The 144,179-nt window shown below is 43.5% G+C and overlaps 2 protein-coding genes across 2 annotated transcripts; both read right to left on the bottom strand.

Annotated features, from left to right (window-relative positions):
* Positions 1 to 33,864: 33,864 nt before the first annotated feature.
* sorl1 (sortilin-related receptor, L(DLR class) A repeats containing) lies at positions 33,865 to 111,096 on the bottom strand (the record flags this gene model as incomplete). Its single annotated transcript, XM_080006765.1, has 48 exons — positions 33,865 to 33,932; positions 34,579 to 34,791; positions 41,989 to 42,181; positions 42,595 to 42,701; positions 42,805 to 42,979; positions 43,694 to 43,858; positions 44,987 to 45,106; positions 45,211 to 45,401; positions 47,690 to 47,780; positions 48,415 to 48,497; positions 48,629 to 48,695; positions 48,826 to 48,930; positions 49,755 to 49,867; positions 49,993 to 50,162; positions 50,493 to 50,619; positions 51,542 to 51,670; positions 53,717 to 53,893; positions 55,347 to 55,499; positions 55,994 to 56,128; positions 56,508 to 56,639; positions 56,800 to 56,931; positions 57,072 to 57,182; positions 59,099 to 59,224; positions 61,388 to 61,507; positions 62,307 to 62,429; positions 62,513 to 62,626; positions 63,187 to 63,360; positions 63,481 to 63,619; positions 64,413 to 64,659; positions 65,176 to 65,267; positions 66,516 to 66,647; positions 66,835 to 67,007; positions 67,952 to 68,037; positions 68,752 to 68,880; positions 69,291 to 69,477; positions 70,307 to 70,485; positions 70,577 to 70,665; positions 70,779 to 70,852; positions 74,100 to 74,217; positions 75,460 to 75,652; positions 76,924 to 77,093; positions 77,168 to 77,269; positions 90,307 to 90,487; positions 95,031 to 95,098; positions 96,080 to 96,241; positions 98,710 to 98,844; positions 102,316 to 102,432; positions 110,710 to 111,096. The coding sequence occupies 48 exons, from the start codon at positions 111,094 to 111,096 to the stop codon at positions 33,865 to 33,867; spliced, it is 6,774 nt and encodes a 2,257-aa protein (XP_079862891.1).
* A 15,906-nt stretch (positions 111,097 to 127,002) lies between these two features.
* Positions 127,003 to 131,613, bottom strand: LOC307234663 (carotenoid-cleaving dioxygenase, mitochondrial-like). The gene is made up of 12 exons (XM_080006502.1): positions 131,606 to 131,613; positions 131,218 to 131,419; positions 130,807 to 131,018; positions 130,423 to 130,538; positions 130,041 to 130,143; positions 129,327 to 129,455; positions 128,995 to 129,155; positions 128,384 to 128,551; positions 128,168 to 128,305; positions 127,878 to 128,060; positions 127,609 to 127,719; positions 127,003 to 127,481 (listed from the first exon to the last, which is right to left on the bottom strand). The coding sequence occupies exons 2-12, from the start codon at positions 131,409 to 131,411 to the stop codon at positions 127,365 to 127,367; spliced, it is 1,632 nt and encodes a 543-aa protein (XP_079862628.1). The 5' UTR covers positions 131,412 to 131,419; positions 131,606 to 131,613; the 3' UTR covers positions 127,003 to 127,364.
* Between the last annotated feature and the right edge of the window lie 12,566 nt (positions 131,614 to 144,179).

The following is a 144,179-nucleotide window of genomic DNA, read 5'->3' as shown; positions in this document are numbered from 1 at the left end:
CATTTTGAAAATGGGTCTTGGGGCGACATGCCACAGAAGAACCATGTTTGGTTCCACTAAAACTTTCAGACCAAGGTTCGTTGAAGAACCGTGACCCAATGCATGCCATCACCCACCACTGAATCACTCAAATATGAATCAAGAAATTTTCGGTATCTGGAAGAACAATATGAGGAACATGAAGAGCAAAAGCCAATCACCAAAGTCTCTCTTTACTGCCTGTTGATCACTCAAAGACAGATTAAAGAGAATGTTAAACAGAGAATGTGAGAAATAATTGTGCATCAACACTTCATCAGAGACCACAGGTGGACCACCAAGGATCCCTGGATCTCGTTCAAGTTCATTCTCATTGAATTTTCATTGAACTTCAGGATTCGCTCAGAAAGTCCCCCTAAAATTAATGTAACAACTTAAAGACATTCTGATTTTGATGCCAGTAAAGCTGAACACACATTCCGCACCAATGAAGGCTTTGACAATAATTCCAGTGCATTGGTGCCAGCAAGTCCATCCTCTAAGTCAATCCTCCACTGGTGCGTAACTTGCAAACACAGTTGCAGGTGCTGATAGAGTAGAGCCTAACCATACCGGACTGGGTAAGCCGCTAGGGTGTGGCTACCCGTGTGTAAACCGAGTTCAGGTAGGTTTACAATAGTCTCTAAACTCTGCTAAAGCACAGCATTGTAACTTTAGGGGTACAATGGCTTGTCAGGGGTACAATGGCTAATTGTACCCTTGGAATGGGTCTTGCTTTGTAATTTTGTACCTCTGGTGATATATTTTATTTATTATATCTGTTTTTGTCCGTGATAAAGCCTTTGCACCTCTAAATTTACTGTACTTCATTTTCCGAGAGTGTACCTTGGCAGAAGTGATGAATCCAGACCAGACTAGACCGAACCCGGCCAGAGCCAGCCCACCCCCTTGCCCCCAACGCCACCAGTCAGTCTTGGGGTATTTATTTCCAAGAAGCTCTCACCCCCCCACCCCCTCCCCTTATTTTTTTTCCCAGGTCTCTCTTGGCCTCTCGCAGCGAAAGGCCCTTGGCCGAGGTCCACACAGTGCACACAAAAGGGCCCGGGCATTCCAGCTGTCTGCCTCTAATCCAGTGTGTCAGCTCGCGTTAATGTTGCAGCGTGAAATCTGAGGGCGCAAAGCGGCGTGGAATATCTACAAGGAAGGAAGGGAAAAAAAGAAAAGCAAAAAGACAGAGCCCCTCAGAAATTGCTCTGAAAAAAGGCCACCGCACAGTGGGCTGGTAGGGCTGGTGGGCTTGATCGGCGGTCCGTTGAAGAAGATAACGGTGTGGTGGCTGTTTAGCTAGCAGGTGGAGTTTGAAGTCTGTGTATGTGTCTGTGTGTGGGTGTGGGGGTTGAGGTGTTCTCAAACGGGGGGTTAAAAAGGAAAACACTGGCAACCTCTATCCGAGGAAACTCTCCCTCTGATCGAAAAAGGAAAAAGCTGGTGGGTGGGTGGGTGCGTTGGGATGCGGGGTGGGGGTGGGGGGGTAGTGTAGCTCACGGCCTAATGCGAGACTAAATAATCATTTCCGCTCGCCCCGCGGGACCCCTGCAGACCCCCCCCACCCCCCACCACACAATGGGGGAAATGACATGCTTCTGTGGACGGTTAATTATCTTAGACACACACACTGACACAATGACACACGCACACACACACACATTGACAAAGCACGTGTGTAGACCGCAGACACAAAAAAATGCGGATGAACATACAGTATGTATGGGCTGTCACACGTTCACACGCACACACACACACACGTACAGACACAATGCCTATCTCACACCCGTGTCTCTCTCTTTCACCCAAATCCAGCTTTATTCTACCCAGTTTTCATTGTCTGTGATGTTTGCTGCGAGCGGAAGCTGTTCAGTGACTGGCGGAACCATCCATTCGTTGGGACGCTGCAGCTCAGAGCAATTGAGTGTGTGTAAGTGTGTGGGTGTGGGTGGGTGGGGTGGGGGGGTGCACTGTCTACCGCCCCTGTTTTCCAATTTCTAAGGAATGACACATGGCAGCCATACACAGATCCAGCCACAGGTGTCCTAAACCATTCCTGATGTGTAGACCCTCATCTCTCGGTGAAAGACTGACAGACAGACAGACGGACGGAAATACATCATGTCAGGTCAGGTCAATTTCTCATTATCCTTTCATTTTCGATTACAAATTTTGTACTTTTAAAAAAGATGATTGTAATAAATATATTCCTTTACTGTACCTTCCTCCCTCTACTTCTACTCTACCTCTAATCTACCCTACCTCTTGCTTACCTCTACTCTGCCCACTCTACACCTCCTTCTTCTCTAAGTCTACTCTTCCTCCACTCAACCTCCAATCTACCCCCCTCTACCTCTACTCCACCTTTAATTGACCTTCCTCTACTATACCTCTACGCCACCTCTCTTTATTCTTCCTCCACTCTACCCTACCTCTTGTCTACCTCTACTCGACCTCTACTCTGCCTACTCTACTCTACTCTACCTCCCTCCCTCTACTCTACCTCCCTCTACTCTACATCTGCTCTATCTCCCTCTCCGACTGGAATTAAAAAAAAGGCCCTGGCATTTTCAACAGAGAGGCCCTATTTTCAAACCCAGCGCCAACCCCACCCAAATGTTGACATAAAAAGCTTGAGATTACCATTAATCAGATAAAACTGCTAGTGTCGAGCGCCAGCTATCCTGAGGGAAACTTCGGAGGTAACCAGCTACTAGATTGTTTGATTAGTCTTTCGCCCCTATGCCCAGGTCAGACGACCAATTTGTACGTCAGGACCGCTACAAACCTCCACCAGAGTTTCCTTTGGCTTAGTACACAATCTTTCGGTACTATCACATACGCTCAAGCTCAACCTCCCCTACTGACCAGGCGGGCCGGTGGTGCATCTGAGCCCCGGGGGGCCGGGATCCCACCTCCGCCGGCTGGTCATGCCTTTTGGACTTACCAATGCCACTGCTGTTTTTCAGGCCATGGTGAAGGATGTGCTGCATGATTTGCTGAATGTCAGTGTGTTCATTTACCTGGATGGCTTTCTCATGTTCTCAACTCTCCTCAGGAACACATGCACCATGCCCTTCGGGTCCTCCAGAGTCTCCTGGAAAAAAAACTGTTCGTCAAGGCAGAGAAGTGTGAGTTTCATGTGTCCAAAGTGTCCGGGTTGGTTATCAATGCCAGGGGAGTTCGGATGGACTTTGCCAGGTGCAGGCAGTCACAGATTGGACTGTCCCTTCCACATGCAAGGACCTCCAATGATTCCTGGGGTTGGCCTGCTTCTAATATCGCTTCATTCCGAACACATTCATGTCTCTCTGCACTTTGTTACTGGACCTCCCTCCTCTGACGAGCACACAGTTATCTTCACTGTTGTTGATCGTTTTTCAAAGACTGCCCATTTCACTCCCTTACCTAAGATACCTTCTGCCAAAGTAACTGCGGGGATAATGCTTCAGCATTTGTATGGTCTGCATGGCCTCCCAGTGACGTTGTCTTTGATAGGGGGCCAAAGTTTACATCTCGTTTCTGCACTGAGTTTTGCAGTCTCCTGGGAGCCTCTGTCCTCCGGCTTTCACCCCCAGTCCAACAGTCAAGTCGAAAGGATGAACCAGGAGATGGAAGAAGATGGTTGAATATGTGCAACACATAAGGCTACCAACCACCACTCTTCCACGAGCAGGAGCAGGAGCCCAGTGTCCTGTCAGTCAATGCTTTCAGCCGCCCGTGTCAGCGCACCTGGATGCAAGCGTGCCCTTCGTTTCTCGGATCGGTACCAGTACACTTTGAAATAGGATGTCTGGCTCTCCACTTGGGACCTGCCCATCTGGGTGGCAAGCAGAGCTCACAGATTTGTGGAACCATTCCCTGTCGCCAAGGTCACAAACCCTGCGGCGTTCTGCCTTAGACCAGTCTATGAAGATCCACCCTATGTTCCATGTTTCTCGGCTCAAGCTTCTCAAGGAGGGCGCGCTTCAGCCCTCCTCCAGACCCCCACTTCCCCCCAAACTCATCGACGGTGCACGCGCCTACATGGTCCGCTGCCTCCTCAGGGCGCGACGCCATGAGAGGGGCTTCCGTTACCTGGTAGACTTGGAAGGCTATGGCTCGGAGGAGCGCTCTTGAGTTCCCACCTGTAGCATCCTGGACCCGTCCCTTATCAGGGATTTTCACCGGGACCATCAGGACCAACCTAGTAGGATGTTAGGGGCTGTCGCTGGGAGGGGTTCTGACAAAATGATTAGTTCTCCCAATCTGTCTGGCCCCCCCAATCAGCATTGTCAAATCCAGTGTCATATCCAATATCCTTGCTTGTGTGGTTCTGACCGTGTTTCTGGATCTTGGTATGGTGCTGTTGACACACCATACCAAGATGGCTGCCACTGACGTGGAACGATCTGTTGAATAGTATTAAATGAAATGGATGGTATAATTTCTCTAAAAAGCTTCTGTTGATAAGAAAGATGTGTTTGCCATACTTTCAACAAGATTTGTTTAAAGTTTAATTTACGAACTCCCTACGTCACATGTTTCATTGCTGTGATTGGTTGGAAGTCTATCCAATTGTGCCCAGAGACATTTTGATTAAAAAATAAACTGAGAGGTTCCAGACTCATACACATTTGCAAATTGGTCCGGTGATGCCATGCTACCTACCTACCTAAAAGGAGGACGAGAACAGTGTGTGAGAGTTGTGGGTGGTAGGGAGACAGCGCCTGCTGAGTCGAAGCTTATTTAATACTCAAATTCACAAAAGGAATGCGCGACGTTTCCAGCTGCTAAACCTGTGCAAGTAACATAACAAGCAACTGTCTAATTCACAAAGCACCCGCAAACAGAGAAATGCATCCCTAACTGCACTGCCATGCAAATAGTGTCTCGTGTCCCGTCTCAGGCTCCGCTGACGCACAGATTATTGACTTGGCCACACAGATAATTGTCATCAGACGCAATACAAGGGTTAATTGTGCTCAGAGCAAAAATTGATGGGGTTGTTTGCACTGGCGTGTCATTACATTAGAGCAGGGGTGCCCACACTTTTTTGGCTTGGAAGCTACTTTTAAAATGACAAGGTCAAAATAATCTAACTGCATTAAAAAATGCTAAATATATTTATTTATATACAGTATATACTGAATATACCTGAGGCAGGCTTCCAAATGACATCCGTCATGGTGGAACGGTATTTGGACTTAATAATCTTCATGTGGGAAAAGGCTGACTCGCATAAATAAGTTGAGCCGAGTAATGCAGTCAAGGAGGTAGCACATTTCCTCATGTTTGGTACTTTTCGTCTGTGAGTTCCAAAACTGTCCATGAGCCCTGGACTTGAGCTCAATGTCAGCCTGTAGTGTCAACATCTCATCCTCCACTGCAGTTGAGTTCAGGTGAAACAGTGTTGCAATTTTTGATGCGAGTAAATCAACCTCAATATCTTCCCTCAATGGGCAGCACATAAATGTATCGATTGGCTCGAGTAAAGTAAAGTCTTGAAACCGTTTGTCAAAGTCTGACGGACAGTTTTCAATCTGCTCTGTGTAGCGTGCACTGTCAAGTTTGCGCACATGCCTTCCCTTGAGTCTCCAGCTCTGATGCGAGGCTTTGAAAGTTCCCCAAGTTCCCCAAAAGGACAGAAGTTGCATTTTTCGTCTGAAAGCATTAACTGAACTGATCATGTTGACCACGGTTTTGTCTTTCCCTTGCAGCTGTAAATTAAGTTCATTTAACATATTGGTCAGATCGGTTAAAAAAAAGAAAGAAAAAATTGAATGGTGCGCGATCTACCCGCACTACCTTTGCGATCTACCGGTTGATCACAATCAACTTATTGGGCAGCCCTGCATTAGCGTGATATCTTTTGTGAATCGGACACTGAGACAGCGCAGATAGCGAGCGCAGTTGATGCGCAATTCATGGTGCTATTAGCAGCTACAATCCATTCTTTGTGAATTTGCCCCTTTGTTTACAAGGGGACGACAAAGAGAAAGATGGAGGGTGGGAGAGGTAGCTAGGAATGAGAGAGAGAGAGAGAGAGAGAGACAGAGAGAGAGCAGTGGCCTGTGCTTTGTTGAATGTCTTCTGAGAATCTGTTTTTTTTTTAATGTTTTCCTCTCCTTTGTGTTCTTCTTGATCTTCTTCTTCTTCTCCTCCTCATTTGGCAGCCACAGGGCGGACGTTCTCATTATCACATCAGTGTCACTCCTCTCTGTTTTCATCCACAAGCCAGATCACACCCTGAGGGAAGAGTAGACAGAGAGAGAGAAAGTGAGAAAGAGAGAAAGAGAGAGAGAGAGAGGGAGACAGAGAGGGGAGAGAGAGAGAGGGAGACAGAGAGGGGAGAGAGAGAGAGAAAGAGAGAGAGAGAGAGAGGGAGACAGAGAGAGAGGGTGAGAGAGAATTATCCCACAATAATTGATGCCCTCAAGAAGGAAACAATCTGACAGTTTGACTGATTGATAAAAACAGGCGAATTGTTTGGAACTGCTGTAGCGTCGTAGTTTTCGGCAGATTCACTTGACAAAGCGGTCAGCTGAGAAACCGCAGAAACACTGATCCCACCACAACGACACACACCACATGTAACAAGTTCAAATCCAGATCTTCAAATTATAGTTTGTTTCAAATGAACGTGAAAGAAATTGATACAAAATTGGAGATTTGGTGTAATTGACAAAGTTGGAATAGAACAGCAATAGTAAGTAGAAATGTAAATTATAATATTCTTAACAAAGAAGACCTGTTTTTCTTAGCTGGCAGTTGGAGTTTAAGTGGGGGTTGGCTGGTTGTCGGTAGACATGCCATGCTATTGAAGTGTCCTCAATTTGGCAACAACAAACTTTGCCGAATACCATTCAAAAAAAATGATGTCTCATAATTGCCTGGTGCAACTGGCATTTTTCTTTTTCACAGGTTTGTTTCTACCTTCACTCTTTGCATCCCCATGTGTTGACTAAAAAAGCCCTCTGATATGACCATCAGGTCTGTTCGTAGGCCTTCCACCTCGAGATGCCAAATCCGTTGGAAGTCCACAAAACAAAGCAAAACACAATAGCAAAAAAAAAAAAAAAAAAAAAACGGAAAAAGGGAAGAAATAGTGGATGAAAAAAGGAATGGGAGAAGAAAAGATGCAGAGAGAGGGAAAGGGAGAGCGAACCGGGACAAAGCTGGGAGTGGGGAGAAACTGAACACAGTCTCTGTTGTGTGTGTGAAAAGGAGGACTTGGCACAAACACTGGCCGGTCTGTAAGAGTATCCTGTGCAGCTTGCTGCTCCGTGCCTGCCTCCTCAATACTGTCTTTGTCCTCCCACTGCGCCCAGTGACATTGAGAATACACACACACACACACACACACACACAGACACAGACACAGACACACACATACACACACACACACACACACACACACACACACACACATACACACACACACACACACACAGAGAGAGAGAGGAAGAGAGAGTGAGAGAGAGAGAGAGAGAGAGAGAGAGAGCAACACCTGGCCCCTGCAGCACTCAGCCTCTCTGCTGGTCTGGTCAACGAGCTGCACTGAGGGTGGACAGCACAGGACAGGACAGGATAAGAAATGACATCACAGTTCATCACAGGACAGGGAGGGACAAGAGAGAGAGAGAGAGAGAGAGAGAGAGAGAGATGACAGGGGAGGTGTTGGGCAAAAAGTAGAGGGGTTCAGGCAGGACACACATGTAAGGTACAGGACCTTTTTGAACCGGACAGGACAGCACAGGCTGGAACAGACCATGACAGGATAATTAGGTGGCCAGGACTTGATATTGGGTGGTACAGGACAGTAGGGGGGCTGTAAGAACATTATAAGATGGTATAGGACAGTAAGGAGCAGGACAGACCATTACATGATGGTTCAGGACAGTAAGTCCCTTGGCAGGGCAGAACATTAGAACATGGCATCGAACAGTAAAGGGCAGGGCAGACCATAAGATGGTATAGATCAGCATTATAGAGAATGGCAGACCATTAGCAGATGGTTTTAGACAGAAAGGGACAGAGCAGACCATTACAAGATGGTACACGATAGTAAGGAGCAGGAGATACCATTGTAGGAAAGGACGGCACAGGCCAGTAAAGTACAGACAAAGCCTGGAGAGCCTTCGACAATTTCTCAAATCCACTTCAAATTCACTATGACATCCTCAAAGTAACGCAAGGCGACTAGAAGGTTAGCAATGAAAGTAAATCATCTCCTGTTTAGATTGTGTGTAGCGATGAATGCAGATCGGACCTCTGAATCGTATACCAAGCCAGAAGAACTGCAACCTTTTTTGTCAATATGTACAACAAGTTCCCAAAGTAAGATCTTTTCTACCTGTCACATTCTTTCACTTTTCTTTCCCACTTGCTTTTCTCAGTATCATTGCCTTTAATTGATAATCGCTACACCTGTTTCTGTCTTGGGAAAATGGAGTCCAGTCCTTTTCTAACTGTGTTTGGACGGATGGTGTCACGCCTGTAACGCACTGTATATTTTAATGTCACACAGCCAACTTTTGGCATTGTGCATGTAAAACAGAAAAATAGTTTAGTCACATACTGTAGCTTACACACACATACTGCACATACTGTCCCCCCACCCATTCGCAGGCCTCTTACTAATGCCCCACACCCCTGACTGGCAGCCGAGAGAGAGAGAGCCCGGGAGGGAGCAGAGGAAAAGGGTGGTGCAGGGAGCGGTAGCAGCGGTCGGCATTTTCCCTTTTAGCAACCTGATCCGAGCTGGGAGCCAAGCGGGAAGAAGATAAAAGGAGAAGAAAAAAAGAGGTGAGCGTTGTCCATGGCCATGCTACAGGAAGAGCGAGATTAGAAACAGGCTCACGGTATCAGGTATGTGGCTGGCTGACTGGATTGTTGACTGACTAGCCACATCTCTTCGCCAACCAAGTTATGAATTAGAGCTGCAAATAACGTTTTTTTTCAATATCGATTATTCCATAATGTCGATCTGTTTCCCAAAGCTCAAGGCCACATCCTCAAATATCTTGTCCACAACCAGTGGCGTCGTTAGGGGTGGGCATTGGGGGCTTTAACCTCCAATCTGAAACCGCCTGGCGGGGCAGGCTCTGTGCTAAGATCGCTCCCTCTGATGGTACCAATTGGGCTCACGCTGCGGCAGCAATGGTGCGCCTGTGAACAGCTATGTAGGTTATTTAATTCCCTTTTCTGGAGAGGCAAAATGGCTGGAGCCTGGTTGGGCTAAGCCCCCGATGTCTTTGCATCCTAGCAACGCCCCTGTGTGTTACGGTTGAAGTTGTCAGAACCCGAACGCACACAAAGCGACAGATGACAAGTTGACAGGGAATTTATTTTAAGGTGGAGTCAGGTAGAGGGAGCAGTTGGGTGAAGTCAGGCTGTGGAGAAATCCGACTGATTCAAACTGGGACAACAACAGGAGTCCAAGGGTCATGGAACCCAAGAGTCCGGGGAAGGATTGGGAGGAACAGGAGGGGGTTGGAGGCAGCTGGGGATGGTTCTGGAGGCAGAGGCAAAAATTGGGTTAGTTGGAGCTACAAAACAGGTTCCACGAATCTTGTTAGACTGACTGTGGAACGATCTGGCAGTGTGGGGAAGCTGAAGTCCGGTCTTAATAGCTGCGGTGATTGGCGTGACATGAACCCCCCTCCTGTAATCAGGGAAGAGGGACCCAGAGAAGGAGGGGAGGAGCTCCCAAGTAGGAGGCAGTCCTGACACTGTCCACAACCCACTTCAGTTTACTGTCATACAGGACGACAAAAACAGAAAATATTCGCATTTAAGAAGCTGGAATCAGAGATTTTGGAAATGTTCTTCTTAAAAAATGACTGAAGTAGATCAATCGATTATTAATTTAGCGAGCCAATTAATTTTATAGTTGGCATCTAATCGATTAATCGACTAATGTTTGCCGATCTAATGAGAATATATGGAAAGAACTGATGGTGATTTGTGAAATAAAGTATAAATTGCACTTCCACCCCAACGTCTTCCTCAGTCCAATCGTCTTCTATTCTATTTAGATTTGATTTCCATAAAATTTCAAATGCCATTTTTGTATACATTATATACACTATATATACTATATATACTATATATACTTTATACAATAAATACTATATATACTATATGCAGTATACTATTTACACAATATACAGTATATACACTATATACACAATATATATGATATACAATATATACTATATATACTTTATATACTGTATACACTACATATACTATATACACTGTATATACACTGTATACATCTGATCTCATCACCGTTCTCAGTCTCGTTCCCACAGTCTGTCAGTATTCACTACACTAGTGTTCACAATGGCCACGCCCCCTTATCGTGAAATAACACGGGTCTTCGTTTATCGACTAATTCGCTTAACAACCTGGTCCTAGGAACACAACTCTGTCGTTAAGTGAGGAGTACCTGTATATGCAGTCTCTGCGGCACTCCCTTAAAAAAATTGTGAGTATTACTGCTGTACAATGTAAGCCATTTTCTTTCACCTGTTTTTCCCCTCTACATCCTCGTTCTACTTAGGTTTCATGTCCTCCTAACCGCCGTTCCCCCAACAGGACACAGCCTGGTGAGGATGAGACGTAATCCGCAGGAAGCCGCGGGAATAAGCGCGGTCATGCCCACCTGCTCGGCAAAAAGACAATACACCCTGAAATTCTGATTTGTTCTTTTTTGTTTGTTCTTTCCCCAAACGTATTCGCATTTCGCAATACTCATTTCAGGTCAGGTATCAACCCTATTGTTCCATCGATTTCTTTAGCAGTGTTATTATTCTTTTTTGTATCAAACTAGTACAGTGTCATTAAATGTGTGAAACCCTCTAGGTTTACACCGCCTGATTTTAGAATGGTTATTTTCCACTATCCTGTCATTTTTTTTTTTTTATTGTGCATAGTTCATTTTTCAGGTTTATCTTCAATAAACCTGCCATACTTTATTGTGTACAGTTGTTTACAGAATTTTCTATTTTTGTATATTTTTATATATCTGATTTCTGTTTCTTTTTTTTTTGTCATATTTTTTTACAATTACATTTTTATTTTTATTGTTTTTTTTATTTTATTGTTACTTCCCAGTATATTTAAATGTACCTGGCGGAATAAACAGTTTCTGATTATGATTCTGAACTGTGGGGTTTATTGTATATTCAACTTTTTTCCCCAGACATTGACATTTTTTTATTCATTCAGATTTATCTATCTATCTATCTATCTATCTTTCTATCTATCTATCTATCTATCTATCTATCTATCTATCTATCTATCTATCTATCTATCTATCTATCTATCTATCTATCTATCTATCTATCTATCTATCTATCTATCTATCTATCTATCTATCTATCTATCTATCTATCTATCTATCAACCATTTCACTGGCCACCATCCAAAAGCATGTGCATGTGCGTGCGTGTGTGTGTGCAAGCATGTGTTGCAGTGTGGTGTGTTGTGTGACAAATAAAGACTGTTTCTTCTTTTCTATCTATCTATCTATCTATCTTTCAACTTAACGTCTCAGTTTATCATCAGCACCTTCAAACACACACGTCAACTCCAGCATGATGTATCGTATCTAGAAAGACTCTTCTAAACTCACTCTGTGCTGGAGTGGAGGGTGTGTGTGTGTGTGTGTGTGTGTGTGTGTGTGTGTGTGTGTGTGTGTGTGTGTGTGTGTGTGTGTGTGTGTGAGTGTGTACGCGCTTGCTCTCACGTGTATGCACACGTGTGTGAGTGTGTATGTGTGTGTGTGTGTGTGTGTGTGTGTGTGCGCGCCATCCTGTCTGTCTGTGCCGTGTTCCAGTAATGACATGGGAAGCTGGCAGGGGCTCATGTGCCAGAGAGCGGTGGGCTCTGTTGTTGTGTGTGTGTGTGTGTGTGTATGTGTGTGGCAGGGGACCTAAGGGGGATGGGGGAGGAGGGTGTGACGGGGTGGAGGGGTTTATGGAGATAAGAGGGTCAGTCGAGACGAAAGGAAAAAAAAGGAGAGAAGGTAGATAAGACGGCTGGGTACGGCGTACACTATGCACACATAGTGGCACTTTTTCTCACTGAAAACCAACTGTAAACCTAAAAAATATGTACTTGAATGAATCAGAGTACTAATACTTAAGCTATGCCACAATCGCTTGTATGTGTTTGTCTTATGTGTTGCCAAGGTATTTACTCTCTCGTCTTTTCGGGTGTACTGTATATAGTAATTTTTAATGACAACCACATTAACCTGATTGACCTCTTGAGCGATACATAAACATTAATGATCTAGTGGAAATGGGATGATAACAGTTGACCTACACCACGTGAAACTCTGTGTTTTACCCTCCCAGTGTACAATTATGTCGATGCAACAACTGCTCGCAATTCATTCCTGATGCACTGGCTGTCTATTCATTTATTTCAACCTTTTTGTATTGGGGCTGTCAAACTATGAAACAGTTAATCCCCATTAATGCTGAGTCGATGGGGCAATTTGCGATGCACCGTCTTACTGGACCTCAAAATGACCTGCCTATAAACAAACAAACAAACAATGAAGCTTTTCTCTCAACAGCCCATGCTTAACAGTACCACTCAGAATATTTTATGTCTGACCTTCAGATTCCATCATCTAAGGGCTAGTTAGTTCAGAGTGGAAAGACACAAAGCGCTGGTAAGTTGTACATTGTAAGTCCATCTGCCAGCCTTGGCCCTTTATTGATGTGTGTGCTGTACAGAAGGATGTAAAGTTAGACAAAAACTTCAAACGTGACCCAGCATCATGCGTTTTGTGACGTCTACTAACGTCATTATAAGAGAGCTGTTTGTAACAGGATTACGAGGCAATTAACTAATGTGCAAGAGCAACAAAACAAAAAACAATCCAAATAAAAAAACAGGCTGTTTTTCGCTTGAAGCTCAACACGGCCCCCTAGAAGAAGACCACCTGGCCAGTGACCCCCGGGTCCTTTGAGTTTGAGACCACTGACATCGTCCCTGAAGTCAAATTGTCGTGAGCTGAGTTCTCAGGCCGTCGCCCCTGTTTGGCTGAACACCAACAACGTTTGTTTTGCCCCGAACCATCTTACCTTTGACCCCACCCACTTCTCCCCCCCTCCCCGCCCCTCCCTCGAGGGATCGATCGCAGGGAACGCCGCCTCACACTGCCTCCATTGTCGCCCCGGGTCGCCTTCGGGCGGAGGAGCCCGGGAGCCCGTTGGCGACCGTTCTCGAGGACGGCGAGGACGGGGGCCATTATAGTCCCGTCTTTGTCCGCCTCAACCCCTCCAACCCCTCCACCCCCCCCCTCCATCGGCCCTAAAACCGATGGAATCCGAAAGTAAGCAGATTTGCGATGGATATTAACAGTGGGCTTTTCCAGAACAATGGAAGACATGCCGCGAGGCCCGAGGACAAACACGTCTTTTCATGTTCTGCGGAGGGGGGGGTCAGGCTTGTTTCATTCCCGGGATGGGGAGACAGAAAAAGAGACGGGGGGGGGGGGGGGGGTGAGAGGAAGTGAGAATATTTGGTCCCTCTGCCCGCGCCTCTCGACACCGACATCGACACGGCGCGAGACGAAGACAAAAAGCGTGTTTAATAGGAAGCCTGCTACCACACACACTCCCTCTCTCTCTCTTTCTCTCGCTCACACACACACACACACACACAGATACACACACACACACACTCAAAAGAACACACAGAAGCCCTTAAATATCTCTCTGATGCCGCAACGCCAAACTGGTTTGTTTGCATGTGTGCGCTATCTGTTCAGATACAGAGGACATAACCTGCTGGGCTGTTGATTCGGGATCTTATTTATTTATCTATCTATTTATTTATTGAAAAAATGTCACTGCTTATTTAGAATGAGATATTAAGGGTTATAAAAATAACACCTATGATAATAATATTGACATTAATAAGGATAAATATAGCTCGCAGGCAGTAATACGCTGGGTCCAGGATAATTAACCCTTTGTTAAATTGTGACAGAAGTTGTGCAGAAATTAATTTGTTCCGGCCTGTTGAGGACTCTAAACACAGTACGATCTCATAACAAAAGTACAGTTCTGGGGTATCATTGGTTGAGCGATTCCACTCTGCATCCTCTGCCCTTGCACTGCTCGGACGTGGTAGTCCCCTGCGGAACTTGAGCTGGAGCGGGTGGACTTGAGCTGGAGGTGTTCGCCGACATCTTTAAATACCGAGCGTCTGAGTCTCCGTAACCAGGGCAACGACGACGTAGAAGACTGAATACTGACTGAAGAATACTTCTCTGTAATGTTTTGTGAAACTGGTTTGGAATTATTATTTCGCAAGTCATTCCAAGCATGTTAAAACATGGCGTATGCATTAGAGTAGGGTGTGCACGGGACTGAACCGCCGATCTGGATAAAACTCAACGACACGTGTTGGAACTGCCCCAAATACATATCTTATTGAGATTGTCTGTGGGTTTGAAGGATCCATGACATCCATGAAGTTCTGACGCCAGTTACATCTGCACGTGTCGTCATCTTGGTGAGGTCCCATTTGTTGACCAATAACTAGACTGCAATGCTATCATGTGTGCGATACATGAGTTTCACCTGTGCACGGCGTTCTTTGTGCACATTTTGGCAATGAAAAAAAAATACAGTTTTTTTCTAAATGATTCCACAATAATTGACCGATCTGGATCAAACTTGGACGAAGACATGTCGGAATGACCCCGAATACATATTTTATTCATCTTGTCTGTGAGTGCAGCGTATCCATGACATCCGCACACCACTGACATCAGTTTTTAATTTACAAAAACAACAGGACCCATTATAATATTAATAATAACGACAACAACAATGTGGAGTTGTGTTCTGGCCCAGGGCCAGGGAATGAGAGAGAGGAGGCAGGCGGAGGCAAAACAGCGCAGGTTGGTGTGTATTTTTTTAAAGGTTGAAACAAAATGCGGCTCATGGGCCAAAAAGACAATTCAAAGGCTCGCAGGCAAAGGGGGAAATAGTCCACTAGATGGGCGGTTAGTTGCGCTCCCGCTGTGACGCATCTCATGCGTTGGGTAGAGTGCTTGCCTTGCCCAGTCTGCACCATGTCCCGCAAGCACGCCGTCCCTCACTGCGGGGACAACAAACTCTAAATGACTTCCTGGTCCTGGATCGGACGAATCCGTGGAGCCACTCCATTGATTTGCCCAATCAGCAGCAGCTGAGTGGCCCACCCTTGGCCCGCCACATACCCCCACCGTTGCACTTAGGCTATATATATATATATATATATAGACAGTATATGTGCAGTATGTCTAATACTATGTACATAAGGCAAGCATCAGAGTACAACTTATAGCAGAGTATCATAATAATAATAATGTCATTATCGCCATCATAAAATGTACTTGCATGGCAATGCAAAAACATCATACATTCATGCAAAAGGCTCCTTTAGATTCACACATCTTGCTAAATTTAAGCACAGCTATTAGCGGGTTGCCGGCATGGTAAACAGGAGGTCTGCTGCAATTACGCAGCGAGTCATTAAGACTACAGTCACTGTTTGCTAAAATGAAAAACAGCATCTCACCAGCGCGGCTACGCCTCCCACAAGCAATCGGGGGCGGGGCGCGGGGGGGGGGGGTTGGAGTGAGGAGTTATTGGGCCAAACAATTTTCTCCTCCAATGCCGGGCATTGAAGAGGTGAAAATGATGCCACCGTTTGCCCCAAACACCCCTCTTTAAATATTTACCGCCAATTAAACGCTGCTGCATTTAGGCCCCTTCAACCGTGGCAGGAATGCAACGGGAAGCCGGCCGGTCCATTTAGTAATTACAAGGTCAGGGGGCCGACCGCGCGATAAACATTTAATTTGAAAAATGTTAGCCACGGGGGAGGGGTGGGGGTGGGGGGGGGGGGGGGGGGGGGTCGGAGTAATTTTCTCGTTTATAGACTTGTATAGTCGAGACCCTCCGCAGCAGGTCTGTGTGGTTCGATCTCCATCATATGCAATGTTTTGATGTAATATTGCGATTAGAGGTAGATGCAATACATCGTTTTTTTCTTTTTAGCTCCTCGGGGTTGTGAGGAAGCTGCAAGACCTTGTCTTTAAGTTCGTAATTTTATTATTTCTGGTATTTTTTGTTTAGGTTTTATGATATATTATTGTGGCAAACCTGCCCGCCACACGCCATCTGAGTGGTGTTTTCAGGGCCCTCCGACACAGACACGGGTCAGAGTGCCCTGAGCAGACAAAAAACATGTCATGACAGAGGCTCCTCGTGTGTGTGTGGGGATGGGGGCTTTACCTGTTGCTCGTTGCTTGCCCTTACGAGCAACAGGCGTACAGACACCCTGATCCCGGGCCCAATTACCTAGACCAAAGACAGGTGTGGCTGCTGAAACAGCACCAACCCCACACTACAATTATCAAGTTTATTTGTAATTATCGAGTTGTTTTCTTTGCTAATCATTGTTGTCCTGTGAGGACCACTTCCTGGTTTAGACGGTGCTCTCGGGAACGAGGGCACACGAACGCCTCATGTTGGCAGTTGGGAGTCCCCCGAGTGGGACCGGACTAGGAGGGCGGGGGAGCAGGGTGCACACTGTTCTTTTTCTCTGCTCTTTGATTTTAGTTTCTCCACTCGCCAGTTAAGTTCAACGCTTGCTTTGTAGACAAATTCTCACTTTGTTGAGTTACAGCACATTGAGCCTAATGAAATCAATCAATCAGTTAACGTGGATAGCTGATCTTAAATCGTATGTGCTGTTTTGTAGCACCCCTGTGTATTAACAGAATGGTTTAGACCAGGGTATATTTAAAGCTGCTTTTCAAAATTGGTCTGGTTGGGCTGGGAGGTCTCTTGCTGGTGGAACAGGAAGGGCCAGGAGGAGGTTTTAATGGCTCATGAGTTTATAAAAATAAAAAGTGCGGGAAAAAGAGTGAGAGAAGGGAGGATCACTATCACTTCTTCTCTCAGCATTGCAACGCCGTCAAGGCCTTCTATGGCAAGTAGATGTAATTTCAGGAGGGGCAGACAGGCCAGGTCAAATAATTGAGATGAGACCTACTGCTGACTCAATATGGAGCTGTTCACTAATTACTTTACTCATTTTACAAACCAATTTTCTCTCAAAAGAGACTCATATTAGACTGCTGTTCGCCAACTCAATTTCAACGCTGTATGTCAGGGTTATTTGACTGCACAGTTGTGGCCCAAAGATATTCACACAGACTGGCCCTGTGTGAAATGTGAAGAAAGAAATGTGAAGGTTTGCAATGAACTAAAGATAAACAAATGTATGTGTGTATTTGTTCCTTTTAAGCATTTTTGTGAAGATAATTAGAAGAATATGAAGGCCCCTAAGCAGGTTGAAAATCTCAACTTGGTACAGTGGTACCGTTATTTGGCGACAATATAATGGTTGCCGAAACAAAGCATCTCAAACCTGGTAGAAAAAGACTATTTTTGGATGCCAGTTAGCTAGCAGCAGCAGCAGCAGCGGCAGTGGCGGTGGCGGCGGCAGCAGCGGCAGCGGCGGCAACGATGCACGATCGGCCATTCCTGTTGCCAGGAGAGAAATTGCACCGGTCTCTGTCATTGGCCATGACAAGCCCGCGTATCCATCCAATAAATGGCGCCATGGGCCTGGGACAGCGATCGCCGCCCAGACACAATTATTGCGGCGGCTGTGTTTGCGGCTGGAGTGGAACGAGAGGTGCATTTATTGGAAAGGTCAAGGCTGAAATTGCAGTGTATGTGTTCTGTTAGGATAGAGAGGGGGGAGGGCTTGAAGTGTGTGTGTGTGTGTGTGTGTGTGTGTGTGTGTGTGTGTGTGTGTGTGTGTGTGTGTGTGTGTGTGTGTGTGTGTGTGTGTGTGTGTGTGTGTGTGTGTGCGCGTGCGTGCGTGCGTGTGTGCATACGTGTGTGTTGTAGGGCTCCAGCCCTATTCAAATAGACAGTGATAATGATGATCATATTCTACTTCGCTTTATCTGTAGAAGCTCTACACCAATGCCCATCTACCTGTCGCTTAAGAGCAATATTTTTCAACTGCTGTGTCTTGTGTTGCAAGATAAAAATTGCAAGGCTGCACTAATTTGTCTAATTCACCAGTTCCAGACAGAATAGGAGGCCCGTGTCCACCAGAATAACTTCCACTGTGAAAGTGGCGACTATTCGTAATGATGAAAGGTTTGACCTTTTTTGAGATCGGGTTGTTGACGAGTCGCTCAGTAAAAAGACTTCCCCAATTTAGTGGATAACAGGTTGGTAGTGTGCCATGGGATTATGTCGCTCTAAAAAATGTGCCATGGCAGAACAAAGGCTGCAGGAAACACTAGACAGCAGCCATATATACCTATACTGTATACCTACATACAGTATATGTATATACCTACGCAGTGTTTGGAAAGGTCTCCCCAGCCATGTTTAGACATGACAGAAAAGTAAATAGTGCCACAGAAAGGAGAAGGAGAGCTGGGGAGACGGGAGTGCACAGAGCAGCAGCCAGAAACACTCAACATATTTATTTTGCTTCTGTTCGCTAGGTTTTTAATATATTTCTTATTTAAATTCTGCTTTTATTCGGTTTTTTAAAGTGATCAAGAATAGTCACACAATTCTCGTGTGTGTTTTTGTGACAAAACATGGTTTGGAGACCCGACAGATTCGTCTGGGATTCCTCCTGGTGAAAGATCTTGTAATGTGTGATGTCATGAAGTGTGCACACAAGACTGCAAGATTCCCGATCACAAGACAGAGTTGTGTAGTGTGAACAGTACAGCGATCTGACGACTTTGAAAGTCGTGTAGTGTGCCAATAGCATGACATAACTTAAAGAATTAGTTGCTAAAATCTTGGTGCCAAATACCACAAGACACCTTCAGGGGTCTTGTGGAGTCCATGCCTCTTTCTTTTTTTTTTTTATGTCAGTATCCTGGGCATACAACACAGAGTATTTGTATGCATCCAGGACAGAGTTAGTCTGCAAGTGGAGTTCAAGTTCTCAACCTGCAATGCAACTCTTTATTAGATCTTAAATCATCAAGAACTGCTGAAATAACTCTGTGCTGTGGATGACCTGTAGAATGACAAAACCACAGTTTTTGGTTATAGAGAACCACCACCAACCCCCCTCTTTGGAGATCATTTATCATTTGTCCATGCCTCTTTCTATTTGATTCTATTTGACTTTTGATTTTACATTATTCGATTTGATTTTCAATTTAAACATATGTATTCTTTTTTCAGCACTGACAGCTATGCCATTCTTAAACCCCATCATGACAATATTCAACATCTCCCTGGCTGAATCAGTGGTCCCGTCCTGCTTCAAGAGGTCCACCGTCGTTCCTGTCCTGAAGATCGCCTCTCCTGCCTGCCTGAATGACTACCGTCCGGTGGCCCTTACCCCGATGGTCATGAAGTGTTTCGAGACGCTGATTAAGGATTATATCTGCGCCTCCCTCCCCCCGCACCTTGGACCCGTCGCAGTTCGTGTACCGGCAAAACAGATCCACGGATGACGCGGTCTCCCAGGTACTGCACACCACACTCACGCACCTGGATGGCCAGAAGGGGGCCTATGTGAGAATGCTGTTCATCGATTACAGTTCAGCTTTCAATACCATAGTCCCCACCAGACTGGCTGTCAAGCTGAAGGAGCTCGGACTGTATACTCCGCTGTGCGCCTGGATCCTGGACTTCCTCACAGCCCGGCCCCAGGTGGTTAGGGTGGGGAAACACATGTCCAGCTCCCTCACCCTAAATACAGGAACCCCCAGGGTTGCGTCCTCAGCTCCCTACTGTACTCCCTGTACACACATGACTGTGTGGCCAGGCCCAGCTCCAACACCATCATCAAGTTTGCTGATGACACCGTTGTCGTGGGCCTGATCACCGACTGCGATGAGAAGGCCTACTGCGAGGAGGTGGTTGACCTGTCACTCTGGTGCCAGGACAACAGCCTACACCTGAACGTCGGCAAAACTAAGGAGCTGATTGTGGGCTTTAGGCGAGGATTACAATCGAGGACGCACAAGCCCTTGGTGATTAATGGAACTTCCGTTGACAGGGTGAGCAGCTTCAAGTACCTGGGAGTCCACATCACAGAGGACTTAACATGGACTTTACAAACACACAGACACTCTGGTGCGAAAAGCGAGGCAGCGTACTTACCACCTCAGGAAGCTGAGGAAATTCAGGGTCTCGGTGAGGATCCTCAAGTCCTTCTACTGTAGAGCAGTGGAGAGCATCCTGACAAGCAACATCACTGCCTGGTTTGGGAACTGTACTGCTTAGGACAGGCGGGCCCTGCAGAGGGTGGTGCGTTCAGCTGAACGTCCTGCTGGAACTAATCTCCCCTCCCTGCAGGACTTACACACCAGGATGTGAGGTAGCAGAGCCCACAGGATCATGAAGGATCCTCATCACCCCAACAACGGACTGTTCCAGCTGCTGGGTCAGGCAAGCGCCTCCGCAGTCACACAGCGAGAACAGAGAGACTGAGACAAAGTTTTTTCCCGCAAGCCATAAGAACTGTCAATGCTGACCTCACCAGGGGTCTTCACTGAGCCACACACACATAGGCTCCACTACCTTCTGTACTCTATGTAGCATACTGTACCGCATACTGGGTCACGGTTCTGGGTTGTTCGGTGATACCGTATTGCTGCGCCGTACTGTTCTATACTGTGCTGTATTATCCCACAAACACTACCTCACTTTATTCACATGCCACTTTAATGCACATACTGTAATTGCCTATCCCATATACATAAGCGTATTCCCTTTATCTATTCCGTTTTATTTTATTTTATTTTATTTTATTTTGTTCTATATATTTTCATTTTATTCTATAAGTATTCTACTTACTGTATTACGTTTTAGGAATTAGTTAGTCTAGGACAATCACCGGGTGCGTTGCATTTAATTTCACTGCATATATGTATGAAAGTATGTATATGTATTTGACGAATAAACCTCTTGAATCCTGAATCTTGAATCTCTTTCACACATAGTTCCCCGTAAATTACAGCGTAACCTTTTCAGCACCGGCAGTGAGTTTCGCTATTCACACATGCAGCTACATTCAGGAACATATACGTCTTTCGTCTTTTCACACATGGCATGATAATGCCGGAATAGATGGGTCAAGGGACAGTTCAGCACATGTCACCCAGTGCGGTCCCGGTCCGCAGCCCCCACACCGGAGAGTGACGGAGCAGCAGCGCACACAGCTCATTCACTTGCAAACACAAAGAGGATGCATGTGAACGTAGCATGCAAATAAAGAAACATATGCCCATGAAATAAATCTTGAAATAAATAAACAAGGCAAAAAATATAGAAATGAATGTAAATGTAAATATATGAATGGGAAAATATTCACCCATTTGACCGGATGGAGGCCGTGGTGTGCCCGAGGTGGGGGGATCTTGCTTTTCGATTCATGGAATCTCTCATCACTTACGTTGTGCACAGGGTTTCGTGAGACCCTGCAAATCTTATGCCAATTTGCCATTTTTAAGCAGGCAAAGTGAGAAAGCCAAACTCCTGTAGCATATACTGTGGGTCCGTGGACACAGTAAAGTTTTTTGAACATTTTGAATATGCCATTACAAAAAAAAAAGGTTTTAGATGTACTGTTGACGCAGAGATATGGAGACAGTCAGTCGTTTAGTCCAAACATTTTAACATCCCTACCTTGTACATGTGTTTAAATAGCATAAATGGACTTTAAATTCCAATAAAAAAAAAAACCCCTGCAACTCCCAGGGCACACTGCATTTGTTTGCCGGCTTATTCTGAGCGCCCAAATATGGCGACCATGTTGGACAATATTACCCACAAAAAATACGGGCAGAATCGAGAAACCTGCTTGTGATTTCGAAGTTTGAAATCGAACGCTCATTTCAATCGATTTTTCGAATCAGATTCGTAATACCCCTCATAAATATGTATACTTTTTAAAGATAGTTTCTTCTCAAATCTTAACAAGTGGAAATCGTCTATTAAATTATCAATAGACAATCATTTTTCCCTCTTTTAGAACAAATTGACTGCTGTGTAACATTATCAAGTTAGCTTTGAGCTTTGAATGTGCTAGCATTATTAACCTAGCTTTGAGGGAAAGGTAGCTAATTCTCCAGATTTATTTGTGACTTTTGACGGTCTCCGTGTTCCTAAGAAGCGATCCATCCCAACTGGCTGATGTGGCTTGATTCGAGTATTCTTCTTGGACGTTGTTTTTTTAATTTATTTATTTTTTATTTGCAGTATGTTAGTTGTGCTAATCTGCCATTGAGCTCGTACTGAAGGGACGTTTTTCAAGATTAGATGGCCCCATAACCTCCTTTGAAAAGATCTTCAAAAGATGAGGATAATGTATAGAATCCCCCCGTGCCACCTCTCAAAGCTGATGAATAATTTTACTCACAGGCGCAACGGCATGTATACAACATTGTTGTTCTTTCAATTTTGGCATTATTATTCTCTAAACTGCCCCATCCCTGTATTTAAAGAAATAATTCAATAAAAATAGAAATCTCCACCCCTCCACCTCTTACCCCAACATACATACGTTTGAAAATAATATCAAAGAATATAGCTATTTTGTTTACTTTGTTCATTAACATTGCAAGTGAGAGCACAGGAGGAGGTATGTTAACAAGGGAGACAAATGTAATTCAGATTTTCCCTATGACATGTTCAGGATCTACGAATATTTTTTGTGAAGCAATTTGGATGTTTCAAAATCCTTTTAGAAAGTCGTTAAAATACATTTTGGATTCATTATGCAATTATACATCAACTGCATACAAATTAGAAATACACAACACGATTAATAAAAACATTTAATGTTTAAAATTATATATCAATACAATAATAAATTTGTAAAATTCAAAATCATTTAAATAAACAAAAATATATTATTTGTTTACTATAAGTGGAGTTCCCCAACCCTGTTGCAGCACGATCAATGTTTTCACTGTGTCTGTGAATGGCCAAAAGACGAGATCCCTGCGGACCCCTATGGAGACTGGTAGAAATAATGATAGCTAAACTTTCACTAAACTTTAACCTTTAACCCCCCCCCCCCCCCCCCCCTTCGCTGTGCCTCTTCCCTCTCTCAGTGCATCTGACCAGGTCAGCACACTGCTTCCTCCGCTGGAAAGTGAACCCGATAATCCCAAACGAACTAACTATGTTGCCAGGCAGAAAACCTGAAACACTGTCTTTCTTGCCGTTGACAAAAGGGGCAGTGCACTAATAAACCCCTCCGCTGGCACGCTCTTGGTCACTCTTGGGCCGTCGAGCTGTCAATCAAACTGCCAGCAAACAAGGAAGCAATTCTGAAATGGTCCTGAGTGCGCAAGTATGACCCTGTCAGACAATATGTTTATTTTTGAAACAAAGACATTGCAGTAGTGGCTTCAAAGAACATACTGGAAGAATTGTACAAGTTTGGGCAATTGATTTATTAAAAACTGCCTCTGATAGCACCACATTACAATGCCCCTTTGTTTGTCTGTTTTCGCTCCGTTTCCCTGAGGAATGGAAACGATGGCAACGCCGGCACATGAGAGGAAAACGGAAGTATTCCGAAACTAGTTTTGGCAAACCAGGAAAATCAGGGACTTTGGTCAAACCGAACCATCTCCACTTTGGGTTGGGTTATAATTTAATATCATGGTTCATTGCCTTTCAGTGGCATTGGATATGAGGTGAAATATTTAAAGGGAGTTTTATTTTGTAAAGCGTTGATTCTGAGAACCATAGTAACCGACCTGTACCATGAGGTCTTGAATATTGTGTATCACTATTGTGAGAAGTTCCTTCTATAATTGTACAATAATATAATTATATAGTCAAGTCAAGTCAAGTCAAGTCACACTTTATTTATAGAGCGTATACCAGGGCAACACAATGCGCTTTACAAAGAAATACAAAAAAAGAAAGCGAGAACGTAGTTGTCAGCCGGTCATTACGAAAGAATACCCCTGAAACCAAAGCAACAACAAAAGCAACAAAAAAAACCCAAGAATAAAAGTGACTCCAACCACAGTGACACCAACAGCAACAGCAATAGAAAACAACAACAGCAGCAACAACAGCCACAGAAACAACAACAACAGCAGCAACAACAGCCACAGAAACAACAACAACAGCAGCAGCAACATCGACACCAGCAGCAACAACGACAGCAGCAACGTACATGCAAAGACACTGGAACCGGAAGTGGTAGCTCTCACCGGAACCGGAAAGGTCACTCAGGTTAGGGATGGTTAAGTCAAGGTATAAGGTTACGTTAAGTTGAGGTAGAAGGTTAGCGAGGGTTAAGTTTAGGTATAAGGTTAGCAGCAGCAACGACAACACCAGATATGGTATAAGGTTAGCGGCGCCAACAACAGCACCAGCAGCAGCAGCAACGACAACACCAGCAGTGACAATATCAGCAGCAGACAACAGCAGCAACAAAAACAGCAACAGCAACGGAGCACAAGCGAAGACGTCACTGGGACCGGAAGTGGTAGCTCTATTCTGCCGCATGTCCCAGCTCGACTTCTACTCGTCCTGCTTTCCATCAGTTTGTTGGATGTCCCAATGGTGGGGGGCGGGGGGATACCTAACTGTATGCAAATGTCAAGGACGCTTACACTACTACCACAGTGCCTCCCCCAACTCTGTTGGGTGGACCAGAACCTGGTGTATTTTACCCACAGGGGTGACGTAGATTTAGATTTCCTTTTCACATTGGACTACATTAAAGTCTGTGTGGACAACACCAAGTTGGATGCTGAACCAGTTTTTATTTAATGTTCTATTTTTGTATCAACGACAAGAAGATAACCTTTGCACAGTGAATAACATCAATGATATACAAGAAGAAGAAAAAAAAACATTGTGGAAAACATTGTGTTCCTCAAATATGGAACAATGTCTGAAAGACAGTCAATCAATCTTTAAAAAAGAGACAAATAATTTTTCATTCTAAAGATTTGCCGTCAAGTTTCGATTTCCTGCTTTCTTTTTTACAGTGTAGGGCAGCTGACAGGGAGGGGGTGAGTTGGGTGCAGAAAAGGCTGATGTGCAGAAGTATAACTGATCAGGCCAACGACCACCAAAAAGTACACAAATCTGGGCCAACAAATCTCTTTTAACAGGCCTGACTTCTGATAAATCCGGTTCTCTCTCACTGACTATCACTGAAATGCCACTTTCCTTCATTCATTCATTCAGAATGGTCACCAATGGCAGCCAGAGTGAGTAAAGAGCAGACATTGAGACCCACCACGTTGTAAGGATGTGGGTCCTGATTTTGTTAGCCTTAAGGATGCTCAAAACATGTGCTTACCAACTGTTCATCCTGAACCTGTCTTAAACCTTAAACGGGTCCTACTGTTGTGGAAAACATCCTGTCTGGTACATAACAGTGTCTTCAAGGACTAAAAACAAAAGGCCCTGACAATCCCACCTTGTGTTGACCCTGGACAAGGTCTTAGCTCTCCTGCTCGGGTAACCGGGGGTGAGAACATCCAAAGAACCCATGCAGTTTGCCAACCAGGAGTGACTTAAGCCTATACTGCCAATAAGGAACGAATTTGATGAACATGTCCATAAACACTGTCGTCACTGTACTCAAAACAAAGTGTATTCACAATACACTGTCATATCTACATACCTTGAATGAGTTGAGGTGGTGGCGGATATCCAGGGTGACCTTGCTCCCCTTAACAACAAGACTGAATGAACTGCAACCTTATATATACAAGTTCAAGTTCAAGATTTACAAAGGGCTAGAATGGATTTTTACTTCCTCAGGGGATTTAGATCTTTTGGACATAATCTATGAGTCACTTCTTGCGTTGGTACTTTTATATACAATTACGATTTGCTGGGGCACAAGCACCAAAGCAGGGGGCTTTAGGAAACTGGATAAACTGATTAGGATGGTTCACTCCTACAGCTTTGACTCCTTGGAGACGATGGTGTTAAATTCCTAGCTGTATGGGACAATCCAGCCCATCCTTTAATGAATAGACTGGCAGGGCAGAGAAATACCTTCAGCCAAGTGTAGAGTGCTTGAGGCCTTCTATCACTCTGCCATAAAAACGTAGAGCTCTGGCTCGGCAACATGGATCTCATCCCAGATTGGTTGCTGAAGACTATCCTGAACTAGCCTGTGCTATTTTAGTTTTATTTTCCTGTACAACACATTAAGTCCGAAGACTGTTCGGACTGAGGACCAGCGTATTACAATACGCTGCATACAATGCTGTGGCGTCTCAGTGTCAAGCATCTCATTGCGCATCACCGTTCTCAGTCTCAGTCTCGTTCCCACAGTCTGTCAGTATTCACTGCACTAGCAATCGCAATGACCACGCCCCCTTATCGTGAAATAACACGGGTCTCCGCTTATCAATCAGTTTGCCCAATGACCTGGTCCTTGGAACGAAACGCGATCGTTAAGTGAGGAGTACCTGTACGTACAAAAATTTGCAGCATTAACTTTTGCAGTAATACCACTGTACCAATATGCCTGTACTATATGTTGAGTTATTAGATTTGAGAATACACTTACTATTTAAGTTCATATATGAATGTACTGTATGTTTCCTCTGTATACTTCAAGGCTCAAAAAAGCCAGTGATTTTGAACTCTTTGATTAAATCTCCTTGCAGCACTTGATGGAGGTCACAGTCCGCCCAAGAAGTAAAGGAGTCATTCATGTTTAAACATTTGCCAGTTTAAGAGGTTTCAAGGTCAAAGTAAAGGTTGAGTGACCATGTTCGGGAGGCAGCTGCCAACTCGAGTCAAAAAACAATGGCAGGGAATGAGAGGGAATTCAAACGGCTCCCAACGCAGATAAACTGATAGAAGGGGCAGCCTCTCAAACTGAGGTTATTTTGCTCTCGCCAATTACCTGTTTGACTGCTTGGTTGTCTTGGTGATCTGTGTCCTCTTCGGTTCCCTCTCCCTCTCCCCCTCCCCCCCCTCTCTCTCTCTCTCTCTCTCTCTCTCTCTCTCTCTCTCTCTCTCTCCTATCTCTCTCACTATCTCTTGCTTCCACCTGCTTCCACCGGCACCGGCCCCTGTCCGGTCTGTCGACCTCCGACCTGGCAGATCGAAAAATGATCCGGAGCCTCTTGACTTTTGGAGGGTGGGATGGGGGAGGACTTTGGAGGGTGGGTGTTAGTGATTGTTGTTGCTGTTGTTGTTGTGGCGAGTGTGGTGTGTCCGCGTGTGTGTGGGTGTGCCCTCCTGTCCGACCCCCTCCTGACCTTTGACTGGCCACACAGTAGAGACCACACAGTTAGTCTGAACACTAACCAAAATCCGTAAAAAAAGTAATTTTTCTGCGCTGTATGAATGAACAGGCGAGCCTGTGCAATGTAATTAATATGTAAAAGTAAGACAAGCTGATCACATGTTATTATAAATTATATATATTATATTACATATTATTACGTGGTCTCAAGGGTCGTTCAATCCCAGTCACGACTCTTCTCATGCCTGGTGCCCCAATGGTGGAATGATTTCCCCCCCGTGTGTCCGAATGGCTGAATCGCATCTTCCATCGCAGACTAAACCCATCTCTTCACACTACACCTGGACACTACTTGCCCTGACCTGTCTACCCCATGAAAATCTATCTATTTTCCCTTTACTGTCTAATGTACTTTCATATAAAAAATAAAAAAACGAACTAACCTCTCTCTAACTCTACTAGCACTTCTACTGCTGTGACTGCAACATACAGTTGGTTTGATACTGTGACAAACGTCCTTATTGCAAGTCACTGGACAAAAGCATCTACTAAATGACATAATGTAATTTACATCTAATAACATGCAATATGTAATAGTAGCTTATGACATGTTATTACTTATACTTTGTTGTTACATATGTAATACTAGCTTAATACATGTTATTAGATGTAATAACATGTAATAATGTGATACAAGCTTATTACAACTTTTTACTAGTCAGGCTATAAGATTTCCTGCTGACCGGGAACAGCAGGAAACACTTTAGTTTGTATTGCAGAACAATTTTATTAGAACCGTTTTCATGTTTTACTGTACTACAAACACACACATCATAGAAACAATGAATAACAAACAGTTGCATCGAGGTTTATGTTGACTGAGGTCGGGCCATTTAACACGCAGGAGGTTCATATTTAGGTGAACACGGTTTGAATATCTTCCGGCTGAGCCACGGCCATCTAGAAGCTCATGGTGAGTCCACATGCACTGTGGTATACTGCGAATGAAACGTCCAACCTGCTTCCTGGGGGTCGGCGGCGGCACCGTCTCCTCCCCCTGTGGCAGCTGTCGGTGCACACTGGGCCAAAGTGGATGCTTGTTCCTCGGCAACCTGAGGCCCGTCGGAGGAGCGGGTAGGGGGGAGGGATGGACGCCTGGAATTCTGTCTGTCTGTCTGTCTGTCTGCCTGCCTATCTATCTATCTATCTATCTCTCTATCTATCTATCTGTCTGTCTATCTATCTGTGTGTGTGTCTGTCTGTCTGTCTATCTATCTGTCTGTCTATCTATCTATCTATCTATCTGTTTGTCTGTCTATCAATCTATCTATCTTTATGCAACTGGTGTTGATCAGTCATTGGCCAAATTATAAGTCAATAACCAGCCCTTTGTATTTTACTGTTGGTTTTTAACCAAAATGTTGACCATGGAAATTGCTTGAAATATTGTGTGTTTATGTATATGGATATGTGTGTGTGTGTGTGTGTGTGTGTGTGTGTGTGTGTGTGTGTGTGTGTTTGGGTGTGTATATAGAGGGTTAACTTCCAGACCATGACAGGGTAGGCTGTTTATCTAGGCCTCCGCCTCCTTGACACCGACCCACTCTTCATGACACACACACACACACACACACACACATGCGCGGCACTCAGCATGCTCCGCCGCTTCATGGCCACTTCCGCCGGCGCTCGATCATTACACTGGATCTCACTGTGATACCAGCGGGTCGGCGGCGAAGCCGGTCCCGGCAGCACGGGGCTCCAATCCGCTCACATGTCCCCGCTGGCCGCAAGAACAACTGGCCATTGTGCCGTCCGTGGAGAGATGGATGGATGAGTGGACAGAGGGGGGAGAGATGGCAAAATGCAGGCCTGGATATTGACAAATTCACGACGATAATCATGAGGAATTTCTTCTAATCCCCACATTAAAGAATTAAATTAGATGGTGTTTCAATTAACTATTAGGTTTGTGTTTTACAATTGATATCCTCTCATCATCATTATTAGTTTGTGATTTAACAGTGTGTATCTTGGGCTTTACCACCAAAACACATTAAACAATTTATTGAATCAAATCGTATTTACAATTACTGAGTCAAATCACAGAGCCATGCCCTCTGGTTCAATGTCAGTCGAATAGGATACTGTATATATTTTTTTATAATATTACATTTAGCATGTCTGATTATTCTACATTCTACTTCTTATTATACATCGGATTATTATAAACTTTTGTTATGTATTTAATATTAAATGCTTTTGCATAGCGCTGTTGAACCATGTGATTCCGCTCGCAATGATTAAATACTCTAAATACCATAAAAAAGCTGGTTCTGGTATAGGGAACATTACAGCTTAGTGTTTATTGCAGATTTTACTCTTATCGAAAAAAATGATATCATCGAAATGATATGAATAGTTTCAAAGTAAGTAATTTAGGGCCTTATTGCCAAGCAATAAAAAAATAAACCTGAAGTCATCTATCCATACCTACGTATATAAGTTCACATTATTTGCTACCCAGCATCACGTTTCATAAATAAATCCTAATGATGACTTGTACATTTATTTATCGTTAACAAAAGATAAAACCACATGTCAAGTTTATTATTCAAATATATTTACTGGTATATAAGAAAATGGCCTTGAGACAAAGACAAACTAATTTAATATGCAGGCTGAAAGTGCACCGTAATCCACAACTATTAAAAAAAATAATAATAATAATAATACATTTAACTTTAAGATCGATTTCATGTTGAGGATCAGTATTTAAGCATGATTAGTGACAATTTCCAAGTAGTTATACCAATAAAAAAAATGATGATAAATGAATGAAGGAATATTCAGTACAAACACCCCTCAGTTGTACCCCCCTCATCTCTCAGTGGTTAGAAACGTTCAAACATTTTATTATGCATCTTGTAGAACTACATTCCAAATGCTCTGATTCCCTAAATTGTGTGAGGACGCTGAGGTCAAATACCGGCTTCACCACCACTGTGAAATAAATGTGAAATAAATGTGAAATAAATAATATTATTTGATTTTCAAACAGTAGTCTTGTGTGGCTGTTGTTCAGCCTTTCCAAGGCGACTGCATAGTTAAATCAATGAATTCCATGAAACCTTCTGCCAATCTGCCCCAAATATTCCTCTCTGTAATAAGCAGGGAATCGGTCACACCTAGTCAAAACATGACTATAATGCCACCTGCAGGATGAAATAAATGCAAATAAAGATTTGCCTCCTCTCCCTTTTTAACTGCCCCTTCGGTCACTTGGGCGAGATTCGCTCAGTTTGTTCTGCAGGAGGTTTGGGACACAGTGGCCTACAAACCGAACTGCAACAAACTGCATACAATTTAAAGCTGTCCAATAATTATTATAATAATAAATATATATTTTTTACATAAAAAAAGAATACGTTTTAGGGTGTTTTGTGTTTTACGGGTGTTGTGCTCTTAATTGTTTTGGTTTGTTCTCTTGTGGTTGCATTTGCAAATTTGTAGGGGATACTTCTGACATTGAACAATTGTGGTCCTGCTCTATTCTTCCTATACCAATTCCCTACTATGAACTGAAATGCAGGTCGTTATATAATAAGAAAAATTAGATGAATGCATAGTAAGAATATATGTTTTAATTAAGCAAATTAGGTAAAGTGGTATTTTTCAAGTGTAACCTCTTCCATTTTGTATAGGCTTCACCCAGCCTAGTTTAAAATGACTCCAGTCTTTAACGAAGAGAGTTTATTATCGGGTGCCTTTCCATAATTGAGAGACTTTCAATAAAATTTTAAAGCTGGAATTAGAAAGAAAAAGAATAAAGAAGGAAGAGAGACCGCACCACATTTTAAACAACTTTATTTCAGTATAAGTGGTTTCCCTTAAAACACCTCACACTGCGTCTTTAAAACCCACCGACCGCGCCTCGCGGCCTCAGAGGGGGCAAACGATATCCTCCCGATATGTCCGTGTCCATACGTCGTACATCGCTCATGTGCAAAAGAACATTTTTTTTCCCCGAAAAGCGCACTATCTTACAAAAAAGTAAAAGTGATCTCGACGCCATAACAAACCGGGGAGCAAGCGGTCACGTAAGAACCAATAATTAGACTTTGTACAAGTTAAAAAAAACAAAGACAAAGGAAAAAAAAAAAAAACCCTAGCCATCTATGTGCCTGTTGGTTGACGTGTGTGTGTGTGTGTGTGTGTAAGACTGTGTTTACATGCCTGTCAGACTGTATGTGTAAGGACTACGTGTGTGTACTTATCATGCTTACCTTACATACACACATTTAGATACAAGCCCAACGTGTTCTGATAAGGCAATCCTGCGGCGAAAATAAATAAAAATGACTTATGTAAAAAAAAGAATTAAAAAAAAGAAGAGACAAATCAATCTGCAGAGCTATTTTAAGGCAGAGGAAACGCAAAGGGGGGGCGGGGTACCTGATAAACAACGTGATAAAAAAAGGGTTAAAAAGAGTTTTGAAGAAACAGTGTATTGAATGAATGAATGGAGAGGCGTAAAAGGTGTGTGTGTGTGTGTGTGTGTGTGTGTGTGTGTGGGGGGGGGGGGCGGGGGGGTCTCAGGTACATACTCAGAATAATTTATTTTTTTTCCCCATAGTGAAGCTGCCCTCAGTGAGTGTTTTCATTCACTTTAGAGCCACGTAAAAAAAAACAAAAAACTGAAAAAAAGAATTTTGGGGATCTCCACAGGGCCTCCCGCTACGCCGACAATTTTTTTATTTTAATAATAATCAACTTTAAAATATACATTCATGAATTCATCTTTGAATTCAACAGAAACAGCTGGCCAATGGAAAATTCAACAAAATTCTCTGCAAATAGTCACGCTTGCACACCCCCCAGGGTTGGCCGGAGCAAAAACACGGCAGGACGTGAATTTTCTGAACCTGGAACTTTCTCATTCCTGCCAACTATGTATGTGATCTACAAAGTTGGGATAAAAAAAATTAAAAATTAAAAATTAAAAAAAATCAAGAAAACAACTATGTCAGACAAAAAAATGTAAAAGCTCCCTCATACCCAAAAATTCATGTCGGCTGTTACATTTTTCAACATGTAGGATAGTGGTGAGGTCATCACTATCAGGACCCCGAAGCATTTACAGCAAAGTGTGTGTGTGTGTGTGTGTGTGTTGCAGTTCCCTGAGAAACCCCATGAGAGAAAAAAACCCAAAAACAAAACAAACAAACAAACAAACAAACAAAAAACACAAAAAAAACCCACAAAAAAACAACCCATGCACGGTTACCCGCCCGACTACAGCTGTGGGTGAGACCCTTAAATCACACCCTTAAATGTGATCTCACCCATAAGGACGACTTTGGCAAAAATGCATGAATTGGGGGTCATCCTTGGTCCTAAACCACGGCTAAAAAACCCCAAACATAACAAGCTTAAAAAAAAGCAGGACAAAGTAAGAGAACGTACCGGGGGGGGGGGGGGGTTAAAAAGCGGATATTTACATTTACAATAAAGTTTTCTTTCTCATTTTCCGGGATTGTACAAACTCTTGGCCCGAGTAGAGCGGTGTGCTGGTGGGAAAACCAAAAAAAAATACACAACAAAAAAAAAAAAAGAAAAACAAACAAACAAAAAAAAAAAAAACAACAACCCTGAACCTAGGAAGAAGCCACAATGTGCCCGCGTGTCGACCTTCACTTCCCGCTAAGAGCGTCGATGATGACCGTGTGGAGTATCATTTTTTAAAATTTTTACAAGCAATCTAAGGTCGACTTGGAAATCGACGACAAACTAGGATTCCCTTAGAGATGCAGGACACAAAAAGCTCTTTTCTGATAAACGCATATCGCCTCCATCTATGTACCGTTTGGCTTCTATAATGTACATACTGTATACAGTGCACGTCTGGATAAATGTACCTCTTTTTTTCTGTCTGTGTGTGTGTGTGTGTGTGTGTGACTGTTGGTGGGTGCGTTGGATTTTTTTTGCTTATTTGAGTTTTTCTGCATTCTATATTTCATATTTCATTTTCTTATTTTGGCATTAAGCAATAAACTGCTCCTATACGGACAGTCGGTTTGCGTTTTCAAGGGGGGGAGCGGTTTAGGGGGTGGGGGTCTCTAGTGCCTCAAAGCCTTCACAGTTTGCTTCAATGTCCGTCCGTCCGTCCGTCCGCCCCCCCCCCCCCTCCGTCCCGGACCACCCACCAATATATAGATCTATATGTATTTAACATCATTATAAAAAAATAAGTTATTGCGCATCCAAAAAAAGTGCAACGTCAACATTTGAAAAATATCTCTCCATTCCAACCCTCTCATCGCTCATCTTCTTCTTCACCGGACGGACGGCCCTGCCTTTTGACGCGTGATCTTGGGACGGGATGGAGGCGGGTGGGGGTGGTTACCATCACAGGTTTTTTTTTGTTTTTTTTTGTTTGTTTTTTCACCTCCGTTCTGTTTTATTGGGTCACTTGTGAACCGGGTGCGAGAGAGGGGGGGGGGGGGGGAGTGAAGAGGAAGAGATGGTGGCTGGGAGGGAGGGGTGATAGCAGAGGAGGAGGAGGAGAAGGTCCCGCTACGCGATCACCATGGGCACGTCATCTGAAAAGCCGCTGATCATGGGGGCGTCTTCGTCATCGTCCCCTTGGAGAGAGAGAGAGAGAGAGAGAGAGAGAGAGAGAAAGAGAGAGAGAGACCGAAGTTTGCAAAAATAAAGAGTTAAGCAAAAACACCCTTCAAGCAAAACGGAAGTCATTTGCTATTGTGTACAGACTTAAAGTGGTAATCCGTAAAGTCGTCTGTGATGGGTGGATTACACTTCCCAGTACTTCCCTTTCAAAACTGCAGCTTTTCTTTTCTTCTGATCATGGATTTATTTTTTTTTCCCCGACAGTTTACTGATGATCACTAGCTATGCTGGTTTATCAGCATCGCTGCTTTAAACGTTGGTGGCAGACCACAACACAAAACAATGGATATAGCGTATGGATGAGCACATACACAACACACAATACATTAAATTACTTTTTATTAAAAAGCTAAAAAAAAAAAGTATAGAATATGGGATTTTTTTTTAATGGAACAAAATAATCATTAACTCAACAGATTACTGCTCAGTAAACACAGTCAACTCCCTTCACATGGCAGTTTACGCCAAGTGCTCCAATGAAAGCAAATACAGCTACTACCTTGTAGGAAAAAAGTTTTAGTAATAAAAAGTTATGTGTAGCAGAAGCCATACAGAGGTACCGAAAACAGTTCAGCATCAATGGGGGGAATGTATCCTCACCTAGCTCATCCCCGGAGGAGAAGATGGCCGAGCCCAGACGGGAGTTGTAGTGGGAGTTGGCGAAGGCGGTGAAGTTGTTCTGCAGGCGTCGGTGGCGGAGGTAGAGCGCCAGCAGGCCGCCGCACATGCCCAGCAGCAGCAGGAAGAGGACCGGCACCACCACGGCCGCCATGTCCTCTGACTGGCCCTTGGCCTGCGAGGCATCGCTGGCACCTGGACTCGACAGGGGTGTAAGAACAATATATTTTAGCTTGTTGACGTTTTGACGTTGTCTAATTTTATTCATTTTCATGGAGGGTAAGGCTGCTTATGACCCTTTGGCAACAACATATAGCAGACACACCAAGGATGAACTTTACAAAATATGCCTTATTTAACCAAATAAAAGTCAGATGAATTAAAGAGTTAACGAAATATTTAAATCATAGGGTGCGGATGTCAGTAGGATAACGTGTGGACGAGTGTCAGATGTGTGTGCGGGTTGTAAGGTGCAGAAAATGAACTAAAGCAACATAACCAAACCAGAACGGCTGCCTGTACAAAGGCGCACAGAGAGTGGTTATGCTACAGCGAGGACTTTTGTAACCTGGGAACCCACTGGGGTCCTCAGGGGTTCCGGGTTACGCGAATGACCCACCTGTAGAGTAACCAAAGAGACATGTGAATCACACAGCAAACCCAAGATGACAGCAGGGGTCATTATCACCCCCCCAGACGGGTCCCAACGGGATCACCCAAATGCTAAGCACCAATAAGAGGGGGGGGGGGATTTTTTAAATAAAAATTTCGCAAGAAGGCCCAAAATGGAGATGAACCGAGTTAAACCCTTAACTACTGACTTCCCCTAGATGGAATGCAACGGGTATGCAGTGGGATATTATATTATATCTTATAGTTTGGCACAGCACAGCATGGATGCACAAAATAAATCAAAGCCACCATTATCGGGATGCTCGACCGCCGTTGTAGGAGCAGCAGGACTAAGAATGGTGCAGAGTTTCACTGCACCTTTAGATGTAATGGACCATGGAGATGAAGCAAACATCACAACATTACGTCACAGCTTCATACTCTCCAACTGTTGCCCTGTTCACCTGTGTGGCCAAGAGCTGATGTGTTTATTAGGCATTACCATTTAGTGTACAGAGAGTGGTCTCCCCCCCCCCCCCCCCCCACATGGAGAGTGGTCTTGAAATCTTGCGTGTGAGGAAAGACGCCGAATATTCCATGATTCAATGTAGCCCAGAAAACACAGGTTATCACTATCCATGGGATTTACAGCAAAGCGGGCCACATATACATCCATAATAATAATAATTTAAAAAAAAGAGCTAAGGAATTGCAGAACCACAGTGGAGATTTTATGACCCTTCTGAATTGCATTGTACTGCCAGAATTAGTAATGAAGGGCAGGATAAAGAGATGGTTTAGGGAAAGTCATAAAAGTGAATTGTTATCAGGAAAGGGAATTACCCCAGTATTTGAATCGCTCTTAGCAGCAGGTATTGTCAGCTGTGTTGTTTCAACCTCCTGGAGATAAATTAGGTTCTGTTGCTCACTGTTTTAGTATCACATGCTGTAGCCTCCATCTTGCTCCAGAGCAAAATGGCTCATTCCTCTCTAGCAACAGCTCTCCATCATCAACATGGTGCGACTTTCACATCCTCATGTCACTTTGATGTGTTGCACCGTTCTTAATCCAGCTACTCTTCTCCCACCGCTGACGATGAAGATCCATATGACTTCTTGGCAGCGATAGCCGTTGTGGCTTCACCCCGCCCAGTTCTTTCTACTGAAGCACTTGAAAATTCAACCAAGATGATTTAACTAATTAGTACAACTATTTGGGGGTATTCTGTTCATCATTTGTCTTTGTTATAACCAGTGTTTGTATTTTTTTGTGCAACATGTTGTGTTTTTGTGTCTACTTGTTGGAACGTGTCCGTTTGTTTTAATTGCAGCAATAGGTAATGTGATAAGGTGTAGTGGAGCTGACTAATGGGATATACAGAGTATCCATTTAATGTTACAATGCCAGATTTCTATTTGTAAATGTGCACTCACGCTCCCCCCAAAACCGCTGCTGTATCTGACATTGCTTATGTTCTAACAATGGTTGTCTCTCCCACGGATGAGGATATAGATTTTGTGACTAACCTTGTTTCCCTCCAAACACAGGCATGCGGGCAACTGAACTGTCGTTGTGGAAAGCCAAAGGTTATTGTGAAAGACATTTGGTATAGTCCGCAGGGGAAACTATATCTCCCCCACCAAATTTGCTCATCAAAATTCCAGGCTTCACAATTTCTGCTAGAACATTTGTAAAAATGTTGTTAGGGCTGGGAACAATGCACAGAGAGGTGTTACTACTGCCAACTCCTCCCTATCCTACTCAGAGTGCTACCTTTGAGTAAATCATCATGGACTTTATCGAGCTGATGCCCTCTCATGGTAAAAACATGTTTGGTGATAATTTACATGTTTTCTAAATTGGATCCCAGTGAAGGTAAACGCAATTGGATTTTATGCCTGCTACAAGGAATGATGAAAATGCGAGGACGATCACATGGTGTGACTGGACTGTCCCAGCATGAAGTGCTGTCAGGGAGACCAATGCGATTAGGTCTCTCTCCCTCCATCAAAGCCATGGATGAATCATATAAACCAGTAGTGATCAGATTCTCCAGTTATTTTATCGCTTTTAGATTCTTATTTTTACTGTAATTAAAGGGGACCTATTGTGCTCCTTTTTACGCAAGTGAATACGGGTAAAGGTCCCCAAAACATGTTTTTGAATTTTTTGCTGAGAGTACCACTCAGATTATGCATTCTATCCAACATACCTCTTTACAAACTAATTCCAAAAAAGGGCTGTTTTTTTGTTAAAAGGAGCCACTCTCCAAAGGCCCGAGTTCTGTGAGTCAATGGCATTTGAGCATGACTTCCAGGTTTCACTTTACTCCATAACTTTTACTGATTTTACCCTATCAGTCCAACAAAATATGTTTCTGAACAAATTTGAGGCGAGAAATAAGCAATCCAGTTGCTGAATCTTCACTCATATCAGATCTTCAAGGCCTAATTTAAAGGTTCCGACTTTGATTGCCGTGCTTGTAAGTCACGCTTGGGAGCTCACGCTTGGGAGTCACGGACTCCGCACCAGGACACCGCAGTGCGGCTCTCGGTCGTAAAATAAAAGAAATAAATACATCTACAATAAAAACACGCTATTTTTATTGGTTTTGTTTGGAGAAACGCACGGCGGATCATGCACCACAGCCGCCAGCCTATCCTTTTTTTTTTTTCGCTCTTTGCATAAAAGGTCCCCTTTAATGGATTGTGTAGGTGGGATTATGTTCAGGCGACATTCAAGAAATGTGTTCCAGAATATTGAATGACCCTGCACGATTTGCACTGTCGGATATTTACTGCGACAGGAGTCTTAGGATATCTGTGTGAGGTAAGGTGATTCCCCAGACGGACCTGAAGGTTTACATTAAATCAGACACTTTGAGTGATTTCATATAATTTGTATTGTATTCAATTCATATGATTTTCAGACATTTTTGCCTTAATTGTATAAAAATGTTGTCATTAGTGCATTTTCCTTCGGGTGTTGTTCCATTAAAAAAGAGGGAAGGAGTACAATAGAAAATATGCCTATATTCTCGTGTCCATATATTTCCTGTATTCTGTATCCTGCCATGTCTGCAATTCTCCAAGTGTGTGAAGGTCAGCATGACTGCTCAGTAAGAGATAAGACTCTCAGCTCGCACAAGGCAGTACCAGGGCCCTCTGTCTCCACAAAACCTTTAATTGGGGAGAAGGGCCAGGTGCGCATTCCTTTCTCACTCCCCATTTTGCCCGAACTGTAATTGCTCATTATTTTTTACGAGTACACCTCATATATTATTGTATGAAGGATGAAACATAAAACTAAGGGCTAGTCCAAAGGATACACCCAACTTTTTGTATGAATAAGAACTGACTCCAGACAAATGTAACCAGACAATATTGTATCACTGTTTCCAGAGTCTATTACTGTGTGGGTCTCATTTATTTTGCAAAATTAATTTTGTTAATAGAACGAGGATCTCGTCTGTTCCTGGAAGCAAGGTAGGTTTATCTTACCGACCAGGCAGCAGAATTCCTCCGACAATATATACACTCACTGGCCACTTTATTAGGTACACCTTCCTAGTACCGGGTTGGACCCCCTTTTGCCTTCAGAACTGCCTTAATTCTTGGTGGCATAGATTCAACAAGGTGTTGGAAACATTCCTCAGAGATTTTGGTCCATATTGACCTGATCGCATCACGCAGTTGTTGCAGATTTGGCGGCTGCACATCCATGATGTGGAACTCCCGTTCCACCACATCCTAAAGGTGCTCTATTGGATTGAGATCTGGTGACTGTGGAGGCCTTTGGAGTACAGTGAACTCATTGTCATGTTCAAGAAACCAGTTTGAGATGATTTGAGCTTTGCGACATGGTGCATTATCCTGCTGGAAGTAGCCATCAGAAGATGGGTACACTGTGCTCATGAAGGGATGGACATGGTCAGCAACAATACTCGGGTATGCTGTGGCATTTAAAACATGCTCAGTTGCTACTAAGGGGCCCAAAGTGTGCCAAGAAAATATCCCCCACACCATTACACCACCACCACCAGCCTCAACCCTTGATACAAGGCAGGATGGATCCATGCTTTCATGTTGTTTACGCCAAATTCTGACCCTACCATCTGACAGTCCCAGCTGAAATGGAGACTCATCATACCAGGCAATGTTTTTCCAATCTTCTATTGTCCATTTTTGGTGACCTGTGCGAATTGTAGCCTCAGTTTCCTGTTCTTAGCTGACAGGAGTGGCACCCGGTGTGGTCTTCTGCTGCTGTAGCCCATCTGCTTCAAGGTTCCACGTGTTGTGCGTTCAGATGGTATTCTGCAAACCTTGGTTGTAACGAGTGGTTATTTGAGTTGCAGTTGCCTTTCTATAATTCTCCTCTGGTCTCTGACATCAACAAGGCATTTTCGTCCACACAACTGCCGCTCACTTGATATTTTCTCTTTGTCGGACCATTGTCTGTAAACCCTAGAGATGATTGTGCGTGAAAATCCCAGTAGGTCAGCGGTTTCTGAAATACTCAGACCAGCCCGTCTGGCACCAACAACCATGCCACTTTCAAAATCACTTAAACCCCCTTTCTTTTGAATGTGATGATTGAATGTTAGGAAATATTTCATTGTGATAACAATTTTGGCACATTGCCCAACACTACCCCTAACCCTGCCTTAAAGCAGTAAGCCAAAGTTTGCCTACAGAAATCATAAAAAAAACATTTAAAAAAACAATTGCTCATTCCTGATTTGGATGAAAACTTTTTTTTCCCCAGGGAGAGGGCAAACATTTCCAAATACAAGATTAAACAAGATACTTTATGTTTTCTGAATCCACCCCCCCCCCCCAAAAGTTATCTGACACACTTTATCTCTGCTTTTCCACTATTCTTTCTTTCACTCTATTGTGTGTGTTTTGTATGTGTGTGTGTGTGTGTGTGTGTGTGTGTGTGTGTGTGTGTGTGTGTGTGTGTGTGCGCGTGTGTGTGTGGAGGTTAATTGGACTTCTAAACACAAATTACTCAAGTGAAAGAATTTGTATTAGTTCATAACTAGTTCAAAATAATTCTTAACTTTTCATTGCTGTAATGTATTATTACGCATTAGAATTTCTACTTGAAATACTAAAATACTACTAAAAAAAGATTCTACTATGCACATCATTTCTCTATCTTTGAGTTAACCTCTAGGTTTACCGTACATTGCCAATTATTTTCTTGTTTACCATTTCATTTGAGCTCAATTTACCATAAATGTTTAGGTTTACATTTGATTTTTATCATTAAGTTTATAGGACCTGACCAATTTTTTACTGCTCATTGTTTATCTTTAGGTTTGTTTATTTTAGGTTTGTTTTATAGTTAACTTGTTTGGTTTATTGTCCATGGAAAATGTATCTATCTTCTCGTCAGTAGCTAGGTTTATTGTGCAGTTCAGATTTTCCCTGTGGTTTATTTGTAGGTCCTTTTTTTTGTTTTATGTTACCTCTTAGGTTATATGTATTGTTTATGATTAGGTTTACTGTATATTGCCATTATGTTATTGTTAACCATTAGGTTTATTGTATATTTTCACATTTTTCCATTCTCTAATTAACGTTGAGGTTTATTGTAAAGGCAGTGCTTAATTTGTAAAAGAGGAGATGCCGGAACACAGAAAGGTTGTCGATCCAGCGGGTCGTGGGGAGAAAAAAAACTCACGGAACGTATGTACAGAACGCACAAAGGGGGGAGGGGTTAAGCTGCCCTGCGTGACACGGAGCCGGACGCACTGGGCTTTTTTTGTTTCGTTCAATTAGGAAACGTAAATAAAAAATAATAAGGCTGCCCCCTGAAATTCGACGAGTTGAATCACCAGTTGGAAACCGGTCAGTCGACTGAGGTTCTTCAAGTCGAGCAGTCGTTTTTTTTGTTTGTTTTGTTTTTGTCACTCAATGTCCATTACAATAACAGGATAAAACAGATAGGAGCTTGCAAAAATGTTCAGGGATAACATTTCAATGAGGAATTATAAATAAGGAGAATCATAAATATATTTTAACATATTTACTGTATATCCGGAGACGACTCTCGGTGCGCCCTGACATTAAATAAAAACACACCGTTCTTGCGCGGCGATCACGGATACCCCATCGCTGGCTTATGCATTGTCTGTACCGTCGGAGAGGGACACCCGTGTGAATGCGATTCGACTGACAAAATCCTGAGTCGAGTACAGCCATAAACACACACAAGTTGTTTTTGTTTTGTTTGGAGAAATGGGGAACGAGGAGTTCTTAGCTCGAGGGACAGCTCTGCAGCTTGTGCTGAGGTGCCGGATCCAATCAAATAGATGCCGGTCCCAATCTGGGGCGTCCCGGAACATGTTCCGGCAGGATCCAGCACAAATTAAGCGCTGTGTATAGGGAAATTCTACCGCTCACGCTATATATTATTATTGCCTATTGTTGGAAGAGAGCTGCTGCGACACTGCAGCTCCGGAGATGAATAAAGTTATATAAACCTATTTATGTATATAAAACTTTTTGGAGACCTTATGTCTATCAACACAATGTTTACATTTGCAGACAGGCCATGATTGGTCCTAAGTGTGTGTGTGTGTGTGTGTGTGTGTGTGTGTGTGTGTGTGTGTTTGTTTTACCATATTTGTGAGGACCAGTCTCCGAATTGACAAATTTTCGGTTTAGAAGTGTACCAGAAACATGGGTCCTCACTTACCAGATGTATTGACTCGGACTTCACTTTGAAACCAGTACAGGAATGTGTGTGTGTGTTTGAGTGTGTATGTGTACCCGTTCCCAGCTGGTCGTAGAGCAACAGGGCGGGCTCGCCGCAGAGCTGGCCGTCCAGCAGGCAGCGCGCCTGCACAGAGAAGGTGTAGTTGTGGCCCGCCAGCAGGCTGCTGATGCGGAAGTAGGTCTCGTTGGTGTTGCCGAGGAAGGACGACTGGTTGGTCACGCTGTCGTACACGTGCACCTCGTAGCCCTGGGGAACACAGAGGGAAGGAGGGAGATGGGGTATATATGATTAGGGTACGGCGATGTGGCAGATTGTCACATTGATTTTATGGAATAAAATAAACTTTTTGTGTGATGATATACTGTATAATCAAATGATGAACATCCTAATTGAGTAACTTTATGGTAACTATAATTGGCATAATTTCTAACTATAATGTAGTAAGTAATGTTGTAAATTGTTTGCTACTCCCTCCACAGTAACATCAATATAGTTCACATCTATGTAGTTCTATATACTTCTAGTACTATATAGTCCTACGTACGTACGTCCTTTACTCCCTACGTAGTAAAGTATATATAGTTAACTACTACCTAAGTTGTAAAAACTATAAAGTTCACTAATCTAAACTCATCTCTGTGGAATATTAATTTCCGCACCCTGCTCTCATTGAAGCCTTTTTCCCTCACGGCCAGACTCTTCCAAAACAGGAAAACGTGGTCTTTCTCCGTCAGGATCTTCAGTGCCTCAGGGGCAGGCAGTGAAACTGGGAGAGAAGAGAGAGACAAAAGAGGAGGATGTTAATTCATCAAAATGGATTTTAGTTTTGGGATGAAAAGACAAAACGTTTTCAGATCTTCAAGTCTCACCTGTGCTGAGGGTGAAGCTGGCCTCCTTGCTCATGTTGCGCAGCCGCACCGAGATGCTGTAGCGGCCGCCGGGCTCCAGGCCCTTCAGCAGGTACTCCACCGTGTTGTTGCTGCTCGTTATCTTGTAGTCATGCTCCGACTTGCGGATCACGTCCCGCACGTGAATGGCGTACGTCTGGGGGTTCAAAACAACCATTTTACACTCATTTACTTATTCGCATAAAAGGATTTTACACATCAATGTCTGCTCATGAATCAAACTCCTACCTTGAATAGGACCACACTGGTGTCAAAATTGAGTTTTAGCATGTTTACTAGTCAGCAAACACATGACATGTAACATGAGCCCTGACTACATCTTTAGATTTGTAATATTTGTAAAATATTTAAATAATATAAAATTACAATATCAATAAATACAATATAATAATATTGTTGGAAAATTCAAACCATATGGTGAGAAAGCTACGTTAAAATGACGGACTGACAGACAAGACAGAAAGATAGATGGATAGTTGAAACATACAAAAAATGAGATGAGAAAAAACATTGATCATGTATAATAAACATAATGATAAACATTAAACATGAGGCAAACAATTTGATCTCCCACTCCCCACGCTAACACACATTTTTGTGAAATTTTGCCGTGTTTTGTATTTGTCATTTACATTTGAAAGAGTATTTAAAGTGGAAGAAACTTAACAAAATAACCATACAATAATTTTTTTTTTTTTAATATATAAAAAATATATACATTTCAAAACTTTGCGCCAATTACCGGCTCTCACAACATCAGATTACACTCGGAAATTATCCATCGAGTAAGGATATTAATACATATTCATTTCTCCATATCATACTGTAATACTAAGCATCGCAGGTTTACCAGAGGGGAGCTGGGGACATCGTAGGGCGGCTGCCACTTGAGCAGCGCCTGCGTCTTCTCCAGCGCCACCCGGTGGAGGTTCCGGGGCGGGAGCCGCTCGTTGGGGATCATCTTCACCACGGCGGAGTCGGACGGAGGCCCCAGGTATGGAGAGATGGCTCGGATCTGGAAAGACACATGCGTCTGGGTTTTTTTCCCCGCTCTCTTTCGATCTCCTCCCCCTTGTTTTCTCCATTTCTCCGACTCTGGTTCTTCTCCAGTCTTTCTACCCCTCACTCGTCCCTCTAGCTGCGGTGTCTCCACCCTGCCGTCTCCACCCTGCCGTCTCCGCTTCTCTGTCACGCTCACTTTCTCTCCCTCTCCTTTTGCGGTTTCCTCAGTCTCGTTTCCTTACTCAGCGTCTGTCTCTATTTCAGTCTCTCTCGGGCTCTATTTCTTCATCACCATTTCTCGCTTTCTTTTTATCAATCTCCCCCTCTCCAATTTCTCTCTCTCTCTCTCCCCCTCTCCCTCCCTCCCTCCCTCCCTCTCTCTCTCTCTCTCTCTCCCTCTCTCTCTCTCTCTCTCTCTCTAAAAATATATTCTTTACTTTATTATATTATTTTTGAATTTCTTTAGACATGTTTATGCTTGTACCGTTTGAATCACAGTAAATACATGAGTGAATTAAAGGGTTTTTTTTTTAACTAAAACTCTTCCTCAGTTCCTTTCTCTCATATCAGTCTCTCAGTGTCTCTTGTATCAGCCTCTCTCTAATGATAATAATAATAATAATAATATTAATAATAAATATAGCTGCAGGCAGCAATACATTGGGTCCAGGGTAGTTCAATGGAGGAGTTTGCTTTGACTCTCTGTTCCGGTGTGTTTTGTGACCACAGAAGTTCATTTGTTCTGGCCTGGTTACAGAGTAATTCCATGATCGGGCGGTGTTTGCGGCTGTGGATGGGTTTCCTACTTCGCAACTAGCGGCGGATATCATTCTGAAGTAGAGCTGCATGATTATGGCTAAAATAACAATCATGATTATTTTAGTCAATACTTTGATCATGATTATTCATCACAATTATTCATCCATTTTGCCATCTGCCTTCACAATAATAATCTTATAGACCTATAAATAAATCAGCGCAAATCTTTGAATCGAAATAGGACTTTCTTCACATGAATTCAGTCTTCTTATGGGCAGATACAAATCACATCCAAAAAAGAAGGTCAGTTCGGGTCAGGTCAGCACCCCATTGTCAGGTCAACCCCCCCAGTCTCTCTCTCCGTCAGCAGGGCACACCGTACCAGGAAGAGGTATTGCTCATCACTGTCCACGGTGACGGTCAGACTGAGGGCGCTGGTGTTAACGCTGCGGGGGCTGTGGTACAGGTCCAGAAAGGAGGTGGCGTAGTACACGCCATAGACCTGGAAACAGACACAAAGGCAGATGCCGTGAGGCCAAACAAAAAGAAAAATAAAGAACCAACATGAGCAGGTCGTAGGCTTGCTAGCGGCAGTGGGTGGTGGACCTGTGCGGGTGGTCCACTGGTGGTCCAGCTGCAGTCCACCACCGTCTGGTTGAGGGCGCGGGCCTTGAGAAGCGGGGGATCGGGCTGCGTGCCGGCGGTCTGCTGGCGGGACAGAGCAGTGGGACTGTCGCCCACGCTGGTGTGGGCCCACACCGCCACCTCGTAGGCCGTGCCCGCCGTCAGGTTGGCAGCTACACAAAAATAATAAAGGTCACTATAGGTGTGATAGGGTGAAGGGATGAGTGTATCTCAGGCCAAGCAAAAACAAACTGTTTTGAGACAAATCACTGCGCGTCAAAGCACGCCCTGATTGGTCGACTTGTTCGACTGCCTGAAGGGAGGCGGGTCCGAAAGGGATAAGAAAAGGTTAGAAAAGGTTAGAGGTGCGACTTGCGGATGAGGTTCGAACCCCCCCCAGTTTTCTTCTATGTTCTCCGTGCAGTATAAAAGCGAACAGCCACAAGCAAAACAATCTCCCACTACCTACAGAAACACATTTGAGTATTTTGTATTTGTCAATTCCATTTTAAAATGTGTTCAAAGGTGGAAGAAACCGTACGAAATTTAAGTCTGGCGTCCAGACCAAAACTACTGCCTTTCAAATAAAAACTCCCCTTTTAAGTCAGTAAAAAGCCTTAATTTTTTTGTTATTACTACAATGTCTAGAACATGTCTAGATATTTCGTTATAGTGGAATACATTTGTGGTGTGGGGATGGTCTGGTTGAGCAGCCACACAGCCACACAGCCTGACATGGATGTAGGTGATCGGGTCAGAGTGGCTGCATACCTGTTGCTCGTTGGTTGGTCTAATGAGCAGCAGGTAAAACAGCCATCCCTACACACACTCAGGATAGGAGCCCTGTCATGACATGTTCTATATGCCCCTGGCTAATTCCACCTGGCCCACTCTCTACAATCAACTGGAGTTTACAACCCCCGTGTTCTGTGTCTCTGTGCCGGAGGGCCCTGAAAACACCACTTGGATGGCGTGTGGTAGGAGAAACTGCCACAACATTAATGAAATGTGATTTCGAGCATGTTATGTCTGTGTAGCAATTCTACATATCTGGGTGAGGTTGGTACATGCAGCTTACACGCGGACATGGCACTTCCCACATGTTCACATATGGAGAAAAACAGTAATATAAATGTCTTTGATGATTCACTATAACTTCTAAATGTGTTTTCTCTGTTAGAATGGTGAGTTTAGACCAGAAATGAATAAATAAATGAATTATTTCCTGTTCCAGTATTTGAAACACTACCTATTGTATCAGTTAAAAAATATATATTTAACTGATCCTGGGCTCTTTTCTGGGATTTTTTTTTTTTTTGCCCGAATATCTGCTTGTTGCATTTGGCAGAAACAGTTCACGCATTTTTCGGGGGATGCTTGTTGCATTGTGAAGGGATAGATGAGAATGGTCTTGAATGTGAGGATGTAAGTGTTCTGGGGATGCATGTATTCCTTTAAGTATGATAAGTAGAGTGTTACAGCAAGTGTAATATTCGTCTTTGCTTTTCAGAGGAAAATAACTTAAAATAATCTTTCGGATGGACTATCATTACAAAGGAACATGGCTGAACACTGGGACTAAGATGAAATTCAGTTTTGCAAATACAATTGTATTCTGTTTTTATTAATTAATAAATAAATGTATAAAAATATGATTATTATGCATGTTATCGTGTAAGGGGCTAAATAAGCAATCAACCCTGTTGTTCTGTATATTTGTTCAGACAATGTGAGTACAAATACAGAAATTCTGCTCCCACCTAGGGCGAATGGTGCAGTATTACATAATTCCCCTAAAAACGTACTGAAACAGGCTTTCATTTCTGCATCAGAGGCCTCCTACAACAACATCTGAAAGGTGAAAAACAAATTTGTTTTTTTCTTTCTTTATTTGGGCTTTACAGGGATAAATTAATAAAATTTAAAGTATAAAATAAAGAACCTTATTTTTGTGTCCAAGTCAATCATTAAAATTAAAAACTAGCTATGAAGACAAATGTATATTAGAAAAAATGTATATAAAGTTCGATAAAGAAAATATATATTTTGGGGGTTTTGTGACTTGAATGGCGAACAAGGCTTTATTTACAGTTGTACCGCCTGACAACATATGATGTCAAACATCTATCAAACCAAGTCTATCAACATAATAAACGTGAATAAACTAAATACATATGTTTTACTAAATAAAAGACTTTAAAAACAGGTTAAGTATTTTCTTTTTATTCCTCTTTAAAACCTCATTTTGTAATTTACACTTTTAACAAATTCACGACAGAAATATCCCAGGAAGCTTAGGATGAGCTGAGTTTTAGTTTGGAGTTCAGAGAGAGAATAAGGTTTGTAAAAATTGAAAGGATTTTCCAATGAAACTTAGCAATAAAATTGTGACGCAGAATGACATTTTGTTCGGCTTCAAAAGCGGAATTCCATCATCACGTTACATCGAAGTGAAAAATACCTTTGAGGATCCTCTCCCTGACCGTGTAGTTCCTGCTCTCCTTGACGTGGGAATCAAACAGCCAGGACAGAACCACCACGTAGTGCTTCACCTGAAACCCCACGGAATGGAACACAGTGGATATGAAAGAAAAGCACACCTTGTGGGACACATTTTGGGTTGAATGTCTGTCCAGTGGTGGAAGACGTATGCAGGCCTTTGAAATAAAAGTACAAAGAATACGCTCATGAAGGTGAAAGCACCACACTGATCTTTCTATTGAAGTAAGAGTATAGCAGTAGTTGCTATTAAATGTACTTGTTAATTTGTATTTTTTTTTTTATAATTTAGTAGTAATTATATATAGTTATTATTGAGTTGTTAAAAGTTAGCTAACCCTAACCCCATTATAAACGATGACGCTCATACATATCTGAAGTAAGCTAAGGTATTTAATACAAATATATATATATATATTAAAAAAAATAACTGTGTTGGAAATGTAGTACAGAAAAAGGTATACATATTGGCTAAGAAATTTAGTCGAGTAAAAGTCAAAAGTCAAGTACAGTAAGTACAGATACTTGAAAAATGTATGTACAGTAAAAAAAAGTACTTAAACATTGAAACAAACTTTCCACAACTGTGTCTGACAGAGGTATTATTATTATCACTATTCATTTATATGTTGTTATTATTTTGTCATCTAAACAATGGTAGGACAAAATAGTGAAAAAGTGACTGACCTCGTACTGGGAGTTGAAGCTGAACGACAGGCTGATGGAGTCGTCTGTGATGCTGTCAGTGATGACGGACGGAGGGGGGAGAGCTGGAGAGCGAGAGAAAGCGAGAGAGAGGGAGAGAGAGAGCGCAATTCTTTAATGGAGGCATCCCAAAACCAAATGCTCCGAGGTGCAGACATGAGAGCGGCCAGCAGGGGGTGACGTGCCGTCGCCGCACCTTTCTTTGGGGTGACAGATTTGATCTCGCTCCAGTTGCCCATGCCATGACTGGTCACCGCCGCGACCTGGAAAACATCGAGGGGTGGCGTTAGTTTAAGAACACCCCCCCTCCCGTATTGATTGATAAAAATGAAAACGGACAGAAATGAAGGAATACCAACTGTGTGTGTGTGTGTGTGTGTGTGTGAGATTCACCCTGAACTGGTACAGCGTGCTGGGCACCAGCCGCCGCACCACGGCACTGGTGGTGGGCACGGTTTCATACGTCCACTCGGCGCCGCCTTGTTCTTTGTACTGCACCTGCAAACATACAAGGAGCCGGCCGCCCGTCATTTTGTTTCAGGCTCCATTCGCCAAATCAATGATATTGCAGATTAATTCTGTGCATAATATATATTAGGGCTGTCAAGATTAAGCATATCATTGTCCACAGTTAATCATATTTTTTATCTGTTCAAAACCTTAAAGGGATGTTTTTCATATTATTCTCTTACCAACATGGGAGTAGACAAAAACGCTTTCTTTCTGTTAATATATGTTCATTGAAAATCAATTAACAAGCCAAAATAATGACAAATATTGTCCAGAACCTCGATATTAACAAAGGTACTGCTTTGGTAATGTTTAACCAATAGTGAGTAATAAGGTAGAGTGTGCGTTCCCTTTCCCCCCTGTCTTTTATTTATAACCTTTCAAATTGTGTTGATGAAAAACTTGCACGATGATCCCATGCACGGACCAGTACAGCATTTGGCGTCTGCTACCATGCCTCCAAGGTGCAACATACATCAGGGGAGGCATATCCACCTTTAGACCGCTCGGAGAACGGCTTTTAAGCCTTTTTAACATTGTGTCGAGTTCAATGTTTCAGTGAAGTGAAAGTTTCCATCTAAAATGTTGGAAATACGTTAAAAGTCGGATTTTGATCGATGTGTGTGTGTGAGAAAGACGGAGAGAAAGTATGTTGTACTGTCATGGATATATCAGTGAGAAATGTCTGTGTCGATGCAGCATGCAAACTAAACAATATCACCAATCATCAGTAGTATGCTGTGCCCCCCCCCCCCCCTCCCGTAGCTGTGGGAACTAAAAAAAAGCACGGGGGAAAATGGTTTGGAACTCACAATGTACTCTCTGATGAGGCCATGGGATTTGTCAGGCGGGCTCCAGGACTCCTCCACTGTGCCGTCCTCGCCGTTGTCGCAGGACAGCTGCAGGTTCCTGGGAGGGTCCGGCACTGCTCGCCCGCCACGTAGAACGCGTTTCAGTAAACCAATCATAACGACAGTATATCCATGTAGTCCAAATTTTTAAAAATATGGAAAATTGAAAGCGCTCAAACGGAAGCTTCTGTGCACTCACGTCCCTCGGGCGTCCGCAGAGTGATGACCTCGTTGGTCTTGTGCTGCTTGCTGAGGCACTGGGTGAGCACCTTCACCTGGTAGGTGGTGTCGGGCTGCAGCACCGTCAGCTTGTAGCTGCTCTTGTTGCTGTGGGTGTCCATGGTGGTCCACTGCTGGCTGCCCACCAGCCTGGGGCGAAAATAGCAAATCTAACCTTTCATTTATGACATTTTTAATATGGCTCTTGGTCTCAGCACCAAGCTTAAAAGAGCTTCAGTCGCAGACATTTCGAGACGCCCGGACACTCTCGCTTCAGCCAAAGGTTAATCATGTCATAGCAAATTCCAAATCTGATATACCTTTATGAAAATCTAGGGAGATCCCGAAAAGCATTGTGAATGAGATGATATGGGTAAATATCATTCTGTCCCCAGGTTAGTCGGTTGAAGGCCCCCTCAGTAAAATGGATAAAAAAAATAATAATATTAATAGAAAATAATATAGGAAGCTAGAAAGGACCTGTAGTAAATGAGGAAGTAGCAGGAGTCCAGGGCGAGGTTCTTGGGCCGGGTCCACGTCAGCGTGACGGCCCCGGAGAAGTCCGCCGTCCACTGGAGGTTCTGGATCTTGTAGGCCAGAGTGTCCACTTGGAGTAAGAGAGACAAATACAAACACAAAGAAGACAAAACAACACTTCATCAATCCACAGGGAATTTCAGGTGTTATAATCGAGCATGAGAAAACATACAGTTTGTTACGCAAATTAAATTTATGTTTGAAACGACAATGTATCAAATAAGAGGCAATGGCTTCTTATCATTTCCATGTATAGAATTTAGACATAACTGTTGAAAACATTTAATTTACAAAAATTGGAATCATTTTGGAAAAGTTACATTTTTTGGCATGTTTTCTTTAAGACTTACATAAATAATGTGCAGTTTCTAGAGGCATACTCATGATGTTATGTTTTCTCGTCATTTTCTCTATAACCTAAGAAGGTTATGTTTTCCAAAACCCTAACAATGCCAACGTTATAACATTTAACCTGTTCACCATCAATACTGTAGGATGTGAACATCACACCAGTGGCCAGCGGGGGGCGACATTACACTACTTAAACAACTCTGTAGTAGAACACTGAGCTTGAGGCTGTCGTCACTCCCGGATCTGTACCTCTACCGGATCGGTTCTGTGCACTCGATCGCTTTACGACATTGGAGATGCAGGCGTGGTATGGGTCGCCGGTACCGCGCGTGCGTCTCCAACCTGCTACGGGTCACTACCTGATCTCTGCCTCTAAAAAATGACAAACCTTCGTGTTTTTATTTTGCTATGAAGGAAAACCTCGTCAAAGCAGCCTTTTGAAAACAGCGCTGGAAACAACATGTGCCGTGGAATTCGCCGCATGATCAAAACTTTGATCAGTGTTTCTCAAATGGGGGTACTCCAGGGGGTACTCCAAAAGAAAAAATATGTGTTCAAAAATATTGATTATTAGGGCTGTCACGTTTCGTGTGACGCACACGCACACACACACACACACACACACACACACGCGCACGCACAGGTGCAGTTGGTCTCATCGCTGCGGTCGGAGCAATCCAGGAAACCATCGCAACGCTCGCTGTCTTGCACGCACGCCTCCCCGTCAGCGCAGAGCGTCCCGTTCACACAGGACAGGGGCCCGCGGGTTGCTGCACAAGAAAATGCCCACGCCCCACAAAAAAACAACAACAGAGTTTTAGTTACATTGCTAATTATATATACTGTATACACACGTTCATATGCTGTATATACATATATACACACATAACACACATATATACCATACATTATCTATCTATAGGTGTGTGGTGTTTTGTTTTTACTTTTAGATTTAGAAAAAAAGAGTAAGGATGTGAGATGTGAGGTTGATGGCGCAACAAACCGCAGCAAAACAGGAGGTGAGCAATGCGCTCGCATCACATAGTTGGAAACCGCAACCCCCCCCCCCCCCCCCAGTTACTGAGCCCTCGTCCGGGTGTCACGAAATTTCACTGCATATGTATGACCGATGTGGAAATGTGTGTGAGAAATAACCTCGTGAACTTGAACTCGAGGCCACCCTGCTTTCAGGTCACATATTGCAAATTATACAGTATAATATATAAGATAAAGGTACTTTATTAATATCCAAAGGGAAATTTCAGTGTTGCAACAGCAGCTAATTTACAAAAACACACGTTTTTGAATCATAAAAAAAGGCTCCCGTATGCAGCGTTTTGCCAGTAAAGAAAGCACAAAATAAACACAAGATAATACAGAAAACATGTTGACCAGAGCTACCATAACAGGCTGCAACTAGTGCTGCACCATCTATGTCACTATATATATATACACACAGACACGTGTATACAGTGCGTCCGGAAAGTATTCACACCCCTTGACTTTCCCCACATTTTGTTATGTTACATATGCTGTCATCGCTGCCGAAAGTGCTTCAACACAGTACTGAGTGTGAATACATATGTACATGCGATATTTCAGTTTTTTATTTTTAATAAATTTGCAAAAATTTCTAAAAAAACTTTTTTCGCTTTGTCATTATGGGGTATTGTGTGGAGATTGATGAGGAAAAAAAGGAATTTAATCCATTTTGGAATATGGCTGTAATATCACAAAATGTGGGGAAATTGAAGGGGTGGGAATACTTTCCGGACGCACTGTATATATGCGCACACGCACGCACGCACACACGCACACGCACGCACGCACGCACGCACACACGCACTGTGAAACGCATCAGTGTGTCTACACTGGTGCAATTTTCTTTGAATAACGTCTGATTTCAACTATACGGCAGCTACTAACTTAATCTAACTTTTTTGCTTAGGCTTATTTTATTTTTATCTGTTGAAATTGAATTCTGCTGTTATGGTTTTCGTCTTCACCAAATACAGGTACCCCTCACTAAACGGCTGAGTTCTGTTCCTAGGACCAGGTCGTTAAGCGAATTGGTCGATAAACCCGTGTTATTCATGGTAAGTGGGCGTGGCCATTGCAAACGCTAGTGTAGTGAATACTGACAGACTGCGGGAACGAGACTGAGAACGGTGATGAGATGTATACAGTGTATATAGTATATATAGTGTATATATTATATGTAGTGTATATAGTATATAAAGTGTATATACTGAAGACGCTGAGACGGTGGTATTGTACAATACCACAACATGTACAATACAGACTGGTCAGAGATCTGGTCGTAAGTCTGAACAGTCGTTAAACAGGTAGGTCATTTAGAGGAGTACCTGTAGTCATTCAGACCCCTCACTGTCTGAACTGACAATATGATATACATATATAGTGTATATATATTTTATTTTATTGATGTAGTTACATTTTTTGCCTTTTATTATTAGCGGTATTTCTTTTTACTTTCTAACATTAGTTGTTATTTTCATATCCGCTTTTAGAGTTAATTAGCGAAAGAAGATGGTGGCTGTATATTTAATATTGTAGAAACTGTAACATTGAAAGAAGACACAAAGTATATATAAAAATAAAAAATTCAGTCCAAATGCCTGTATACAGGTTTTTTTTATTTTAATGCAAAACCTTACTCAGGAAACCAACCTGATCAGAGTAGTAAGAGCGTGTGTGCGTGCGTGCGTGCGTGCGCGTGTGTGCGTGTGTGTGTGTGTGTGTGTGTGTGTGTGTGTGTGTGTGTGTGTGTGTGTGTGTGGGCGCATGGAACTCACGGCAGTGGGCCTCGTCGGAGCCGTCCTGGCAGTGGGGGTGTCCGTCACAGCGCTGCCAGTCAGGGATGCAGTGGGGCGGCCGGTGGCACAGGAACTGGCCCCGGGTGCAGCGGCCACCCGGGGAGGGGGGCAGGGGGGGCGCGTGGGTGGGCGCCGTGGCCACGGTTCCATTAGCCACTGTGACAGGGCACAAAGGGATATCCATATTAATACGAATTCCACTACACATTGGGTGTTGCCATTAAGTTCTTTTACAACTGCCATTTTCAGCCCACCGTCATAGATTACAGATTCTGTAGAACAATTTGTTCTTAATAATAATATTAATAATAAATATAGCTGCAGGCAGCACTACATGGGTCCAGGGTAGTTCAATGGAGGAGTTTGCTTTGACTCTCTGTTCCGGTGTGTTTTGTGACCACAGAAGTTCATTTGTTCTGGCCTGGTTACAGAGTAATTCCATGATCGGGCGGTGTTTGCGGCTGTGGATGGGTTTCCTACGCCGCAACTAACGGCGGATATCATTCTGAAGTAGAGCTGCATGATTATGGATAAAATGATAATCATGATTATTTTAGTCAATACTGTGATCATGATTATTCATCACAATTATTCATCCATTTTGCCATCTGCCTTCACAATAATAATCTTATAGACCTATAAATAAATCAGCTCAAATCTTTGAATCAATCGGGCTTTCTTCACATGAATTCAGTCTTCTTATGGCCAGATATACAGTAAATCACATCCGAAAAAGAAGGTCAGTTACAGGTCAGGTCAGCCCTGGGGCGCTGGCATAAACATAAAAAAAAAATAAAAACATTAAAAAAGCCCCGTGTGTCCCGTGTCCAAGGAGACTGTGTGTGTGTGAGCGCTCCACAGAGCCTGCTGTGAGCTCCCGCTGGCCTGGATGGCCGGATGCATGGATTAATAACACGAAAAACAAGGGCCAATTGCATTCAGTTGAAAGGCCAATTGGCGAGCAGTCTGCCGGAGCCGACAACCGTCGTCCTGCTAGACTGCAGTGCCATCACATCTGTGTGGCATCTGTGTGTGCTGGGCGTGGGGCCATCTCGGTGAGGTGGTGATTGTTGATCACAAACTCCATCTACAATGCTGAACCGATCTGGATGAAACTCGAATGGCGCCATGTTGGAACTGTCCTGAATACACATGTTATTCCGATTGTCTGTGGGTTTGTCAGATCCCCGACATCCATGAAAGTCTGACAAGGAATGCAATTTTCAGAGTTCCCATGGAACACAGCATCAGTTTCTTCTGTCTCTCGTCTCCAACCGTCCCAACTCTGATGAGCGTCAAACATGGACCACAGCATGTCTGGACTGTCCCGAATACAACAGTCATTCATTCGTGTCCGTGGGTTCAACGGTTTCTGAGCGCCAGGTACTTTGACTGGTGATCATGGCTAGGAGAAGAATAATAAAAATCCGAACAAAACAATAGGATTCCAGCCCTATGGGCTGGATGACACGCTCCGACGGTACCAACACAGGCGCGAGTGGTGTGTGTTTATATCTTAGATGTAGGTTATTTTCTAACCTACATTGTTACCGCCCCTTCAACAGTTTGTCTAGAGCTGGCCCTGAGTACCAGTATGAGAGCTCCTTACCGGTGGGACACCCCAGCTCGTCGCTGCCATCGTGACAGTCTGCGTAGCCGTCGCACACCCAGGTGTTGATGATACAGGACCCGGAGCCACAGTGGAAGCGGTTGGGCGCGCATGTCGAGGGGCCAGGGGCCGGCGTGTGCGGGGTGACCCCCCCTGGTAGGGAGGAAGGGTTACGTTAAACTAGCTGTGGGGCGTTCATTGTGGTTGAATATAAGCTCTTGTTGAATACACAGCTCTGTGGAATACTTGATTCTGATTGGTCAATAGTGGCAAAATCAGTGGTCAGTTACTTCTGAATAATGGTCGGTTAATAATGACTTCTCTAACTTCTCTTTCTGGTTTCACATCCCTTGTATCAATCCACCTACATGTTATCTATTTGGCAAGTAGCCGTGTAATAAGCAGGGTAATGTGCAGCCAGCCGGACATTCAAGGAAAATAAACCCCCTGGGTTGATCACCCTTGTTGGAGGTTTGCGAGAATGACTGGCTGGCTGCACTTTATCCCTTACTTAATCGCCAAACATCTAGGAATCTCATCTAGCCGGAAACAAATGGTAAACATAACATGTATTATACATGAAAACACGGCATTTGTGTTTTCACAATAACATTTTAACGTTAACATCTTATCAGCAGTGTGTGTACCTGTGCACTGGGCCTCGTCAGACCAGTCCCCACAGTCGTTCTCTCCGTCGCACTTCCACCAGGTCGGCACACAGCGGCCGTTTCCACACTCGTACTGGAAATACCTGGAACAGCCTGGAACCTCGGTGGGAGAGGCTGGAAGGTACATGCACGCACGCACACAGACAGACACACAAGTACATACAGTTAACAACATATGCAAATGTTTCTTTGAGTTACAATGAGACTATTATTCACAGATACTAGTTTGACCTCTCAAAATTAGAATAGCGTGAAATATGTAATTCCGACTGGAATTTGTGCTGTAAGTTTGTCTACTTCCACAACTTTTGAGGAACAAAACATTTCATGTTTTAATCATATTATAATAATAATATAATATATTATCAATACAATTTTTAATTTATATAATTATACATAAACAGCCTCTTTTTTTAAATCATCATGTCACCTGTGTATGCCCGTGTGTGTGTGTGTGTGTGTGTATATTTGTGTGTGTGTAGGAGGAACCCACCACAGTTGGCCTCGTCTGAGTAATCCCCACAGTCATCCATGCCGTCGCACTTCCACTCCAGGCTCACGCACACGCCGTTGGTGCACTGGAAAGTGTACGCGTCGCACACTTTGCCAAATTCCGTCGGTGTGGCTGAACAGGAAGAAGAAAATGAGATACGCAAATGAATACTGGACGAATACGTCTCCCGAAAAAATATCATAAAATATTAAAGCAATGCTTGAGACACTCCAGCAAAAGGGTAAAAAGGGCAATTGCATGCCTTTGTGTGTGTTGTGTGTGCGCTTCTTACTGCAGCCGGCGTATGCGCTGTCTTCGTCGGATCCGTCCTCGCAGTGCTTGGTCCCGTCGCACACCAGGGACTGGAACAAACACTGGGCGCGGTTCTTGCACACAAACTCCATGTAGCGCGTACACAAGGGGTCTGGAGGGCAGCTTGGTTTAATTAGGATTTGATCAGTGCTGTGTGTGTATTACTTTGTCTCTGAGCAGAATTTATTTGCGGGTCTAATTGGACTAAAAGACACTTTATGGCCTGGTGTCACCGTGGCGCCCCCGACTCACCGCAGTTCTGCTCGTCGGCGCCCCCCGGACAGTCCTGCACGCTGTTGCAGTGCGCAGAGGCGGGCAGGCACGTGCCGTTGGGGCAATGGAAGCCCATGCAGCGCTCGCCCTCTGGTGAACATGTGGCATATAGAGTACAGAGTCAGAAAACACATCTACCTCGACGTCCATCACCAACTACCTCAATATCCATCTATCATATACCTCAATATCTAACATTTTATCTTCCTCGATATGTATCTCTACCTCAAAAGTAAAGATTCTTTATTGCCATATGTAACAATTACAATGGAATGCTTACTTCCTATTTACTCCTGCAGTATCACTTCTAAACATAAATTCTAAACATTATGTAAAAGTAATAAAATAAATAACTTAATACAGTAAATTAATACAGTAAAACTGACTATGTAAAAATGTTATTTTAAATGTGGCGGGTGGTGCTAAAATGTCTTGCACTTGGTGCGATTAAATTACAGTAATAGATACAGCATAATAAATGGTAACAATAAGGTAGAAACAATATAATGATAAAGTATAATGATAAATAGTGACCAGAGCAGTACAGTACAGTGACAGTGCTTGCGTGCTATGTAGCCGAGTTCCTAGTGAAAAGTCCAATAATTGAGCGATTAACAGTTTATTAGGTGCACTGCCTGTGGATAGAAACTGTTCTTGAACCTGCTTGTACTGGTTCAAATGCTGTGGCACCGGTGACCGTACTGCAGGGGGGAGAACAGTTGGTGCCCAGCATGATTGTGGTCCTGTATGATGGAGCTGGCCTTGTTCTGACACCGTCTCCGATCTGGTCAGATCTATCCTTGATGGATGGAAGTGCACACCTGGTGATCAGTCCACCATCCTCATGATCCTCTGGGAGGCTTCCTGTCCTGCCCAGTGGTATTCCCATACCACACGGTGGCACCACCCGTCAGAACGCTCTATACGGTGACACAGTAAAAGTTCACAAACCATTGTGTGCTTAAGCCACATTTCTTAAGGCACCGTAGGGGTTAGAGGCGCTGGTGTGCCTTCTTGAGCATGACCTCTGAGATCTGTAGTCCCAGGGAAACTGAAGCAACAGAGGATTTCCACAGGTGTACCGTCCAGGCTGATGGGGGAGCGGGTCCCTCGGTGGTTCCTGAAGTCTAAGATCTCTGTACTCTGTTTCGTCGTCGTTGCTTACCAGGCTGATAACTGTGGTGTCATCTGCAAATGAGATGATCCGGTTGTTGCTATGTATGTACAATCATGTGTGAAACAGAGAGTACAGCCGGGTGGGAGCCCAGTGCGCTGAGGCAGCAGCCTTGCAGCACTACGGTGTTGAGGACCAGAGTGGATGAGGTGTTGAGGTGTGTTGCAGGCTTCACCACTTGAGGCCTTCCCATCAGGAAGTCCATAACCCAATTGCAGATGGGGGTGCCCAGGCCTAGATCCCTCAGTTTCAGGACCAGCTTGGAGGGAACGATGGTATTGAATGCAGAGCTGTAGACAAACAACAGTCTGACGTAGGTGTCCCTCCTATCTCGGCATTCCAGGGCAGTGTGTAGTGTCAGGGAGATGGTGTCGTCCACACACCTGTTTGTTCTATTTGCGAAACTGGAGTGGATCCAAGGAGTCAGGGATAATGCCATTTATGTGTGCAATGACCAACTTCTCCAGGCACTTCATGGCTATGGGTGTTAAAGCCACTGAACGACAGCCATTGAGGCCTATTGCCCTGGTCTTCTTGGGTAACTTGTTGTCTCTTTGAAGCACGTTGGGATGACAGACTGCTGGAGTGATGCATTGTGTTATGTCTGTGAACACAGGAGCCAGCTGCTCCCCGCAGGTCTTAAACATGCTCTATATCTCTATCTACCTCAATATCTATCTCTATCTCAACCTACCTCGATATTAATATCTATCTTCCTCAATATCTATTTCTAGCTACCACAATATCCACCTCTCCAACACCACCCAATAACTGTTAGCCACAAAATCAATGCAGCCCAGATGGGATCTGGGCTCCATGTGGATCTGCTCACCGCACTGTCTTGGGTTTTCGTCTGAGCCATCCTGGCAGTCGTCGTCCCCGTCGCACACCCAGCGCTGGGGGATGCAGTGGCCCGTGTGGCACTGGAAGCTGCTGGCTTCACAGGTGTGGTGGCCCACTGTCGGGTGAAGAATATAACCATTAATAAAAAGACGTCTAACCCATTGTTATTTTGAGTAAACGTGTACTAAAGACAAACTGGACAATTTTTTTTTAAGAATCCCGAGAGACATTTTAACCCTTGACAATGGTGACTTAGGGAAAAACCTTTTGAAATTTGAAATATTGTAGTGGGTTACTTCTGGATGATGACATTAATTACTCGTTGCAATTAAGGTTTAAAGGAGTGCAAACTTCAAATGGCAGAATCTGTCATTTTAGTTTATTGTAGTAAAGAAAGCTTTTGATGAAAAAGTTACATATGTACAATATATGTGTACTAAGACTGGAATTAGGATAAAACACATAATTAATCCAGATTTTCTGGGTAAATTCAGGATCCAAATTAAGGTTACGTTTCAGCATTTTGCCATTGCTTTAGGAAGACCAGTTAACATGTCTGTCTATGTAATATAGAACAATATTACAATATTAGATGCATATTTGATAGATAGATGCATGTTTTTTATACTAGTCATAGTAAATTTAGGATTTTAGTTTAATTCAAATAAAAATATAATATGTGTCCCACCACAGCAAAAGCAGCCATTTCGCCCATTTCTAAAATCTCCAGGAGCAGCCAAATAAGTTGAAAAAAACCTTTCTTGAAGGAAAATGAGATTTTTCCAGATTCGTGTTCCTTTGTGTTTTTTTTATCTTTCAACGTATTTTCAAAACCGAGCTTGATTTATAAATAGTAGAAAATTGTTAAACCGTGGAGTTTAATATTCCTGTTAGATTACATGGGGAAACACAGTTCACTTACCGAGGCGCTAAACAACGCTGAACGCCGATCGATCGTTTCCTTTAAAGCGGGAGTCCAGGTGAAGATCATTCCTCCATATTCCATGTGATATGAAGTCACAATGTGAAACCGTTTTGATAGAATTCAACCTTTAAATCGTACTTCTTTTACACACACGGAGCCATTGTTGTGAAACGGCGAAGAAGGAAAAACCCTTTGCGTCACGCACCTACGTCACTTCCGTAAACAGACGGTTAAAGCGCAGCACGGGGGTGTTTCGGTCTCACTTGTCTGTAAAAACGTTCTTCTCCGTATCGTCATGAATTATGCGAAGCGGGTAGCAGAAGCTCTGCATCATATTTGGGACCTTAATCTGACCAGTGCGATAGATCCAAGTCAGTGTTAGCAGCGCGTACTGGACTTCATTTTCCGCCATGATAGTCAGTTCTCCGACGGCGACGCGGAATCTGATATTACTCCGGACTTGAAGAACATTTCAAACAAGGGATTTCAAACTTAATGTGACGATGAAATGGAATATTTTCAAGAACCTCCGGAGGAGACCGATGTCACACCTCCTGTTGTTACAACGGAAAAAGTTGATGACGTGATGAAGTCTGTTGAGGTTGGTGACAGATTTTCAGATTTCAGATTTTCTGAGACTCATAATATTGATAGACTCTACATTTTTTTGTGTTGTCCGTACTTTTAAACTCCAAAATAATTCCACTTTCATAAAACATGTATATTCGTACTGTTAAAAGCTTTTTGAAAAACAAAATGAGTTGTGTTGTTGAGCTGTTCGTGATTGGCCCATTCAGCATTATGTCAAGTAGCCATGAGGCTTCGCTTGTTCGTCAACCCCATTTGCATTCTGGGAGCTGGCTGAATAAACCTGGTGTGGGTAAAACTTTGGAGGTGATTACCTCAGAAACACGGTTTGCCACACCCTTGTCAAACAAGTCATCGCTTTAAAAATATTTGCTTGATTTGCACAAGTGACACCTTGTTTGGAAGCTCTGATTCTCCACTTTCAGATGATTCCAAATTTTTTTAAAGAAACTCGAAAGCCGCCAAATTACCCTAAAGTACGCAGTGGGTCACATATGAAAATAAACAAAATGTATACACAAATACAGTAACAATATAAATCTTTATAAATAAAGTATTAAAATATATCTTGCTCTAAAAAAACGTGTATAGAGTTCTAGACTTTTAGTTTCTCATCCACTCTGAGCCTCCGCCTAGATCTACTTTAACGTCCGCTTAGATAAATATGCTCCACTGCGGAACTACTGTGCATTCCAGACCAAATAAAAACCTTCCCAGCCAGACAGCCGCTCCCTCCAGGGAATAATTAAATGTTATCTTATTTACCTGTGCAGTTAGCCTCGTCTGACCAGTCCCGGCAGTCATTGTCTCCATCGCAGCGCCAGGTCTCACGGATGCACACGCCCCTCGTGCACGTGAACTCTCCGGGGCCACACTGGTGGGACTCTAGGGGGAAAAAAGGTAGTATTAGCATTGTCAGTCTTGACGGTATTGTTCGTTTTGACACTCACAATACTGAAAATACCGATGCCCCCACACAACAGTATTTACGGTATTGTTAGTCTTGACACTAAGAATAAGGTAAATACTGATGCAACCACACATCAGTATTTACGGTATTGTTAGTCCTGACTAGGGATGCCACAGTGAGAATTTTTTTACCACCAGTTAATAAACTCACGATGTGTCCAGTGTTAGCGGTAACGGCAGACAATTTACAACCGGGAGGGTGCGCGAAGTATCAGGTCTCAATCTAGACCTGATCTAAGGTCTTCTAATGTCCTCTTTCTCTCCTCTCCTCCCGTCACAAGCAAAATCTGACTCCGCAGACTGTGTGACTCTGCTGTCCGTGTACAACTGCACGTTCAGTTTTGTGGTGTCCGACTAAGTATTGAAAACACGCTTAGAATTTTACAAATTGTTTTTTAAAATTTAATTAACGTCAGCACTGATACATGAGCAAAAATCAGAAATTAACTAGATGGGTTTTAATTCTATATATAAATAAAAAAAAAAAAAAGCAAAACGACGGTCGGGACGGTGGGCAAGTAATGTAATCGGTGTCTGCCCGAACATCGTGTAACACCAGTAACCACGGCAACCTTAGTCTTGACACTTACAGTAATGTAAATACAGGTTTAACCATACATCAGTATTTCCAGTATTGTTAGTCTTGACACTAAGAATAACGTAAATAGCGACGTATGGGGGGCCCGCCAATGCTGTGAACCCAACGCCCCCTTACCACAGTGCTCCTCATCGCTGTTGTCGCCGCAGTCGTCCTCGTGGTCGCACTTGAAGGCCAGCGGGATGCAGGAGCGCGACGCCACGCAGCGGAACTGGATGGAGGGGTCACAGGACGTGGTGGCTGGGGCAAAACAAAAGAGAGTAAAACAGGGAGCGCGAAAAGACGCACTTTCTGATTGCTTCCGGTCTTGGCCAGATACTCACGGCACTCTTGCTCGTCGCTCATGTCCCCGCAGTCGTTGTCGCTGTCGCACTTCCAGATGCTGCTGATGCAGCGGCCGTTGGAGCAGCGGTACTGGTTGGGCAAGCAGCTGTGCTCTGTGGATAGAAAACAAACCAACAACAACAAATATAACAGGGATTATCCATCACAAGCAGTCAGGACAGTTTTATCATTTTGTTTAACAAATCGTCAAATGAAGTTGAATGAAGTACAAGAGACTTATTCAAAACAGAAAAAAAATATACGGCCATATCATATCTAGGAAAAACCCAGAGAATCGTGAGATAGTGACCAGAGGGCCATAAGAGGCCCGCGAGCCGGAGTATTCCCTGGTACCCTTGTTTTTAAGTGACACGACCCCCTCCAGGGCTGCAAAAAGCCCTTACACCCTTTTAACCCACGTCCATCAGGATATTCCGTAATTAGAAAACTCCGGTCTAAGCCAATGACCACCAAGTGGAGGAGAAGCGAATTGGTGACGAGTCTTTTTCAGGAAACTGCCAATATGCACCACATGTGGAGTAACGGGAGGTCCAGGAGGGTTCACTAGATTAAACACAATTTTTCCTGTTAAACATGTTTTAATGTGTGAGTAGAAGTCCTTGGACATGTGGGTGGGTGTGTGTGTGTGTGTGTGTGTGTGTGTGTGTCCCACCTGTCTTAACGCAGATCTTGTTATGGAGCTGGTAGCCAGCAGGACACTGGCACTGCACCTCTCCGCTGGGCATGGTGGTGGTGGGGGCTCCGTCCGGGCAGACGCAGGTGTGGTGGTGTCCCGGCTGGGGAAGACACAGCAGGGTGCACGGCTGGTCGGCGCAGGCGTTGTGGCCTTGGGGATGGATATAGAGAAGAACGGTATCGCTGAGGTGGGGACATCGGCAATGCGCCCGTACCACGATATTTACAGTACTGTTTACAAAAATCTGGATTTCCCCGTCCCCCCTGTCACCTCTGGCCTTGCCCTTGTAGAAGATCTTCAGGTCCATGACGCCAGTCAGTCTGCCCACGATCAGCTCGTCGTTCTGGGCGCCAGCCTTCGGCGCTTTGAAGATTCCCATCCTGGACCAGTCGTCCCAGTACAGGTCGTTCTGAGGACCGAGGCCAGAGCATTTGGTAAACGATTCTCCACTCCTTATTCGGTAAGTAACGGCCCGATGAGAGACTATGAAAACTGTTGTATCTACTTCTCAACAGTATTTGTATGAGGGGAGGTACCCTAAATTTATCTTATCTGAAATCACAATGCATATCACAATAACTGATGTTATAAAAAAATAAAAAAAACAAAAACATGCTGAAACAACTAAACTGAATTTCAACTTTTAGGTTAATGTTATGTTTTATGTGTGACCAAAACGACGGTTCCTGTTCAAATAAAACACATGAAAAGTTGGGTTATATCCGATGAACAATAATGAATGATATTGTGTGACATTGGAGATACTGTAATAATTTAGTAATAACCCATTTGGTAATCCATGCCCATACTATTGTATACATATGTATCCATCTTGTACAGAAGAGCCAAGAGCCATTTCTGTTTTATAAAGCCACTAACTTTCAATTTGGCATCCAACTTTTCATGTATCCTTTGCATAGAATCACATTTTATATATTCTGTATATTTTGCAATATATATTTTTTTTCTTTTGGCAATTTTTCTGTTCATTTGGCAATTTTTGTTTTTAATTTGACTATTCTTGTATATTTTATTTATTTTGCATTTTTAGCTATTTTTGTCTGTACAGCAATGAACCATATCATAAAAGTGCAATTGGTCTAATAAACAGATTCTGATGAATATAACCCTACATAAAAATAAGAAAAATGTTGGGATAGGCTTCAAAGTGCATTGTTGCCATGATGCCCGCCCTCCCTCACCTTGAAAACAGCAATAGCGTAGGGGTGCGGCAGGCCCTTCATCAGCACGCTTCGCTGGCCGCCGCCAAAGTCGGCGCGCTCGATGCGGTCGCTGAAGGCCTCGGTCCAGTAGAGCCAGTGGTCATCGGCCGTGATGCCGTTTGGCCAGCGCACGCCCTCTGACACGATGCACGATACATTGGAGCCGTCCATGTGGCCCCGGTACACGCCAGCTGCCCGGTCCCCCCAGTCGGTCCAGAACATTAGACTTGGGGAAAATTAAGAAATAGCAACATGAGGACATTTGTTAAGATTAACTTTGAATTTTTCTGGAATAAAACCAGCTAGTCCTGTCAGACAACAGCGCCAAGCACTTCCACGTCCTTAATGGACAGGCCTATTTTAGCAGCCAATCCCTCATACATTTATTTATTTAGTTAGTTTAGTTTAGTTACAGAGACACTTGATGATGGATCCTTTTGCTCAATAAATGAATTAAAAAATAACAATGTTTTAGTGTTTAATTGGTTTAATTATTAATTAATTAAATTTTCAGGGCTGAGGGCTGGGAAAATTTAAAAACAAACTCTACATACATACAAAAAAAGAAAAAAACAGCCTTTAAAAGGTGGTGCTATAATGTGATAACCTTGGTTCAAACCACCCATAATGCTTCTGGGCAGAAGAAAACTAAGGGTAAAAGAAAACATTAGAAATTTTTGGTTGTTTTACAAACATAACATTTTCTTTTTATTGATTACATTTATTTAAGGGTTAGTTCTACCTTTCTCCTGGCAGCAGAACCAGGGCCCGTGGGTGCTCCAGGACAGAGGCGTTGAGTAAGGTGTGGCGCAGGTCTCCATCAGGGTTGGAAACCTGCGAGGCACACAATCCTTAGCCTTTAAAAAATAACTAAATATGACAACACAATCGATAAATAAAGAAAGTAAGAAAAGTAGGTCAATAACACTTCTGAACACCACGTTCAATAAGCCCAGAACTGCATGTACTCATATATACATACATACACACACAGACTGAGGCTTGTCAAATATCAATTAATAGTGAGTTGTGGGATCTTTTTTCCTATGAAAATACATTCTCTTCCCAGTCAAATACAGAGCAGAAATGTTCTCATAATGGGCTGTATTCCTAATTAAGTTACCTACACACGTATTTCTGATGCAAGCAAAATGTGAAAAAACAAGGGGCCGTGTAGGATAGCAGTATTCCAAGCAGCATGAGTGACGTCCAGTCTTCAGCTGTTACCATTTGCATCTTGGCGCTCTTTCTCATTAACAATGACAGCCAAATTTGAAAAACAAAAAACAAATACAAAACACTATTTAATTTAGCTTTCTATTTTCTTTGATGGGGCTCTTTTGAGTTCATTTCATATTATATAGATATTATTAAAAAGATAAAGACAATAAAATGATAAGACAATAAAACAAGAAAAATACATCTAGAGATAAACAATGAGCAATAAAAATGTGGCAATGACGGCAATAAACCTAATGATAAACGATAAATCTAAAAAAAGCAACAAGAAAAAATATGGCAATATACAATAAGCCAGCCCCATTTTTGTTTGAAAAAAAAAAAAAATATTAAATACTAGTTCATTTATCTTTCTGTTTCTGTCTCTTTGAAGAGGCACGTTGTTTAAAAAAATAATGTCCCAATCTCTTATGCGACGGTCCCTTACTGTTAATTTTCGCCTGAACAGATTAGAGAACATTAAGTTCACGATGCCATTCGTTAAAATATGGCAAAAATGACCGCCTTTTTTGTATTTAGTAGTGGCATATTTAATAGTATTTTTAAATCTCTTAGTTACTACTATGTTAATAAAAATGAACGAAAAACCAAAATTCTTGTCTTAAAATTTCATTTTGCCAAGAAAATGAATTGCCATTATTTAATTTCAGAAATCAAAACCAAATAGAAAGGTATAACTTGGATGAATTAAACTTAGAGACGGTATTTGACTTTAGTTATAGCGTGAACATTAGGTTAGATTTTAGGTTCCAAGAGGTTTTTTGATGACCCTTTGATGAACTTCTTGACTGTTCTTTGTCTTTCTCAACTCATGTATTAACGCGACTACATTTTTGGGTATACCTCGATCCTCTGGGCTCCGGCATCAACCCAGTAGAGCAGCCGGCTGATGGGGTCAAAGGTCAAGGCCTCCACGTTCTGCAGGTCCTTCCTGACGATGACCTCCTGACCGGTGCTGCCGTTCAGACACAGGCGCTTGGTGGAGGGACAAAGGGCGGGGTCAGAGACTCAGACTCAGCCACAGCATTAAACACCGTTTAACCATCCAATATGTTGCTTATTGAGACCTGTGTATTGGATGGTGTTAGCAGTAGGTTATAGGAGTGAAAATAATGGATGTTTCCCAGCGTTCAGGGTAGAGGTTTTTTCGGGGTCCACACACCTGGATGGTGTCCAGCGATATGTCCGCCCAGTACAGGCAGTTCTGGTCGTAGTCGAAGTCCAGGGCCACCGCCTCCCTCAGGCCAGTGAGAGGTAGGACCTGGTCGGTGCTTGTGGCCAGGTCGTAGCGGTGGATGGAGCTCCGCACAGCGTACAGGATGAACTCATTACTCTCTGCGAGAGGAAACAAGAGGTGGTTTGGCTCCGAGTTGTGAATGGAATGCTCACAAGAATCATTTCATTCTTCAAAATTATTAATTTTGATGGAATGGAAACATGACTTATCCCAAACGCATCGGCCTATTTTTCCTCAGAATTGAATTGAATCCTCAGTAATTATTTTCCGGTTTGTGAGTTGACTCGCTTGCCTACTCTTGCCGGAGTGACTCCTGTCTCCAGAGTCATTTAAAAGGTTTGTTTGCTGTGAACAAATCATTGTCGAGCCTTGCATCGCAATGAGTAGGCCGTGGAAGAAAAAGGTTAGGAAACGCTGATCTAGGGTATCTAAAGAATCAGGAAGTTAAACTTAATTATTTCTAAAGACACTTTCTAGACAAATTCATTTTCGGACAAATCAACTCCCTCCTATTCAATCAAGTAAGTCAGAACTATATATGGGTCCAGTTAGGTCAGATAACAATGTAAGTTCAACTGGCAAAAATCTAAGCATTAGCTTTTTTTTTTTAATTAATAAAATCTGATAAAATTATTATATTAAAATTAAGACCTCATGCGAATTAGTGACTTTCAGGGCTTATATTTGTAAAACTGAATCTAAGACAATTTTAAAGGACCTGCAGACACCCTGGTATCATACATACAAAAGCACAAAATGAACTTTTAGTCTTTCTTTTCCACTTGAATATCAAACTCTAAGCACTAGGATTTATGTTCACTTGTACTTTTTAAACACAGCCACTCTGCAGCAACAACCACAAACACAATTTGTCCCAAATTTCTACATTGGGTATGTTAGTTATAGAGAAAGATATATACATTTATTCAAGAACACTAACTGCGTTTGGATGAGAACTGAATGCAGTCTTGTGCATCGGTCCTGATGCATTTAGCACCCATGTGCTAATTTGCTTGGTGAAATCCTCTAAAGAGCTCTATACCTCCGACAGGACAAGGCAGCATCTCCCCGTCCAGCCGGGCCTCTACGTCTCCGCCACTGCAGCTGTCCCCCGAGACCTTCCTGTAGCTGCAGGGTCAGATAGGATGTAAAAATGTTGAAAAAAGTGTTTGGCGAGGTGAAGTGTCCACTAGGTGGCACACTGATCAAACTAGTCAGGTTGTAAGGAGATGATGGTTGGGGCTGGAACAAGTGACTAAATTGCTAATGTGCAGTTTAATTTTACCAATAAGAGGATATTATAACACTTTTTGAATAGCTGGAGGGTTAAGAAAAAACAAAGTTTATTATTAATATATTGAAGATCTCGATGATGATGATGATGATTATTATTATTATTATTATTATTAATAATAATAATAATAATAATAATAATAATAAAAATAATAATAATCTCTGTTTGTATAGAACAATTCACGCAGGAGATCAACTCAAAGTGCTTCAGAAGAAGTACAAAAAATAATAATAAAATACAAAGTCCAGGAAAATACTAAATCAACTGAATTATCTTTTTCAAATCATGCAAAATGCAAAATGAGCCATATGAGTAAAGTCAGTTAATGACAGACTATTAGGGTATTTTCAACTCATTTAATCACCGATAAGTTGAAACAAAAGCAGTTGCAATGTGAAACCGCCCCCAAGTTTCATCATCAGAACATGATCTCGCCATGAGCGCTGTCGGTATTTAGGTATCAGAGCGTTTTATTATGTACAAACATATATGGCAATATATATGGCAGGATATTTACGATTATTATGGTAAATGTCTGAAAAGCTCACCCTTTGCTGCGTCTGTAGGTGGTGCCAACGGGGCAGGGCACCGGCGGGGCATAGAGGTTGCCCGAGAATTCGGGGTCGAGCACGCACACCTGCAGGGACAGGTCCTCGCTCAGCTTGAAGCCATAGTCACTGGGTAGGCAGAAATGAAGGAAGGAAGAAAGAAAGAAAGAACAGGGAGGGAAGTGATGTATTAACGATCAGTGTGTCATATGTTTTTTAACCTCGGCATTGGACATAGATCAAATTGCAGCAAATTTGAGAAGTAAATTGTAGAAATATTCAGTGAGTATTATAGAAATGTTTGAGACAATTCCACACGTACTAAGAGCCTGAATTTAAAGTGGTGAGCGAAATTTAAGAAACCGACTTTTGCTCCCCGCCCCCCTCTCGCGCTCTCTTCAAATGGCTGGGACATAACAAAAAGCACAGGGTCACTGAGAATTAAGCAGTGGAGCCAGATTATAATAAATAATTTGAACTAAAATTATCACAGATTCCAGAATAATCTCTTTCCAACTTTGATTTGGGGGATGGTTTACCACTCGTAGTCCTGGCGCGTGCATGAGCAGTTGGACACGGTGACGGGCCGGTCGAAGTCCTCGCCATTGAAGCAGGTGGCATGGGGCGTGCGCCGCTTGAACACCATGTCGCGGCCCAGCAGGCAGTCGCTGCCGCGCTCGTTGGACGGCGACCAGCGCTTGTAGTCGGCTTCCGAGCAAGGCACTCCTGCGGGGAAGGAAGAGGAGGAGGGGGAGGGACGACGTAATGACAATGATTGGCCATCGGGGTGTTGAACAGGATCATATAGGCAAAACGTTGTCATGTCTTCTGAGTTTGCTAAACTGTATTTTAACCCTGTTTTAATTTACAAATATGTCAATTCAATAAAGATATGAGCTGATGTTTCTCGTGACACTCAGCAACATTTTTTTTTATTATTTGTAAATGATTAATATTAGGTTTTCGGGAACTTTATCCATAATGATTCTCACCCTAATTATTACGTATGAGCCGATGCAGGCTGCATGTAAATGAGCTTATGTAAATGAACCAAAAACAGAAATACCAATTTCTATCTTCTGAGTTATTTTTCAATGTAAACCCAACATGGATTTAAAATATACGCGAATACAGATCAATATTGTGTACAATACCCTACACCCTATTAGTACCCTACCCAACAACTTATTAATTATATATACAGTATATTGTAATACTTATACTTACATCATAATTATACTAAAATAACACAATGGATGATAATTTATCAATTATTGTTATCATTGTTATCTCATTGTTATTCATGCCGGTAGCATTGTTTTCATATGTATTAATCTGTAAAGCACATCCACCTATATTTATATTTTATTTATACCCATATATACACATCCATATTACCATACTAGCGACCATAATGGCACTTGGAAATTTGGTTATTGGATATTTGGTATTTTTGGACTATTATTAATATACTTGCGAACAAAAACAAAAAACGGTTACGATTCACGCTCAAATTATCCCCCGGCTCTGGCTCCTAATCCCGCATGGGACATACCCAGGACGTCGGAGGTGTTGACCTGCAGGATGAGCCAGCTGTGCCTCTGGTCGGCGTAGGAGCCGAAGATGGTAAAGATGGTGCTCTTCTCCCCCGGCTCTGTCAGTAGCTGGTACACGTACACGTCGCGCTGCGAGAACTGGAAGTCCGTCCATGTCTCCCCCTCGTTGGTGCTGAACCTGGAGGCCACGCGGGGGCAAAATACGTCACGCTTCGCCTCACAGCGCATGAGAAGCTCTTTTTACATTTTTTTATCTTTTCAACACTTACTTGAGGTGCGTGGTGGACCCTCCCTGGGAGATAGCCACGAGCAGGCCGCCGTGGTCTCCCCAAGTGTAGAAGTGAGGGCCCGCCAGCGCCTTTGAGCAAGAGGAGGCACGCGGTCAACTTCTATCGTCCTCTCAAATATCCCTGCATTGTGCTCATATTTTGCAGAACAAATCCTTTTGTTATTCCGATTGTCAGAGCTCACCTCTCTCCACCGGGTCCCGGCGCTGCTGGATACGTAGACGTTGGGCTTGTTGGCCAAGTTCCTGCCGACCGACCCTGCAAGGAACAGCACGCAGCGTTACGGAGCTCTCCACAATGTTCCGAAACTCAATTCTGATGCATTTTTTCCGGTCCCCTACAAGCTGTTGATGGTTCATTTTGACTGAAATGTTGCTAGATAGATGCCAATACAAAAACAGAATAAAAAATTACAAGATTTTTGTTCTGAGGCCGACCGTGCGGTAATTCTTTATTTTTAACCTGCGTCACAGCTCTAAAAGCTAAATGCAGTCATGTGGTAAAAGGTCATCACAGTTAATCAGCAGAAAAAGTGTAAGTGACTCATCTTATCCAGGGCGTGTGTAGCAGTGTTCCCAAACCTTTTCTCTGCCACGGAACACTTTTTACAATGTAATAAACCCACGGCACGCAGCTATCCTGTTAACCACCAAAAACGCAAGCATGTAGAACCGTGCTTATCATAATACGGCCAAAGAATAGATGAAGGTGTGGAGACTCGCAAACGATCTGATCGTTAAACAACTCCGAAATGAGTCGTTCCAGCCAGAGCGGGCGAGGGAGTGAAACATCAATTCACAAGCTGAAAAAAATAATAGTAATAATAACTGTCGATAATCGCTCACAGGAAGTCTTCCCGCGCTCACCGCGCATTAAACAAACTGAATCAAATGAAAAAAACTGTCAGAAAATCGAACGACTCATTTCACCACGTGACTCATCAAGAACCGAATCTCAACAAAGCGTCGAAACCTTTCATCACCAGAAATAGCCGTCACTTTCAGAGCGAAACTTGTTCTGCTGGATCTGCTATTCTGGCCTGAACTGAGGAATTAAAGTGGCTTTGCAATTTTGATCTTGCAACACTAAAGCTAATTTCCATCGTTTATACACAGCAAGTGGAATTAAAAAAAAAAAACGTGGCAAGCTCTCAGGGCATGCAGTGGTGGGATGAGCTGCTTGCATGATGAGCATAGTCAGACGTCTTTCACTTTCAAACCCCGGTGTTCCCCTTTCTAACCAGACGCTGGATGAGTCATGACCTAGTTCTTTTCAAATGTCGGATCTGTGATAACCCCGGGGAACAGTTACTTTACAGCCTAAAAAGCAAGGGTTATCAACCTTCTTTAGGCCCCTTGACTACGTTTTTTAGCTCCTTGCGAGTGTGCCAAATTGTCGTCTTTATTTCACCCCGCTTTTTATTATTATTATTTGGGATAGTAAGGAATTTGTCGTGTTGAGGAATGGTGTGTTTCTACAGACAATTAGCATTCCAAAAATAAAATATTAAATAAAATAAATAATGCCAAATACACACAAATAGCCAAAAAGGTGTATAGGGTATGAATCATAGTTTATGCTATGCATTCACTAGATTATTACAGCAAGTATAGGCTTATAAATTTAGGCCTATAAGCCACAGATTGAGGCTCAGATTTCATGTGAATATGGGCATTGCATCGGCTACTACGTTACATCGTAGATGCATGGAGAAAAAAGCCCCAAATGTATTATAAAGAAATTTTGATATACTTAAAACCTGTTCAATACATCTTTTTAACAAAAGAAAACCAATCAAATATCCCGTGAGCCCCACGCAGGGCTGAGCCCCCCTAGGTTGAGAACCTCATTGCCGGAAGATATTCTCGTTGCATAAATATCTAAGTAAATCCATCCATCTGGCTAGGACGCGTGTCTTCCATCAGTCAAAATAGTAGTTGCGGACAGATGCTCTCAGCCATCGAAGTGCGGTGCTCGTTTTCAAGGTGAATGAGTCAAAGGGGAACGTGAGGGAGCGTGAAACGAGGAGGTTTAACACCAGGAGCGAGTGGGGGGAAAAAAAAAAAAAAAGACCAAAAAAAAATAAAAGAAGGTGATGCCTCTCATTTGGTAAGAGCTTAAAAGGAGCTCATAAACGAGACGATAAAGTTTGAGGTGGTAAGGGAATGAGGCTAGTGGGCGGTTCTTGGGCATATAAAATGTAATACTTTTTCATTTTGGACAATTCATCACTCTTGTATTCAATAGAGTATTGCTGGTAAAGTACTATATAGTTTGTACAGGGCAGGGAGGTAAGTATTAGGTAAAAAATGGCAGGTTATGAACTAGATAAGTGGTCTTCAACCAGGAGTCCGTGACCGCTAGGGAGTCTAGGGAGGTGCTGCAGGGGGTCCGCGAATATTTTGAAATGTCAAAATGATTTTTGTGAAAAATGTTAAAATAAGATAAAAAAAAATATTATTGAGTAAACGCCAACCATTGACACTGCATCCCCACCCCCCCCCCCCAGTAGTGAGCTGAAAGCGAGCCAATTCGCAGCTTCTTGTGGTGTGTTCAAAAACCTCAGATTTTTGGGTAGCATTGAAAAACCTCAGATTTTTCAGTAACGTACTGTGTCTCTGACAGACATAACTGGTGCATGGCCGAACTTAGTATAAATACATGGTAACACATGGTAAACACATGCTAAATGGTTTGTATTTTGTATTGATATTAAACAGCATGTAAAACCGTAATTCCCAATTTGTCTTTTTTTTTTTTTTTTTTTTCTCTTCTACACACGCATTTTAATGACCTGGTCTAGATGAAAAACGGCTGCACTTCTTATTGTCGTCAAACCTGGACTATATTATAATAAGAAACCTAAACAGTATTTCAAACCCTATTTCAGATTAGTTAAACCTTTATTATATTTGTGAAAACAACAAAGCAGTCATAAGTCGTCATCCCCGCCCCCCGAGCGCAGGATCCCTGCATAGGTTTTGATATTCATAAGCACGGTTTAACATCTAGTCTGGGTCCTCCGGCTTCGCCGTTAATTAATACGTCTATTTCATGGGCAAGAGCGTAACCAGCAGCTCCCGCCAACCCTCCCATCCAACGCTCTCTCTCGTGCACGCTCTCCATCTCCGCGCCCATTATCTAATAACAAAAGAATTACAGGGAGCGGTGACATACCCCCCGTCCCCAAGCAAATCTATGTTTTCTACCAGCTGTTAATAGAGAGGGGAGAGGAAAAGGCTTCCTAATCAGACCAGCACATACACATCCACTCGCACACAGGCGCACGCACACACACGCACCCACACACATGTGCTCGGAAACCCCAACTACTTCCTTAGCACTCTCTATAAGGCGATAGTTAACCTGAGGTGATGCTCGTTTCCTGTCAATGCCCTACTTAACCATGCCAGAGGAACGTTGCTTCAATCGTCCTTTCCAGTAGATGCTGCCCCGAGCCATATATTGGGCCGATGGATATTAAGACTTGTTACTGCCTACCCACCTGTGGCCATGATGAGTCCCGGCGCAGACTCCTTGGACAGGATGGGCATGCGCCTTAGCTGGATGTTCAACAGTTGGCTCCAACGCTGGGCCAGATGGAGGGAACAGCCCTTAGAGAGCTAGGGTACAGGAGAGGAGAGGAAGGGAGGAAAGGAGAAGAGATCCAATCAGATCAGAAGGGAGGGAAATTGGGGGAATGCGCCACCTGTATCGTTGGGTTTCAGTATAGTCAGATGGTCTCGGAAGAGGTCAGGTGAGCATAGGGACAGAACGAGACCTCCACCTGCTGAGGTTATGCAATAATATCTATGGAATAACACAAGTGTAACACTAAGCAAACTGCAATAAGCTAGTATATAGCAAATGTATATAGGGAATAAAATAAATATATACCCTATATACCCATAACAATCATTCATACTGTGCATCGGATTGTGTAATCTGTATATTTCATATATATGTTTGCCTTTTTCTGTTTTTCGACAATTTCTATATATTTAGCCATTTTTATTTTACTACACTTTTTATTCTATTTAATTTTCATTATTATCATTGTATTCTCCATTTTCTCAGGCTCTTAAGGATTTTTAAATGCTAATGGTTGTACTGAAAAGCACTAAACCTTGAAAAATTGAAAAATTCCTTGTGTACGTAAATGTACCTGGATGGCAGAATGAATTAAAAGATTCAGAAGGCACTGCTTACCCAAAACCAAAGGGTTTGTTGGGTAGTTAGGTTAGTGTCCCTTTCCATGGGAGAGATTTTCCTCACACATGCTTTTAACCTGACCACTGAAAGTGTATTTAGCCACCCTGCCTAAATCCATTCATGCATTCATGCAATAATATTACACAGTGTCTGATGGACAACCAACACAACAGGCAAATAGCCCTGTCACAGCTCTGCTTGTTCCGCGAGCAGTAAGTGGAAGCTACGATGTAAAACAATAACAACAAATGATAATGGAGAGAGAGAGAAAGTGAGAAATAAAATAATCATAATGAAAAAAAAAAAAAAAAAGGGTCCGGCACTGGAGATTGCAGCCGGGAGTGAGATTTCCGAGCATACGTTTGAAATGCTGCGCGGCGCCTCGTGACTCATAGAGGCATAAAGTACTGTATAGTGGCTCCTGATTGGATGGGAGACGATAATGAAACATCCTGGGTTGCGTGCAGAGGAATGGAAAAAATATATATATTTTTTTGAAAAATAGACCACAGACATTAGACAGACGTAGTGTGCTAGAAACACACACACACACACACACACACACACACACACACACACACACACACACACACACACACACACACACACACACACACACACACACACACACACACACACACACACACACACACCTGGCAGTCTACGGTCCCTCCCAGGCTGTCGGCGGCGGGCGGCTGCAGCAGCTCCCAGGTGCCTCCCTTGTCAAAGGTGATGACTGAGCGCATGTTGTCCTCGCTGACGGAGCCGTTGATGAGCGTGGCGATGAAGACGCCCCGCAGGCCCTCCACGCGGTGCAGGTCGGCGAAGGGCTCGTTGGCGAAGTACCTGCCAGACAACCCAGTTCGAACCCAACTTTGTGTCGAAGAGAAATGGCTGCAGTTTGTCTGGGCGGGCATTCTGTTCGGACTCGTTTTCAAGCCCCCAGTCACTGCCCCTGCCCCATAACCTTTATTTTCTTCCTCAATGGCTTTCCCACCCTCCCCCTGTCGCTTTGCGTTTCACATCAAATTCAATTCAAATCCCTGCATTACTCTTTGACTCTGCTAACGTCATTTGTTGTCCTTATTATGCATTGCTTCCGCTAAACGGCATAATCCAATGTCATTAAATGTAATTACTGTCATTATCATCATGATCATCATCCTAGAGCCTATTATTAGATTCCTAAGAGCAAGATCTTATGACAAAGACAGGAAAGGGTGGAGTGGTGGACGGTTTCATTCTAGAATTCAACCCCCCCCCATGTCAAAGCGAGAAACATTTTGGAATTCAAACCAGATCCAAAAGCTCATCCAGACTTAAGATCTATCTGGAAATACAGGTTTTCCTGACGTCCTCCACGACGCATGGTGGGTTTTTGATAACCGTCAGAATGAAAAGGACGTACGGCGATAAAAACAGGTTGTGTTTGTCATTCCGGTGACAGGGTGATTCGAAGAGGCAGGTAAAAAGGCTCGACTCAAACTCTAGCACTGTCGGTTTAAGACCACATCCACACGTGCCCCCATACGGAGTTTTTAGAAAACGCATTTTCCCCCACTCCATTTTAATTTATTTTTAATAAATCTCCGTCCACACGAGAACGGCAAAACATAAAATTGAAAAACGCTCACATAAGCACGGCAGGCCAGTAGGGGGCCATAATATCCCATAAAACTTGATGTCAAGCGCCTCAGAAGAACACAAGGAGCATGACTATTGAGCTTCTTCATTATATGTGTACACTGCATGGGCACCAATCCTAAAGAGAGACTTTTAAACCTATATCGGCAACACCGCAGACAACACAACGGTTGTCGGCAGTCACTCGTAGTTTCCTGACACATGCGCAAATATGAATGTTGAGGGCATGACGTCAGCGTTTTCAAGAAGCTCCCTTTCCAGTGACCTAAGAGGGCGTTTTCATGCGGACGGGAGGCTAAAAGGCAGAGAATATTAAAAAAAAAAACATATAGGTGTGGATGAGGCCTAAGCGTCAGGCCAGCGGGGACAATTCAAAATTGAATGTGTGGTTGCATGCGTGTGTGTGTGTGTGTGTGTGTATATGTGTGTGTGTGTATGTGTATGTATGTGTGTGTGGTCGCGGGGTCTCTCACTTGATGAGTGTGTTGCTGCCGGAGCCCTCCGGACTGTAGTACAGCACGTTCTCCAGCGACAGGGAGAAGGACAGGCCCTGGGTGTCGGAGATGTAGAGGTGGGTGACGTTGTTGACATGGTTGACGCACACAAACACCTGGTCCTCCGAAGCGTCAGCGATGTAGTACTCCTGCAGGGGGGGGAGATGAGAAGGTGAGGGGTCGATCTCCTTGTTGGTACAGCGACAATGGGTTGTAAGCTCACCGTGATTGGGTGGCGGGTCATGAACTGCGCCGCTTTCATGGGCTGGCGGTTGTAGGAGACCCACAGCTGGACGGACGAGATCTCATGGCTGCCAAATAGTTTCTGGAGAGGTGGATTAAAAAAAATAAAATAAAAAAAAAGAAAGAAAGGAAAGACAAAAAGGACAGTCATGTTAATAAACAAATGTTAAGAATTGTGTAAACACACAATACATCTGACAGCCTTGGCCCAGAGAGACCCGTTCAGACAGAACAGTTCAATGTCATCCAAAGCCGCTTCCGAAATAGGGAATCAATAGTGCAAGTTAACAGTCGATTATGGCAGACACAATTCAAGGCTCCACCTATCCCACGTGCGCAGCTCCCCATCCCATGCCCATGTTTGTGAAGAGTCTGTTGTTGGAAACAAGTTGCTAGAGCAAAACGATTTTCCCCATTATTTATGCATATTTTAACCATTACAGCAGAAATACAGACAGACAGTGAGAGGATACAATATATTAAATGCAAAGACGCACTGTGGGAATAAATAGCGGCATGTGTCCACATGCCTGAGAGAGTGTGTGTGTGTGTGTGTGTGTATTATATCAGACGTTGTCATTGCAGACGCATTACGGCGTTGGCTCAGATGACGTGCCAAGCAAAGACTTTTCACACATTACAAGCTGAGAGACGAGAGAGAGAGAGAGAGAGAGAGAGAGAGAGAGAGAGAGAGAGAGAGAGAGCAGATCGCTTCCGATCAGTCCGGGGGATACACACAGCGTTTTTCTTATCACCAGCTCTCGTCGTTCTGAATTGCATTTAAAAATCACGAAGGCAGCGACGTCAATAGTCAGCAAACAGACAGACAGAGAGAGAGAGGAGAGGGCGGATTGCAACTTGCCGCCCTCAGGCTGTGGCGTTATCTCTCCTTTCCGTTCGTCAGCCAGGGATCCTTTCCCAACAACTGTTACTTCCTGTAAATCATCTGGACAGCTCCGCAGCTGCTTTGCGTGTCGATGTGTCTGTCCACAAGCCTGGAAACCAATGATCTACGCGAGGCTTCCCCTCAGTCTGTCCCGGAGCCAAACAAATAAAATAAAATAAAAATACCATCCCACACGCTGTGTTCCGATACGCTGATCCACAGGAACCCTTGGCTTGGGTCCGTTGCATGAATGCTTCTATGTGTGAGATGACCTTTCCCCTTTGTATTTTCGATCACGAATGACTACGTACTCCCAACGTGTTCACTGCAACCGTTGTTGGAGCACACTCATTTTTACCCTTTTAACTTTTACTCCTATGGGCTTCCCATTTATATTCAAATCATAACCGCTGTAGTATAATACAGCTATATGAGTCGCAAAAATAGCCTCAGTACAATCAGTTCTTCCCAACCTTTTTCTGCCACGGCACACAATGAAATAATCACAGGGCACACCACCATCCTGTTGAAAACGTCTCAAACGCAGAGAAACTGTGCTTAGTACTATGGTCTACTAATATTTCTCACTATGAGTGTGAAACTTGACCTTGTTCTCATGAACACGGAGCTGCTATTCTGGCTGGGACTGATGAATTAGTACAGCCTTGCCATTTTGATCTTGCAACACAAGAGCCATTTCAATTGTTTTTCACGACAAACCTGGCGAGCTCTCATGAATATATAGTATGCCACTGCACAGTGGTTTAAAATCACTTGCCTACAGAATATACTAGGTAGATACCAGCTTGTCGATAATGCGAGAGCAGTAATTTGAGTCAAAGCTTATTTGAAGGAATCTGCAATTTCAGTAAAAGCTTCAAGCGACGGATGTACAGAGAGGGATTGGCTGAGCCCTGTGTTGCATTAATCACCAACTATGCCAAATTTGTCTCAGCACAGCAGACCCATTTATTAGCGCTCAAGTGCCTCAGCTTCTACGTGGTCTGTAATAAAAGAGAACGGGGACATGACTCGTTTCATAACAACCCGCATAATGAAGCAGTCCTTGGTGCGACTCCGGGGGAGGGACCAGACCCATGGCGGCTGCCAGTCAAAACAAATAGGTGGTCCCTGGGCGGAGCGCGTCACTGCGCTAATGAAAAGACAAACCGGGGGGGGAGGACTGCATCTGGGGTTCATCTCGTCTTTGCGATAAAGTGTGATGTACGCTTTGTGGAGATGGACCAGAGGGTAAGAATTAAGCGATTTGTCTACAGTTTTGGTGGGGGCAATTTGCTGCCTTTCACAGGATATGTTACAGCGGTCTTACTGGAAATGTAAGACTGGCCCGGTCTCATGAGGACCAGGAAATAACAGATTTGCAATATCCATTTTTCCTCAAAAGTGAGGGCTCAGGGTGTCTACCTCCCTCAACTTTAACACTACTACTAAGAAGAAGAAAAAGAAGAAGTCCACCATTTTCAAAGGCGTCAATACGAGACGTCAAATTAAAGAGACTAAGTAAACAGGTGCTGCCCAGTATTCCAGGTGAGGAATAATTTGCAGCAATCCCTTGACGTTGGTTTCCATTTTGTTTTCCAAACTCCCTGAGCTTCCTTACATCAGTCCAGTCCACCAAGTGGTTCTCTCGCTTCCGTCGATCCAAAAATTCTGATCTAAAACGTTCCCGATCGGCTTGATCCTGGTGGCTTGGGTGGGGGGTGATTGTTCCGAGGGTCTCCATTTGATGTGCTTTTTTGAGCTGATCCCCAAAAGATCTTCCAGTCTCAACTGTATGGACCAAGCCGACCTGTTTCCAGAGCATGGGATCTGCCGCATTAGGCTGTATTTCATTTCGGGCTCAAGCCTGTCTTCTGGACAAACCAGGAACCGACCCAGCCTTACAAAGAACTGGCCCGGCTTTAAAGAAGTGTTGATCTGATGTTTACATGACTCCCTCTGAACCTTCTGGCAATGTGACCCCGCAACATCCACGTCAACGTTCATTAAGCTGGACTTCCTGCCAGCCAAAACCGACAACTGGATATTTAACTTCTCTCTACACTCTTTCTAATGAAATGAACCTCATATCATCTTTTCTAATACATAACAAAGAGACATTCTTCTGCAGTTATTCCCCAATCCCCTGTTTTTTTACGCATCTAATTCCATCTCCAGTCTACCTCGCAGTCTGTCTCACTTTCTGCCAGCTTTAGTTCTACGAAAAAAAAAGGTGTGTGTGGAGGGTTTGGGTGAGTACCGGGTGTAAGGTGGAGTCAGCTTACTGTAATGTGATTGTTTCTGGGCTTATTTCGGAGCACAAAAAAAAAAAAAAAAAAAAAAAAAAGAAAAGAAAAACGGCTAATCGGCATGATCCCAGATCAGAAGCATTAGCTGAAGCGACCACCCTGCCCGGAGGATTTAGGACGAAACACACACAAACACGTACACAAACACAGAAGACACAGGGATTGGGGAGATACCGGAACTAATGGTGTTGGTGTACTGGATTATCGGAGGCCGTCAGGATACTGTTCTTATATATTTCTGGTTCGGTGAAGTACCTCGGAGATAATTCCCTGCATTCGGATGATAAAATAAGTGTTTGTAGCACTTTGTCCTCACACACTAACCAGACCCCCCCAAACACCCACCCACCCACACCCAAACTCTGTGTGGCAATAAAAGGGTAGATGCCGGAGGGAGATAGAAAGTGAGAGAAGCATCAGACGGATCTGAAAGAGAGAGGGATTATTCTAGGGGACGGAAAACAGTGAAATAGAGAGCAAGAGAGAGAGACAGCGAGAGATGAGGTGACAGCACGGGGGTGGGGTGAAACAGAACAAAGCTGTTTGAACAGTAACAAGGGGAACTCGACAGAACAAAGGCGCACAAGCACAACTCCCTGTGTGTGTGTGTGTGTGTGTGTGTGTGTGTGAGACGCTTGTTTCTGTTTTTGTGCGCGAGTCTTTGCCTCCCAAACGGCTGCTACAGTGATCAGTGATCTGGCCCTTGCATTAGTCATTGAAAAGGTTGTGATAGTCAGCTATAATGGCAACTTCAATTTGCCATTTACTGTTGACTTCTGTTTATTTGTGTCCATATATATGTATATATTTTTTATTTTTTTTTACTCTGTCAACTTCTGCTGCAATGGACACATTTTCCCATGGGGATAAAAAGAAAAGCATAATCTCATCTCATCTTAATACTTAATTACTGCCTCACAGCAAGAAGGTCCTGGGTTCGATTCCCGCCTGGGGCGCTGTTGGCACCGTGCTTCGGGTGGGTTATCTCCCAAACAGAAGCCTTTCTGTGTGGAGTTTGCATGTTCTCCCTGTGCTCACATGGGGTTTCCTCCACCTAACGTCAGTAAGGACCCCCACCAAAAACATGCACACATCATCGTCTGACCAGCGATGGACACTCGTTACCAGGTCCGCGCATGGACGAATTCTGCCCACTGCTCCTGGCTGCCCCCCCGGAGGAAGGACAAGCCAGGATGCGTTAAATGCAGAGGCCTCATTTCACTAGCCACCATCCCAAAAAAAGCGTGTCTGTGTGTGTCTGTGTATATATATATCCACCCATCCTTGTATCTTACTCTCTACTGTAGGAGCAAAAAACGTTTTTGGAGCGTTGAAAGTCTTTTCAAATAAAGCACTTAAGAAATCTCCCAAGATGCCTTTCTCTTGTTGGAGAGGCGCTAAAAACTGCTTTCGGCTTTCGGGTGAAATTTTTGGAAAATGTAAATAGTTCATGCTACAGTGATATTATATCATGAAAGTAGGGCATTTAAGTAGAAGCATGCAACGGTGATTTTCTCATCTCAAACAATTTATTGAAAAAAAAAAGCCAACAACAGTGGTGGGTATACCGTTACAAAAAATGTCAATGTCTCAATAACTTGTCATGTGCCCTTGAGCATCAATTACAGCTTGACAACGACGTCTCATGATGTTCACAACTCGACTTATTGTCTGCTGAGGCCTGGCCCCCCACTCTTCTTGAAGGGCGGCCCTCAGGTCATTGAGGTTCTGGGGTACAGAGTTACGAGCCTCTACACGGCCACTCAGATGATCCCATAGGTTTTCTATGGGATTCAGGTCTGGAGAAAGTGCAGGCCACTCCATTTGAGGTACCCAAGGCTCCCGCAGCCGTTCCCTAATGATGCAACCTCGATGAGCTCTAGCATTGTCGTCCATGAAGATGAAATGAGGCCTGTGTTGTTCATGCAGGGGCACAATGACTGGATTAATGATGTAATTCAGGTAGTATGGGCTTGTCACTGTACCATTCACAAAGTGTAGAGCAGTTCTGTATTGACTAGATACACCTGCCCACACTGTAACACCACCACCACCAAAGGCTCGTCTGGTGACACCAGTGGCTGATGCATAGTGCTCTCCTTGACGTCTCCAACATCGTTGGCGGCCATCATTTCTGCTCGACGTGAATCGACTTTCATCAGAGAACAGCACTGAGGCCCATTGGTCCCTCTTCCAGCGTAAATGCTCCCTGGCCCATGCAAGACGATGATGCCTGTGCCTGGCGGTGTGGTCAGGTACCCTTGCAAGTCGTCTAGCACGCAGACCATGCTGATGTAAACGGTTTGAATGGTCTGACGTGACACTTGGGTGCCTCTCACCTCCCTTAAATGTGCCTGGAGTTGAGTGGCATTCATCATCCGGTTCCGCAGGGCACTGTTCACAATGAAGCGGTCATCAGTGTGAGATGTGGCCAAAGGACGTCCACTTCTATGCCTTTCTGTGACTCTTCCAGTCTCTGTATCTCTGTTGCAACCTGCTGATGACACTCTGTGACACTCTAAGCTCAGTGGCCACTTCCCTCTGAGAACATCCTGTTTGAAGCCTCGCAATGCCAAGGTACTGTTGATCAATTGTTAGGTGTCGTCTCGGTCTCATGATGTCAAAATGTGAACAGCATGATGAAGAGGACTGTTTAAATACCAATTCTAATTGAACCAGGAAATTTATTGGTCGATTCATGGATCAAACACCTGTTGTGAATTTTGCTGTTCAGCTCCTTGTGAGAGAACAGCAAGTTGTTCCTCAGATTGTAATATACCTGTTGGATTGGGTTGGATTGGATTGGGCTCTCACAGGGGTACCGGTCATCTGGGCGTCCCAGAGAGAGGTGGTAATGGGTAATAAAGGGGTTCTCACCTCAGGTCCAGTCTTAGCACACATGGCCTGTAGACAGGTTTCAGTCGATTCTTTATATCCAGGGTCATCCTGGGCCATGGGGATGCAGGTTACAGCAACCAAGGAATCTTTAAAATATTCATTCAAATACATCTATTCCCCCCTTTTGAAATGACCTGCAGCCGGTTTTATGAATCCATTTCCGACATCTGCTTCAAAGGGTTATGTCAAAAAGGTAGGGATTTGCCCCCAAACCTTACTAGCAGAAAATGAATCTGTGCGTGTGTGTGTGTGTGTGTGTGTGTGTGTGTGTGTGTGTGTGTGTGTGTGTGTGTGTGTGTGTGTGTGTGTGTGTGTGTGTGTCACATTGTAGTTTCAGGCTACGAATTGTTCTCTGGCTTTGATCTCTGAGATATCATCCATTTAGTTTTGCATATCCCGTATCAAATCTACCCCCAGGGTACCGAGGAAGCGTTCTTATCAACACGTCTATTCCTTCCGCATTACCCGACTCAAGTGCTTCTGCGATACAGCGTTATTATTTAATTCCTTCATATGCTTCTGTCCTCTTTCCAACTTAAAGCTGCGCTGAGTGAAATTGAAGGAAATGACGACTGACATGAACAACAACAACAACCAAAGAAACTTCTGGTACCTCCCTGGCTCGTCAAGGAGACTGTTCTCTGGACAGAGCCTTGAACCGCAAGACAACACCTTCCGTAGGCCTCAAATTCTTGTGGTTTGGGTTGGGAGCACAAACTAACGGAGCAAAACTAAAAGACCGACACTGAAAGAACAACATTGAAACAGGAAAAAGAGAAAAACATCCCGGATTGTGTCCCGTCACACACGGCACTGGGGTTATTAAAAGGGCTATTTTGTCACGCGGTGCTGAAAACGACACCTTTAGGTGGGAAGCAGTTGTACTGGCGGTCCAAAGAATCAAGCGAGGGACGTGTAAAGGATCAGTGAACTCTGCTGTGCATCTCTTCTTCACTTGCAGCGCTTAAAAACCTGTGCTCTGGAATTCGGAGCACCAGGGCCATATACAGTAGACCGGAGTCGCCCTGACGTTCTGAAAACAAGACAGCGAGCCTGGAGGGGGCTCCGCGGGGGGGGGGGGTCTCTTGGGAAGTCGAATGAATGTACACAGACGGCAGCTCGATATCAGGCGGAAACACAAGCTCACAGACTCCAACACGCTATTTACACAAAGAAAGAGATGGTTATCCAGGGCCAGGTTATCGATAGTACGCATTGATCTGGACAGAATGTTCTGTGTGTAATATCTGTAATGCAAGAATTATTCGGCGATGACACGTTGCTTCTGAGCGCTATAGGAATGTTGTAAGGCAAGCAAACCTATTGGTTAAATGTTTTGCGCATTACACGTACACACATTAACCCATCGTCTATTTTGCGGACGCTGCAGAGCCGCTTGTGATTAACGTACACTCTGTTTGGTCCCCAGGGTGTTTTTATGTGGTAGCCGGTGCACTCCACTTTGGCAATAACATTAACAAACCCCGGGAATAAAGTACTTCTCTGATCGACTCACTGGCAGTTCTTTCCAATCAACGATCTGATAAAAAAAAAAGACAGAAATAATTACAATCAATACACTGACGATGAAACGAAGCTGAAATCAAGTGTCTGTCTGCCAGATCTTATGACTCTGAACCTTATGTCAGATCACTCCACATTGCCAACACAGATGGCCACATTGAGCGTTGCTTTCCACCAAAGCAGAGAAGACAAACTGCTATGATAATCAACCCGGCATTCTCGGTTTCAGCTTGCTTTTTTTTTTTTAATTTTTAGAGCAGTGGAAGTTAGTTTTGAGCCTTAAATGTTAGAAATCAGTATATTTCTGGCGCCAATTTTCCCCAGAGCGTTGACATTCTCCGTTGGCAAAGTGCACTGACATGGTTGGTGTAATCCAAACTGTAGTATCAAATTTTGATAACAGCATCTTCCAGTAACCCATCAGATTGCTCACCCAATAGAATCATTAACCAGACCAGACAGGACAAAACATCATCATACCAACACAAAATAAAAATCTGACTAAATGCCATTCGCAATAAAGCAACATGTCATATTCGGCCACCCCTATTGGGCGGTTGAACAGATTGCTGGACATCCGCTCCAACCTATATACACAGTATAAAAGGGCTTCTCATTGCCATACAAAAAAATATTGGCCTCTGAAGATCTTGTGATGGAGACATTGCTTTGTTTCTCTATAAAAAAAGTGTTTAAATTCCAAGTTAGGGCAGCGTGCCGGAGAACCCTTTCAACATCCGTAGGCTCCTTGCGCAGTGCGCACCAGTCTCCTGGTATATGGCTGCCAAGAACAATATCTGACACTCCCTCTGATTTTCAATTCCCATCAGAAATCATTACAGCCCTGGTAAACAAACAAACAAACAAACAAGACTGTCGTCTTTGTTGTTTAGCAAATCTGTCCTTTCTGTTGAACGGCATCGAAAAACGAAACAGTCCATTAAAATGTGTCCAAAAATGGCAATATCAGCAGTTTATCTGCTGAGTGTAGATAGGTGGCCGCTTTCCCTCTCTGGCAGTGGTTTATATCCAGTGAGACAGTGGCCTGGGAGCATTAATCCGACGAAGAATTATTAAAGAGACAGGTGTTTACGGCAGTTTTTCCCCTCTAGAAAGTGTAAAGCAAACTCAACGCTCTAGTAGGCTGGTGGACTATGGCGTGCGTCCTGCTTTGTGGTTTGAGGTCTTGTAGCATTTTTAGTCATCCAAACATGTCAACTGAATGTAATGAGTACTGTGCTTGCATGATGTGCTGGCTGCGGTCCGTGGTTGATTAGTCATAAAGGATGCTCAGCCATGAGAGGATTTGATATTTCATTTCTCCTTTGTAACAAATCTCTAACATATTTTTGCAAAAAACAAAGCACTCTTCCGGATATTGAATTTTTTTTCACCTCAACCCTGCTTCCAGGTGGATATGGAAACCAGCAGGCTTTCTTTCTGTTCTCTGAGCATACTGAAAGACCTTGCCACTCGGGACAGACGGTAAAGTAAGATTTACTCGGCACAATAAAGGCATAAAGCAATTTTGGGTAACATGCTCGGCAACATGTTCTGTCAATCTATTATAAAACTTGTTGAACTTGCATATTGTCCCATCTCAGTGCGACAACATTACTTACAAAGTCTATGGGAAATGCAGCTGTTTCATTAACTGACTATAATTTCCAACAAAGAAACAGGTTGTTGGCTATTGAAGATTTAAAAAAAAAAAAAAAAAGTGTATCTGTGTATCATTCCATCATTTCATATCCCATTTAGAATCCAAAGTCAGAAGTTATTGACTTTTTTTTGGAGACCATGAAATGTTGTGAGTGTGGGGATCACACCCTGGGGACCACAGCGGAGAACCCCCACGCTCCCTGCCAATCCCCGCCGCTGAAGGACCAGTGCGCGCACCGCATCAACAGCATGGAGTAGCCATGTGCCGGTGCTCCATGCTGCTTCTACTGCAGTGTTGGGTCGTTCATGAACGATCAGATTCTTTTGAAAGGCTCAAAATAATGAGGGCTGTAAAACTTCTACAAGTTTTACAGCTTTATGTCGTTGTTTGTTGGGGTCTCCTCTCCTCTGTTCCAAATCGCACTGGCACCACGACACGCCCCTTTTGCGGCGTGTTCATGACGTTGAATGTCACATCAGAAAAGAAACTGTCGTTCTCCTGGCAATGGGAAAGGTGTCAATCGCCTACTTTTAGCAGGTTGACCCGGGTTTAAAAAACCCGGTCAACCTCTGCTCAAGGAGACCAAAGTCTAAGGGTTTTGTTTTTTTATGTCCCACTTTAATTTTATTAAAAAAAAAATTCCATTCTATTACAACCCTCCCATTTCTGGGGAGTTTTTTTCCCCTGTAATTAGTCTAAGCAGCTTGGCTCTGTCAAAAGATTGCATGATATTCATTACTCTAATCCTATTAGCGCACGCCAAAGACAGAAGTGGGGGAGAGCCGAGCTGAGTCGGGATCCGAGCGCCTTGAGAACCATTCATTACCAGCCAATCAACGTGACGGGAATTGCAGTTTTTTTTCCTCTGCTGGCCTGGCACTAGCAGCTCTGCCGGCAAACATCTCCAGTGATTTGACATTGATGCTGCTTGGCAGGTCAGCCAGCAGCTTTTCCCTGTCGCTCTCATCCGCAGGCATCTCCATGGTGACCCTCGGAGCAGTGTGTGTGTGTGTGTGTGTTGAATACAGCACTGCTCTGTCTGGATTGGACTGGCCCCACTCGAGGAGGTCAGGGTGCCCAGCCAAGAGGAGGAGGAGGAGACGGGAGGTGGAGGAGTAGGGTCACAGACAGGTCAACTGCCTCAACGCTCAGCAATTTGCCCAATTCTCTACGTCCACCCGGTTCTTGTGTTTGGTCTCTTGGGTTGTGTTGACCGTTCAAATATGAACTGCCGCCCCACCCAATTGTCAATCCGACAAGGAATCATTCTATTGTTTCCCCTTGAATGCACAGACCCACTCAGGTAAATAGACAATCAATTACCGTGTTGCCTAAGTTGGCTTCTGATGGTATTGGCTCCATTGAGGGGTGGTAAGCACGTGCTCGCCCGACCCCGAGGGAGCTTATCTGGGAGTTTAAAGAGGGGTCAGCCCTTTCCGCTAATAAACTAACTGGCTCTAAATGGTGACCTCAGATGAACTGCTGTTTAATTGAGTTAAATGCTTTTCCCAGGGTGGGAGGAAAAAGTAAATGCTCCAGAGAGGGGGAGCGCTGCAACAGCATGGATGAATGGGAGAGTGCCGACCAGAAAAATGGTTGACATTAAAAATGTGTGTTTTGTTCCTCCAAACCAGATTATTTCAAACAGCAATGCAATCTGCTCTCCCTAAAAACGAAATAAATAAAAAAGCGGTTGTAAACCATATATTATACACTGTCAAATTCCAATGACTGCTAATAAAAAAAGCAAAAAAAAAAAAAAAACACATTATATATGGTATGCAGCAATTTTAATTATTTCAGTCTTAATAGTTATTCACTAGGTCATGGGAAGTGCTTTTCTGTGCTCCTTTACTCTAAAGCCATCACAGGCACTCATATAAAATACACAGATTTTACATCCTGAAACATCCCGACTGAGCTGAAGCCCCTACGGCCAATGATTAAGCTCTACTTTTTACCACGTTACAGGCTCCATCTTTTGGGCTACAGAAGGTCTATGACTTAATGCATTTATTTAAAAACCACATTATATATTAGGGAATGAGGCCCACGCTGTTTTGTTTTGACCTCATTAGAGAAGCTCTGATCGAAACCATGTTGGCTCGTCGTTTACACAGCATGGGCACCTGAAAGTTGGAATTACGCATGTATAAACACACAGCGGGGCACGCCCGCTACAGCAGGCAGGATTCAGCATGCAACGCCACACACACACACACACACACACACACACACACACACACACACACACACACACACACACACACACACACACACACACACACACACACACACACACACACACACACACACACACACACACACACACACACAAATGAAGAGCGAGAGATACGAAGAGCAGGTCTGATTGCAACCAAGCTGAACTTGTTCAAATCACCCAAGTGTGTCACACTTGACTGTGAGCACGACACACATGTTGGCATGTTGACCCAGCGCTGTACGCCATCCGAAAACAATTAGCAGGTCAAGCACGTCCTACATGAGCCAACCTCCTTCACAACTCACGGTAAGCCCTCAGTCAACTCAGGCCAAAGCCAGCATGTGCCACGCAGTGACGAGTGCAAGTGTTCACCACAGCTTTGAGAGCCAGTGAGAACGAGAGAGAAAGAGAGAGAGTGGGGGGTGGGGAGCAAGAGACGGGGGAGGGAGAGAGAGAGAGAGAGAGAGAGAGAGAGAGGGAGAGAGAGACGGTGGGAGGGGATTTGGATCACATCTCTCTCCCTCCCCCTGTCTCTCTCTCTCTCTCTCTCTCTCTCTCTCTCTCGCCCTCCCCCTGTGGGGGGGGGGGGGGGGGGAGCGAGAGACAGGGGGAGGGAGAGAGCGAGAGGGAGAGAGAGAGAGAAACAGAGAGAGAGAGCAAGAGAGAGACGGGGAAGGGAGAGAGATGTGTGATCCAAATCATATCTGCCATCTGTTTCGCTGTCTGTTTGCTTGACTGTGGCTTCCGCTGCACAAACACCGGCTCCGGCGATCGCAGTAAACACGCGGCTCCATACGCGGGCGTACGGCATCAATAGATCACGAGGCAATGTTGACAGAAGCTTTGACTTTTTCAACCTAGTGAAATCAGCAAAGTGGTTTATTTTCCTTTCATAGTGATAACACTATGCGAGCGATAACAATTCATGCTGATGACGTTTATTCAAGTAGACATTGTGAAATATTGTAGAGTTTTGCAGAGTCATCACGATAGCATATACTTCCACATTGCCCAGTGCTCCTTGCAGGTCATCTAAAGAAAAGGCACCCATACTTCCTGTCCTCTTCTACACTGTAGTTTCACCTCAGCTTAATCTCTGTGCAATCTAGTGCTACTGTTTACTGTAATAACTGTCACATTGTAATCATTCAGTAATATAATAATTCATACCTACTCATTATACATATTCATCCAGAACAGTACATCGTCTATACTTTTATCTTGTATATACCAGCAACCATACTGCCACATAGCCCCAGCTAACTGACATAACTTATCCTAACTTAACTTATGAATAGAATGACTTTTCCTTTATTCTGCATATTTGGCAATTTTCTTTTTTTTGCCGTCTACTTTGTATATTTTGGTATATTTGGCTGTTTGTGGTTTTTTTTTTTTTTTTTTTCAGACTGTTAAGCCTCTTTTTGCAAATTGTCTGCAGAGCAATGCAGCAATCCTCCCCATGACAAATTCCTTGCATACTGTAGGAAAATGTACTCGGCTGAATGAACAGATTCTGATCGTGAGTACTTGACCCGACTTGTGTTTTGCTTCATTTCTATGAAGGTCAGACGACCTCCTTGATCACCAACTCCTCATCGGCTTGCACTCTTACCCGCGTGGTGGTGGCGAACATGTACTTGTCGCGGAGCTGGAAGCTGTCGACGCGCTCCATGATGAGCCGCCGGTTCTGCTCGCTCTGGAAGAAGTCGGTGCTGCTGAGCACGGTGGAGACGCCCTGGGGCTCGTGTCTCTGGACCAGCACCGTGGTGGGGGGGTCGTAGGGCTCCACACCCCTGGAGGGGGATGGGAAGGTGGTCGGGTGGGGTGGGGTGGTGGTGACAGAGCCAGAGAGAGGATATGTGCGTGAGTAACAGTGAGAACAGAATGAGAAGAAGAAGCATTTCCTCCGTTCACTAAGCTGTGCTGTCAAATCTTCTTGGCTTAAGTTTTAGAGACCCCTTTGGCGGTCTCCTGTCTGGATTCTAGATCCAATATAACTCTAATACCCACAATCCGTCTTAATCATGATCAACAGCCCACTTTACACTGGGTATTGGTCAGGTATTATCGTATCTGATATATAGATATCATTTAATCGGATTACATTCACACCCGGTATTAATCCGTGTCTTAAATCCCGGCGCATGTCACGTGTTTGCATTTCAAGGCAATCGGGTGCATTAGTCAAGCTAGATTGTAAGATGCAGATTTAATTAGATTTGGTCATAGCTGCGTACAAAGTATTTCTGCCAACATAGCCGCTGCAAATTAACAGAAATTATAACATAGATGCAATAGTAATTTATATGGCAAAACATGACTTTGGAAATGTACTATGGGTTCAAATCATTGTGGGTACTCTTCACCAGCCTTCACATACTGTATGGCAAGCTCTTTTAACATTGAATCCATAGGACAAACTAGTCACATTTTAAAAGTAACTAGTGGCTATTCCAACAGTTAATGTTGGAATACCCACTCAAAATGTACAAGGTTCTACCACTTACTTATTAGATACTAGTAACCTTTCCAATTGTTAATTCCAATGTTTCTAGTAACAATTGACAATTCTATCATTGAATCCTATGGGGCTCTGTGTTTCAGATATCAAATATTTACCTCAGATTAGTATTTATTCCTATTGTTACTAGTATATTTCAATTTTACTCGTCACTATTAATTGAATGACAAGTGCCTTCTCCTGTCGTTACTAGTAACATTTTTTTTTTTTTGTAATATTTTAAATTCAACTATAAAGCTGTTTTGTCTAGTAATTTCTCATGAGTACTACAAAATAACAGTAACTTTTAAAAAGTGACTAGCTCGACCTATGGATAAAATGTTTAAACGGCGTGGGATATGTGCATCTTCGCTGTGCCTATTTCTTACATCCATGCTTCTTTAATCTGAATGAAATCTTTAGTCCATATTGAGACGATTGCTATCAAATCAAATCCAAAAAATAACCACCATAATGACAAAAGTGTGACCCTGGGTTAGGCTGGAATGACTAGCCGAGGTCCACGGGCCCCTCATTGGCTCGCCTTCCAAAAAAAACAACATTGTGGAGTCGTACTGCCCTCACTCAGCCTGGGGAGCTGAATAGAGGCAGCAGTGTCTCGATCGAAGCCAGCCACCGTTGTGTTCTCTGAAAAAGGTCACTGTGCAACCGATGAACACTGTCTGGGTTTGGAGAAAAGCGGAAGGAGCAACCAGCTGGTGGTGGAGGAGGCGTTGCAGGGCCTCTGCACTCCGTCTGCCTCTCTTTCACTCCCTTCTTTGCATGAAATCCCAAGCCCCCTTATCCCCTATCCGCCTAGTTCGGGCTCGCTGTTCAGCCTCTCCCCCATTGCCTCCCCTTCTGCCTGTTGGTTCATCAAAATCCGTCAGTTTGGCTCTTCCCGGCGTGCAGCCCCGCGATAATGACTCTTAATCTGCCCTGTTTCGCAAAATGCTGTTCTTCGCAACCACAAATGTATCAATCTTCTTAATCCATACAAATGGGACAAATATACAATGCGCCCTACACATTAGTGCACTACACTAAACATTCACACGAGATTTTGTCATCCTACCAATGAAATGAAAGGATTAGGGGACGGCTTGGGGGACCGTGTCACATATGCTGGGGCGTCTTAAGAGTGCAAGTCTCTGACAACACAGAGTTAAACGCATCCATCTCACGAGGCCTTGGGCAGATCTGCGACACAATGGCAATGGTCCTCAGCAAGACCCACAGCAAACAGGATTAGCCCACAATCGGATGGAGCTGCTGGGAGGGAATTTCATGAATCCAGCTCGCAGCGCAATTGGTGTCGAGATTAGTTACTGTACTGTATTTACTGTATCCTTGGCTGGAATATCGCCACACCCATTGTAGCTAAGATCCGGGGACAATCATACATGGCTAGCGATTGGAAAGGGGCAAAGGGACGTCATTTAAATTCGAAGAAAAATAAATCCACGAGTCGAGGGCAGCTCAGGCGGACATGAGAGGGGACCTGGAGCTTTTTTCTTTTGACATTATGAAGGTGGGAATGTTGGGTAATAAATAAAAGTGTGGTCCGCATCACATTTCCATCTCATATTACCACGCAAAACAAGATTCAAGATCCAAGATGTTTAAATGTCACAGACAATACCAACAAACGACGCCGATGCACAGTCGATGGCATGAGGTTCCTCGCCTCGGTCCTTTTGTGAAACCGGCCCGGAGCTCTACCAGCCGCTCAGTATGGAGCCCTCTCCACGCTCGGTTCTTTTTTCTGTTGTTGGCCTCAAGTCTTGGTGATTCTTTTGTTCTAAATTATATTTGTCTAATTTCAAGACAAAGCAAAAAGCAGAATGGTCTGACTTTAGCCTTGTTTTGGGAAATTATTCCAGTGCAGCTTAATCACTAGAGGGGGGGTGCGGAGTGAATATTTTTTTTAATGTTCCACACATACACCCGTGTACGTCCTCTTTGTGACTTAGACTTCTGCAATATTTGTTGTGGTGAAGTTGTATCACTTAAAGTCCCTGAAAATAAATTTGTCCTGAGTTTGTCACACCTAAGAAAAATGTGGTGTGACAAACTCACCCAGCCGAATTTGAATGATTCAAAAAAAATCGCCAAGTATATAAAATTAGGTTTCAAAATTGGAAGAGAAAAGGCAGTTTCCCTCTGCTCTGAGACACTGGGGGCGTGCCCGCTGAAGGTGCTGAAACCACGCCAAATCGCGTTAGTCATGTTAAACGTTTACATTAGAGTCAATTCCATGTTCAAATGTTCTGCTGAACCCAGTCCTGTGTGTCTGGCTGTTCACCTCCAAGTGCTGCTGTCTGGCTGTGGGACTCCCCGCTCTCCGGTGCCCCATAACCTAACCTAACCCTGTGTGGTCAAACCAACGGGGCATTTGTTTTTGTTCCAGACGTCTCCCTCAAGATGCCTTTTACTCAAGGTGTTAACACCCGCCAAAAAAAAATAAAATAAAATAAAAAACAGCTGATAGCTGAGTTTATTTCACCATTGATGCTCTTATTCCGAGCTGGTGTTTATATAGTGTTAGGGGGAGGAGCCATGCCAAGTATGACATCCACATCATCGAGTCCCGATTTAGCCCCGCCCATAAAATCCAGACCACAAAAATGGTGAGAAACAGTTTAACGGTCTACCTCCACAATTCAGTACTACATCGTTTACGGTCTTTTCACAAGTTTTCAGCAATCACTTTTCTAACATGTACAAAGTGTTTAGAAACAAATCAATGAATTCACTTGACAGGACTTTTAACGACTTCACATTCACTCACAGTTATGCAAATCGTAGCTCCAAAAGTTAGTTTAATATACATTCGCTTTAGATTCCGCTTGAATATATAAGTAATTTAAGTTCTGGTTCCGACTGATGGCCGGTCGACTGGTGCATACTATGCACCTACTCATTTTACCTCCAACATGTGCGGCAAAGTGAGAGGGATCTGGCAATCAATGGTTTTACAATCCTTAGGACATGATATAGTTCTAACGGTCCTGGAAAATAATCACTCATTTCACCAATGGAGCTGTGAATGGTACTCTGTGGAGTGGCTCTAGATAATACTGTCAGCATAAGTGGATTCAGAGTTTGACCAAACAGGTTTGTGTTCCAGCCTACATCTGTTTGCCAAGATAGAGGAACAGGTGAGCAAACAGAGCTGAGACACGGGCGTGGTTATATAGCTTCCTATACCATAATGTTCCAAAACGGGCTGTTTCAGTATGTTCGATTTAATTGTAAATGAGCAACTAAGCCCCTAGTTCTGAGCCAGTGGGGTTTGAGCACAAGTCCAGAGTTCTGTGAGCCCATGGGGTTTGAGCTTTACACCGGGCTCCGTTTCATTAACTCCGTCAACTTTCACTGATTTCACCTCATTGGTCCACCAAAACCTGTTTCTGAACAAATTTGAGGCGATATATAAGCAATCCAGTTTCCGAATCTTCACTCCTATTAGATCTACAGTACAAGGCCTCATTTAAAAGTTTGTTTTTGGGAGCACCGGGACCCTCGCACCCAGAGATTTTTTTGTTTCATGTAAATGTCGGAAAATAAAATAAATATCTCTACAATAAAAACACAATTTTAATTGGCTTTGTTTGGAGAAACACACAGTGGATCGATGGAGCAGATGATCATGAAAAGAAATCCGTGACAAGCTGACCATAGCAAACGTTGATAAAGCTCATTAGTGACTCTAAACCGAACCCACCAAACAACATGCATTTTTTTGCTGTTAATATTAAGCCCTGTATTGCACAGCAAACCAGCTTCATAACAGATGTCATGCTTGTAGTGAACAGACACAACCTCCATCTTACCAGAAGTAGGCCTTCACGTGCTCCTGGATCAAAACCCAGGTCACACCGAAGTCGTCGGATTTCCACAACTACCGCGGCAAAAAAGGAAAGGAAGATGGGGAGAAAGCAGAGGAGAGGAGAGAAGAGGGGAAGGAGGGAAGAAGGAGGGGCAGGGGGATGGTGCACAGTACAAATGTAGGTCAGACTCATTTGCATGGTTTTATTGGCTTGGCTTGGCTACATGACGAAAGAGAGCAGGCGAGAGTCAGCTTATGGTATCGGTACCACATCTACCGAACGGCTTGTCTCGTGGGTTACAATGTACGGAAACATAATGAACATTTTTTGAAAAGCTTTGGAGAAATGGGGGACAGCCTGAAAAGGGGAGCACTTTCATATATGTCGAATTATGTTTGCACTGAGTTTTTTGACTTTCATATAGCTGCTTTCTGTGACGCCAGACGGTTTAGGATGCAGATAAGTCTATGGCATACCTTCGTGTTTATTTATTTTCTATGACGAATGGGTTTCTAAGTTGTCCCACAATGTGGGACTAGTCATGCTCGGCTCAATGTTATTTTTGTAATAAAAGTGTGGGTTTTTTTGTTGTTGTTTTTTACAGAAAATACCAGACGCGTTTTTTTAACTCCCAACTGTGTTAGATCAATGCAAGGCTGCAGAGGGAAGCAACTTCCTCCTGTGAAATTAGGGAAATATACCTCCAGCATCTAAATTTATTTGCTTATTTAAACAGCACTTTTTGCACATTTTGAGCGATTTAGGTAATGTTCCACGAAAGCCTGGATAACTGGATGTCTCATAGGCGAAAGTGAACTTTAATACTCGGTGTCCATTCCCGGTCCAGTCCAAGTCACTTACACAGGAGAATACACGCTATACCGCACACTGTATGATGGAAAAGCCGGGAACCTCTTGAGTACACATTCAGAATTAATTGCTTTTATTTGCTGATCTTTACGTAAACAGGTCCACGTATGTCTACGAATCTGGCCCATCAAGAAACAAGGCAACATAGAAAATTAATAACGTCAAGTCATCCGGGGCTGTACCTGTTTGTTCGGGTGCGAGCCATCATAGCCCAGCACCAGGTTGGCTTTGGTGCTGTGCAGCAGTAAATCGGTGGGTTTGAAGGGCGGGGTGAAGCCCTGGACACTCTTGCAGAAGTCGAAGGTGTTCCACAAGTAACTGTTGGTGACGTCAGCAAACAGGTACTGAGGAAAGGAGAAAGAGATAAAGAAAGGAGTTACTTTAGAGGAGGAAGGCCAGGGGGGGATTGGGGACAAACAATACTGCCTAAGCTTCCAAAAGCTTCTTAAAACCACTTCACATGGAAGAAAAAGGTTTTAAAAAAAAAATAATTAAAAAAAAAGAACGAAAGCACTTAATGTTCCCAAAATAAATTAGACTTGATTCTGGATAAAGAAAGGAAAAGAGCAGGATGATGATGAAAGAAAAATGAGTGCCGAGTAGTCCAGGCTCAATCCGAGCACCAAAAAGAAGGCCTGATTACGTAGTCCTACAGTTTGGTTCCGCCACTCTGTTCTCCAGAATCCTCCTTTGATTTTCCGTTTCACCGTATCCCCACAATAACCTTTGGACCGCGGCGCGGCGGGAGGGTTTTTCAGAGAACGTCGGCTGAAGTGGAAGACGGCCTTCTGAATGCGGAGTAAGGAACCGAGCGGTGAGACAAAGAAAACCCCTCAAGGGGATTTCAAAAGTGTAATTTCTACCACGAGGGAAATGTTTGACACTCTGAAGAACAAAACAATTTTTGAGCATTAAGTAAATGAATGTACTGTAGATAGCTACATGTCACCTTGAGAAACCGGTGCAAAAGTGGTAGTATTGTAGATACAGTGTTTTTGTTTTTTTCAACCAAGGACCCCTTAGGACGCCCCCCCTCACGTATGTGCCCAAAGATCATTTCATATTAGGCCTATTTCTCACACTTCCACATGGGCTATGTGGAAAAACAAACACAAATCAAGATAAATGTATTAGAAATATTTGTATTGCAACATTTCAAAATGAAGAATATAAAAACAATGTATTCATCTAACATCAGGTTAATTAACACGTAGAAACACAAAATATCAAAACACAAATTAAGATCTTAAGAGGTAAATAGATACATATATGGCATAAAAAATATATTTCTAAAAATGTACAGATGCTCCCCTTCAAAGAACACAAAAAATTGAAAATAATAAAAAAAAAAAAATTAATTCCTCAAACACCTTTTACGGACTAAGTGCCACGGACACCACTTTGAGAATCCCTGTCATAGGCATACACTTGGTAATCAACTCTCTAAATCTCTCCTCTGATGATACAATGTTTCGTGATGGGGAGGTTCGTGGGTAAGTATTCATGATTAACGCATTAACGCACTGAGATATTTCCATTACCCACCCCCCCCAATATTTGTCCATGTTAGAGCAAACATTCAAATGAACACCTCCACAAGACTCCATCATGAAAGGGAATCTTGACAAGTAGATGCATAGACTGACTGCTGGCTGACTCCCAGCCACACAGCCAGTGTGGGAGTTGGATTTCTTGGCTAATTTTCTGGGCCAAGTGACAACTTCAGATTCCACATACAGTACACGTGGGAGTAGGAGTGAAAAGAAGAGCTCTAAGCCACTGACAACGGACAGTATCAGCCTACTCTACACTCACATCGACATATCGCCACTTGGACAAGGCCCACGTTGGCAAAAAAAATTTCCATTCAAGTTCCATTGCAGTGTACCTACACTACAACGCCAAGTAGTGTTGTAGGGGTAGGACTGAGCGTTTCCACCCATATACTGTTTAAGCTACTAAATAATTATTAACCATGGTAGTTTTTGGGAGTGATTACGGCAGATATCTAACTCAAAATATTCTCACGTTCTGACTTAAGGGTCCACTTTGAAAGATGAGTGTCAACTGAGTCACAGTTGATTTAGCGATTTGAACTTTGTCCATCACAACTTGTAAACCTTGGAGCGGTGGCATCAACGCCGGGGGCGGAAGTTGCTGTCGGGATTGGGGTGGGGAGGGGGTTCAAAGCTCCCTCGAAAAGGAAAATAACACTTAGATCACCCACCCCAAAGCAATGTCAATGACCCGCGCGGCAAAGACAGCGCGAGAAAGCCGAACAAACTATGAACTCAACCATTTCTAACACCTTAGTGTAATGCATCAAGTTCACAGCATTGAGATTTTTTATTAGCAGGAAAGCCAAGGGGGAACCAACAGTTGTCTAACAGAGTGTTTTACCCTCCGCCAAGTACCGGCTGTCAGGGCCTTCCGGAGAACTGAAGAACTCGGCCAGCTGCCAGGGTGCAGCGAGAGGCTGGAGTGGTCTGGAGAGCAGGAGGGGAGGGCGGAGGGAGGCGGGGGGTTGTCTGAAGACCTCCATGACTCATGCTCACCCACACAACACTCCACAACAACCAAATTTCCCTGAAATTTTAGTTTTAACATTCACTGATATCGAATACAATTACATTAACACATAAATAAATAAATAAATAAATAAATAAATAAATTCATAAATAAATTCCCCCGGCCGGTCTCCCACGCAACCAGATGATTTGGATTTGGGCTGGGCTACTTGGGGATACCGGCTGCAGTTCAGTCATGCAAAATGGGCAATCGACAGGCCCGAAAAAGCTCCTGATTTTCTTACCCGCTTGTTGTCCGCGGGACTGTGGTAGAACTGTGAAATGACCTGCTTGCCACCCTGCTTGGCCTTGGCTCCGGACAACTGGAACTTCTCCGAGACCAATGAGAAGCTGGTCCCGTAGTCGTAGGACATGTAGACCTGGGGGAGAGAAGGAAAGCAGACGTGTGTGTGTGAAGGAGGGGAAAGGTTGGGAGAGGGCGTCGTGAAGCGGTGTAACCAGGATGGTAAAGGGGGAAAAGGTGACCGAACCTCCACACACACACTAAACGTCAAGTGAACAGATGACGCTTAGTGCAACATTGTTCCTCTGCAGAATTCGCAGATTTCTCACACACACACACACACACACACACACACACACACACACACACACACACACACACACACACACACACACACACACACACACACACACACACACACACACACACACACACACACACACACACACACACACACCTCTCTCGGTGTCACAACAATACTCTCTTCCTGCAAGAGTGAGTTCACTTCCTTCAAGTAGAGACAACTACTTCAGCGAGATGTTTTATTCACTGAAAAACCGGCAACGGGAAACTATTTACTTTGATTAATGCCAGAGATGTAGGCTTACTCTAAATTAATTCATTTAATTGTTTTTGTTATTTTTCAACCAAAATAGGCTCCAGTGGCCTGCAGGCGTTACGCATTCTCACACATGCCAATATGAGCTGGGTATTTATGCATATTTGGTGGTATATAAATAAATAAATAATTAAGTAAATAAATAGATAGATAAATAAATAAATTAATAGAAAATGGGTACATAAATAAAGGCAACTCCGGCTGAAAGCAAATAACTTTCAGATAAGCTCCAGGAACTGAATAACCAAAAGAAGAGGCAGGCGCAGGACTGTCCGCACAGCTGTGTCTGTATGTGTGTATGACTGTAGCAGATGGAGGGATTCATCCCTCCCAGGGAACCTCATGTAACAAAACTACGAGGGCACTGGACACCACTGGAGTCCACGGGACCCCCACCCCCCACCACACCCATTTTAAATGAATACTGAAGATTGTTCTCTGAGAATCTCTGAATATGGATTCAAGACGGCTGAAATGGAGAACAAAAAAAAACACAAACAAGGCTATTCCATCGCGGGAAACCATTTCAGGAACTGGAGACTCCGCTCCAGTCACTTTGGAACTTTGGCCATTTTCCACAAGAAGACTTCAGCTCTGAAATTGGTTTGAATTGTTCCTGGTCCCAAAGAGGAGAATTGTCAAGCGCACACAGGCATTTTACAAAAGTAAATTGCGTAATTCAAAAACTGGAAGCAAAAAATAAAAATAAAAGCACCAGGTGTGACCAATAGTCGCACGCTTGGCGTCTCCTTCTCCAGGAACCAAGAACTCATAGGGACTGCGGTGGTCGCCCTTCAGAAAGTTCCCGGATGGAAATGGATCCTTATTCAGTTCCTGTACTTTGGTGGAAAGTCGCTAAAAAATACCTTACTGTGTCTTGCTAGTTTGGTAAAATTGCACTACTGAAGACCAACTCCGCCATATTGTAGTAGCCAGTCCATAAATAGACTTTAGATGAACCCAGCATCGGCACAGCTCTCGTGCCTGGGGAAGCTAATATTTGCATTCATATAACTATATTTGTGCTTGTTTGTGTTCAGGTTTTGAATCAAGGATTGGATCATTTTTCAGCTCAGCAAAATCTATAAAAAATGTTAAAAGGGAGAGAAATATAACTTTGCTTTTCATTTATTCTGTAAAACATTTAAGGTAAGGAACCCATGGTCTTAATGAAAACAACATTCAAGAAAGTCCAATGTTTAAATCAAATCTTAAAATACTGTATATTCACTCAATACTGTTAAATTAAACTGCAATATGAGGCATGCATGACACCTTCTTCCTTTAAACATGGTAGTGAATGAAAAAATATGAGTAGATCCGCCCCCAGTAATTGAATTTAATTCCGGTAACAGACAAACCAGTATACTGTTCAATTTCTCCCGTTTATAACTAACTAAATTTCACGAAAATGGGTTCAGGTACAGTGCAAGGCACGGTCGTGGTGTTAGAGAAGTCTGCATCTCTCAATACATGATTTCAATTCGATTTTCGATTTCAACATATGTATTTTTTTCCAGCACTAACCCTTACCCTATCGAGTCTTGATTTGAAAAGAAAACACTTGTTTCTGAATAAGTAACTTTGAGTCCAGTCACCTGAAATCATTATAAATAATGTTGTTTATTTTTGTTGTGGAATAAATATGAAAAAAATATTTCATACAATTTCATATATAAAATAAATGCTTGGAAGCCGTAAGAGCCCGCTCTTTTCAGTGAGCCGGATGATCCAGCTCACTGAAAAGAGACAAACTTTTCAACACTACAATAATTGTGACCCTTCTCTGCCCCCCACCACGTCTGTGTCGGCTCTGTTCGTTCTTCTCCAATCTGACTTTTTACCTTATTCTACTCATCATATCACAGCGTCATGTTCCGTTTCAACTTATTATCTTGTCTTTCATATCACAACACAAATCATATCCATAACGTGAGCTACTCTTATGGAGCGGCACTTCTCACAAGCTGCCGCTACTCTCAAGTGGACATATTGTAAAATATCATTTTTTCTTTAAATTATTAAAAGGCACAAGCTGCGAGCTCCAGCTGTGCTCAGGCTTCGGTTCACCTCCGACCTCCCCCCCTCGCCAAAGCACAGCTTCAGCGATACAGTGCACAGTTTATTTTCAGATAACGGTAGATTAGAGGTCAAATTTATGTCGGACAATATTACCCACAAAATTACGGGAAGAATCACAGACCTGATTGCGATTTCGAAGTTCAAAATCGAACGCTCATTAAGATCGATTATCAATTTTCGAATCGGAATCGTGACCCCCCCCTATGAACATATCATTGCGCTTTAGAGTAAAACACAGCACGCATCTATTGTCTTGTCTATCTTAATTTCACTGCAACTCTGCGTCCAGATTTAGGGAATTATTCGTTAAAAAAGTAATAGCGGCAGGAAAACTGTATTTGACTACGATGGTTAAATTTTGCAATTAATCCGCGGTTCACAAGGAGCCGGACCGTGGGGGGCGACCTGTACGAATCATGGACCAACTACGTTCCGTTGCACCACTACAACAACCTATTTTACTTTTCCTCTCTAGGTTTTTAAAATATTTCTTATTTAAATTCTGCTTTTATTGTTTTTCTGCTGTTTTAACAGTGAAGTCAAGAATATAATGTAAAATAAATAATCCTGTCCCGTGCATGGTATTGCGTCATTTCCAGTCTCACTTCTCGCATGTGTTTTTGTGGTGAAAGATCTTGTAATGTGTGACCCCCGTCGCCGACCAGTCATGTAGCGGGAAACCACAACAACTTTCAGATTCCCGATCACAAGACAGAAAATAGTCTAGTGGGAAAAGTACAGCTTTGTGACGACTTGGTGGCTTCAGTAGTGTCTTCAGTAGTGCAAACCACAAATGCAAGATTCTCGATCACGAGACAGAAAGTCGTGCAGTGTGAACAGTACGTCGATCTGACAACTTTGAAAGTCGTGTAGTGTGCCCGTGGCATTACGTGCAGCTGTACTCACAGAGCTGGTTTTAGGACCCGTGGCTCCCACGCTGTCTCTAGCCAGGGCCACGATGACGTTGCTCTTCTCTCCCGCCCAGTGGACCACCATCTGATTGTGTGAGTCATTGAGGTTGGCCTGCAGAAAGAAGAAAAGATGGAGGATACTGGAGATGCTTGGCAGGAGGGTTTGGTTATAAACTACAAATTAATACCATACACCACATCGAGGTGGTGTACGGCTCACAAAATGAGTTTAACTTTACGGTGATTAAATCACAATTACAAATGCAGCTGCGGGATTAAAAAAATAAAGCAAAAAAAAAGATTAAAACCTTGGAGCCCAGGTAAGTAAAGTGAATGCTTCTCTGTCTGAGATGCAAACATCCCCAGCACGTCAGACCTATGGTCATATTTACATCTAATATTACAGTCAAAACCAAAAAAGCTTTTTTAACCACTGAAGATTTATTCTCTGCAATATCATTGAGTCAGGCATCATTTTATCATTAATAGAAATCGATCGACTGCAAAACATGCTGCGAGATCTGCAATGGGGGTCATTGTGTCCAGGTGCAACACCGCTCCCCCGTGTGATGTTCCCATATTCCAGGATGATAATGGCCCCAATACAAAGAACTAAATAAATTCTAGAGGAGTTTCATAAACACAAGACACACACAGTCAACCTCTTACCATGGCCTCCCCGATAACCTGATCTGAACTGCATTGAAACTTTAAGGGAAGCTGTGGAGCAGAGAGTAAAATTAGATTTCCGCCCACTTCATGCCTCAAAGAGAGGCGTTTCTTCTTGAAGAATGGTCCAACATCCCACTACTACACAAAGTTAAAGATTTGTAGGACAACTATCCAAGAAGGATTTCAGCTGTTCGGAAGGCATAGAGTGGCCCTACATCTTATAAAGTCCTTGCTGCTACTATATGACTCTACATTTCTGTCATTCCTTAATTTTTGTCCAGTCTACTGTATGTGTCAACTGAGCACAATGAACGGACTGTGTTTGGCCATGCAGGGTGGTTAAAGATGACCACCCTACTTTTCACAATGATCAGCACAATAGACGTCTTGAGTAAAGAGTCAAAACGCAGTGATGTAATCGGGCTGGAAAAGCATCAACGAAAGGCAGGCTTTCAGCCCAAGCGGAAGCTGGGTAATTCTCCTGGATTTGCAGAATCTCCGGAATAAACGAGCTTCACCTTTAGCTGAACAACAAGCATTACTCCAAGGCACTGCCTTTTGTAAACATTTTACCTTTTTTGCATTTCTTTGCACTGCACAGACCTGTTTGGCAGGAATGAATCATCCCCGACGGGTGCGTTACAAGGCTGCTCTCAATTAATATGAACGCATACCGGATTAGAATCAACAAAAGGTGGGAAACAGCGTCAAGGCGAAGTCAAATGCTGAGGCTTTTCTCAGGATAAACGGTAAAAACATTCCTGGTCAGTCACATACAGTAAGAGTTATGGAAGCCTTTGTATTGTGAGATTCTTGTCATGTCTCTGATTGTGCCAATGTCTAGGTAGCTTACCAGCGCACGTTACTAGGGTTACTGCATTCACATCCTTATCTGTTGGCAAACAAGTTGGCCGAGTGTGTTGGCCTACCGCTGCTAAATGTCTCCGTGTTTGTGCATGCACGCATGTGGCCAAGGGCAGGAAGGCCTGCTGCCGACTCGCTGCTACTGCGTGCGAAGAAACACTACTTCTACCTAGTGAATTGCGAGAGCACAAGGAAAGAAAAGCCGCAGCCTAAGAGCACTAATTTAGCCTTTATGAAAACTCTCTTAAGCCAGATCTGAAGATCTATGAATAAAATAAATCAACCCACCCCTTAATAAAACCGCCTGTGCATCGGCTCCAATGTTTAATTAATGAGCCGGGGAAAAAAAAAAAGAAAGAAAAAAGACTCCTTTGGATTCTGACTTCCCTATAAAGGTCCGAAGAGTTCACACTGGTATAAACAGACAGCATCTCGCTGGCTAACCCAACTTCTTTAGTCAAGTTTCACAATGACAATATGGTGTCAGAATGTACCAAACCTGTTCTTTCGCTTTGTGAAAGATAGCTTCCTTAAAACAAGGCAGGTCCAGTGTAGTAGTTATCAGAAGCAAGACCAGCAGAACGTCAACAGCTCACTGCAGTGGAGCAAGGTTAGGGCTGTGACGCTAGGAGATTTTTCTTACCGCAGCTTTTTTTTTTTTTTTTTTTGTCAGTCAGTGTGCATTACAATAACAGGATAAAACACATGGAAGCTTACAAAAATGCAATGCAATGGGGAATCGTAAATATATATTTATGCGTGTGAATCATCCGCGTCTGGAAACGAACAGCCGAATACGATTCCACTGACAAAATCCAGAGTCGGGTGCAGCCCTCGAAATAATTCATAATAATAATCGGAGACACACAAAATGAATCCCCCGTATGTTTAACGGACTGTTCCTACGGACGAACGGAGCAACTGCAAAGTTTCGTTTCTCCAGAAGTCCTTGAACGTAGGATATATATATATAAAATTTGCGGAGATGACAGTAATGAGCTCAACACACTGTTGAGGTTATCATCACACTGTTTTGGATCCCTCAGTCATGGGCTGCTCTTCCCTTCTCTCCCCTGCTCAGCAGAGTTCACTTTGGATCAGTTTGAGGCCGAGGTGGCGTGGCAGTAAATCCCTGTTGCCGGAGCGTCGGCTATGGCGACTGAGGCCCAGACGGCCCGCGGCTCCAGGGGAATGACACGGCTAAATCTGGAGACTGATGACAAACAATTTGCCCGGGCGCAGCAAACTGCTGCATGAGAGTCAACGCAGGTGAGGCCTTTGCGGCGAGCTCAAAAGCACATCCATCACCGCTCACTCCACTGTCTGCAGGTAATGATTTAAGATGGAGACGGCTTCGCTGAATGGAGGCCGGCTTAAGCCTCTGATAATATCGTCCACTAGAACAAAATCCAACGCTGTGTAGTTTACAATTTATAAATGCATCTCAACATGAAATGTAAATTGTACTCGGAACCAACAGACGACTCCTCAATGAAAGAAATTAGTCTTGTTGGCCGCTGTTATTGCACAAGAGTGTTGCCAAAGTGAACCGATTCAGCGTGACTTTTGCTGTGGCACTAAAAAACATTTTCAGCATGATTATCTTAACTGCATCAGCAACAAAAAGAATATAGTAGAAAACGAGTTCATACAAGTAGCGGTAAAAGAGGCTCAGTCTCCATATTCCGCCTATCATGCTACCTGCAATAGGGTCTCTTCACACACACACACCAAGCGCTGCAGTATGGTCCAGGGATGGTTCTATAAGTGGCATAGAGGTGTCTCTTATCTGTTCCAGTCCATCCATCTTGGAGACAGCCTTGTGGTCACCCAAGAGTAGTGTGTGTTAGATCACAGATTCTTCTCACCAAGCCTCTGCTACGAATTGGCTTTCTCCTGCTCTCCACTGCGCACACACACACACACACACAGACACACAGACACACACACACACACACAAACAGACACACACACAGACTTTTTCTCCAAGCTCTTGATAGCATCTGACAGGACCGAAATGCATTCAGTAAACGAAGCCAGCCAGTGGAAAGGCGCAGAGCAGCAGCACACTCTCCCCTCCCGACTTCTCTTTTGCCATCAGGGCGGCCATTCAAACCCAGACCTTAAAAACCGTCAGAGCGGAACAGTGAGTTAATCTCCAACTCAGCGGACCCCTTCCCGATACGCTCCCACTCTCCCTCTCTCCCTCCCTCCATCCATCTGTCTGGTATACACTGGGATGTCACAATACCTGAACCTGGGTAGTCGATACCAATGCCTGTACAATTCTACCATTCTCCAAGCACAATTCTGTTTCCTTCTATGATCATTGCCGAAAAACCTTGAACAACGGATTTAAGTAAACTAGTGTCCAAATTAAGTGAAATCAAAAGACAAAAACCCAAATATACACATGCACGGCTCAATATGCTCCAACCAGCTAGTGAACATTTACTGACAGTGGAGACAGGTCCATAGCTAGATGTATTCATTTTAAAGGATAATGTTATATTTGGAAGAGACACTTCTTCGAACAGTAAGGAAATTTCATCGTCATCGAGAACATAGTCTATGCCAGTCGTCGCCAAAAAAATGGTTGTGTTGGCTAAAACTGTGCGGGATATGATAGGATATATTTAGGAAAAATACAGCTTGCCAAGACCAATGCTTCTTAACGCATGGTTCCTGTCGGTCATGTCTCTGAACTGTTTTAGATGTTTATTACACAGCCTAGGGAGTAAGTTAAAAGACGATTGGCATCAGGGGAAAAAAAGAAAAAAGCGTTTAGTGAGCGGTAAGAAACGTTTGGGACCCACTTTTTTGTTTTGTCGCTTTCCTCGACACTGGGAAAAACTAGATCGGTACCAACAGAGGAAAAACTGGTAACCGGAACCATTTCGAAATTTGTCATCACTTTTGGGGGACATTTTGGCTCTTGTGACATCCCCAGCACACTTAAGAATAAAAACGACAAAAAAAATAATAATAATAAAAAAAGACTTTATGGAGAGATTATGTGAGCTCGGTTTCACAGAACTCTGCCCGAACCCGGAGGTTAACCGTCAGATCACTGTACTGTTCACACTACACAACTACTTTACAAAGTAAAATAGGTATGTTGTGCGTTTCTGGCTTCTGCTCCGGGCACTCCCGTCTCTCCCTCTCATCACACCCCCCCCCCCTTTACCCAGTGTCTGCTCTCATTGGCTGTAGCTCGTTGCGTCGCTCCCGACTCAACCAGATGTTAAACCTGCTTGATATCTCATGATCAGTGGGATCGTGTTGTGAGCAGTTCACACCACACGCTCGTCGGTCACAGGAGCACGCTATGATTTATCTTGGGCTTTGCTCAGCGATCTCCAAATACCTGTCACCGAGCGGAAAATCAGGCCAGAATTACGTAGTCTGAACTCACATAATCTGGCCTACCCTCGTCGGCCTAAAGTTAGTCTGCTGGCCCCGTAACATTGCTTTATAGTATAACCGCATTATATCCTTGAACAAGGAACAAGGGAGGGATAGGAATGCAGGGTTGATCAGGTGAAGGCTTGATGTCACATGGCCTGAGATTAGGCGTAACAACAACAGAGAAAAGCGGGCCTTTCCTTGTGGCCTCAACCTTGCACGGCAGGTGGAAAACAAGTGCGAAACGGTTTCGCTGAAGGGGGATTAGAGGAGCCGGACCTCAAGCGCCACCGATACGGTGCTACAGTAAACTGGATAATGCGGTTAGCATTCCCCAACTCGGTTCTCAGCTTATCTTTGGGAAGTGGGGATTCCCTGTCGGGGCTCATGTAGGTCGACTGAATGTGGCGACCTCCCGCCCGTCTTCTTAAGGGAAGGTCAGCTCAAAACACTGCCAGAGTATGTGGTGGTAGCTATTAGGATTGGGACCATATGCTCATGTACTCCCTTGCAAAGTCATTAATATTTTGAGGAAAAAAAAGGACTACATTAAGAATGTATATATGTATATGCAATCAACTAAAAGTCAAATACATATCTGACTGCCTGGGACGCCACACTTTTCAGACTGTGTCTGAAGCAAAATTCACCACAAGTTGCTTCATTGGATAAAAAAGGATATTTCAAATGAACATACAGTGTCTCTGATGGTAGTAAATGGAAGAGTTCACCTAGAGACCGCATAAGACCGGACTGTCAAAATGTATTTACAAACTGGACTTTGTTCAGTCCAGTAGGAAACGGGCAACTTCCTGTTTCTAGTCTACCACATTGGCGTCAATGTACCAGAAAGAGCGAAATAAACCCTAAAGAACCTGATAAAAACCCAGGGGCTGCAACCATTTTTCTGTTAGCTTCTCGTTTTAAAAAAGAGAATAATTATTTTATTTTTTTATTTATTTTAATGTTTCACTGGCGAACTGCATTCAAGCACCCTGAGGAGCTGCAGCAGAGGACGCTGCAGCTTCTATAGTAAAGCGTTCAGCAGGGTTGTGCTGTGAACTTTAAATGGTGGGAACCAGTGTCTCAATAAGGCCTGGGTTGAAAGATTGCAAACCCACCCCTTCATTTATTTATACAATAAAAAGGTGGGGCCGGGAGGTGCACCATTGCAAGGAACGCAACTCCAGCAGAGCCAGACTCAAACAATGACATCATCCCTGCAGGACTGGCACCCAGTGACGAACCCTCTCCTCTCACAAGTCACTAGAACGCAGGCGCCAGGCAATCTCTGATTTGCATTTTACGATTGAGGCTCTGCTGGGCGAGAAGACAGCGTATTTTTGGTACCAGACAGACAAAACAATGCAGCCGCTGTCCTACATCTCTGTCAGGCACAAGATCCCAATTCATTTTTCTAAGGTTGGCCTATTCTCCGTCGTCATTGACCAAGGGAAGAAACAGCTCTGACACTAGGTCTGTTTTTCAGCGTTGTAACGTAGCTTGAAGGGGCCGACTTGAAAGTGTCAAATGACCAACACGGGCCATTTAACACCTCTTTGAGGAATGGCTTGGCATTCCATTTTGACAGATCTGTTAGCCTGTAGAGAGATTTGCTTGTTATCACACTTGCTGTGCATTTAATGCATTAGTGGCAAAATCAAACAATTCCAGGGCATGACTGCCAAAACCCCTCCGCAACTTTGCGCTGCTTGACAATGATGAAAACGATGACCATTCAATTAGAGGTCTTTCCTTCAAGACCGTAAGAGATGCCTATCGGATTTACGGTAAGCACGGGCCATGCCTTGACGACGGCCGCACAAACTCAGCCCGACAAAAGCCGATAAAGACGTGTTTTTCCTCCACTCGCCCAACACCAGAGCCAGAAGATGTTGTGGAAAATTTCTGCGCTTTTGAACGCAGCACAGCCCACCAGGAGAGAGGAACACTGATTCTGGTGATGACGATGTGTATGTGTGTGTGCGCGCGCGCGTGCGTGCGTGCGTGTGTGTGTGTGTACCAAAGGGCAAGACCGTGAGGTCGGTTGAGACGGTGTGTGTGTGTGTGTGTGTGTGTGTGTGTGTGTGTGTTGCTGGGCTGAACCGTGGTCCTGTGTAATGCGTCTGGGGGCCAGAGCGACACATGTATTACACACACACACACACACACACACACACACACACACACACACACACTTAAACAAGGTCAATCTTTTGGCATAGTTAAAGATTGGTCGTCACTGGGGAGGGCAGTTGCTTTTGGTCTCCGAGAGGCGATCTACATGTATAATTACAATACCTGCTCGAGCCCGCTCCGTTACCAGCCCAGTCATATCCATAAAAACCAGCCATCACATGCAGGCCGGAGGAGTGAAGAAAAGAAACGAAAACAAAAGCACGTCACTCTATCCGTGTACCCGAATCAGCTGAGCGCTCCATTTTGAGCGGTTATTGATATCGCCGCTGGCTGGCTGGCTGGCTGGGAAATATCATACCGCTCAGACTCTCTTTAGGATGTCTGATCTATTGGCTGTTGTTTGCACGGATTGTGTCGTTGAACAAGCGAGCGGATCCAGCCCAGACGCGTCCTGGTAACAGCCGCCACTGTTATGGCAATGGAGGTTGTACAGTGGGGGCTTCCACCTCCTTCTGCATTTCGTTTTTTTTTTTTGTTTTTTTTTTAACCCAATTTGTACGACTCATGTTTAAAACATCTCACAACGGCGGCCCTGATGGAGATCATTTGTTCTTGACAGTGATGGTGCTGTACTCTGACACTAAAGTTCCTTCATATTGCCTTCACGACCACAACACTCCCACCCCTGCTTGTTAATGACCAAGCCCGGTTAGGTTAGGTTAGGTTAGGTTAGGTTAGCTGCAGTTATATTACCGTAGGGTGTTGTTCAAGAGCCTTCTGGTGTCTGAAGTGTAGACCACGGGGCAAGTGCACAAACAGGTCCATTTGGTTGGTGATTACCCACAAACAAGGATGATAGAGTGGCCATTAAACTGATTTGGCCGGAGGGATCGGTTGCTTCTGACAACTGCAATAATCTAAAATTATGTTGTGTAGGTCTTTTTCGGTGAGGGTGGGGTGGGGGTCATTTTTGGGTTTATTTCACGTTTCCATTTGTTTTTATTATTAGTAGTAATAGTAGTATTATTAGCTATTGTTTTGGATTGTGTGCTGATGTAACCGCAATTTCCATCCGAGGGTGAATAAAGTATCTATTCATATGAGCAACCACCACAATCGGTGCAAATTGACAGGGTTTGGGGGAAACTATAGCCTACATTCTAACAAAAAAAAAACCGTGCAATTCTGTCAAAACTTGCACCATTTGCTCCTCACCTTCTGCATGCAAGAAAAACAACAAGGATGTTTGCCTCATTCTGCAGGAAATGCATTGCAGGCGATAAGCAGGGCGCTATCTGAACCGCATTACCTGTCCGTACACCTTTGGCACGGCCGACGGAGCGGCGCTCCTGCGGTTCCGATGCGGCGGCGGCTGCGGCGGCGGCGGCTCGGCTCCAGCCTTCAAGCCGCCTTCCGAGGCTCCCCGCGCGGCAGGACGCAGCGTCGGAGCCACGGCGGCGGCGGCGGCGGCGGCGACGACGACGACGGTGGCGCCGCCTCCTCCTCCTCCTCCATCAGTTAAATCCTCCGCCGCGTTTATCGTGAAGAACCCTCTGTTTTGCGGTAGCGTGTAACGCTGCTCCGGACGGAGGCGGAGATTCGACGACCTTACCCCGGCCGCGGCGAGCAACAACAGCAGATACACGGCGCCGCACTGTAGATAGGTCAGCATCTTGCCCGACCGTGTTGTCGCCATGTTTGTGTATGTTCCGTTTCTGGGTTAGGTAACCCTAGAAGAGCGCCTACGAGCGGCCGGTAGGCGGGGTTGCCAGGCCACGCCAAAAAAAAAAAAAACCCAGTCCCGAAAGAAGACGTTTCGAAGCGCTACAAACCCGCCCCGAAGGGGTTAAAAAAAGGTTTTTTGTGACATTCCAGTTTAATTCATTCATTCATTCATTCATTCATTTTCCTCATTATTTTCTTCTTCTCTTCTATCTTTCTTTTATTTTTTTCGATGTATATTATATTATTTTATAGGGTCTATTTTATCATATCATAGGGTATATTGTATACAGTATACAGCTAAAGAAATAGCTCATAAAGTGAACAAACTACTTTTAAGGGTCACTGCTATCATATATCATATCATATACACCAATCAGCCACAACATTTAAACCACTGACAGGTGAAGCGAATAACATTGATCATCTTGCACGGCGGGGAGCAAAGTCCAGCCCGTCCGGTCCAATCTCACAGAATGGCACAAAAATGCTGGCTATGATAGAAAGGTGTCAGAACACACAGTGCATCGCAGCTTGCTGGTCAGAGTGTCCATGCTGACCCCTGTCCCACCGCCAAAAGAGCCCACAATGGGCACATGAGCATCAGACCCGCACCATGGAACAATGGAAGAAGGTGGCCTGGTCTGATGAATCACGTTTTCTTCTACATCATGGGGATGGCCGGGGTTAGGGTCCGATGCGATCGAGCATCTATGGGATGTGCTGGAACAACAAGTCTGATCCATAGAGGCCCCACCTCACAACTTACAGGACTTAAAGGATCTGCTGCCAAGGTCTTGATGCCAGATACCACAGGACACCTTCAGAGGTCTTGTGGAGTCCATGCCTCCATGGGTCAGAGCTGTTGTGGTGGCACGAGGCGAAGCTACACAATATTGGTGGTGGTTTTGTGGCTGATCAGTGTATGTTTAAAAGAAGCTGATATAAAAGCTCTTAAAAAACGAGGAGCTTCTAAACTACACCCCTAATCAAAAAACACATCCCACGTCGGCATTTTTTTATATATCCATAAAAATATCATCTTCCAATGCTCTAATTTGGTGAGAATTTGAAACTGACCAATTTTTAGACAAGAAAACCTGCCAATAGGATGCAGTCCATCGAAAGCAGCATCCACCAAATTTCTAAATGTAACTTATCTTGTATATCTTTGGAAACTAAACTTGTTGGATTAATTACTTTGCAGAGGAAGATCATTTTCAAGATCAATGTTCTTACTACAGCAGCGCTTGGTTGTTTCAGTAGGACATCATAGGTCTGTCACTAGTCATTTAGGTATCTGCTCTCACAGGGCTTCTTTATCACAAGCACAGTTTGGAAAACTGTACAAATTGTTATGAGAACTGTGGCTCTGCCCTTTCATTGGCAATTTGCTTCATGAACCCATTACACATACAACACCTTCTCACAGTAAATAGTATGATGGCCTGCCTGTGTGTACAACATAAACAATAGACATGCTTAGCAAATTAGGAGAAAATAAGAGTTACTCTGATACTGCAAGGAGCATCTATTCTTTGAATAAAGTGACTCGGTGAATCTGGAGTTCACTGATATGTTAATTCGAATGCATACTATCTTGTTTTGACCTTTAACCAAAAAAATGCATAAATCTTCATAAAACACAAACCTAATTTCATGGATGAGAAAACACAATATGCTTCACATAAAACCACACAAAAAACACACAAAATTTTAAATATAGACATTTGTGCTTTCTTTAACAAATGTATCAACAGAAAGGCAAAATCTGAATATATGTAGGAGTCAAACCATTAAAAGCGTCATCGACAACAGTAGTGTTTTGAATGTTTATACTTGGCAGTGGACAGGCTGACCGGTCTGCAGCTATGCAGCCCCATACGCAGCAAGCTGTGATGCACTGTGTATTCTGACACCTTTCTATCATAGCCAGAATTAACTTTTTTGGCAATTTGTGCAACAGTAGCTTTTCTGTGGGATCAGACCAGACAGGCTAGACTTCGCTCCCTACTTGCGTCAGTGAGTCCATAGTCGCCTATGACCCTGTCGCTGGTTCACCGGTTGTTTTCCCTGTACAACTTTTGGTAGGTACTAACCACTGCATACCGGGAACACTTCACAAGACCTGTCGTTTTGGAGATGCTCTGACCCAGTCCTCTAGCCATCTTAATTTGGCCTTTGATAAAGTTGCTCAGATCCTTATGCGTCCCTTGATATGAGTAGGGCAGATGGTTCGGGTTGCTGGTCTACCTCCACAGGCTTCTCACCCTTTGAGCTCCTCTTCGGCTTGGGGGGTGCTAGACCTAATTAAGGAAAGCTGGGAGGGAGGGCCTCGCACCAATGAGAACAAAGTGAACATCCTGGACCTGAATTTGCTCCTAGCTCACGTCAGAGCCACTTGTATGACAGAGGGGTCCGCCTTAGACAATTTGCACCAAGAGAAAGGGTGTTAGCGTTGCTCCCTACTTCCAGCTCTTAATTGCTTGCAAAGTGGCAAGGACCCTTCATGGTCACACAGCAGGTTGGGGAGGTCAATCATGAGGTAGATCGGCTGGACAGGGGTCGGCTTTACCACATTCATCTCCTAAAGGAGTGGAGGCAACAGGCGTCTGTGTATCTGGCAACCATGGTAATCCAGGGCAATGAGCTGGGGCTTGAGGTTCCAAAACTGTAGTGACTATCTCTTGTGCGGACACGGCCACATTACAATGGCAGTTTGCGGATGTCTTTTCCCACCTGCCAGGTCACACGTCTGTCGTCCACCACAATGTGGAGACGACTCTGGGACTGAAAGTGCGCTCCCGGCCGTAAAGTCTGTCCGAACATAAGGCCAAAATTGTGCAGGCAAAATTAAAGGCCATGCTGGACATGGGGCTGATAGAAGAGTGTACAAGTCTCTGGTGTAGCCCCGTCATACTGGTAGGTAAGCCCGATGGGGCGGGCCGATGCGTCTGACAGAGGGCTGTGGGCAATGTCTCAAAAGGTGGACGGCACTGATCGGCCAGTGCTGTACCTCAGCCGTAAACTGTCAGAACGGGAGTCGAGGTACAGCACTGGGGAAAAGGAGTGCCTTGCCATCAAGTGCGCCGTCAGCTTTCTCCAGTATTACCTTGTGGGATGCCCTTTCACCCTTTGTTCGGACCATGCCCCGCTGCAATGGCTTCACCGCATGAAGGATACCAACGTCCAGATCACCCGGTTGTATCTAGCTCTCCAGCCCTTTAACTCTAAGATGGTCCATAGGCCGGGGACACAGATGGTTGTGGCTGACATCCTCTCCCACTGGTGGGCGACGGCTGACCAGTCAGACACAGTTGCATATTGTCTATATTCTGATTTGTCAGTGAGCCTTTTTGTTATTTACTTAATAAAATCTGCATCGATTCTCTCTGCCAATAGTCTCTGTGTGCCCTCCTTAACCCGTACCAGTGGGTGGAGTGTCCCACATATGCATATGTGTGTGTGTCAGGGTTCGCCCGGGTCCTTCCGGCATCGGCCACTGGATGCCGCCAGTACTGCCTCATCAATGTTGCTTTGTTTCACCTGTTTCTGTTTCTGATTAGCCAGCCTCATTATGTCATATGTTTCACCTGTGTCTCATTTTGTCTTTCCTATTTATACCCTGTCTTTTGTGTCCTTCCGTGCTCAGCCTTGAGTTTTTCTAGACTCCTGACAAAGCTCTAGTTTCCAAGCCCATGAAATTCTTACTTGTCTTTTGTCCGTTTTTTTGTTGTGTTCTCTGCACCTGGGTCCACTCAGCATACCACCCAACAGCAAGGCTGAGCCACAACATGGACCCAGCAGAGAGTCAGCCTCCAGAGATGGAACGCATGCGGGTGGCCCTGACGAACCAGGGTACTGCGATTGGCCGTCATGAGCAGGCTCTCCAACAGATCCTGGACAAACTGCAGTCCCTCGCCCAGGCCCTCCAGCAGAGCCAGGCACAGGCTCCACCTATGGCTCCTGCGCCAGCGGTGCCTCCCATGGACTCGCGTCCTCCATATCACCGCGAACCACGACTGCCTGCGCCAGAGAGGTACGACGGTAACCCAGGAGGTTGTCGTGGCTTTTTGACGCAATGCTCCCTGGCTTTCGAGCTCCAGCCATCTCAGTTCCCCACCCAGCGCTCACGGGTGGCATACATTGTCACACTACTCACAGGCAAAGCACTCTCCTGGGCCACAGCCATCTGGAACCAGCAAACCCCGGCCTGCTCCAGCTACCAGGCTTTTGCCGAAGAGATGCGCCGAGTTTTTGACCACCCAGTCAGTGGGAGGGAGGTGTCGACACGGCTACTCCGGCTCCGCCAGGTGGTACAGAGCATAGCGGATTACGCCATCACATTCCGCACCCTCGCAGTGGTGTCTGGATGGAACAGTGAGGCACTCATCGTGTCCTTCCAGGATGGTCTCATTGATGGTGTCAAGGACGAGCTGGCATCCCGGGAGGCGCAGGATGACCTGGACACGCTCATCGAAACAGCTATTCGGGTGGACAACTGCCTCCGGGAGAGACAAGGGGAACACCGTTCTTCTGCTTCACCACTACCAGCGCGCAGAGCAGTCCTGGGGACGACGTCTCCCGAGCATCTCCGAGCTGTCCCGAGCCCGTCTCCAGCATCGATGGAGGAGCCTATGCAAGTAGGCAGCACACGGCTCTCTCGGTCTGAACGTGACAGGCGGATGAGGGAGGGCCGCTGCTTGTACTGTGGGATCCCGGGTCATTTCCGTTCTTCCTGCCCTGAGCTCTCGGGAAAAGCCAACTCTCGTCCAGGGTAGGGAGAACTTTGACGAGGCCAACTTTCTCTCCCGAGCTCGAGGGGACTGGGGTCCTGCTGACTGCCTCCCTCACCTGGGGAGATCAACATCACTCCCTCCAAGCTATGGTGGATTCCGGCGCTGCCGGTAGCTTCTTGGGTGTGGGGCTAGCAAAAGCCTAAAGCTCCCTCTGGCACCTCTGTAGCATCCTCTCACGGTGACAGCCCTGGATGGAAGACCACTGGGCTCCGGCAGCGTGCGTCATCTCACAGCCCCCCTTTGGCTGTCAATGGAGGGAAAACATTCAGAGGTAATCCAGCTCCACCTCATCCACTCTCCTGAATTTACACTGGTCCTGGGCTACCCATGGCTGGCCCGTCACAACCCACATCTGGATTGGGCCTCTGGGGGTCTCACCGAATGGGGTTCTGCCTGCCACACCACCTGTCTTTGTTCCAGTCCGTCTTCTCACCCCCTCGAGTCTCCAGTCCATGTCCAAGCTCCGGCCCCTTCACAAGGTCCAGTCCACTCCGGAGTGCCTGTCCGTGTCCTGGCTCCAGTCCGTATTCAAGCCCCCATCCATCCCGAGTTTTCACGAGTGCCCCACGAGTATGCCGAGCTGAGGGAGGTCTTCAGCAAGGGACGAGCCACCACTCTTCCTCCCCATCGGCCTGTATGACTGCGCCATCGACCTACGGCCGGGCGGGCACAGGCTTTTTCTTCGTGGGTAAGAAAGATGGCGGCCTGCGTCCCTGCATTGATTACCGTGGCCTTAACAAGATCACGGTCAAGAATTGCTACCCCCTTCCTCTCATGTCCACATCTTTCGAGCAACTGCAAGGCGCCACCATCTTCACCAAACTCGATCTTCGAAACGCATACAATCTCGTCCGTGTCCGCGAGGGGGACCGCCTTCAACACACCCACCGGCCATTATGAATACCTGATCATGCCTTTTGGATTGGCCAATGCTCCCGCTGTCTTCCAAGCCTTTGTAAACGACGTCCTCCGTGAGTTTTTCCTCATCTACATTGATGACATCCTCATCTTCTCCAGGACCCTTCCCGAACACATACAGCATGTGTGACAGGTCCCTCACCGTCTGCTCTCCAATGGCCTTTATGTGAAACGGGAGAAGAGTGAGTTCCACGCCACCACCGTTCACTTCCTGGGGTTTGTCATCACCGAGGGTCACGTCCAGATGGATCCTGCCAAGACCAAAGCCGTCCGTGACTGGCCACCACCCACCTCAGTCAAACAGGTGCAGCGCTTCCTCGGGTTTTCCAACTTTTACAGACGATTAATTCTGAGTTTTAGCACTGTGGCTGCTCCTCTCACCGCCCTCACTTCATCCACAGCCCACTTCGCCTGGACTGCTGAGGCTGATGGGGCGTTCAGAGCTCTCAAAACGCAATTCACCACTGCCCCTGTCCTGGCCACACCAGAGCCTACCCTACCTTCGTTGTGGAGGTGGATGCTTCCGATGTGGGATTGGGAGCCGTTCTGTCCCAAAGGACTCACGACAAAAAGCTCCATCCATGTGCTTTCTTCTCCCGTCGCCTCACCCCAGCGGAGCAGAACTATGACATAGGGAACCGAGAGCTACTGGCAGTCAAACTGGCGCTGGAGGAGTGGCGGCACTGGCTGGAGGGGGCCCAACACCCAATTATCATCTGGACCGCCCACAACAACCTGACATACATTCAGGACGCCAAACGCCTCAACTCCCGTCAAGCCCGATGGGCCCTCTTTTTCAATCGTTTCAACATCATATCTCATATCGTCCCGGGTCCAAGAACCTCAAGCCCTATGCTCTCTCCAGACAGTTCGACCCTCCTGAGCTGGTTGAACTCCCCAAGCCCATTCTCCAGAGCTCCCGCATCTTGGCTCCGGTCCGCTGGGGCATCGAGACGCAAGTCCGGCAGGCCCAAAGGAGGGAGGCGGATCCCGGCAAAGGCCCCCGGGTCGCCTGTTTGTCCCGAAGGCTGTCCGGTCACAAGTCCTGCAATGGGGGCATTCATCCCACCTCACTGGCCACCCGGGGATCTCCAGGACCCTCGAGTTCCTCCACAGACGTTTCTGGTGGCCTACCATGGAGCAGGATGTCCGGTCCTTCGTCGCTGCCTGCATGTTGCTGTCTGCACCCAGAACAAGAACCCCTGGTCACGTCCCATGGGGCTGCTGCATCCCCTTCCCATTCCCAGTCATCCCTGGTCACACCTCTCGGTGGACTTCATCACTGGCCTTCCACCGTCTCAGGGCCACACCGTCATCTTTGTCGTTGTCGACCGGTTCTCCAAGGCCTGCCACTTTATTCCTCTGCCCAAGCTCCCCTCAGCTCTGGAAACTGCTGAACTCATGGTGCAGCACGTTTTCAGGGTGTTTGGCCTGCCCCTGGACGTCATGTCGGACCGCGGTCCGCAGTTTGCCTCCCGGTTCTGGAAGGCGTTCCACCAGCTCCTCGGCGCCTCCGTCAGCCTGTCCTCCGGTTTCCACCCTGAGGTGCCTCCAACCCTGCCTCCTGGAGCGACTGTCTAGTGTGGGCGGAATACGCTCACAACACTCTGCGCTGCTCTTCTTCTTCTTCTGCGGCATGTCCCCGTTTGAGTGCCAGTTTCGGTACGTACCTCCTCTGTTTCAGGAGCAGGAGGCAGAGGTGGGAGTACCGTCAGCCCAGCGGTTCGTTCAGCGGTGCCGACGGACCTGGCAGAGGGCTCATCATGTGCTGCTGAGGGCATCCCGGCAGCAGCGGATCCAGGCTAACCGACGGCGCAGACCAGCGCCTATGCTCCGCCCGGGCCAGAGGGTCTGGCTATCCACCAGGGACCTTCCATTGCGGGTTGAGTCACACAAGCTCGCGCCACGGTATGTTGGGCCCTTCAAGGTCGTGCGGCGGGTCAATCCTGTCGCATACCGTCTTCTTCTCCCCCGGTCCATGAGGATAAACCCCACCTTCCACGTGTCTCGTCTCCAACCGGTGGTCACCAGCACCTTGGCGCCCATCACAAGGCCTCCTCCCGCGCCTCGCATCATTGACGGTCGGCCCGCCTACACGGTCCGCCGGCTCCTGGACTCCCGCCAGGTCCGCAGGGCCCTGTAATATCTGGTGGACTGGGAGGGTTACGGTCCAGAGGAGCGCTCCTGGGTTCCGGCCCGGGATGTCCTGGACACCTCCCTGGTCCGGGATTTCCGCCGTCGCCACCCGGCACTTCCTGGGGAAACGTCGGGAGTCATTCCTGGACGAGGGGGTTCTGTCAGGGTTCGCCCGGGTCCTTCCGGCATTGGTCACTAGATGCCGCCAGTACTAGCTCATCAATGTTGCTTTGTTTCACCTGTTCCTGTTTCTGTTTACCCAGCCTCATTATGTCATATGGTTCACCTGTGTCTTGTTTTGTCTTTCCTATTTATACCCTGTCTTTTGTGTCCTTCCGTGCTCAGCCTTGAGTTTTTCTAGACTAATGACAAAGCTCTCGTTTCCAAGCCCACGAAATTCTTACTTGTCTTTTGTCCGTTTTTTTGTTGTGTGCTTGATGCAAGTAAACCTTTATTTTTGCCACCTCATCGCAGCCTCTGCCTCGTTCTCTGCACCAGGGTCCACTCAGCATACCACCCAACACACGCACACGAGCCTGAGTTAATATACACAGACACATTTCTTTATTTTTGTTTGACCTACTGCAAATTTGGGATTTTTTGAAAAACCTAAAAAACAAAACCATGGGAAAAAAATAAATAATAATAATGAAATAAATAAATAGATAGATAGATAGATAGATAGATAGATAGATAGATAGATAGATAGATAGATAGATAGATAGATAGATAAAGAGATAAATAGATAAATAGATAAATAAATGAACAAATAAATAAATAAATGCATACAAGATTTTAAAAAAAGGAAAAAAATAAATGTAATTTACTTACTAAGCCATTTTGGTATGTATCATACACCAAATGCTAGAGTCACTTATTAGGTAGGATTATAAATAAGGAATATACTGAGGAATGGAAGATTAGAAATGACAATAGGGGCATCGAAGCTGCTCGTCTTCATAGACTTGAGAGAACTTGTAAAAAATGAAAAGGACCACAATGGCAGTATAAGCATTAAATATATTGAATGTATTATTGGAACAGATAGTTGAAACAAATAAGCGGGATGCGGTTTAAAAGAACACAGGAAGGATTTAAGATGATGCAGCACCTCTTCGGCACAACGGCTGAGTTAACGACTGGAGTTAAAGACCGAGAAATTAAACCCACCGGCTGCAGGAGATCCGCCAGTGTGCCTATAATTTTTGGATTTTAATGATTTACTCATGAGAGAAGATAGCAAACTCATTACAAAATTCAGTAGAGAGGGTAACTACAGTAAGCAGTCGTCGATTGCAATGGTATTTAACAGTTTATCAATTTTGCAGAAAATCAGAAGGAAAAATTAATTATCTTTGTTATTGTAGATTGTCTGTTAGATGTATAATTGCCTTGAGAGTTTAAAATTATTTGATTTTGGTATTAAGTGTATTTTTTTAGAGATTTCATAATGGATTTTTAGGCCTGGTCTTTTGTCATTTACACTTGCCCTTTAACAGGAACTCTTCAGCATCTTTATTCTTTACCAATTCATCTATAAATCGATAAAAATTGAGTTATAATTCATACCCAATATAACCATATCAATGATATGATGTTTATTTTATTATTCTAGTTTTTACTTTTCAGTCTGTAGGGAAATCTCTGTCGGGAAAGCACCAACCCTCCATAAAATCTGTTCTCAATGAAAATGTACTTGACGGAGGTGTGGTTATTTAGCATTGGCATATCTAAATTCATGACAGGAAAATCACTGTCGCCAGACAGTCATCATGTGACCTCCAGGGGGATTCAGGCCAATTGGACAGAGCTGTGGAGAGGTTAGGGTTAGGGTTACATGTGTAGGTTTGTGGACTACAGCCGGTAAGCAGCAATATTATCAAATAAGAACATAAAAAATACCCGATTGAATTAATGTAGACCAGCGTCACTCAACTTCAGAGGCCAATTATTGCTGCTGCTCATTGCTGCTGCACCATTCTGTAGTCTATTTTAATGCATTCAGAAGGGGATATCCATCCCGGGATGTAAAAGAAAAATTACTGTTTATTTGAATAAAATAAATGAATAAATGAATAATTAAATAAATAGATAGATAGATAGATAGATAGATAGATAGATAGATAGATAGATAGATAGATAGATAGATAGATAGATAGATAGATAGATGGATAAATAATACGGGTTTTGGGTGAATGATTTGTCTTGTCTGATTGTCAAACTTTTTTTAAATTGCATCCTAATGATTCATGGGATATGAAAAAATATTCACAATTTTATGGGTAAATAAAGCTTCTGTTGTTGATTTTTAATATGTTGCAAAGGACCATTGGAAATGGGAAGAAATTATTTTTCTCACTTTCAGTAAAGAAAGAAATACATATTATTTGGGTAAATAAATGTCACCATTCATTGCAGGAATAGATGTGATTTAATCCTAGTCATAAATCATCACAATCATCACAAATCTACAGTGAGACCATGTCTGTGGATTCATAAATTTAAAAAAATTGTCCCAATTCTTCTAATTCACCGAAAGTTTTTGGAAGGTTTTTAAATTACAGTTAGTTTTTCAAATACTGACTGTATTGTTTAAAATTAGGATTAAGACATTCAAAATTAAAGAGGAACTACCTCTAGTGCATTTGTCTTGAAGGAGGTTTTTTGCTCTCTGGTGGTTGCACTACTAGTGAAAGAGTTGGTGGTGAATGTCTACGTAAATATGAACTATTCAATGTTCCATTATTTATCCATTGAGTGAAAGACAGACCCTTTATATTAAAAAAATTGTGAACGATCCAGCATAAACATTTTTTGTTTTATTTGATACTGGATGTGAAATTAGTGCTGATATCACTCAATTAAAAGTAAGAAAAGTCCATTTTAATTTATTTAATGGGGGAGTACGCTCCACCACGGGTTGCCAGGTCTTGCAAAACCTTCCAGCGGCAAAACTGCTCAAAATCCACTAAAAAGACCGTAAACGTTGGCCGTTTTATGTCATTTTTTATCTATTTTTTTCCTTTTCTAACCAATAGGGAAAACACGGGAACATCACGTTCATTGTTCACTAGGCATGTTTGATGTGGTTCCTAAATCCTGATCAATATGGCGCCCCCCCCCCCCCTCCACCCAGCCCGGGCAATTTAAAGCGGCACCAATTTCGGGAAGAAACGCTGAAACTGGCAACCCCACCCCCACCGTCATCGTACCCATACGCAGGTGCACCGGTGTCCTGGTGCAGAAAATAATGAACGTAATCCAAATGAATCTTCATTAAACAAGTGAAGAAATAACCTCGACCTATGAAAGTATCCATTCTTTCAACAAAGTTTGGGTAAGTGTCTACAACCAAGTTAACTTCAGTATCTGCTAAATTCACAAGATGGAAGCTGTCATCCAAACTGACAATTACTTTTATCATCATTATGAATAATAATTTAAAAAAAACAAAAAAAACAATAATAACGTCAGTCAGCTTGGTGCATAATTAGTAACATCTAAAATGCCAAACATTCTTTGAAAGCGGTTTGAATTTAATAATGCCACTTATTTTCCACAATTAGCTGCGATTAAGTGTCTAATGCTAATGCTAGGTCTAGCTCACATACTAAAACATACTCTGGTATTTCCCATCATACTGCAAAGGGAAGTAGGGCTTTGGTTGGTGGTCGGAGTGAAACTACAAGCTATTTTAAAAAGGGACACACGTTATTTCCAGAAGGACCCTCAGCTCACCCATCACTCATTTTATGTAAATACAAGACACACATTGCAACACCCATTAGTGGAAATAATCTGGAGCGAACTCTAGATTATTTCCATTATACAATACAATAATACCCACCTTCAGTCACACGGTGAAGGAAAATGAATGCAAGTAGCACCAACATTTCTAAAAAAATATTACATGAAAAAATAATTGCTGCCTCCTACAAACTCATAAAAAATCAAAATAAATTGACGGTTATGAATTCTGCATGGCTCAGCCCTATCTCGTTCGCCCTTTTTTGGACATTTATTTCTCTGAACTTAATTGAAGCCATTAATAGATGTGGATCTTTTCCCATAGGATCCATTAGCAATTACGATTATACATGACATTATATATAGTATTTAATAATCATACGGTTTTAGATTTCATAAAATGAATGAAATAACCTTTCTGTGTATACATGTCAATATTTTGAAGTTGAAGTGATGTCTGTAATTGTAGTCGGTTCAAGCCATGTGGTGTGTGTAATATGATCTTGATTAAAAAAGTATATTTACTCAAACCTGCTTCCTGGAGTGACAGCACACCTGGTTGTAGGTCGTAAGTAGGCGGTTTTCTAACAAACTTTTTGCTGTTGAATTTCAAAGGCAGGTAATGCAGTATCTTCCCTGTGGTTACTATACCATCAAACATGACTGCGTTGTTGCATTGCAACAAAAATGCATTGCATTTTAATCCCTTTTCCAAACAGTTAGGGAAAGCCAAACTTAAGTTCCTCCAGGGTCACTCTTGTTTCAGAACAAGCCCTGTCTGCTTCTTTTATGGCTTCACTATATTTGATTACCTTCCTCTCGGTCTCACCAAATTTAAGATAAGTTGATATGAGGTTAAAGCTGCATGCCACAATGACACTGCAGAACTTCCCAAAACAACGCGATCACTTCGTTTTTGGAGTGTTAGGTTAAGTTTAGGACCTAAACGTTAATGTGCATAACCAGAGTGTCAGGAGTAGGGATGTTAACAATTAATTGACTATAAGTCTAGACTAGACTGAGTGTTTAGTTATTTTATTAGCCTCTCATTTTCTATACGTACACCAGTCTCTGCTACGTAATATCCGGTTCATTCCGTCCCGGAGGATGGAAACATTTTCAAGTATTTCACTTGCGCAAAGATGATTCGTAAATATTACTGTATGCGCGAAATAGCTCAGTCAGTCTGATCTCGAACTTCTCCATTTTAAAATGAAATAAGGAGAAATGCTCCTTCGTCAAGTCAAAAAATCTGGGAGGCACGCAACGTCATGTAGGTGGCGACACCTCCTGGTGACGTCATTATCTTTTATGGTATCAATCAATCGATGATTCTTGGTGAAGGTTAACAGCTATCGTGAAAAAAATTCCTTTAAATATGCTTTCCTAATCCTCACCACCATGCGTAATATGGTGAATAGCTAGGAATTAAAAAATTTTTTTAAGAGGAATGTTTTTTTATTTTTATGTTTTCATATTTGCAGCAAGGTATAGAACAATGAAACACGTATTACCAATGACTGGTTACACGGTTCCACCAACAGTAAGCAACAAGGGAGCCAGCAACTGCAAAGGTGCGAAAAATAAAACACCCCAAGAGGTAAGAATTGCAGCTGAACTTGTGAACTGACTGAAACTTGCTGATAAGCTTTCCAATGGCTAAATGTAATTTAGCGTAGTTAGTGATTTGACTTTGCTTACATGTAAAGCTGGGGCCACATTGTGTGGTTATTATTATTTTGTTTTTTCCAATCGTGAAAGACAATGAAAAGATTGAGCAGCGCACATTCAACAACTGAGGTTTTCAGATTTTTTTTTTTTGTCTCTTCTACACACACATTACAACTGCTCTCTTTGAGCAGTACAATTCTAAAGATGGAGAACAGACGGACAAAGTTTTGTGGTACTCCTGAATGGATCTTCCTGCAAGAGGGCAAAATATCTCCCGAGATTTTGACACCAAAACAAACATGGATGCCATACAGCTTGCTACTGTAGTTGTTTGGGCAGTGAACTGGCAGCGCTGACATTATACACTAATCAGATGCTCATGAGTCTGCCACAATTCCACAAGTCTCCTCCATTTCAGAACTCCACACTCCCCTACTTTCTGCTTTCTTTGGCTTCGCCATCGTGCAGGCACACAATCTCTCTTTTTTAACTATTATTTATTTATTTATTTTTAACCTGTGCTGTCAGCACGCTGGGCATACAACATAGAGTATTTGTATTTCTCCACCTGTTGCAACAGGTGGAGAATCACCATAGGTGAGACAAATAAACATAGAACCAAACATTTACACAAAAACATAAACAATGGACGACAACATGTATTGAAAAACGATTAATTAGGTCCAGGAAAACGTGTGTGTGTGTGTGTGTGTGTGTGTGTGTGTGTGTGTGTGTGTGTGTGTGTGTGTGTGTGTGTGTGTGTGTGTGTGTGTGTGTGTGTGTGTGTGTGTGTGTGTGTGTGTGTGTGTGTGTGTGTGTGTGTGTGAATTATCCCAATTGGTTCTGGTGTATAAGGTCGGTATTATGTCGTGGCGCCTCCAAGAGGCGGAAAGGACCCCAAAGCAGCCGCGTAGACACCCTACAGCTGCAGAAAAGAAGCACAATCTCATTGTCTGTCGAAAATTATCGTTGTGATTTGAGGCTTTGATACGCACACACCAAAGGATTTGGAAAGACTAACCCCGATAAAATCAAACATGTTTTACTGAATCATGACCTGGCCGACTGGGATCATACAGAGACAAATTTGAATCTTTCTCACACACACACACACACACACACACACACACACACACTGATGACAGCTATGACTCTACAGCACAACTACCCTGGACTACCCCAGACTCAAATTATTGCCAAATAGGCCTTGAAAATCACCTGATGTGGCCCTAACTTTAGGCAGATTTAGTGGATGCTATTGCCATAAAAACTAACATAAAACATGTTATTCATACATACATGCACATTTTGTATCGATGGCACAGCTAAATACAGATAATCTAATTGTGTCGTTAATCTTTCACCCCGTTGCAATAGATGGAACAAATGGCTGCACATCATGACAAACCCCCACCAAAGAAGAATAAAGCCACGACAAGTAAACCCAAAAGCTTGGATTCGGCAGATTTATTTCAAGCGGCAGTTGCAGGTGTGTGTAAAGAGCTGTTGCCATCTACAGCTTTAATATTTGTAAGAATAGAATTCCACCATTTTATCGAAGTAGAGTAGAATAAAGCTAAGCTGTTACTTAATGTGGAAGTGGTCCACATTTTCAGTCTATCACAATACGAAAGGCCAATCCATGGTCATTAAACAAATCCTTTGCTTTTCTGGATTTGCTTTTGGATTCACATGGTCAGAATTACTTACTTAACAAAATCGCAACCTTTGATATTTATCTATCTTGCCCAGTTTAGTTTCATATCAGTGTCATTCCTTTTTCTCTCATCTCAAAGTGTCAGCCGCAAGTGTCATTTACAATAAATCTTCAACATTGACTGTGAAATTGTCACATCATACTCATAGTGCTTCACTTTCTGATAACAGGTGTAGATACAGAAGTGGGCAGGCTTTTTTTGAAATATGCTGACACCCTGAGGTAGGTAAATGAGAATTCCAACATTCTATTTTATCCATTTCATCCACTGTGGGTGTCTGCAAACATGTCAAAGTGTTGTTGTTTTTCTTTATATGTTTTTTTTTTGTAAATGATCCCATTTCTTTCAAGAACGAATGAATTGCATGAGACCTCTCCTTTTTCCTCCTACCCAGTGAGAGGGCTGCTTTGGATGCGTCCCAAGTCAGGGAGCTGGAGGGTATGTTGAAGGAGGCTAGAAGTCTGGAGTTCTACCTCAGAGAAAAGAAGGATCACCTCAAACACACTTTAGCACTGATCTCTGAACAGCTGTAGGCCTAGAGCTTCTGCATGGACTTAACCTTTCAGGGGTTTTTAAGGAAACTTTGCCAAGGCGCTGTTTATGTTGCATTCAGAGTTCAAAGTTGGTTTGACTTGTTGGCTTTTATTACATAACAATTTATATGGCATAACATAACAATGTTATCTTACATAACATGATACAACATTTTAAGTGCATACAATGTGAAATACATTTCTTTGACTAAATAAACACATGAATACAAAATATAAACAGTTGATATTATTTTGCACCTAGAACATAATTTTTGGATTTTATTTTCAGTTTTAATATCCAAAATTATTATTCATGTGTTATATAGTATTAAATGTGAAAACATATCTCTGAAGCATTACATTTGACTTACCTTAATTTAAAAAAACATTCAAATCATTTTTTCTTTTCCAAAACTTACATTTACATTTTCATAGGTTTACATGTTACTTGCTAAACATGTTCTTGTTGCATTCAAAAACATTGGAAGTACAAAAACAATTTATGTACAAAGTTTCAAGTTCACCTGGTTTTCTCACACAGGGCAGCAATAACATTTGAACCATATAATAACTCTTGTATAATCCCTTAAAGGGCTGTTTAAAGGTAAAACATCTATTCAGCAGTACACTGAACATTAAAAATGCAACACTTAAACCGGATCTGTCTATCCACTGTTAAGGGGTTTGTTTATACTTGTTTGTTTTAGTCTTTGCACATATCTATGCGGTGGCGTTGAACGCTCCGTGGAAACCATAGGGAATATTCACAGGTACCTCAGCCCTTCCCAGCTCTTCAAATGTCTTGGCATCCAAAATCAGAAGGAAAGTACTCTTGTCCTGCAGAAAGGGGAAATAGAGAAAAATGTATTTATACATGCTGTATATGAGTTAAGATTTTCTTAATAAAACCCACTAGGGTAAATAAAATCGCACTGTACGTTCGCATTTGAAAGGGAATATTAACCTTATATGGAGTTATTACCACTGACATCACAACCCCATCATCCTCCTCAATGGCATTAGGAGCGGCAACAAAGATCGGCTCGGACGGGTAAAAGCCTGGCTCTTCCCACACCTTTTTAAAAGAACAAATAATTTATCATTGTTTAAAGTTTGAGCTGATGAATACAATACCGTGATGACTATATTAACGATTTTATTTTCGAATTAGGTGTGCAAATTTCTCAACTGGAATTATCTCTACAAAGATATGAAGAGCCTCCCTGGGCGCACCTTCATGTGTTTCCCTTGGAGGTCCATCTTTATCAAGGTGTCTCCTACAAGGTGTCTGAAGCCACAACCATAGAAGTAGCGGTAAGGCCGTGTGTTGTACTTGGCGTAGTTAATCTGTGGGAATTCCAGACCGCCATATCTGTGGAGCTCTTGGCCATGGAGATCCTCATGGGTGCAATACACCTGCACAGGAAAGAAATTCAGCGTGGTAATCCTTCCTATCAGCAAAAGCTAGTGGATGTTAAATGGGTGCACAGTAATAATTGTATGCATCGGTGATAACCATGGACCTTGTTATTTGAGAGCTTGATAGCGGTGGCAGTAGTGTCACATTGGGTGTTCAGGTTGCTATCACATGGTGTCTCATTGTCCACGTTAAGGGGCAGAACAAAGCGCCTCGGAAACACTCTGCACAGGGTGTTGTACACCTGATGGAAAACAAACAGTCATTGAACTAACCGTTTAATGCTAAAATTCTATGTTGATATTTGGCAAAGTGGGCTGACCTCGTCGAGAGCTTCGCCGGACTTGCGGAGGTTCTGGACCTTGTAGTTATTGATGGCCTGTCCGTCTTCTGAAGCGCACATGTCCACGATCAGAAAGCCGTTCTCCTCGTAGGCATTGATCTGGTGGAACGTTGACATGGCCTTGGTGTGGTACTTGACCGAGCTCACCTACGTCAGGGTGCCAAGCAGAGGTGCAGGTTACTTAACTTAAGCAGCCTAATGTGATTCATACAAGTTGTACTCATGGCATTTTTAATTACATGGCCACATCACTGCTTCTGTTTTAAAATGGCCTGAAACATTAATTAGTAATGAATCACAAGAATTATATGTTCACATTTGGACCGCCCTTGTATGAAGAGGCACCCAGGAAAAGTGATGGCATTAAAAAAGGAGGTCCCTTGATTCTTATCTAGCACAATCGGGAATCAAAGAGAAAGTGTTCTTTAAAGACATTACTCAACACTGTTGTCAAATAACATGTTTTGGTTTCTTTGTATGTGGGGAAAAAAAGAGAAGACAATGAAATGAATACTAGAGGGAAGAATGGAGTGTATTTTGGACAGATCAGAAAGAGTCTATAATCTCAGTGTATTTTCTGTCATTCTTACCTCTCCTGTCTTCTTTTGAATCAGGTGAAAGATGGTATCACATTTGGGGTCCCAGTATATTCCATCACTGATGCCCTTCCTTGTCAGCTTCCCTGTCACAATTTTCAGCAGGTTCATCTTGATGGGCTGCTCGATGAACATCACATAGTTTTTAGACATGGCTGGAAGGGAACGAAGAAATATCCCATTAGGAACCATCTAAACTTTTGCAATAGCTCTCTTCTCAGATGGAGATGATAGTACTTTACAGAATTAAAAATCATTCTCATTCATATCACAAATGGAATGTGTCTCCCTCGGGAGTGAGGAGGAGGGAACCAATGGGGGCTCACCAAAGCTGTGGTAGTAGGAGGGCTTTGTCTTGTCCGCTGAGGGAATGGAGCAGACCACGGTGGCTCCCTCCAGGGTGTCCTCCGGTGCCGTTTTGGTGGGAGGCACACAGATTATGTTGTAGAATGCTCCTGGTAAATACATATTTATATTTATCTATTAGTAAGGATTACCAAACGTTTATACAATGGCTTCATAATATGAATACTCTTGATCATTTACATTTACTAGTTGCCCTGAACCTTAGTCTACTCGTCATTACGTGCTCCGGGCGGGTTATCTCCCAAATAGGAGCCTTTCTGTGTGGAGTTTGCATGTTCTCCCCATGCTCACATGGGGTTTCCTCCACCTCACGTCAGTAAGGACCCCCACCAAAAACATGCACCCATCATTGTCTGACCAGCAATGGACACTCGTTACCAGGTCCCCGGGGGTGTCCATGAATGCTGCCCACTGCTCCTGGCTGCGCCCCCGGAGGAAGGACAAGCCAGGATGGGTTAAATGCAGAGGCCTCATTTCACCGGCCACCATCCAAAGCGTGTGTGTGTGTGTGTGTGTGTGTGTGTGTGTGTGTGTGTGTGTGTGTGTGTGTGTGTGTGTGTGTGTGTGTGTGTGTGTGTGTGTGTGTGTGTGTGTGTGTGTGTGTGTGTGTGTGTGTGTGTGTGTGTGTGTGTGATATTTAAAGATTCTTCTATTCTTCTTCTACATCTACATACCTTTGGCAGTATAGGAATTCCCCATGTTGTACGTTGTACCATCTGGCTCACTGTGTGGGTGCGCAGTGGCTCCATTTACAGCAATGAATTTGCTCCAGTCAACCTAACAATAAAGGATAGAAAGAGTTTCAGCACCAAATACTAATCTTGGTCTGCAATAACTTTCTAATGGCATGACTACTGTGTCTGTAAACTACCCGAAGAACAAAGGCTTTATGTGCAAGAGATGATAGTTTAAATAAGATTATTTTTCTTTTTCTTTAATATGATTTTAGCAATCATCTGTATAACAGCATCGAGTAAATCAGGCTCCCGGTGCACACACTCCAGCTACACTTAAATTTAAATTAAGGGAAATTTGAAGGTGCAGATATGTGGCTACCTTTTTCGTGGTCTCCAGTGTTTCAGGGTCCACCTTGTGCATGAAGTTGGTCTCTGTACTGACATAGTAGTCCCCCTTGTAAGTCACAAAGCTCACACTAGCATTATCTGTGGGCTCTGCAGCAGTGGAAGACATTGCCAGATATAGTTGAATAAAAATCACAATCTGGATGGCATCTTAAATGAGACTAGTGGTTCCCAAACACTGATCCTCGACTCGAATGATGGCTACCGCACCGCAGAGTTTGAGCCAGCAGTTTATTACGCTTCTTTGTTGAACTAGAACCTCTTATCGATAATTAAAGTAGTAATTAGTCACACTCATACATGCCAATCACTGTCTAATTCACTCTGGTGCTAAGTGCCTTGGGGTTCAAAAACTTACTTGGCAATTCGAATCTGGACAGGAAGCGTTGAAAGAAGTTTTTACAGGGGTCCGGCATGGCGATGGTGCCAAACTCTGACACCATAATGCGGTTGTGCTCGATGTTGGTCTGGTAACAGTCACTGGAAAGGAAGCGGCTCTTGTAGGTCACCCGACCGTCTATGATTTTGAACTGGTGCAGAAGAGCCATGCCGTCAAACCAGTGGTTGAACCTGCCGGGGGAGGGGGCGTTGAGAGGAGACAGCAGTTTATATTGAGACGATGGATGTGTTTTGTTTATTTTGTTATGCTTTTGGTTTCTATCTTGCTCGGTTCTGTTTGTTCTGTGTGTGTGTGTGTGTGTGTGTGTGTGCACACACTTGTTGGTGGCAAATTGAAGAAACACAACAAAAACACTATCCCTGTGCTTACGTGTGGTCCCCGATCTCAAATTTTCCCGGGCCGTTTCTGAGGAAGCTTCCGTTGATCCACTGTGGGATGGTGCCGGTTACTGTGGTGCTAATAGTTTCTGGGGTCTCTTCCACGGAGCTCACAAGCTTTTTGATGCAAGGCAGACCGTGCACATCTGTGTAGTGGTTGGCGGTCATCTTAGGCTTGGACCTCATATTAAATGCTGTGGGGAAAAAGGGTCACGTGTATGAATCACAGCACATTCTCGCCAGTCAACATTAGATCTTAAATTGTTTCAATGTTCAAATGACTTCAAAGAAAATACTTAACTATTAATGATTCATCACAATATCTAGAAGGTTTTTTATTTGATTAGGACAAATTGTTATTAAAATTGAAAGCTGTTTACCTTGTCTGGTAGTCTTTTGACGTGGGGTGGAAGTCATCACTGTTGAGAGCTTTCTCAGGTGGAGAGCAATTCTTGCTGGATTATTCCTGTTAAGAATACTGTTCAAGGCGACCTGCGACAGTCTTAAACTCTCCACAGATCAGCAACGCCCCCTTGGCCTAGACCGAGAAGGACACGTGTTGATTGTATAAGCCCATCCAGAGCACAAGTATTTTATTGTCACAGTAATACAAGTTAACTTATTCACTTAGAGAATCGCTCCCAGTGTTTAGGAAGCAGGACTTTCAACAAATTGTCAAAGGGATCTTGTGCTAAAAAAAGAAAGGGGGGCAAAAAACAGCTTCCTATAATCATGATTGTTGTATATCACATCACTCATTGTAATACCCTTTGTTGTTGTACATCTTCCTGTCTGTTGCTGTCTGGCGAACCCAAATGCAGGACACACAGAGAAGCAGGCAGGAAATGCTCAAACAAGGGCATCTTTTACTAAAGAAACTTAAAACATTGCAGGGCATACGGGCAACAGCACACACAGGGAATTTATGATCGACAAGGACTGACTGGGGAAGACAAATTAAATACACTGGGATAATGACGAGACACAGCGGAGGAGAAAAAAAATAGCTAAAGAATCCCCTGAGACAGACAGGCCGGAAGGTGGAAACCCACACCAGCAAACAGGGCAGGTAAGTGGAGTCGTTTCTGAGGATGACCCGGGACAGGACTAGTGAGCAAGACCACTCAGGAGGTCAGCCCGGTCAACCACGTAGGCGGCCAGACGTCGGTGGAGAAGGCTGACTGCCGGGAGGTCTGGTCGGCATAGAGCGTAGCCCGTGCGCGGGTGCAGGTATGGATACTCCATACTGCTTCTACTGTATTTTTTTTCCCAATCACACCGGAACCATAACACGCCCCTTTTCCGGCGTGTTTGTGATGTGACACACCAGAAATGAAAGAAAGGCATACTCGTTCACTCTGGCAATGGGAACCGTGTCAATTGCCTAATTTTAGGGTATCCCCACGTTTAATATACCTGAAGATTTTGGTCTAAAAACAGTATTATACTTGTTTTCCACTGCACAAAAAAAACCCCAGCTAAAATCTGGCTTTTCTCTCTAGTTGGAAAGGTTATAATCGGCATTATTTTCTGGGACAAATGACTGTCGTCATAGGTATTTATTGGCTCAAGCTCCGATCGGCAGTGACGGAAAATATGACATCTGGGTAGAAACGCTAGTTTTTGCTCTGTTTCCGGACGTTGTTGAGTAAATAGGGAGGAATATCAGTAATCATTCTGTGTCTCATTCAATCATTTCATATCCAGTTTAGAATCCAAAACCAGAATTTATTTACTTTTTTTTTATTTCCGCATGTGAGACCATGAAATGTTTTGAGTGTGGGCTCGGCTCCGCACGGAGTGGAGAACCTCCACACTCCCGGGCTCCAAACCACTCCAGCACCGCCCAAAACAGGCCTCCTAACTGGAGGAGCGTCTCCACTCCCCGCAGCCAAAGGACCGCGCATCGGGCGCTGCTGGTGGATGAATACTCCATGCTGTTTTTTTATTGGGGGTTTTTTCCCCAATCACACTAGAAACTGGATGCGCCGTTTCCAGCACGTTCATGTTGATGTTGAACCCAGGCCCACCAGAAAACAGAAGAAAGGCATACTCCAACTGGCAATGGAAAATGAGTCAGTCGCCTATTTTTAGCGGGTTGTCCCGCGTTTGAAAACCTGCATGTACACGCTAATTTTGGTGTAAAAACGATAATAGTGTCTATTCCTGACCTCACCTGGCTCCTTGGGACCATCACTTTAATACCTTTGTCTAGTACCTGAAAACACAAGTTCACATAATCCTTCACTTCACTGTCTCACTTTTGTATATACAGTATGAACCTCAACTCAAGACCACACCTACGGAAGAGTGGTGGTCTTGAAACCCTGTATGATCATTACTTTATCCTGTGGGCTCAAGTGTTTATGTATTAAATGATATTCAACTTTTGTCATTTTGACACATTGAGAATTCTTCATTAAGGATTTTATTTTTCTACATACATTTTTGGCATGTATAGGTTATTACTGTTTATATTTTATATTACGAACCTAAGGGTGATGAACCATTAAACCACATGGACATCTGGAAAAGGAAATTTCAACAAATGATGAGCTTATTTACAGTCATTCTGATAAAGATTTCACCACCCAATGGGAAACCTTATGCAACATTTATAAAATATTGATCAGGACAGATGGTTACCAATGACCTTTAGTCACAGTGTGATCAGTATATGGGATAAAAATTCTCAAATTCCCTCTCTTAAAGTGTCTAACTCAATGCTCACATCGCCCAGGCTTGTCTATACATTTAAATTGGGGAAGAAAGAAGAAAATGTTAGTTATAGGAGTAATATACAGTTTTACAGTATATTAATTAATACAATTGCACGATCTTTAGGAAATAATGTTATTCTTATTTATCAATCCTTAACTATAATAATAATAATAACATAATAATAATATATTGTAGCTAAACAATGAATGATCTAAATATTTATTCATTTTAAAAATACAGTTTTTGTTTTCCTGCATTGTTTTTTGACCAGATTAGTTTACATGGGAAATTCCAGATTCCACAGGAGAGTACACCCCTGCAGTAAAAGATGTGCTTTGTATGTTATTTCTCCCGTTCCCTGAGATTTGACTTTGTTAGTTATCTAGCACACAACGAGTGGATATCAATGAGGACAGCTATGAAACTTGAACTTGTCTAAAAGGCAGATACAGTCCCAGTGTGACAGAGAGGCCGATCCTTTCTCGCTCTAAAACTGGGTGATTCGGAGGACATGTGATTTTGGGCCAGATGGTCTATTTTGTTCTTTACTCAAACATAAAGTGGAGAGATACAGTGGAGAAATGGGGTTTTCAAAACAATGTTGGGTGATCAGAGTCAATCTGGGCTCCGATTTTTGCTGAGCATTTTTTTCTGTTCTGAAAATGAACAGGTAAAAATGTATATTAATGTCCAGTACAAACATTTTGTGAATATACATTTCCAGAAGCCTGTGCATTTTGTTTGTTTTTCAAAGTTAAAGTCTTTCATGCAATTAATACAAACACTTTTAACAATTATTAGTTCAGTATTCAATATCTATCTACTAATGTGAGAATATCTGTCAATATCTTGTCACATGTCAATCTGTTAACTATTTCTTACACCATTTTATTGAGAAAATGGATGTATTCAGCAAAATGGACAGCATTCATGATTTATAACGTATGCTTGCATTTTGTTTTGTGCTTTTCTTGTTCAAAGTAGTTAGATAACTTACACTTACAATATATAACAGATATAACTCACAATCTCATATAGCTTTAAATGACGTATATTGTAGCCAAGACTAATTGGAATTTCAGTTAAATTTTGAAGAAAATTGATTTCCAGAGACCCATGCATACATGTGGGTCACGCGACACGTGTTTATATATATATATATATATATATATATATATATATATATATATATATATAGTCAGATGTTGCTTCTCTGTGTTGAGAGCCAAAGGCGTTATTCCTTTAATTGTGACAGTTATTTTCTTCTGAGTCAGATCTTTCTTTTTACGGCACTCACTGAAATGTGGCAGAAGGACAAAGAGCATCTTTTTAAGAAAGGATCTACAAATACACCTGTGGGGGACTCTACCCACAGGTGTGGGTCTTTCTGGGAGGGAAAGGAGGGTCTTTCTTGCAGTGAGGTGCCAACATGGCATGAGATTGATTCATTCTGATAAACAAAAGGGCTCGCTGGCAAAGGGGAATATAAAATAAAAGTAATGATCAGAGACATCCAACTAAATATGATGTGGGCTCAACTCACTTGCCTCCTAGTTGTTGACACAGCCCCATCGCAACTAATCAAGGAATTTCCCACAAATACAACATAATCCCCCCGCCCCCGCCCCCAAGTGAAAAAGAAAAAGTCCATTCAAGTCATGGTTTTTACAAAGACACAAATTGCACAAACAAGACATTTGATCGTTGGTCTCTGAATTTCCCAAACGGCATGTCAAGCTTAAAACAGGGATGAATAAAAAAAACCCAAAGCTGACACTATGAACCATTTGAAGAACTGCTCAGGCGCACGGTCACGGCCTACCCACTCTGGTACTCTATCCATTTCTGCCGGATGCTGCCGGAACATGTTCCGGGACCTCCCCAATTGGATCCGGCACCGCCGCACAAGCTGCAGAGCTGTGGCTCGGGCTGCGAGCTCCGCGTTCCCCGTTTCTCCAAACAAAACAAATAGAAATAGTTTGTGTTTCCATAATATTTTGTTACGGGTGTACCCGACTCAGGATTTTGTCGGTCGAATCGGATTCACGCCTGTCTCCCTCTCCGGTGGTACAGACGATGCGCGAGCCAGCGGCGGGGTGCCCGCCATCGCCGTGCCAGAACAGTGTGTTTTTATTTTACGTCTCCATAGGGAACGAAACATGTTGGTCTGGAACAAAACCGTCGTAATGGGGACACTTTCTCCGTGACTCCCTCCCGGATCACCCGCCATCCATGTGTAGAAAATGATCTCAACGAGTCTTAAAAAGCCGTGCCTTTTTTTTCCTCCCCTCGACCCGCCGGATCGGCAACCTCTCTTATTTCCGACACCTACTGATTAACACATTAAGCATTGAGCGTCGCTGATTATCCAGATGCACATTTTTAGAATATTGCATTCTCTGTTTGATAAATGGACTCCTAACACAACTGAAAACCTCTGAATAATGATTTTACTATATTTGCAAAGCACCTGGTCGATATGAAAAACCTGACCTTGTACATGTCAATGGGCATTGAGTGATTCTGGAATATAATTACAAACTGTTGTCGTAAATTCTACACATTTAATGCCTCTCATACACACATTCACACACCAAGGGCGAGGTCAGCTCAACGCCACCACCACGACAATGGAGATGTGATAAGGATCATATAAATTAGGGCTGGGCGTATAATCATATGATGATATGTCCATATCATCACCATGTTGATCATATGCAATTACATATTGCTCAAAATATGCTTATAAAGTCAAAATCCTACAAAAATGAATTACTTTGAATGCCAGTGATTTTTATTGTCGTCTAATTGGTCTAGCCTTAATCTATATTAGTAATAGATGAAATGCCTGCATGCCTGCATGAAAGCAAATGAAAGCAGTCCGGTCATTTTTCAAGCTGGCCAAAACATGTGGGTGATGTTTTTCTCGCTTGAATGACCTGAATCGGAACTGAATGGAAAACAATTTAAGATTGAATCTTCACAACTCACAATTTCACTATATGCGTGAGCCGGTGCGTGTGTATATATGTATATCTATCTTAGTGTGTATGTGTTGCAATAGGCTGAAGATGTTGAGAACGTCCAATAGCTGTAACACACATTTCCACCTCATAATAACCCATTACTTTATTACTTGGCACATACTGTATGTATCTTATCTTACACAATTATCACAAAGATTCATGCAATGATTTTTTGCCTCTTGACACATTGACGCATGTTAGCACATTGAAACACTTCCCTCTGGCAGGAGACTGCGGTCCAACAAGGCCAAAACCTCTCGCCACAAGAACAGTTTCTTCCCCTCTGCAACTGGCCTCATCAACAAGGTCCACCCCGCCGTCTACGCCTTAAACTGAAAGAGTATGTCAATGCGTTACATCAACTAACGTTCCTCATTCTTCTGGGCTTTATCTGTGAACATTGCACATACTGTTAAACTTAGACTGAACATTTCCACATTCCTGCACAATTGTACAGCTTTATTGAAAAAACAAATAAACAAAAAAAACAGCCTTATTTTACATATTCTTATATATTTCACTCATACTTATTGTTTTACATTTATGTTTCATGTATGCACCGAACACCAAGACAAATTCCTTGTTCGTGTAAACTTACTTGGCAATAAATACTATTCTGATTCTAATTCTGATTCTGATTCTAGATGCAAGAAAAACATTCTATGAACCACAAACTATTGATGTGAATCAATACTGTATACGGTAAGTGGTTGATTGCATTGCTACTGTGCTTCAGTTTAGTGCTCTAAAGTGGTACTGTTGCATCAATAAGTGTTTTTTTATAGTATTGCTTGCCAATGCTGTGTTTACTTAAACTCCTGAAAGACAAAAGAGGCAATAAAATAAGTTGATTATTTGATCTGCAAATTAAAATAGCTTAAAAAAAATCCACCAAGGATGCCCATTGTCTGGATAGTACTTGAGAAATGAACCAAGGAAATACATTCTTTTTTTTAGTCTTTCTATCTTTCTTTTTTTACTGTTTTATTTGTTATTTATGGGCCTTAAATATAATCAGCTTTGACAGTTTCAGCACACGTGTCCTGACACTTGAGGCCATGTCCTAACACGTCATGCATGAACTGTTTCCGCAAAGCCTGTAACAACAGTGTGTTTTGGTGGAAATGCTCAGTCACTCTCTGCTCCCCCAGGGTGTGTGTGTGTGTGTGTGTGTGTGTGTGTGTGTGTGTGTGTGTGTGTGTGTGTGTGTGTGTGTGTGTGTGTGTGTGTGTGTGTGTGTGTGTGTGTGTGTGTGTGTGTGTGTGTGTGTGTGTGTGTGTGTGTGTGTGTGTGTGTGTGTGTCGTGGGGGGGGGGGGGGGCTCAGTTCCCAGAGAACAGCACTTCTTCGGAACCACCTAATGAGCCAGCTTACTCTTGAGCGAGATACCCTGCTTGGATACCAGTGACAAAAAGTCACTTTGGAGAAACATCTGTTACATAATATTAATTATTTATTATATAAATTAATTATTGTTTATGTTGCACTTTTGAAGACACAAGTGCTTCTTGAGACAGAAAGACAATTCGCAGTGAAGTTAAAAAATTGCAATATTTCGAAAGCAAGACAGGAATTTAAAACAACTAATACAGGTTAATAAAGTAAATTTCATGTTATTCAATGACAAAAAAACATCTTTATTAAAAAAAAGTTCTCAATGGAAGCCTGGATTGTTATCCTACGTGACTGTGTGTCGTGTAGTTGTGGGTTATCCAAAATGATGTGGCTTTTGGTTATTTGGAATGCCAAATGATTATACTCAATCAGCTTCATACATCAATATAAACATTTATGTACTTTGGATGAAGTTGAGTAAAATTTGATATTATTGAATACTAATTCTTGGACACAAATTTACTAGTAGCAATTCATGAGATTATTTTCTTATGGTTTTATGGTTTGCTACTTAAAGAAAGGCCCTGAAATTTTCAACACTAACTTGACAAACTTATTGCCATAACTTAAATGATCAATTCTATCTCTATGGCATGGCTTTATCGCTTTATAAGACACACACTCCTAATCATAATAGCATGACGTGAAAGTTGTCATGGAAATTCCACTGTGTGGTCGGGAGGATAAACACTTGCCATCAGGAACAAACAGAGACCCTTGTTAAGTTATCGAGAACTAAATCAAATTTGCAAAATAGGAGAAAGATGAAGTGATGCACTTTTTCAACAGTGACAGCAGTTCCTGCCCGCACCTTTTCCCAGAGAAAGTTCTTATACTTTGTGAAAGTTGGGCATCGTCTTGTGACTATGCCCCTAGTCACATGACTTATCTGCATATAAGGCGTTTTCGCACCGTGCGCTGTCCCAGTGCGGGCCCGTGCCTTAGAAAAGTCAGAACAAACTTTAAAATTATGTTTTGAAGATCTAATATGTGAGTGAAGGTTCAGCAACTGAATTGCTTATTTCTTCAGAAACAAATTTTGGTGGACTGAATGATGACCAAATGACCAAATGAAATAGGTGGAAGTTACGGAATAAATACAACACGAACATGGAACTCACACTCAAACCCCGTTAGCTGACGTCACTTCAGAGTTCCTATTGGCAGTGCGAATGCAACCAGAAAAAAGCCCTTGATGGTATCTCGTTCTCGGGGGACCTCCCCAGTTCCTAGTTCCCCTTAAGGAGTCCCCAGAACCAAAAACTCTGACAGTGATACAGGATACATGCCCATACAAGGTAATTGTAATTTACATTTTCGCTTGCATTCATAATTCACATTCCTTTGTGAGCGCACCAGGTACCCACAGACAGAACAGATGAAAACATATGGACTTCAGTGTGAGTTAAAGAACAGAAAAGCAGGGGAAATTGGCTTGTGTGGATTTAGCTGCTTCACACCTTATACCAAGTCACCTGTTGACTGGGCATGTATGGGGTGGATATGTTATGGAAGTATGACAGTAGGTCGAGGACACTGCCAGTCCAAGCACTCTGCAAACTAAATGCAAACCTTAACCTCCCAATGACTGGGTTTAGGGTTTTCACAAAGTCATTGAGTTAAGCCACTGTTTGACTGTCGGCAGGCTGTTTATAGATCTTCAGTGATCTTCAGTCTGAACTTCTAATTATCGTCACACATTAGTACGGTACAATGTGTGACCATGTGTGATTGCTGTTTGGCATAAACACACTTTTAGAAAGATGTACACACACACACACACACACACACACACACACACACACACACACACTGTACAGTAGTATAGTTAGATTGATGCATATATAGATACAGCCTGTGTAGCTTTTTCTATTTAGTCTAAGAGTAAATTTTGTCATGTAAATGCTGTGTACGTTTTTCTTTTTTTTTTTTAAGATGGTGGTTGGAAAAAGTTTAATTCAGGAACCAGTATCAAAGTTATTGCAAATTTTCTGATGATATGCAGACCTTCAGCAACACAACCAACAAGCTCAATACAAGGTTGACTGCCAATGAGCAGTCGAGTCTGCTCTAAAAGAGGTTTTAAAATGTATATCTGAGCCCTTATAACTTGTACACAAGTGATATGGATATGTGAGATTGCCAGGAAGCATGGGCTTATGTACAGAGTTCCAGAAAATGCGAAATGGTCAAATTGTTGGTGGTTCCCCTTTTACACATTATGTAATGTGTAAAAGGGGAAGCGTGTAAATAAGCCTTGTCAGCATTTGCAAACAAGACCAAACTGCATCAGAAATTAGTGCCAGTGGTGCGGATCTCACTGATAGGGATCGATAGAGGCTTTACGGGAAAGTGATGAGGTAAATGTCAAACAAGTATAGCCTCAATAATGTCCACAGAACCAAATCCAAGGCCTGTGCACAAAGACACATCACCTGGTGTAAGGAGCACAAAGCCTGGACCCCTGAGCATCAGAAACACGCATATGGTTTGATGAGCCATCCTTCACCCTTTTCCTACATCTGGACAAGTTTACGTTTAGAGAAAGGCAAAGGATGCCTTCAACCCACAATGGCTGTTTCCAACTGAAAAAGAAGGTGGGGGATCAGAGATGGCATGTTGATTGTTTTGTGCTGTCATTCTCAACTGCCTCTATCTGCTCTGAGGGTTCGACTCTTCTCAACCGTTCTCTGTTTCTCTTCCCTTGAGGGTTCCATGATAAATCCTATCTGGAGATGCAGGCTTTGGAAGGGTGAGGCCAAGCCATACTTATCTTGTCAGGATCTCTTCCCACATGGGACTTTGTTGTATTTACTTTGCCTCGGGCTTTTGTTGATGTTGATTTGGGGATTTTGTGAGATTCTACAAATAAAATTATGTCTTCTCGTCCTCTTTTAGTATTGCCTTTGTAGTTCTCCATGTTCCAGCTCTGTGCAGCACCACAGACTTGACGTTTAAATGAAGCAAAGGTATCTTGACATACATTCCCACAGCATGCATACGAATGGGAAGTGAGGCATCGAATTACTGCATATTAAGTGAGAAAATCGATGAATGATGACTTTATGCACTGTAGACATAGATCAATACATTCCAGTTGAATTGCAGAACTTGCACTACCAGCAAGTCGATTACAATTGTATGATCAATATGGATCAATAATGTAAATGCAGCAGTATTACAGTATACATAGATAAGAATTACACAGTTGGATTAACACAGCACTTAGTGAGGAGCGGCGGACACGATGGAAATGAACTCAATTCAATACAAGGTTGGGGTCTTAATTAATTGAACTGGGTTAACAGCTGTATAAAAAAATATAGGAGATCCATTTACACATGAGGCTTTGAGTGACAGTGGAATTTTGTGTAGCACATAATCTGGCCTCTCGCCTTTTAAGTGTGTAAAGCATTTTTTGTTTTACTTTTCATTTCAAATTAATTGGATATTTTTTAATCTGTAGTGAGTCAAAACATATAAATAAAATAAAAATAAACTTTCATACATGGCCAATGTGGCATAGTCCCTTGCTTCTATTTCTTCATATGAATTTTCTTCATGAGTTTGATCGTCACTTATATATATATATATATATAAAATAAATAATATATAAAAAATATAATAGAAATCTAAATTTGTGTGTGTGTGTGTATATATATATATACACAGTATATCACAATATAAAACAATGTTTTATATGATATGTATTTACATTATTATTATTACTTTTTAACTTTCATTATTTGGCTCTATGCATTCTTGCCCTATCTGCAGGATTTGCAGTGCTTTGGAGACGGTAATTGTAGTAGTTTATACTTTTTTAAATGGACACCACACTGGTAGCTTCTATGGAAATGTATTATATTTACATACATTCATTCAGCAGACTGGTGGATGAGATGGCTTGAGTGGCAGGTTTAAAAACCCCATCCACACACTGACTCCGGAGAGGAGCCCTGTCATGACATGTTTAATCTGCTCCTGGCTAATTCCCCCTAGCCTCCTCTCTGCAATAAACTGGTGTTAACAATCCTCCCTGTCGTCTTTGTCTCTGGGCCGGAGGGCCCTGAAAACGCCACTTGGCTGGCGTGTGGTAGGCAGAACTGCCACACAGACGCTTTTGTCCAAAGCAACTTACATGAGGGGCTAGAAACAAAGTATACTGTACATCAATCATTGGCGCATCCAACTTCTAAATTCAACCGTATACAAGTGCAAAATGCTGGAAGTAGTGTTAGTGCAGTATGATAAGTACTCATGTTGGCGCTTATGTCAAAGTAACAACTTAAAAGCTAGTCAACGTAAACAAGTCATGTATTGTTAGTACATTGTCAGTACAACAACTTGAAGCTAGTCAAATTCAACAGAAACAAGAAGAGTAAGTCATACCTAAGATAGGATCAGGTATTCAGGTTGCGAGTATCCCTGGGTAGTTTGATCCACCACTGGGGCACCATGTATGCGAAGAGTCTGAATTGAGACCGCCAGCCGCTCATTTGCAGACCTCAGAGAGCGGGTTGGGTGTTTGGCCTAATACATGATGCAAGGTGTGTGGGTGCAGATCCAGTGACTGCCCTGTTGGCCAGCATCAAGGATTTGAACTTGTGGGCGGATTCAGAGAGCCAGTGGAGAGAGATGGAGAGAGCTTGACATTTGCACACTTTGGCATGTTAAAAAAAACAGGCGTGCTGCTGCAATCTGAATCATCTGCAGAGGTTAAATAATATGCGCTTTTGAGTGCTCTGACAGATAATGTCCGATCTTCATGATGTTGAACAGAGTGAATCTGCAGGATCGGGAGACAGAGGAAATTTAATCAGAGAAAATTAGCTGGCGTCAATTACTACCCCAAGATTTCTAGCAGACTTGGATGGTATTAATGATGATGAGCGGTGGTGAATGGGTTTTATCTGGTCGGATGATGAGAAGTTCTGTCTTAGAGATTTAGCTTGGCGGTGGCGTTCCTTCATCAAGAGGTCTGAGAGGCATGCTGAGATTTTCGCCGATACACTGGTATCCCCTGGAAGAAAGGAGAGGTTGAGCTTGGTGTGATCAGCATAGCAGTGGTCGGGGAAACCATGCGGCTGGTTGACCAATCCCAGTAATGAGGTGTACAGTGAGAAGAGAAGAGGGCCAAACACAAATCCCTGTGGGACACCGCTCTAACTGGTGTGAACACCTGGACACCTCTCCCTTCTCCCTGCCTGCAGTGTCCACAACTGTCAGCAGAGCAGTCTCAGTGGAATGACTGCTTTTGAAGCCAGACTGGTTTGGATCCAACAGGTTATTCTGTGTGAGAAAAACATTAGTTTATTTAAATACAGCGTGTTCAAGTGTTTTGGATAGAAATGGCAGAAAAGAGACAGGTCTGTAATTTTTAGTCAGGTTTAGGTTCTTGAGCAGTGGAGCTGAGCCTGCTTAAATGTGTCTGAGAATGTTCCTGTCATCAGTGATGTGTTGATGTGTGTGGCTGAGGGTATGAGCATGGGGGAAATGGTCCATAGGAGATGAGAGGGTATAGGGTCAAGGTGACAGTAGTAGGGTGGCTGGAGATGAGGAGATGAGATATGTCAGCGATAGAGGGGGGAAACAGTGAAGAGAGTCAGGTTCTGGAGGGTGAAGTGTGAGAGAGGAGGGTGGAGAGAATTGGCTGCTGATAGCCGCCACCTTTCGTCAAAGAAGGTGGCAAAGTCATCAGCAGTCAGGGTAGCGGGAGGTGGAGGAGCGAGATGGGTTGAGGAGAGTTTTGAAAGTATAGAACAGTTTGCGTGAATCAGTCGTGTTAATCTTGTCTTGATAGCAAGTGGTTT

This window comes from Zeus faber (assembly GCF_960531495.2).
Source record: "Zeus faber genome assembly, chromosome: 9".
Lineage (NCBI taxonomy): Eukaryota > Metazoa > Chordata > Actinopteri > Zeiformes > Zeidae > Zeus > Zeus faber.
This window is presented reverse-complemented; position numbering and strand designations above follow the sequence as displayed.

Excerpts from the sequence above, each read along its gene's own strand:
- LOC307234663 (XM_080006502.1), bottom strand. The coding sequence starts at position 131,411 with ATGAGGTCCAAGCCTAAGATGACCGCCAACCACTACACAGATGTGCAC. Across the intron at positions 130,539-130,806 it reads GTCCAGATTCGAATTGCCAA|AGCCCACAGATAATGCTAGT; the intron begins GTAAGTTTTTGA and ends CCACTGCTGCAG. Across the intron at positions 128,552-128,994 it reads TTCAAAAGAAGACAGGAGAG|GTGAGCTCGGTCAAGTACCA; the intron begins GTAAGAATGACA and ends ACCCTGACGTAG.